The 144,179-nt window shown below is 45.7% G+C and overlaps 8 non-coding genes across 8 annotated transcripts; 3 read left to right on the top strand and 5 right to left on the bottom strand.

Moving 5' to 3' along the window:
• Positions 1 to 40,983: 40,983 nt before the first annotated feature.
• On the bottom strand, positions 40,984 to 41,055 carry trnag-ucc (transfer RNA glycine (anticodon UCC)). The gene has a single exon. It is a non-coding gene; the product is annotated as a tRNA-Gly (tRNA).
• A 26,055-nt stretch (positions 41,056 to 67,110) lies between these two features.
• On the top strand, positions 67,111 to 67,183 carry trnav-cac (transfer RNA valine (anticodon CAC)). The gene has a single exon. It is a non-coding gene; the product is annotated as a tRNA-Val (tRNA).
• Positions 67,184 to 79,866: 12,683 nt separating this feature from the next.
• Positions 79,867 to 79,940, bottom strand: trnai-uau (transfer RNA isoleucine (anticodon UAU)). Its single transcript has one exon. It is a non-coding gene; the product is annotated as a tRNA-Ile (tRNA).
• Positions 79,941 to 80,099: 159 nt separating this feature from the next.
• trnac-gca (transfer RNA cysteine (anticodon GCA)) lies at positions 80,100 to 80,182 on the top strand. The gene is given in 2 exon segments: positions 80,100 to 80,143; positions 80,148 to 80,182. It is a non-coding gene; the product is annotated as a tRNA-Cys (tRNA).
• Positions 80,183 to 83,076: 2,894 nt separating this feature from the next.
• Positions 83,077 to 83,149, bottom strand: trnav-aac (transfer RNA valine (anticodon AAC)). Its single transcript has one exon. It is a non-coding gene; the product is annotated as a tRNA-Val (tRNA).
• A 2,956-nt stretch (positions 83,150 to 86,105) lies between these two features.
• Positions 86,106 to 86,177, bottom strand: trnaw-cca (transfer RNA tryptophan (anticodon CCA)). The gene has a single exon. It is a non-coding gene; the product is annotated as a tRNA-Trp (tRNA).
• A 7,145-nt stretch (positions 86,178 to 93,322) lies between these two features.
• Positions 93,323 to 93,405, bottom strand: trnal-uag (transfer RNA leucine (anticodon UAG)). Its single transcript has one exon. It is a non-coding gene; the product is annotated as a tRNA-Leu (tRNA).
• A 310-nt stretch (positions 93,406 to 93,715) lies between these two features.
• Positions 93,716 to 93,787, top strand: trnae-cuc (transfer RNA glutamic acid (anticodon CUC)). Its single transcript has one exon. It is a non-coding gene; the product is annotated as a tRNA-Glu (tRNA).
• The last annotated feature ends 50,392 nt before the right edge of the window (positions 93,788 to 144,179 follow it).

Raw genomic sequence — 144,179 nt, 5'->3', positions numbered from 1 at the left:
ATCCCTGGTCTGTGCTGATTCTCTGATAGTTTACTGGGTGAAGGCCGTGATCCCTGGTCTGTGCTGATTCTCTGATAGTTTACTGGGTAAAGGCCCTGATCCCTGGTCTGTGCTGATTCTCTGATAGTTTACTGGGTAAAGGCCGTGATCCCTGGTCTGTGCTGATTCTCTGATAGTTTACTGGGTAAAGGCCCTGATCCATGGTCTGTGCTGATTCACTGATAGTTTACTGGGTAAAGGCCCTGATCCCCGGTCTGTGCTGATTCACTGATAGTTTACTGGGTAAAGGCCCTGAACCCCGGTCTGTGCTGATACTCTGATAGTTTACTGGGTAAAGGCCCTGATCCCTGGTCAGTGCTGATTCATTGATAGTTTACTGGGTAAAGGCCCTGATCCCTGGTCTGTGCTGATTCACTGATAGTTTACTGGGTAAAGGCCCTGATCCATGGTCTGTGCTGATTTACTGATAGTTTACTGTGTCAGGCTCTGATCCCTGGTCGGTGCTGATTCTCTGATAGTTTACTGGGTAAAGGCTCTGATCCCTGGTCTGTGCTGATTCACTGATAGTTTACTGGGTAAAGGCCTGATTCCCGGTCTGTGCTGATTCACTGATAGATTACTGGGTAAAGGCCCTGATCCGTGTTCTGTGCTGATTCACTGATAGTTTACTGGGTAAAGGCCCTGATCCCTTGTCAGTGCTGATTCACTAATAGTTTACAGGGTAAAGGCCCTGATCCCTGGTCAGTGCTGATTCACTGATAGTTTACTGGGTAAAGGCCCTGATCCGTGTTCTGTGCTGATTCACTGATAGTTTACTGGGTAAAGGCCCTGATCCCTGGTCAGTGCTGATTCACTAATAGTTTACAGGTTAAAGGCCCTGATCTCCGGTCTGTGCAGATTCTCTGATAGTTTACAGGGTAAAGGCCCTGATCCCTGTTCTGTGCTGATTCACTGGTAGTTTACTGGGTAAAAGCCCTGATCCCTGGTCTGTGCTGATTCTCTGACATTTTACTGGGTAAAGGCCCTGATCCCTGGTCTGTGCTGATTCACTGATAGTTTATGGTGTAAAGGCTCTGAACCCTGGTCTGTGCTGATTCTCTGATAGTTTACTGGGAAAAGGCACTGATCCCTGGACTGTGCTGATTCTCTGATAGTTTACTGGGTGAAGACCCTGATCCCTGGTCTGTGCTGATTCACTGATAGTTTACTGGGTAAAGGCCCTGATCCCTGGTCTGTGCTGATTCACTGATAGTTCACTGGGTAAAGGCCCTGATCCCTGGTCTGTGCTGATTCACTGATAGTTTACTGGGGAAAGGCTCTGATCCCTGGTCTGTGCTGATTCTCTGACAGTTTACTGGGTAAAGGCCCTGATCCCTGGTCTGTGCTGATTCACTGATAGTTTACTGGGTAAAGGCTCTGATCCCTGGTCTGTGCTGATTCTCTGACAGTTTACTGGGAATGGCCCTGATCCATGGTCTGTGCTGATTCACTGATAGTTTACTGGGTAAAGGCCCTGATCCCTGGTCTGTGCTGATTCTCTGATAGTTTACTGGGTAAAGGCCCTGATCACTGGTCTGTGCTGATTCTCTGATAGTTTACTGGGGAACGGCACTGATCCCTGGTCTGTGCTGATTCACTGATAGTTCACTGGGTAAAGGCCCTGATCCCTGGTCTGTGCTGATTCACTGATAGTTCACTGGGTAAAGGCCCTGATCCCTGGTCTGTGCTGATTCACTGATAGTTTACAGGGTAAAGGCCCTGATCCCTGGTCTGTGCTGATTCACTGATAGTTTACTGGGTAAATGCCCTGATCTCTGGTCTGTGCTGATTCACTGATAGTTTACTGGGTAAAGGCCCTGATCCCCGGTCTGAGCTGATTCACTGATAGTTTACTGGGTAAAGGCCCTGATCCCCGGTCTGTGTTGATTCACTGATAGTTTACAGGGTATAGGCCCTGATCCCTGGTCTGTGCTGATTCACTGATAGTTTACTGGGTAAAGGCCCTGATCCCCGGTCTGTGCTGATTCACTGATAGTTTACTGGGTAAAGGCCCTGATCCCCGGTCTGTGCTGATTCTCTGATAGTTTACTGGGTAAAGGCCCTGATCCCCGGTCTGTGCTGATTCTCTGATAGTTCACTGGGTAAAGGCCCTGATCCCTGGTCTGTGCTGATTCACTGATAGTTTACTGGGTAAAGGCCCTGATCCCTGGTCTGTGCTGATTCTCTGATAGATTACTGGGTAAAGGCCCTGATCCCTGATCTGTGCTGATTCTCTGATAGTTTACTGGGTAAAGGCCCTGATCCCTGGTCTGTGCTGATTCACTGATAGTTTACTGGGTAAAGACCCTGATCCCTGGTCTGTGCTGATTCTCTGATAGTTTACTGGGTAAAGGCCCTGATCCCTGGTCTGTGCTGATTCTCTGATAGTTTACTGGGTAAAGGCTCTGATCCCTGGTCTGTGCTGATTCTCTGACAGTTTACTGGGAATGGCCCTGATCCATGGTCTGTGCTGATTCACTGATAGTTTACTGGGTAAAGGCCCTGATCCCTGGTCTGTGTTGATTCACTGATAGTTCACTGGGTAAAGGCTCTGATCCCTGGTCTGTGCTGATTCTCTGACAGTTTACTGGGTAAAGGCCCTGATCCCTGTTCTGTGCTGATTCACTGATAGTTCACTGGGTAAAGGCCCTGATCCCTGGTCTGTGCTGATTCACTGATAGTTTACTGGGTAAATGCTCTGATCCCTGGTCTGTGCTGATTCTCTGACAGTTTACTGGGTAAAGACCCTGATCCCTGGTCTGTGCTGATTCACTGATAGTTTACTGGGTAAAGGCTCTGATCCCTGGTCTGTGCTGATTCTCTGACAGTTTACTGGGAATGGCCCTGAACCCTGGTCTGTGCTGATTCTCTGATAGTTTACTGGGTAAAGGCCCTGATCCCTTGTCAGTGCTGATTCACTAATATTTTACAGGGTAAAGGCCCTGATCCCTGGTCAGTGCTGATTCACTGATAGTTTACTGGGTGAAGGCCCTGATCCGTGTTCTGTGCTGATTCACTGATAGTTTACTGGGTAAAGGCCCTGATCCCTGGTCAGTGCTGATTCACTAATAGTTTACAGGTTAAAGGCCCTGATCCCCGGTCTGTGCTGATTCTCTGATAGTTTACAGGGGAAAGGCCCTGATCCCTGTTCTGTGCTGATTCACTGGTAGTTTACTGGGTAAAGGCTGTGATCCCTGGTCTGTGCTGATTCTCTAATTAGTTTACTGGTTGAAGGCCCTGATCTCTGGTTTGTGCTGATTCTCTGATAGTTTACTGGGTAAAGGCCCTGATCACTGGTCTATGCTGATTCTCTGATAGTTTACTGGGTGAAGGCCGTGATCCCTGGTCTGTGCTGATTCTCTGATAGTTTACTGGGTAAAGGCCGTGATCCCTGGTCTGTGCTGATTCTCTGATAGTTTACTGGGTAAAGGCCATGATCCCTGGTCTGTGCTGATTCACTGATAGTTTACTGGGTAAAGGCCCTGATCCCCGGTCTGTGCTGATTCACTGATAGTTTACTGGGTAAAGGCTCTGATCCCTGGTCTGTGCTGATACTCTGATAGTTTACTGGGTAAAGGCCCTGATCCCTGGTCAGTGCTGATTCATTGATAGTTTACTGGGTAAAGGCCCTGATCCCTGGTCTGTGCTGATTCACTGATAGTTTACTGGGTAAAGGCCCTGATCCATGGTCTGTGCTGATTTACTGATAGTTTACTGTGTCAGGGCCCTGATCCTTGGTCTGTGCTGATTCACTGATAGCTTACTGGGTAAAGGCTCTGATCCCTGGTCGGTGCTGATTCTCTGATAGTTTACTGGGTAAAGGCTCTGATCCCTGGTCTGTGCTGATTCACTGATAGTTTACTGGGTAAAGGCCTGATTCCCGGTCTGTGCTGATTCACTGATAGATTACTGGGTAAAGGCCCTGATCCGTGTTCTGTGCTGATTCACTGATAGTTTACTGGGTAAAGGCCCTGATCCCTGGTCAGTGCTGATTCACTGATAGTTTACTGGGTAAAGGCCCTGATCCGTGTTCTGTGCTGATTCACTGATAGTTTACTGGGTAAAGGCCCTGATCCCTGTTCTGTGCTGATTCACTGGTAGTTTACTGGGTAAAAGCCCTGATCCCTGGTCTGTGCTGATTCTCTGACATTTTACTGGGTAAAGGCCCTGATCCCTGGTCTGTGCTGATTCACTGATAGTTTATGGGGTAAAGGCTCTGAACCCTGGTCTGTGCTGATTCACTGATAGTTTACTGGGTAAAGGCCCTGATCCCTGGTCTGTGCTGATTCTCTGATAGTTTACTGGGAAAAGGCCCTGATCCCTGGACTGTGCTGATTCTCTGATAGTTTAATGGGTGAAGACCCTGATCCCTGGTCTGTGCTGATTCTCTGATAGTTTACTGGGAAAAGGCCCTGATCCCTGGACTGTGCTGATTCTCTGATAGTTTACTGGGTGAAGACCCTGATCCCTGGTCTGTGCTGAATCTCTGATAGTTTACTGGGTGAAGACCCTGATCCCTGGTCTGTGCTGATTCACTGATAGTTTACTGGGTAAAGGCCCTGATCCCTGGTCTGAACTGATTCTCTGATAGTTTACTGGGTAAAGGCCCTGATCCCTGATCTGTCCTGATTCTGATAGTTCACTGGGTAAAGGCCCTGATCCCTGGTCTTTGCTGATTCAGTGATAGTTTACTGGGTAAAGGCCCTGATCCCTGGTCTGTGCTGATTCACTGATAGTTTACAGGGTAAAGACCATGATCCCTGGTCTGTGCTGAATCTCTGATAGTTTACTGGGTAAAGACCCTAATCGCTGGTCTGTGCTGATTCTCTGATAGTTTACTGGGAAAAGGCCCTGATCCCCGGTCTGTGCTGATTCACTGATAGTTTACTGGGTCAGGGCCCCGATCTCCGGTCTATGCTGATTCTCTGATAGTTTACTGGGTAAAGGCCCTGATCCCTGGTCTGTGCTCATTCACTGATAGTTTACTGGGTAAACACCCTGATCCCTGGTCTGTGCTGATTCTCTGATAGGTTACTGGGTAAAGGCCCTGATCCCTGGTCTGTGCTGATTCTCTGATAGTTTACTGGGTAAAGGCCCTGATCCCTGGTCTGTGCTGATTCTCTGATAGTTTACTGGGTAAAGGCCCTGATCCCTGGTCTGTTCTGATTCACTGATAGTTTTCTGGGTAAAGGCCCTGATCCTTGGTCTGTGCTGATTCACTGATAGTTTACTGGGTAAAGGCCCTGATCCATGGTCTGTGCTGATTTACTGATCGTTTACTGTGTCAGGGCCCTGATCCCTGGTCTGTGATGATTCACTGATTGTTTACTGGGCAAAGGCTCTGATCCCTGGTCTGTGATGATTCACTGATAGTTTACTTGGTAAAGGCCCTGATCCCTGGTCTGTGCTGATTCTCTGATAGTTTACTGGGTAAAAGCCCTGATCCCTGGTCTGTGCTGATTCACTGATTGTTTACTGGGTAAAGGCCTGATTCCCGGTCTGTGCTGATTCTCTGATAGTTTACTGGGTAAAGGCCCTGATCCCTGGTATGTGCTGATTCTCTGATAGTTTACTGGGTAAAGGCCCTGATCCCCGGTCTGTACTGATTCACTGATAGTTTACTGGGTAAATGCCCTGATCCCTGGTCTGTGCTGATTCACTGATAGTTTACTGGGTAAATGCCCTGAGCCCCGGTCTGTGCTGATTCTCTGATAGTTTACTGGGTAAAGGCCCTGATCCCTGGTCTGTGCTGATTCTCTGATAGTTTTCTGGGAAAAGGCCCTGATCCTTGGTCTGTGCTGATTCACTGATAGTTTACTGGGTAAAGGCCCTGATCCCTGGTCTGTGCTGATTATCTGATAGTTTACTGGGTAAAGGCCCTGATCCCCGGTCTGTGCTGATTCACTGATAGTTTACTGGGTAAATGCCCTGATCCCTGGTCTGTGCTGATTCACTGATAGTTTACTGGATAAAGGCCCTGATCCCCGGTCTGTGCTGATTCTCGGTAGTTTAATGGGTAAAGGCCCTGATCCCCGGTATGTGCTGATTCACTGATAGTTTACTGGTAAAGGCCCTGATCCCTGGTCTGTACTGATTCTCTGATAGTTTACTGGGTGAAGGCCGTGATCCCTGGTCTGTGCTGATTCTCTGATAGTTTACTGGGTAAAGGCCCTGATCCCTGGTCTGTGCTGATTCACTGATAGTTTACTGGGTAAAGGCCGTGATCCCTGGTCTGTGCTGATTCTCTGATAGTTTACTGGGTAAAGGCCCTGATCCCTGGTCTGTGCTGATTCTCTGATAGTTTACTGGGTAAAGGCCCTGATCCCTGGTCTGTGCTGATTCTCTGATAGTTTACTGGGTGAAGGCCGTGATCCCTGGTCTGTGCTGATTCTCTGATAGTTTACTGGGTAAAGGCCCTGATCCCTGGTCTGTGCTGATTCTCTGATAGTTTACTGGGTAAAGGCCGTGATCCCTGGTCTGTGCTGATTCTCTGATAGTTTACTGGGTAAAGGCCCTGATCCATGGTCTGTGCTGATTCACTGATAGTTTACTGGGTAAAGGCCCTGATCCCCGGTCTGTGCTGATTCACTGATAGTTTACTGGGTAAAGGCCCTGAACCCCGGTCTGTGCTGATACTCTGATAGTTTACTGGGTAAAGGCCCTGATCCCTGGTCAGTGCTGATTCATTGATAGTTTACTGGGTAAAGGCCCTGATCCCTGGTCTGTGCTGATTCACTGATAGTTTACTGGGTAAAGGCCCTGATCCATGGTCTGTGCTGATTTACTGATAGTTTACTGTGTCAGGCTCTGATCCCTGGTCGGTGCTGATTCTCTGATAGTTTACTGGGTAAAGGCTCTGATCCCTGGTCTGTGCTGATTCACTGATAGTTTACTGGGTAAAGGCCTGATTCCCGGTCTGTGCTGATTCACTGATAGATTACTGGGTAAAGGCCCTGATCCGTGTTCTGTGCTGATTCACTGATAGTTTACTGGGTAAAGGCCCTGATCCCTTGTCAGTGCTGATTCACTAATAGTTTACAGGGTAAAGGCCCTGATCCCTGGTCAGTGCTGATTCACTGATAGTTTACTGGGTAAAGGCCCTGATCCGTGTTCTGTGCTGATTCACTGATAGTTTACTGGGTAAAGGCCCTGATCCCTGGTCAGTGCTGATTCACTAATAGTTTACAGGTTAAAGGCCCTGATCCCCGGTCTGTGCAGATTCTCTGATAGTTTACAGGGTAAAGGCCCTGATCCCTGTTCTGTGCTGATTCACTGGTAGTTTACTGGGTAAAAGCCCTGATCCCTGGTCTGTGCTGATTCTCTGACATTTTACTGGGTAAAGGCCCTGATCCCTGGTCTGTGCTGATTCACTGATAGTTTATGGTGTAAAGGCTCTGAACCCTGGTCTGTGCTGATTCTCTGATAGTTTACTGGGAAAAGGCACTGATCCCTGGACTGTGCTGATTCTCTGATAGTTTACTGGGTGAAGACCCTGATCCCTGGTCTGTGCTGATTCACTGATAGTTTACTGGGTAAAGGCCCTGATCCCTGGTCTGTGCTGATTCACTGATAGTTCACTGGGTAAAGGCCCTGATCCCTGGTCTGTGCTGATTCACTGATAGTTTACTGGGGAAAGGCTCTGATCCCTGGTCTGTGCTGATTCTCTGACAGTTTACTGGGTAAAGGCCCTGATCCCTGGTCTGTGCTGATTCACTGATAGTTTACTGGGTAAAGGCTCTGATGCCTGGTCTGTGCTGATTCTCTGACAGTTTACTGGGAATGGCCCTGATCCATGGTCTGTGCTGATTCACTGATAGTTTACTGGGTAAAGGCCCTGATCCCTGGTCTGTGCTGATTCTCTGATAGTTTACTGGGTAAAGGCCCTGATCACTGGTCTGTGCTGATTCTCTGATAGTTTACTGGGGAACGGCACTGATCCCTGGTCTGTGCTGATTCACTGATAGTTCACTGGGTAAAGGCCCTGATCCCTGGTCTGTGCTGATTCACTGATAGTTCACTGGGTAAAGGCCCTGATCCCTGGTCTGTGCTGATTCACTGATAGTTTACAGGGTAAAGGCCCTGATCCCTGGTCTGTGCTGATTCACTGATAGTTTACTGGGTAAATGCCCTGATCTCTGGTCTGTGCTGATTCACTGATAGTTTACTGGGTAAAGACCCTGATCCCCGGTCTGAGCTGATTCACTGATAGTTTACTGGGTAAAGGCCCTGATCCCCGGTCTGTGTTGATTCACTGATAGTTTACAGGGTATAGGCCCTGATCCCTGGTCTGTGCTGATTCACTGATAGTTTACTGGGTAAATGCCCTGATCCCCGGTCTGTGCTGATTCACTGATAGTTTACTGGGTAAAGGCCCTGATCCCCGGTCTGAGCTGATTCACTGATAGTTTACTGGGTAAAGGCCCTGATCCCCGGTCTGTGCTGATTCACTGATAGTTTACTGGGTAAAGGCCCTGATCCCTGGTCTGTGCTGATTCACTGATAGTTTACTGGGTAAAGGCCCTGATCCCCGGTCTGTGCTGATTCACTGATAGTTTACTGGGTAAAGGCCCTGATCCCCGGTCTGTGCTGATTCTCTGATAGTTTACTGGGTAAAGGCCCTGATCCCCGGTCTGTGCTGATTCTCTGATAGTTCACTGGGTAAAGGCCCTGATCCCTGGTCTGTGCTGATTCACTGATAGTTTACTGGGTAAAGGCCCTGATCCCTGGTCTGTGCTGATTCTCTGATAGATTACTGGGTAAAGGCCCTGATCCCTGATCTGTGCTGATTCTCTGATAGTTTACTGGGTAAAGGCCCTGATCCCTGGTCTGTGCTGATTCACTGATAGTTTACTGGGTAAAGACCCTGATCCCTGGTCTGTGCTGATTCTCTGATAGTTTACTGGGTAAAGGCCCTGATCCCTGGTCTGTGCTGATTCTCTGATAGTTTACTGGGTAAAGGCTCTGATCCCTGGTCTGTGCTGATTCTCTGACAGTTTACTGGGAATGGCCCTGATCCATGGTCTGTGCTGATTCACTGATAGTTTACTGGGTAAAGGCCCTGATCCCTGGTCTGTGTTGATTCACTGATAGTTCACTGGGTAAAGGCTCTGATCCCTGGTCTGTGCTGATTCTCTGACAGTTTACTGGGTAAAGGCCCTGATCCCTGTTCTGTGCTGATTCACTGATAGTTCACTGGGTAAAGGCCCTGATCCCTGGTCTGTGCTGATTCACTGATAGTTTACTGGGTAAATGCTTTGATCCCTGGTCTGTGCTGATTCTCTGACAGTTTACTGGGTAAAGACCCTGATCCCTGGTCTGTGCTGATTCACTGATAGTTTACTGGGTAAAGGCTCTGATCCCTGGTCTGTGCTGATTCTCTGACAGTTTACTGGGAATGGCCCTGAACCCTGGTCTGTCCTGATTCTCTGATAGTTTACTGGGTAAAGGCCCTGATCCCTTGTCAGTGCTGATTCACTAATATTTTACAGGGTAAAGGCCCTGATCCCTGGTCAGTGCTGATTCACTGATAGTTTACTGGGTGAAGGCCCTGATCCGTGTTCTGTGCTGATTCACTGATAGTTTACTGGGTAAAGGCCCTGATCCCTGGTCAGTGCTGATTCACTAATAGTTTACAGGTTAAAGGCCCTGATCCCCGGTCTGTGCTGATTCTCTGATAGTTTACAGGGGAAAGGCCCTGATCCCTGTTCTGTGCTGATTCACTGGTAGTTTACTGGGTAAAGGCTGTGATCCCTGGTCTGTGCTGATTCTCTAATTAGTTTACTGGTTGAAGGCCCTGATCTCTGGTTTGTGCTGATTCTCTGATAGTTTACTGGGTAAAGGCCCTGATCACTGGTCTATGCTGATTCTCTGATAGTTTACTGGGTGAAGGCCGTGATCCCTGGTCTGTGCTGATTCTCTGATAGTTTACTGGGTAAAGGCCGTGATCCCTGGTCTGTGCTGATTCTCTGATAGTTTACTGGGTAAAGGCCATGATCCCTGGTCTGTGCTGATTCACTGATAGTTTACTGGGTAAAGGCCCTGATCCCCGGTCTGTGCTGATTCACTGATAGTTTACTGGGTAAAGGCTCTGATCCCTGGTCTGTGCTGATACTCTGATAGTTTACTGGGTAAAGGCCCTGATCCCTGGTCAGTGCTGATTCATTGATAGTTTACTGGGTAAAGGCCCTGATCCCTGGTCTGTGCTGATTCACTGATAGTTTACTGGGTAAAGGCCCTGATCCATGGTCTGTGCTGATTTACTGATAGTTTACTGTGTCAGGGCCCTGATCCTTGGTCTGTGCTGATTCACTGATAGCTTACTGGGTAAAGGCTCTGATCCCTGGTCGGTGCTGATTCTCTGATAGTTTACTGGGTAAAGGCTCTGATCCCTGGTCTGTGCTGATTCACTGATAGTTTACTGGGTAAAGGCCTGATTCCCGGTCTGTGCTGATTCACTGATAGATTACTGGGTAAAGGCCCTGATCCGTGTTCTGTGCTGATTCACTGATAGTTTACTGGGTAAAGGCCCTGATCCCTGGTCAGTGCTGATTCACTGATAGTTTACTGGGTAAAGGCCCTGATCCGTGTTCTGTGCTGATTCACTGATAGTTTACTGGGTAAAGGCCCTGATCCCTGTTCTGTGCTGATTCACTGGTAGTTTACTGGGTAAAAGCCCTGATCCCTGGTCTGTGCTGATTCTCTGACATTTTACTGGGTAAAGGCCCTGATCCCTGGTCTGTGCTGATTCACTGATAGTTTATGGGGTAAAGGCTCTGAACCCTGGTCTGTGCTGATTCACTGATAGTTTACTGGGTAAAGGCCCTGATCCCTGGTCTGTGCTGATTCTCTGATAGTTTACTGGGAAAAGGCCCTGATCCCTGGACTGTGCTGATTCTCTGATAGTTTAATGGGTGAAGACCCTGATCCCTGGTCTGTGCTGATTCTCTGATAGTTTACTGGGAAAAGGCCCTGATCCCTGGACTGTGCTGATTCTCTGATAGTTTACTGGGTGAAGACCCTGATCCCTGGTCTGTGCTGAATCTCTGATAGTTTACTGGGTGAAGACCCTGATCCCTGGTCTGTGCTGATTCACTGATAGTTTACTGGGTAAAGGCCCTGATCCCTGGTCTGAACTGATTCTCTGATAGTTTACTGGGTAAAGGCCCTGATCCCTGATCTGTCCTGATTCTGATAGTTCACTGGGTAAAGGCCCTGATCCCTGGTCTTTGCTGATTCAGTGATAGTTTACTGGGTAAAGGCCCTGATCCCTGGTCTGTGCTGATTCACTGATAGTTTACTGGGTAAAGACCATGATCCCTGGTCTGTGCTGAATCTCTGATAGTTTACTGGGTAAAGACCCTAATCGCTGGTCTGTGCTGATTCTCTGATAGTTTACTGGGAAAAGGCCCTGATCCCTGGTCTGTGCTGATTCCCTGATAGTTCACTGGGTAAAGGCCCTGATCCCCGGTCTGTGCTGATTCACTGATAGTTTACTGGGTCAGGGCCCCGATCTCCGGTCTATGCTCATTCACTGATAGTTTACTGGGTAAACACCCTGATCCCTGGTCTGTGCTGATTCTCTGATAGGTTACTGGGTAAAGGCCCTGATCCCTGGTCTGTGCTGATTCTCTGATAGGTTACTGGGTAAAGGCCCTGATCCCTGGTCTGTGCTGATTCTCTGATAGTTTACTGGGTAAAGGCCCTGATCCCTGGTCTGTGCTGATTCTCTGATAGTTTACTGGGTAAAGGCCCTGATCCCTGGTCTGTTCTGATTCACTGATAGTTTTCTGGGTAAAGGCCCTGATCCTTGGTCTGTGCTGATTCACTGATAGTTTACTGGGTAAAGGCCCTGATCCATGGTCTGTGCTGATTTACTGATCGTTTACTGTGTCAGGGCCCTGATCCCTGGTCTGTGATGATTCACTGATTGTTTACTGGGCAAAGGCTCTGATCCCTGGTCTGTGATGATTCACTGATAGTTTACTGGGTAAAGGCCCTGATCCCTGGTCTGTGCTGATTCTCTGATAGTTTACTGGGTAAAAGCCCTGATCCCTGGTCTGTGCTGATTCACTGATTGTTTACTGGGTAAAGGCCTGATTCCCGGTCTGTGCTGATTCTCTGATAGTTTACTGGGTAAAGGCCCTGATCCCTGGTATGTGCTGATTCTCTGATAGTTTACTGGGTAAAGGCCCTGATCCCCGGTCTGTACTGATTCACTGATAGTTTACTGGGTAAATGCCCTGATCCCTGGTCTGTGCTGATTCACTGATAGTTTACTGGGTAAATGCCCTGAGCCCCGGTCTGTGCTGATTCTCTGATAGTTTACTGGGTAAAGGCCCTGATCCCTGGTCTGTGCTGATTCTCTGATAGTTTTCTGGGAAAAGGCCCTGATCCTTGGTCTGTGCTGATTCACTGATAGTTTACTGGGTAAAGGCCCTGATCCCTGGTCTGTGCTGATTATCTGATAGTTTACTGGGTAAAGGCCCTGATCCCCGGTCTGTGCTGATTCACTGATAGTTTACTGGGTAAATGCCCTGATCCCTGGTCTGTGCTGATTCACTGATAGTTTACTGGATAAAGGCCCTGATCCCCGGTCTGTGCTGATTCTCGGTAGTTTAATGGGTAAAGGCCCTGATCCCCGGTATGTGCTGATTCACTGATAGTTTACTGGTAAAGGCCCTGATCCCTGGTCTGTACTGATTCTCTGATAGTTTACTGGGTAAAAGCCCTGATCCCTGGAATGTGCTGATTCTCTGATAGTTGACTGGGTAAAGGCCGTGATCCCTGGTCTGTGCTGATTCTCTGATAGTTAACTGGGTAAAGGCCCTGATCCCCGGTCTGTGCTGATTCTCTGATAGTTTACTGGGTAAAGGCCGTGATCCCTGGTCTGTGCTGATTCACTGATAGTTTACTGGGTAAAGGCCCTGATCCCTGGTATGTGCTGATTCACTGATAGTTTACTAGGTAAAGGCTCTGATCCCTGGTCTGTGCTGATACTCTGATAGTTTACTGGGTAAAGGCCCTGATCCCTGGTCAGTGCTGATTCATTGATAGTTTACTGGGTAAAGGCCCTGATCCCTGGTCTGTGCTGATTCACTGATAATTTATTGGGTAAAGGCCCTGATCCATGGTCTGTGCTGATTTACTGCTAGTTTACAGGTTAAAGGCCCTGATGCCCGGTCTGTGCTGATTCTCTGATAGTTTACAGGGTAAAGGCCCTGATCCCTGTTCTGTGCTGATTCACTGGTAGTTTACTGGGTAAAGGCCCTGATCCTCGGTCTGTGCTGATTCTCTAATTAGTTTACTGGTTAAAGGCCCTGATCTCTGGTTTGTGCTGATTCTCTGATAGTTTACTGGGTGAAGGCCCTGATCACTGGTCTATGCTGATTCTCTGATAGTTTACTGGGTGAAGGCCGTGATCCCTGGTCTGTGCTGATTCTCTGATACTTTACAGGGTAAAGGCCCTGATCCCTGTTCTGTGCTGATTCACTGGTAGTTTACTGGGTAAAGGCTGTGATCCCTGGTCTGTGCTGATTCTCTAATTAGTTTGCTGGGTGAAGACCCTGATCCCTGGTCTGTGCTGAATCTCTGATAGTTTACTGGGTGAAGACCCTGATCCCTGGTCTGTGCTGATTCACTGATAGTTTATTGGGTAAACGCCCTGATCCCCGGTCTGTGCTGATTCTCTGATAGTTTGCTGGGTAAAGGCCATGATCCCTGATCTGTCCTGATTCTGATAGTTCACTGGGTAAAGGCCCTGATCCCTGGTCTTTGCTGATTCAGTGATAGTTTACTGGGTAAAGGCCCTGATCCATGGTCTGTGCTGATTCACTGATAGTTTACTGGGTGAAGGCCCTGATCCCTGGTCTGTGCTGATTCACTGATAGTTTACTGGGTAAAGGCCCTGATCCCTGGTCTGTGCTGATTCTCTGATAGTTTACTGGGTAAAGGCCCTGATCCCTGGTCTGTGCTGATTCACTGATAGTTTACTGGGTAATGGCCCTGATCCCTGGTCTGTGCTGATTCACTGATAGTTTACTGGGTAAAGACCATGATCCCTGGTCTGTGCTGATTCTCTGATAGTTTACTGGGTAAAGACCCTAATCGCTGGTCTGTGCTGATTCTCTGATAGTTTAGTGGGAAAAGGCCCTGATCCCTGGTCTGTGCTGATTCCCTGATAGTTCACTGGGTAAAGGCCCTGATCCCTGGTCTGTGCTGATTCTCTGATAGTTTACTGGGTAAAGGCCCTGATCCCCGGTCTGTGCTGATTCCCTGATAGTTTGCTGGGTAAAGGCCCTGATCCCCGGGCTGTGCTGATTCTCTGATAGTTTACTGGGTAAAGGCCCTGATCCCCGGCCTGTGCTGATTATCTGATAGTTTACGAGGTAAAGGCCCGGATCCCCGGTCTGTGCTGATTCACTGATAGTTTACTGGGTGAAGGCCCCGATCTCCGGTCTATGCTGATTCTCTGATAGTTTACTGGGTAAAGGCCCTGATCCCTGGTCTGTGCTGATTCACTGACAGTTGACTGGGTAAAGGCCCTGATCCACGGTCTGTGCTGATTCACTGATAGTTTACTGGGTCAAGGCCCCGATCTCCGGTCTGTGCTGATTCTCTGATAGTTTACTGGGTAAAGGCCCTGATCCCTGGTCTGTGCTGATTCTCTGATAGTTTACTGGGTAAAGGCCCTGATCCCTGGTCTGTGCTGATTCACTGATAGTTTACTGGGTAAAGGCCCTGATCCATGGTCTGTGCTGATTTACTGATCGTTTACTGTGTCAGGGCCCTGATCCTTGGTCTGTGCTGATTCACTGATAGTTTACTGGGTAAAGGCCCTGATCCCTGGTCTGTGCTGATTCACTGATAGTTTACTGGGCAAAGGCCCTGATCCCTGGTCTGTGCTGATTCTCTGATAGTTTTCTGGGAAAAGGCCCTGATCCTTGGTCTGTGCTGATTCTCTGATGGTTTACTGGGTAAAGGCCCTGATCCCTGGTCTGTGCTGATTCTCTGATAGTTTACTGGGTAAAAGCCCTGATCCCTGGAATGTGCTGATTCTCTGATAGTTTACTGGGTAAAGGCCGTGATCCCTGGTCTGTGCTGATTCTCTGATAGTTTACTGGGTAAAGGCCGTGATCCCTGGTCTGTGCTGATTCTCTGATAGTTTACTGGGTAAAGGCCATGATCCCTGGTCTGTGATGATTCACTGATAGTTTACTGGGTAAAGGCCCTGATCCCTGGTCTGTGCTGATTCACTGATAGTTTACTGGGTAAAGGCTCTGATCCCTGGTCTGTGCTGATACTCTGATAGTTTACTGGGTAAAGGCCCTGATCCCTGGTCAGTGCTGATTCATTGATAGTTTACTGGGTAAAGGCCCTGATCACTGGTCTGTGCTGATTCACTGATAGTTTACTGGGTAAAGGCCCTGATCCATGGTCTGTGCTGATTTACTGATAGTTTACTGTGTCAGGGCCCTGATCCTTGGTCTGTGCTGATTCACTGATAGCTTACTGGGTAAAGGCTCTGATCCCTGGTCGGTGCTGATTCTCTGATAGTTTACTGGGTCAAGGCTCTGATCCCTGGTCTGTGCTGATTCACTGATAGTTTACTGGGTAAAGGCCTGATTCCCGGTCTGTGCTGATTCACTGATAGATTACTGGGTAAAGGCCCTGATCCGTGTTCTGTGCTGATTCACTGATAGTTTACTGGGTGAAGGCCCTGATCCCTTGTCAGTTCTGATTCACTAATAGTTTACAGGGTAAAGGCCCTGATCCCTGGTCAGTGCTGATTCACTGATAGTTTACTGGGTAAAGGCCCTGATCCGTGTTCTGTGCTGATTCACTGATAGTTTACTGGGTAAAGGCCCTGATCCCTGGTCAGTGCTGATTCTCTGATAGTTTACAGGGTAAAGGCCCTGATCCCTGTTCTGTGCTGATTCACTGGTAGTTTACTGGGTAAAGGCTGTGATCCCTGGTCTGTGCTGATTCTCTAATTAGTTTACTGGTTAAAGGCCCTGATCTCTGGTTTGTGCTGATTCTCTGATAGTTTACTGGGTGAAGGCTGTGATCCCTGGTCTGTGCTGATTCTCTGATAGTTTACTGGGTAAAGGCCCTGATCCCTGGTCTGTGCTGATTCTCTGATAGTTTACTGGGTAAAGGCCCTGATCCCTGGTCTGTGCTGATTCTCTGATAGTTTACAGGGTAAAGGCCCTGATCCCTGGTTTGTGCTGATTCACTGATAGTTTGCTGGGTAAAAGCCCTGATCCCCGGTCTGTGCTGATTCTCTGATAGTTTACTGGGTAAAGGCCCTGATCCCTGGTCTGTGCTGATTCTCTGATAGTTTACTGGGTGAAGGCCCTGATCCTCGTTCTGTGCTGATTCCCTGATAGTTCACTGGGTAAAGGCCCTGATCCCTGGTCTGTGCTGATTCACTGATAGTTTACTGGGTCAACGCCCTGATCCCTGGTCTGTGCTGATTCTCTGACATTTTACTGGGTAAAGGCCCTGATCCCTGGTCTGTGCTGATTCACTGATAGTTTATGGGGTAAAGGCTCTGATCCCTGGTCTGTGCTGATTCTCTGATAGTTTACTGGGTAAAGGCCCTGATCCCTGGTCTGTGCTGATTCACTGATCGTTTACTGGGAAAAGGCCCTGATCCCTGGACTGTGCTGATTCTCTGATAGTTTACTGGGTGAAGACCCTGAACCCTGGTCTGTGCTGATTCTCTGATAGTTTACTGGGTAAAGGCCCTGATCCCCGGTCTGTGCTGATTCACTGATAGTTTACTGGGAAAAGGCCCTGATCCCTGGACTGTGCTGATTCTCTGATAGTTTACTGGGTGAAGACCCTGATCCCTGGTCTGTGCTGAATCTCTGATAGTTTACTGGGTGAAGACCCTGATCCCTGGTCTGTGCTGATTCAATGATAGTTTATTGGGTAAACGCCCTGATCCCCGGTCTGTGCTGATTCTCTGATAGTTTACTGGGTAAAGGCCCTGATCCCTGATCTGTCCTGATTCTGATAGTTTACTGGGTAAAGGCCCTGATCCCTGGTCTTTGCTGATTCAGTGATAGTTTACTGGGTAAAGGCCCTGATCCCTGGTCTGTGCTGATTCACTGATAGTTTACTGGGTAAAGGCCCTGATCCCCGGTCTGTGCTGATTCTCTGATAGTTTACTAGGTAAAGGCCCTGATCCCTGGTCTGTGCTGATTCTCTGATAGTTTACTGGGTAAAGGCCCTGATCCCCGGGCAGTGCTGATTCTCTGATAGTTTACTGGGTAAAGGCCCTGATCCCCGGCCTGTGCTGATTATCTGATAGTTTACGAGGTAAAGGCCCGGATCCCCGGTCTGTGCTGATTCACTGATAGTTTACTGGGTAAAGGCCCTGATCCCCGGTCTGTGCTGATTCACTGATAGTTTACTGGGTGAAGGCCCCGATCTCCGGTCTGTGCTGATTCTCTGATAGTTTACTGGGTAAATGCCCTGATCCCTGTTCTGTGCTGATTCACTGATAGTTTACTGGGTAAATGCCCTGATCCATGGTCTGTGCTGATTCTCTGATAGTTTACTGGGTAAAGGCCCTGATCCCCGGTCCATGCTGATTCTCTGATAGTTTACTGGGTAAATGCCCTGTTCCCTGTTCTGTGCTGATTCACAGATAGTTTACTGGGTGAAGGCCCTGATCCGTGTTCTGTGTTGATTCACTGATAGTTTACTGGGTAAAGGCCCTGATCGCTGGTCAGTGCTGATTCACGAATAGTTTACAGGGTAAAGGCCATGATCCCTGGTCTGTGCTTATTCTCTGATAGTTTACTGGGTAAAGGCCCTGATCCCTGGTCTGTGCTCATTCTGTGATAGTTTACTGGGTAAAGGCCCTGATCCCTGGTTTGTGCTGATTCTCTGTTAGTTTACTGGGTAAAGGCTCTTATCACTGGTCTGTGCTGATTCTCTGATAGTTTACTGGGTGAAGGCCCTGATCCCTGGTCTGTGCTGATTCACTGATAGTTTACTGGGTAAAGACCCTGATCCCTGGTCTGTGCTGATTATCTGATAGCTTACTGGGTAAAGGCCCTGATCCCTGGTCTGTGCTGATTCACTGATATTTTACTGGGTAAAGACCCTGATCCCTGGTCTGTGCTGATGATCTGATAGTTTACTGGGGAAAGGCCCTGATCCCCAGTCTGTGCTGATTCACTGATAGTTTACTGGGAAAAGGCCCTGATCCCTGGTCTGTGCTGATTCTCTGATAGTTTACTGGGTAAAGGCCGTGATCCCTGGTCTGTGCTGATTCACTGATAGTTTACTGGGTAAAGGACCTGATCCCTGGTCTGTGCTGATTCTCTGATAGTTTACTGAGTAAAGGCCCTGATCCCTGGTCTGTGCTGATTCTCTGATAGTTTACTGGGAAAAGGCCCTGATCCCTGGTCTGTGCTCATTCACTGATAGTTTACTGGGTAAAGGCCCTGATCCCCGGTCTGTGCTGATTCACTGATAGTTTACTGGGAAAAGGCCCTGATCCCTGGACTGTGCTGATTCTCTGATAGTTTACTGGGTGAAGACCCTGAACCCTGGTCTGTGCTGATTCTCTGATAGTTTACTGGGTAAAGGCCCTGATCCCCGGTCTGTGCTGATTCACTGATAGTTTACTGGGAAAAGGCCCTGATCCCTGGACTGTGCTGATTCTCTGATAGTTTACTGGGTGAAGACCCTGATCCCTGGTCTGTGCTGAATCTCTGATAGTTTACTGGGTGAAGACCCTGATCCCTGGTCTGTGCTGATTCAATGATAGTTTATTGGGTAAACGCCCTGATCCCCGGTCTGTGCTGATTCTCTGATAGTTTACTGGGTAAAGGCCCTGATCCCTGATCTGTCCTGATTCTGATAGTTCACTGGGTAAAGGCCCTGATCCCTGGTCTTTGCTGATTCAGTGATAGTTTACTGGGTAAAGGCCCTGATCACTGTTCTGTGCTGATTCACTGATAGTTTACTGGGTAAAGGCCCTGATCCCTGGTCTGTGCTGATTCACTGATAGTTTACTGGGTAAAGACCATGATCCCTGGTCTGTGCTGATTCTCTGATAGTTCACTGGGTAAAGACCCTAATCGCTGGTCTGTGCTGATTCTCTGATAGTTGACTGGGTAAAGGCCCTGATCCCTGGTCTGTGCTGATTCCCTGATAGTTTACTGGGTAAAGGCCCTGATCCCCGGGCTGTGCTGATTCTCTGATAGTTTACTGGGTAAAGGCCCTGATCCCCGGCCTGTGCTGATTATCTGATAGTTTACGAGGTAAAGGCCCGGATCCCCGGTCTGTGCTGATTCACTGATAGTTTACTGGGTAAAGGCCCTGATCCCCGGGCTGTGCTGATTCCCTGATAGTTTACTGGGTAAAGGCCCTGATCCCTGGTCTGTGCTGAATCACTGATAGTTTACTGGGTAAAGGCCCTGATCCCTGGTCTGTGCTGATTCTCTGATAGTTTACTGGGTAAAGACCCTGATCCCTGGTCTGTGCTGATTCTCTGATAGTTTACTGGGTAAAAGCCCTGATCCGTGTTCTGTGCTGATTCACTGATAGTTTACTGGGTAAAGGCCCTGTTCCCTGGTCTGTGCTGATTCTCTGATAGTTTACTGGGTAAAGGCCCTGATCCCTGGTCTGTGCTGATTCACTGATAGTTTACTGGGTAAAGGCCCTGATCCCTGGTCTGTGCTGATTCTCTGATACTTTACTGGGTGAAGGCCCCGATCTCCGGTCTGTGCTGATTCTCTGATAGTTTACTGGGTAAATGCCCTGATCCATGGTCTGTGCTGATTCACTGACAGTTGACTGGGTAAAGGCCCTGATCCCTGGTCTGTGCTGATTCTCTGATAGTTCACTGGGTAAAGGCCCTGATCCCCGGTCCATGCTGATTCTCTGATAGTTTACTGGGTAAATGCCCTGATCCCTGTTCTGTGCTGATTCACTGATAGTTTACTGGGTAAAGGCCCTGATCCGTGTTCTGTGTTGATTCACTGATAGTTTACTGGGTAAAGGCCCTGATCGCTGGTCAGTGCTGATTCACGAATAGTTTACAGGGTAAAGGCCCTGATCCCTGGTCTGTGCTTATTCTCTGATAGTTTGCTGGGTCAAGGCCGTGATCCCTGGTCTGTGCTGATTCACTGATAGTTTACTGGGTAAAGGCCCTGATCCCTGGTCTGTGCTGATTATCTGGTAGTTTACTGGGTAAAGGCCCTGATCCCTGCTCTGTGCTGATTCACTGATATTTTACTGGGTAAAGACCCTGATCCCTGGTCTGTGCTGATTATCTGATAGTTTACTGGGGAAAGGCCCTGATCCCCAGTCTGTGCTGATTCACTGATAGTTTACTGGGAAAAGGCCCTGATCCCTGGTCTGTGCTGATTCTCTGATAGTTTACTGGGTAAAGGCCGTGATCCCTGGTCTGTGCTGATTCACTGATAGTTTACTGGGTAAAGGACTTGATCCCTGGTCTGTGCTGATTCTCTGATAGTTTACTGAGTAAAGGCCCTGATCCCCGGTCTGTGCTGATTCACTGATAGTTTACTGGGTAAAGGCCCTGATCCCTGGTCTGTGCTGATTCTCTGATAGTTTACTGGGTAAAGGCCCTGATCCATGGTCTGTGCTGATTTACTGATAGTTTACTGTGTCAGGGCCCTGATTCTTGGTCTGTGCTGATTCACTGATAGCTGACTGGGTAAAGGCTCCGATCCCTGGTCGGTGCTGATTCTCTGATAGTTTACTGGGTAAAGGCTCTGATCCCTGGTCTGTGCTGATTCACTGATAGTTTACTGGGTAAAGGCCTGATTCCCGGTCTGTGCTGATTCACTGATAGTTCACTGGGTAAAGGCCCTGATCCGTGTTCTGTGCTGATTCACTGATAGTTTACTGGGTAAAGACCCTGATCCCTGGTCTGTGCTGATTCACTGATAGTTTACAGGTTAAAGGCCCTGATCCCTGGTCAGTGCTGATTCACTGATAGTTTACTGGGTAAAGGCCCTGATCCGTGTTCTGTGCTGATTCACTGATAGTTTTCTGGGTCAAGGCCCTGATCCCTGGTCAGTGCTGATTCACTAATAGTTTACAGGTTAAAGGCCCTGATCCCCAGTCTGATTGATTCTCTGATAGTTTACAGGGTAAAGGCCCTGATCCCTGTTCTGTGCTGATTCACTGGTAGTTTACTGGGTAAAGGCTGTGATCCCTGGTCTGTGCTGATTCTCTAATTAGTTTACTGGTTAAAGGCCCTGATCTCTGGTTTGTGTTGATTCTCTGATAGTTTACTGGGTAAAGGCCCAGATCACTGGTCCATGCTGATTCTCTGATAGTTTACTGGGTGAAGGCCGTGATCCCTGGTCTGTGCTGATTCTCTGATAGTTTACTGGGTAAAGGCCCTGATCCCTGGTCTGTGCTGATTCTCTGATAGTTTACTGGGTGAAGGCCCTGATCCTCGGTCTGTGCTGATTCCCTGATAGTTCACTGAGTAAAGGCCCTGATCCCTGGTCTGTGCTGATTCACTGATAGTTTACTGGGTAAACGCCCTGATCCCTGGTCTGTGCTGATTCTCTGACATTTTACTGGGTAAAGGCCCTGATCCCTGGTCTGTGCTGATTCACTGATAGTTTATGGGGTAAAGGCTCTGATCCCTGGTCTGTGCTGATTCTCTGATAGTTTACTGGGAAAAGGCCCTGATCCCTGGACCGTGCTGATTCTCTGATAGTTTACTGGGTGAAGACCCTGATCCCTGGTCTGTGCTGATTCTCTGATAGTTTATTGGGTAAACGCCCTGAGCCCCGGTCTGTGCTGATTCTCTGATAGTTTACTGGGTAAAGACCATGATCCCTGGTCTGTGCTGATTCTCTGATAGTTTACTGGGTAAAGGCCCTGATCCCTGGTCTGTGCTGATTCTCTGATAGTTTACTGGGAAAAGGCCCTGATCCCTGGTCTGTGCTGATTCTCTGATAGTTTACTGGGTAAAGGCCCTGATCCCCGGTCTGTGCTGATTCCCTGATAGTTTACTGGGTAAAGGCCCTGATCACTGGTCTGTGCTGATTCTCTGATAGTTTACTGGGTAAAGGCCCTGATCCCCGGTCTGTGCTGATTCACTGATAGTTTACTGGGTAAAGGCCCTGATCCCCGGTCTGTGCTGATTCACTGATAGTTTACTGGGTAAAGGCCCTGATCCCTGTTCTGTGCTGATTCTCTGATAGTTTACTGGGTAAAGGCCCTGATCCCCGGGCTGTGCTGATTCACTGATAGTTTACTGGGTAAAGGCCCTGATCCCCGGCCTGTGCTGATTATCTGATAGTTTACGAGGTAAAGGCCCGGATCCCCGGTCTGTGCTGATTCACTGATAGTTTACTGGGTGAAGGCCCCGATCTCCGGTCTATGCTGATTCTCTGATAGTTTACTGGGTAAATGCCCTGATCCATGGTCTGTGCTGATTCACTGACAGTTGACTGGGTAAAGGCCCTGATCCCCGGTCTGTGCTGATTCACGAATAGTTTACAGGGTAAAGGCCCTGATCCCTGGTCTGTGCTTATTCTCTGATAGTTTACTGGGTAAAGGCCCTGATCCCTGGTCTGTGCTGATTCTGTGATAGTTCACTGGGTAAAGGCCCTGATCCCTGGTTTGTGCTGATTCTCTGTTAGTTTACTGGGTAAAGGCTCTTATCACTGGTCTGTGCTGATTCTCTGATCGTTTACTGGGTGAAGGCCCTGATCCCTGGTCTGTGCTGATTCACTGATAGTTTACTGGGTGAAGGCCCTGATCCCTGGTCTGTGCTGATTCACTGATATTTTACTGGGTAAAGACCCTGATCCCTGGTCTGTGCTGATTATATGATAGTTTACTGGGTAAAGGCCCTGATCACTGGTCTGTGCTGATTCACTGATATTTTACTGGGTAAAGACCCTGATCCCTGGTCGGTGCTGATTCTCTGATAGTTTACTGGGTAAAGGCCCTGATCCCTGGTATGTGCTGATTCACTGATAGTTTACTGGGTAAAGGCCTGATTCCCGGTCTGTGCTGATTCACTGATAGTTTACAGGGTAAAGGACCTGATCCCTGATCTGTGCTGATTCTCTGATAGATTACAGGGTAAAGGCCCTGATCCCTGGTCTGTGCTGATTCACTGGTAGTTTACTGGGTAAAGGCTGTGATCCCTGGTCTGTGCTGATTCTCTAATTAGTTTACTGGGTAAAGGCCCTCATCTCTGGTTTGTGCTGATTCTCTGATAGTTTACTGGGTAAAGGCCCTGATCACTGGTCTGTGCTGATTCTCTGATAGTTTACTGGGTAAAGGCCCTGATCCCTGGTCTGTGCTGATTCTCTGATAGTTTACTGGGTAAAGGCCCTGATCCTCGGTCTGTGCTGATTGCCTGATAGTTCACTGGGTAAAGGCCCTGATCCCTGTTCTGTGCTGATTCACTGATAGTTTACTGGTTAAACGCCCTGATCCCTGGTCTGTGCTGATTCACTGATAGTTTACTGGTTAAACGCCCTGATCCCTGGTCTGTGCTGATTCACTGATAGTTTACGGGGTGAAGACCCTGATCCCTGGTCTGTGCTGATTCACTGATAGTTTATTGGGTAAACGCCTTGATCCCCGGTCTGCGCTGATTCTCTGATAGTTCACTGGGTGAAGGCCCTGATTCCCGGTCTGTGCTGATTCAGTGATAGTTTACTGGGTAAAGGCCCTGATCCCTGGTCTGTGCTGATTCACTGATAGTTTACTGGGGAAGGGCCCTGATCCCTGGTCTGTGCTGATTCTCTGATAGTTTACTGGGTAAAGGCCCTGATCCCTGGTCTGTGCTGATTCTCTGATAGTTTACTGGGAAAAGGCCCTGATCCTCGGTCTGTGCTGATTCCCTGATAGTTCACTGAGTAAAGGCCCTGATCCCTGGTCTGTGCTGATTCACTGATAGTTTACTGGGGAAACGCCCTGATCCCTGGTCTGTGCTGATTCTCTGACATTTTACTGGGTAAAGGCCCTGATCCCTGGTCTGTGCTGATTCACTGATAGTTTATGGGGTAAAGGCTCTGATCCCTGGTCTGTGCTGATTCTCTGATAGTTTACTGGGAAAAGGCCCTGATCCCTGGACCGTGCTGATTCTCTGATAGTTTACTGGGTGAAGACCCTGATCCCTGGTCTGTGCTGATTCTCTGATAGTTTATTGGGTAAACGCCCAGAGCCCCGGTCTGTGCTGATTCTCTGATAGTTTACTGGGTAAAGGCCCTGATCCCTGATCTGTCCTGATTCTGATAGTTCACTGGGTAAAGGCCCTGATCCCTGGTCTTTGCTGATTCAGTGATAGTTTACTGGGTAAAGGCCCTGATCCCTGGTCTGTGCTGATTCACTGATAGTTTACTGGGTAAAGACCATGATCCCTGGTCTGTGCTGATTCTCTGATAGTTTACTGGGTAAAGGCCCTGATCCCTGGTCTGTGCTGATTCTCTGATAGTTTACTGGGAAAAGGCCCTGATCCCTGGTCTGTGCTGATTCTCTGATAGTTTACTGGGTAAAGGCCCTGATCCCCGGTCTGTGCTGATTCCCTGATAGTTTACTGGGTAAAGGCCCTGATCACTGGTCTGTGCTGATTCTCTGATAGTTTACTGGGTAAAGGCCCTGATCCCCGGTCTGTGCTGATTCACTGATAGTTTACTGGGTAAAGGCCCTGATCCCCGGTCTGTGCTGATTCACTGATAGTTTACTGGGTAAAGGCCCTGATCCCTGGTCTGTGCTGATTCTCTGATAGATTACTGGGTAAAGGCCCTGATCCCCGGGCTGTGCTGATTCACTGATAGTTTACTGGGTAAAGGCCCTGATCCCCGGCCTGTGCTGATTATCTGATAGTTTACGAGGTAAAGGCCCGGATCCCCGGTCTGTGCTGATTCACTGATAGTTTACTGGGTGAAGGCCCCGATCTCCGGTCTATGCTGATTCTCTGATAGTTTACTGGGTAAATGCCCTGATCCATGGTCTGTGCTGATTCACTGACAGTTGACTGGGTAAAGGCCCTGATCCCCGGTCTGTGCTGATTCACGAATAGTTTACAGGGTAAAGGCCCTGATCCCTGGTCTGTGCTTATTCTCTGATAGTTTACTGGGTAAAGGCCCTGATCCCTGGTCTGTGCTGATTCTGTGATAGTTCACTGGGTAAAGGCCCTGATCCCTGGTTTGTGCTGATTCTCTGTTAGTTTACTGGGTAAAGGCTCTTATCACTGGTCTGTGCTGATTCTCTGATCGTTTACTGGGTGAAGGCCCTGATCCCTGGTCTGTGCTGATTCACTGATAGTTTACTGGGTGAAGGCCCTGATCCCTGGTCTGTGCTGATTCACTGATATTTTACTGGGTAAAGACCCTGATCCCTGGTCTGTGCTGATTATATGATAGTTTACTGGGTAAAGGCCCTGATCACTGGTCTGTGCTGATTCACTGATATTTTACTGGGTAAAGACCCTGATCCCTGGTCGGTGCTGATTCTCTGATAGTTTACTGGGTAAAGGCCCTGATCCCTGGTATGTGCTTATTCACTGATAGTTTACTGGGTAAAGGCCTGATTCCCGGTCTGTGCTGATTCACTGATAGTTTACAGGGTAAAGGACCTGATCCCTGATCTGTGCTGATTCTCTCATAGATTACAGGGTAAAGGCCCTGATCCCTGGTCTGTGCTGATTCACTGGTAGTTTACTGGGTAAAGGCTGTGATCCCTGGTCTGTGCTGATTCTCTAATTAGTTTACTGGGTAAAGGCCCTGATCTCTGGTTTGTGCTGATTCTCTGATAGTTTACTGGGTAAAGGCCCTGATCACTGGTCTGTGCTGATTCTCTGATAGTTTACTGGGTAAAGGCCCTGATCCCTGGTCTGTGCTGATTCTCTGATAGTTTACTGGGTAAAGGCCCTGATCCTCGGTCTGTGCTGATTGCCTGATAGTTCACTGGGTAAAGGCCCTGATCCCTGTTCTGTGCTGATTCACTGATAGTTTACTGGTTAAACGCCCTGATCCCTGGTCTGTGCTGATTCACTGATAGTTTACTGGTTAAACGCCCTGATCCCTGGTCTGTGCTGATTCACTGATAGTTTATTGGGTAAACGCCTTGATCCCCGGTCTGCGCTGATTCTCTGATAGTTCACTGGGTGAAGGCCCTGATTCCCGGTCTGTGCTGATTCAGTGATAGTTTACTGGGTAAAGGCCCTGATCCCTGGTCTGTGCTGATTCACTGATAGTTTACTGGGGAAGGGCCCTGATCCCTGGTCTGTGCTGATTCTCTGATAGTTTACTGGGTAAAGGCCCTGATCCCTGGTCTGTGCTGATTCTCTGATAGTTTACTGGGAAAAGGCCCTGATCCCCGGTCTGTGCTGATTCCCTGATAGTTCACTGGGTAAAGGCCCTGATCCCCGGTCTGTGCTGATTCCCTGATAGTTCACTGGGTAAAGGCCCTGATCCCTGGTCTGTGCTGATTCTCTGATAGTTTACTGGGTAAAGGCCCTGATCCCCGGGCTGTGCTGATTCTCTGATAGTTTACTGGGTAAAGGCCCTGATCCCTGGTCTGTGCTGATTCTCTGATAGTTTACTGGGGAAAGGCCCTGATCCCTGGTCTGTGCTGATTCACTGATAGTTTACAGGGTAAAGGCCTTGATCGCTGGTCTGTGCTGATTCACTGATAGTTTACTGGGTAAAGGACCTGATCCCTGGTCTGTGCTGATTCTCTGATAGTTTACTGAGTAAAGGCCCTGATCCCTGGTCTGTGCTGATTCTCTGATAGTTTAATGGGTCAAGGCCCTGATCCCCGGTCTGTGCTGATTCCCTGATAGTTTACTGGGTAAAGGCCCTGATCACTGGTCAGTGCTGATTCACTGATAGTTTACTGGGTAAATGCCCTGATCCCTGGTCTGTGCTGATTCACTGATAGTTTACTGGGTAAAGGCCCTGATCCCTGGTCTGTGCTGATTCACTGATAGTTTACTGGGTGAAGGCCCTGATCCCTGGTCTGTGCTGATTCGCTGATAGTTCACTGAGTAAAGGCCCTGATCCCCGGTCTGTGCTGATTCACTGATAGTTTACTGGGTGAAGGCCCTGATCCCTGGTCTGTGCTGATTCACTGATAGTTTACTGAGTAAAGGCCCTGATCCCTGGTCTGTGCTGATTCTCTGATAGTTTACTGGGTAAAGGCCCTGATCCCTGGTCTGTGCTGCTTCTCTGATAGTTTACTGGGTAAAGGCCCTGATCCCTGGTCTGTGCTGATTCACTGATAGTTTACTGGGTAAAGGCCCTGATCCCTGGTCTGTGCTGATTCTCTGATAGTTTACTGGGTAAAGGCACTGATCCCTGGTCTGTGCTGATTCACTGATAGTTTACTGGGTAAAGGCCCTGATCTCTGGTCTGTGCTGATTCTCTGATAGTTTCCTGAGTAAAGGCCCTGATCCCTGGTCTGTGCTGATTCTCTGATAGTTTACTGGGTAAAGGCCCTGATCCCTGGTCTGTGCTGATTCTCTGATAGTTTACTGGGTAAAGGCCCTGATCTCTGGTCTGTGCTGATTCTCTGATAGTTTCCTGAGTAAAGGCCCTGATCCCTGGTCTGTGCTGATTCTCTGATAGTTTACTGGGTAAAGGCCCTGATCTCTGGTCTGTGCTGATTCTCTGATAGTTTCCTGAGTAAAGGCCCTGATCCCTGGTCTGTGCTGATTCTCTGATAGTTTACTGGGTAAAGGCCCTGATCCCTGGTCTGTGCTGATTCTCTGATAGTTTACTGGGTAAAGGCACTGATCCCTGGTCTGTGCTGATTCACTGATAGTTTACTGGGTAAAGGCCCTGATCCCCGGTCTGTGCTGATTCACTGATAGTTTACTGGGTAAAGGCCCTGATCCCTGGTCTGTGCTGATTCACTGATAGTTTACTGGGTAAAGGCCCTGATCCCTGGTCTGTGCTGATTCTCTGATAGTTCACTGGGTAAAGGCCCTGATCCCTGGTCAGTGCTGATTCTCTGATAGTTTACTGGGTAAAGGCCCTGATCCCTGGACTGTGCTGATTCTCTGATAGTTTAGTGGGTAAAGGCCCTGATCACTGATCTGTGCTGATTCTGATAGTTTACTGGGTAAAGGCCCTGATCCCTGGTCTTTGCTGATTCGCTGATAGTTTACTGAGTGAGGGCCCTGATCCCTGGTCAGTGCTGATTCTCTGATAGTTTCCTGGGTTAAGGCCCTGATCCCTGGTTTGTGCTGATTCTCTCATCGTTTACTGAGTAAAGGCCCTGATCCGTGGTCTGTGCTGATTCTCTGATAGTTTAATGGGTAAAGGCCCTGATCCCCGGTCTGTGCTGATTCACGGATAGTTCACTGGGTGAATGCCCTGATCCCTGGTCAGTGCTGATTCTCTGATAGTTTACTGGGTAAAGGCCCTGATCACTGATCTGTGCTGATTCTGATAGTTTACTGTGTAAAGGCCCTGATCCCTGGTCTTTGCTGATTCGCTGATAGTTTACTGAGTAAGGGCCCTGATCCCTGGTCAGTGCTGATTCTCTGATAGTTTCCTGGGTTAAGGCCCTGATCCCTGGTTTGTGCTGATTCTCTGATAGTTTACTGAGTAAAGGCCCTGATCCCTGGTCTGTGCTGATTCTCTGATAGTTTATTGGGTAAAGGCCCTGATCCCCGGTCTGTGCTGATTCACGGATAGTTCCGTGGGTAAAGGCCCTGATCCCTGGTCAGTGCTGATTCTCTGATAGTTTACAATTAAAGGCCCTGATCCCTGGTCTGTGCTGATTCACGGATAGTTTACTGGGTAAAGGCCCTGATCCCTGGTCTGTGCTGATTCTCTGATAGTTTACTGGGTAAAGGCCCTGATCCCTGGTCTGTGCTGATTCACGGATAGTTCACTGGGTAAAGGCCCTGATCCCTGGTCAGTGCTGATTCTCTGATAGTTTACTGGTTAAAGGCCCTGATCCCTGGTCTGTGCTGATTCACTGATAGTTTACTGGGTAAAGGCCCTGATCCCTGTTCTGTGCTGATGAACTGACAGTTTACTGGGTAAAGGCCCTGATCCCCGGTCTGTGCTGATTCTCTGATTGTTTACTGGGTAAAGGCCCTGATCCCTGGTCTGTGCTGATTCTCTGATAGTTTACTGGGCAAAGGCCCAGACCCCCGGTCTGTGCTGTTTCTCTGATAGTTTACTGGGTGAAGGCCGTGATCCCTGGTCTGTGATGATTCACGGATAGTTCACTGGGTAAATGCCCTGATCCCTGGTCAGTGCTGATTCTCTGATAGTTTACTGGGTAAAGGCCCTGATCACTGATCTGTGCTGATTCTGATAGTTTACTGTGTAAAGGCCGTGATCCCTGGTTTTTGCTGATTCGCTGATAGTTTACTGAGTAAGGGCCCTGATCCCTGGTCAGTGATGATTCTCTGATAGTTTCCTGGGTTAAGGCCCTGATCCCTGGTTTGTGCTGATTCTCTGATAGTTCACTGAGTAAAGGCCCTGATCCCTGGTCTGTGCTGATTCTCTGATAGTTTATTGGGTAAAGGCCCTGATCCCCGGTCTGTGCTGATTCACGGATAGTTCCGTGGGTAAAGGCCCTGATCCCTGGTCAGTGCTGATTCTCTGATAGTTTACTGGTTAAAGGCCCTGATCCCTGGTCTGTGCTGATTCACGGATAGTTCACTGGGTAAAGGCCCTGATCCCTGGTCAGTGCTGTTTCTCTGATAGTTTACTGGTTAAAGGCCCTGATCCCTGGTCTGTGCTGATTCACTGATAGTTTACTGGGTAAAGGCCCTGATCCCTGGTCTGTGCTGATTCTCTGATAGTTTATTGGGTAAAGGCCCTGATCCCCGATCTGTGCTGATTCCCTGATATTTCACTGGGTTAAGGCCCTGCTCCCTTGTCGGTGCTGATTCACTGATAGTTTACTGGGTAAAGGCCCTGATCCCTGGTCAGTGCTGATTCTCTGATAGTTTACTGGTTAAAGGCCCTGATCCCTGGTCTGTGCTGATTCACTGATAGTTTACTGGGTAAAGGCCCTGATCCCTGGTCTGTGCTGATGAACTGACAGTTTACTGGGTAAAGGCCCTGATCCCCGGTCTGTGCTGATTCTCTGATTGTTTACTGGGTAAAGGGACTGATCCCTGGTCTGTGCTGATTCTCTGATAGTTTACTGGGCAAAGGCCCAGACCCCCGGTCTGTGCTGTTTCTCTGATAGTTTACTGTGTGAAGGCCGTGATCCCTGGTCTGTGCTGATTCTCTGAAAGTTTACTGGGTAAAGGCCCTGATCCCTGGTCTGTGCTGATTCTCTGATAGTTTACTGGGTGAAGGCCCTGATGCCTGCTCTGTGCTGATTCACTGATAGTTTACTGGGTAAAGGCCCTGATCCCTGGTCTTTGCTGATTCACTGATAGTTTACTGGGTCAAGGCCCTTATCCCTGGTCTGTGCTGATTGTCTGATAGTTTACTGGGGATGGGCCCTGATCCCTGGTCAGTGCTGATTCTCTGATAGTTTACTGGGTAAAGGCCCTGATCCCTGGTCTGTGCTGATTCTCTGATAGTTTACTGGGCAAAGGCCCAGACCCCCGGTCTGTGCTGATTCTCTGATAGTTTACTGGGTGAAGGCCGTGATCCCTGGTCTGTGCTGATTCTCTGAATGTTTACTGGATAAAGGCCTTGATCCCTGGTCTGTGCTGATTCTCTGATAGTTTACTGGGTGAAGGCCCTGATGCCTGCTCTGTGCTGATTCACTGATAGTTTACTCGGTAAAGGCCCTGATCCCTGGTCAATGCTGATTCTCTGATTGTTTACTGGGTAAAGGCCCTGATCCCCAGTCTGAGCTGATTCTCTGATAGTTTATTGGGTACAGGCCCTGATTCCCGGTCTGTGCTGATTCACTGATGGTTCACAGGATCAAGGCCCTGATCCGCGGCCTGTGCTGATTCAATAATAGTTTACTGGGTAAAGGCCCTGATCCCTGTTCTGAACTGATTCTATGATTATTTCCCCAATTGTACAAATTTGAAGTGATTGCAGGAGCAGGGAGACCTTGGGGTGCAGGTTCAAAGATCTTTGAAGCTGGCACCTGTTAAAAAGCATCAGGAATCCTGGTCTCGTTTGAAAGAGACGTAGAGTTCAAAAGCAAGGACTTTATGCTATCGTTTAGAAAACACTGATTATTCTTTAGCTGGAGTATTGTGTTCAATTTTGGGCATTGCACTTTTGGAAGGTTGCCAAGGCCTTTGAGAGGCTGCAGAATAGATTTACTAGAATGGTACCAGGGATGAGGGACTTCAGTTATGTGGAGATACTGGACAAGCTGGGGTTGTTCTCCTTGGAGCAGAGAAGGTTATGGGGAGATTTGATCGAGGTGTTCAAATTCATTAATGTTATGATAGAGTAAAGAAGAAGGATCTCTTTCCAGTGGCAGACGGGTCGGTAACCAGAGGACACAGATTTAAGGTAATTGGCAGAAGAACCAAAGGCGACATGAGGAAATATTTTTTATGATGTGGAGATGACGGTGATGGACTGGGGTTGACAATTGTAAACAATTTTACAACACCAAGTTATAGTCCAGTAATTTTATTTTAAATTCACAAGCTTTCGGAGGCTTCCTCCTTCGTCAGCCTCCGAAAGCTTGTGAATTGAAAATAAAATTGCTGGACTATAACTTGGTGTTGTAAAATTGTTTACAAATATTTTTTAAGCAGCGAGTTGTGATGATCTGGAATTCACTGCCTGAAAGGACGGTGGAAGCTGATTCAATAATAACTTTCAAAGTTCATTGGATAAATACTTGGAGGAAAATCGTTTACAGGGCTATTCTTGAAAGATCCATCCAATTTGAATCATCAAACCTTACAGCACAGAAGGAGGCCGTTCGACCCATCGTGCTTGTGCTGGCTCTTTGAAAGAGCTATCCAATTAGTCCCACTCCACCACTCCCACCCCTCTCTCCCCATAGCCCTGCAAATTATTCACCTTTAACTCGATATCCAGTTCCCTACAGAAAGTTACTGTTGAATCTGATTCCACCACCTCTTTCAAGCAATGCATTCCAGATCATAACATCTCCATGTGTAAAAATAAATTCTCCTCATTTCCCCGCTGGTTTCTTTGTCAATTATCTTAAAGCTGTGTCATTTGGTTACCAAACCTCCTGAGAGGTGAAATGTTTCTCCATATTTACAATGTCAATACCCCTCAAAATTTTTGAACTCCTCTATTAAATCTCCGCATAACCTTTGCTTCTCGACGGAGAATAATCCCAGCTTCACAAGTCTCTCCCCATAACTGAAGTCCCTCATCCCAGGTATCATTCTGGCAAATCTCCTCTGCACCTTCTCCAAAGCCTTGATATTCTTCCTAAAGTTTGGGCACACTATTCAAGCTGAGGACGAACCAGTGATGTATAAAAGTTTAACCATAAGAACATAGGAATTAAGAGCAGGAGTACGCCATTCGGCCCCTTGAGCCTGCTGTGCCATTTGATAAGATCATGGCTGATCTGATTGTGACCTCAACCCTACTTTCCCGTCTACCTACTAAAAGCTTTGACTCCCTTGTTCATCAGGAATCTATATAACTCAGCCTTAAAAATATCCACTGACCCGGCCTCCACCACTCTCTGGGGAAGGAAGTTCCACAGACTCACGACCCTCTGAGAGAAAAGAAATTATCCTCATCTCCGTCTTAAACAGGAGACCCTTTATTTTTAAACTGTTGCCCCTAGTTCTAGTCTCCCCCACAAGGGGAAGCATAATCTCAACAACTACCCCTTCAAGTCCCATCGGGATCTTAAATGTTTCAATAAGATCACCCCTCATTCTTCTAAACTCCATTGTATACAGGCCCAACTTGTCCAACCTTTCCTCATAAGATAACCCCCTCATCCCAGGAATCAGTCGAATGAACCTTCTCTGAACTACCTCCAAAGCAATTATGTCCTTTCTTAAATAAAGAGACCAAAACTGCACACAGTATTCTAGATGTGGTCTCACCAATGCCCTGTACAACTGTAGCAAAACATCTCTACTTTTATATTCCATTCCCCTTGCAATAAATGACAGCATTAAACTTGCTTTCCTAATCAATTATGTGCCTGCAGTCTAACCTTTTTGATTACTGTACTCGGACACCCAAATCTCTCTGTACCCCAGAATTCTGTAATCTTTCTTCATTCAAGAAATGTACTGCTTTTCTATTCCTCCTGCCAAATTGGACAAGTTCACATTTTCCCATATTATACTCCATCTGCCAAATGCCAAATTTTTGCCCCGTCACTTAACCTATCTATATCCCTTTGCAGTCTCCTCTTCACAACTTACTTTCCTCCCGACCTTTGCGTCATCAGCAAATTTAGCAACCATACATTCGGTCCCTTCATCCAAGTCATTGATTTAGATTGTAAATAGTTGAGGCCCAAGCAGTGATCCCTGTGGTACTCCACTGGTTACACCTTGCCAACCTGAAAATGACCAATTTATACCTACTCTCTGTTTCCTGTTCGCAAACCAAACCTTTATCCATGCTAATATGTTACCCCCTGCGCCATGAGCTCTTATTTTTTGTAGTAGTCTTTCATGTGGCACCTTTTCAAAAGCCTTCTGGAAATCCAAGTACACCACATCCACAGGATCCCCTTTATCCACATTGCTTGTTATTTCCTCAAAGAACTCTAATAAATTAGTCAAACACGATTTCCCTTTCACAACGCCTTGTTGACTCTCCCTGATTTCACTGAGATTTTATAAGTGACCTGCCATAACCTCCTTAATAATGGATTCTAGCATTTTCCCTATGACAGATGTTAAGCTAACTGGCCTGTAGTTTCCTGGTTTCTGTGTCCCTCCTTTATTGAATAGAGGAATTACATTCGCTATTTTCCAATCTGATGGGACCCTACCAGAATCTAAGGAATTTTGGAAAATTAACACCAATGCATTGACTATCTCTGCAACCACTTCTCTTAGGGCCCGAGGATGAAGTCCGTCAGGTCCTGTGGACTTGTCAGCTTTTAGTTCTGATATTTTTTTTCTGAACCCTTTCCCTGGTGATTGTAAATGTTTGAAGTTCCTCCTCCCCTTTCACTAAAAATCACTTCCTAGCTGTTGTACTCTATGCCTCTATTTATAAAGCCCAGGATCCCATATGCCTTTTTAACAGCTTCACCAACTTGTCCTGACACCTTCAAAGATTTACGTATCTGAACCCTCTCTGTTCCCTCATTTGTTATTTTTATTTGCCGCAGATCCTCTCGCAAAACCAAAGTTGATCCTTAATGTCCAGTTGGTCAGGTATTGGAAAGGACAAGTGCTGACCATAACATGCCAGGGAGATGTGTGGGAGCAGAACGGTTACTTCTATTTTTACAGAGATGGGCTACTGGCATAAGTTGGGGAGTCCCACAGCTTTCAAACCGTCTGCATTCTGGGTCCAAACAGAACGGGAATCTCCCAGTATAAGTTCATAATGGATGACCATGGAAATGGTTCGAGTCCCCATCAGTGATGGTGTGAGAGTGACTGAGATAGGTCAGTGATCATGAAAGAATCCATCCCCAACCTGTTCAACTGTTGGGAAAGAATATATATATATATTATTTTCAAAAATCTTCTGATTCAACCTTGTCCTGCTTTTGTTCCAATTTTTGGTCACACTTTTCTGTCACAGTTGACAACTGTAAATTGCCTTGTCACCATTTTTGTTCACGTTTTTACGTGGGATTACCGAGAATTTGCAGCACAGAAACAGGCCATTCAGCCTAACATGTCCATGCCAGTGTTTATGCTCGACACGATCAGACTTCGTTCCTGCCCGACTTCATCTAACCCGAGCAAGGCACCATTCTATTATTTTCGACAGGTCGAATTTTGTAAAATTCATTCTGGGGATATGGGCGTCGCCGACAAGGCCGGCATTTATTGCCCATCACCTAGTCAAGGTGGTGGTGAGGGGGCCTTCTTTTTGAACCGCTGCAGTCCTGTGTGGTGAAAGTTCTCCCACTGTGCTGTTAGGTCCAGGATTTTGACCCAGCGACAATGAAGGAACGGCCGATATATCTCCGAGTCGGGTTCGTGCATGGCTTGAAGATGGAAATTTGAGGTGATGGTGTTGGAGGAGAGAGTGTAGAGGGAGCTTTACTCTGTATCTAACCCGTGCTGTACGTGCCCTGGGAGTGTTTGATGGGACAGTGTAGAGGGAGCTTTACTCTGTATCTAACCCGTGCTGTACGTGCCCTGGGAGTGTTTGATGGGACAGTGTAGAGGGAGCTTTACTCTGTATCTAACCCGTGCTGTACGTGCCCTGGGAGTGTTTGATGGGACAGTGTAGAGGGAGCTTTATTCTGTATCTAACCCATGCTGTACCTGCCCTGGGAGTGTTTGATGGGACAGTTTAGAGGGAGCTTTACTCTGTATCTAACCCGTGCTGTGCCTGCCCTGTGAGTGTTTGATGGGACACTGTAGAGGGAGCTTTACTCTGTATCTAACCCGTGCTGTACCTGCCCTGGGAGTGTTTGATGGGACACTGTAGAGGGAGCTTTAATCTGTATCTAACCCGTGCTGTACCTGCCCTGGGAGTGTTTGATCGGACAGTGTAGAGGGAGCTTTACTCTGCATCTAACCCATGCTGTACCTGCCCTGGGAGTGTTTGATGGGTCAGTGTAGAGGGAGCTTTATTCTGCATCTAACCCATGCTGTACCTGCCCTGGGAGTGTTTGATGGGTCAGTGTAGAGGGAGCTTTACTCTGCATCTAACCCATGCTGTACCTGCCCTGGGAGTGTTTGATGGGACAGTGTAGAGGGAGCTTTACTCTGCATCTAACCCGTGCTGTACCTGCCCTGGGAGTGTTTGATGGGACAGTGTAGAGGGAGCTTTACTCTGTATCTAACCCGTGCTGTACCTGCCCTGGGAGTGTTTGATGGGGCAGTTTAGAGGGAGCTTTACTCTGTATCTAACCCGTGTTTTACCTGCCCTGGGAGTGTTTGATGGACAGTGTGGAGGGAGCTTTCCTCTGTGTCTAACCCGTGCTGTCCCTGTCCTGGGAGTGTTTGATGGGACAGCGTAGTGGGAGCTTGGTGTCCATGTCCAGAAATCACTAAAAGCTAGTGCACAGATACAAAAATTAATCACAGACTAATGAAATGTTGTTCTTTATCTCGAGGGCTGGAATGGAGAGGGGAGGAAGTGATGGTTCAGTTCGACAGAGCCTTGGTCAGAGCCCATCTGGAGTACTGATCCTCACTCAGGATATATTGGCCTTGAAGGGGCGACAGTACAGATTCACCAGAATGATACTGGGTCTTGAAGGGTTCAATTATGAGGACCGGTTGCATAAACTTGGTTTGCATTCCCTTGAGTCCAGAAGGTTGAGGGGTGATCTGATCCAGGGATTTAAAATGATAAAGGGATTCGATAGGGTGGAAATAGAAACTATTTTCACTGGTGGTGGAATTCAGAACAAGAGGACATAACGTTAAATTTTGAGCTTGGGTGTCTTAGAGTGAAATCAGGAAACTCTTTTTCACACAAGGGGAGTGGAAATCTGCTCAGGCTGATTGAAGTGGACCCTGTGATACAATAGAATTTTCTGTCCTGTCAGACTTGGTCATCTTGCAGATCCATCTTTTAAAAAGATGGAGGAACTCAGTACAAAGATGGATTCCACTCACTTCATTATAATTCCTCGATCAGCTTCTCTTATCATCGAGATATCAAGGACTAGTAACACTGTGTTTAAAAGAAAGCTGATTTATTTGACACTTGTACAGAATATTAAACTCCAGCCCAGTTATTGGGGTTATTAACATCAGAAACAAACTCCAACTGTCAGAATGAACATGGTTCAGTCCTGGATGTGATTAACAACAGCAATAACAGCAGAATCCAACCCCTGCAGTAACATGTGAACTCACTGGTGTCTCAGCAGGTCAGATGACCGAGTAAATCCCTTCCCACACATGGAGCAGGTTAATGGCCTCTCCCCAATGTGAACTCGCTGGTGACTCAGCTGGTGAGATGACTCAGTGAAGCCCTTCCCACACACGGAGCAGGTGAACGGCCCCTCCCCAGTGTGAACTCGCTGGTGTCTCAGCAGGTGGGATGACCGAGTAAATCCCTTCCCACACACGGAGCAGGTGAACGGCCTCTCCCCAGTGTGAACTCGCTGGTGTCTCAGCAGGTGGGATGAATGAGTAAATCCTTTCCCACACATGGAGCAGGTGAATGGCCTCTCCCCAGTGTGAACTCGCTGGTGTCTCAGCAGGTGGGATGACTGAGTGAATCCTTTCCCATACACGGAGCAGGTGAACGGCCTCTCCCCAGTGTGAACTCGCTGGTGACTCAGCAGGTGGGATGACTGAGTGAATTCCTTCCCACACACGGAGCAGGTGAACGACCTCTCCCCAGTGTGTCTGCGTCGATGTGTTTCCAGCTGGGATAGGTAACTGAATCCCGTCCCACAGTCCCTACATTTCCACGGTTTCTCCATGGTGCGGGTGTCCTTGTGTCTCTCCAGGTTGGATGACCAGTTGAAGCCTCATCCACACACAGAGAACACGTGTCTGGTTTCTCCCCACTGTGAATGGTGCGGTGTTTTTTCAGGTTGTGGAACTGGTTAAAGCTCCTTCCACAGTCAGTGCACTGGAGCACTCTCACTCCGGGGTGTGTGTCTCGGTGCTTTTCCAGTTACACTGATGTTTGAGATCTTTTCCCACAGACAGAGCCGATGAACATTTCTCCTTCTATATCCAAAGGCCGATGATCTTCAGGTGCTGGTGAATTGAGTGACTGTCAGATCTTGATGTGATGCTCGGTCTGAGTTTCCTGTAATACCCTGTAAAAGTAGATAACAACAGTCCTCATTGTGAATACAGGCTAGAAATTCAGAACAGGCAAATCTAGTTTCTATTGAACATTCTTCCTGCTCATTCCCCCAGACTGTAAATCCCCATCCCACACACTCACCCTCCTCTCTCTGCTGAAATCCAAACCCATCGCACCATCTCCAACATTTGGGTTGGTTTGGAGGCCTTGAATCTGAGTTGGGAAATACAATTGGAGAAACATGACACAATTTAGAGACAAAAACTAATTAAAATCAAATAACATGGATCGTTGTTTTGCGCCAAGTGGGAATCAAATTTTGTTTGGGCTGTGGGTGAGTGTTTGCACCCGGTTACACAGCGTGTCCCTCTCTCTCCGCTTCAAATGTACTTCTTTCGGCTCACAGTCTCTTTTACACACCGAACTGACGGGAACCATTTAAAGCTCCTCTGGACCCATCTTGTGTTTCTTTACTTGTCCCATTACCACCCTCCTTCCCCTGCACCATCATCCCTTTTGTCGCTTTATCACTCCTGCCCGCCACCCTATCACAGAGCTTCCCTTTTGTTCTTTCCGTCCCCCCACCTTTCCCTGGCTCTCCACTTGCTCAAAAAGCTGTTTAATCTTTAACTTCTTCCAGTTCTGACGATACCTTAACTCTAACCTGAAGCGTTAACTCTGTTTCTTTCTCCACAGACGCTGCCTCACTTGCTGAGGATTTCCAGCATTTTCTCTTTATATTTCACATTTCCAGCATCCGCATTATTTTGCTTTTGATGAGACAAACCTCGCCCTTCTCAACCCCATCAGAGAATTATCAGCAAGGGGGGATTACAATGGCGGATGCCATTACCCAGAATGCCGCGCGCGGTAGAATACGGTCTATCTCCATTCAAAGGGGCGCAATGCGCAGGCGCGGCAAGGGCCGCTGGCCGGAGCAATCAGCGCCTTGGAGAGATAGAGGGGTTTCTGGGGCGCGGGGGATTGTGGTGACTCCGGCCGCCATTAGTCGCAGGTTGTGGGTCAGTGTTTTGTTGCGCGCGTCGCCCACAGACCGTTTCTGGAAATACAGACTGAGGAATTCAGTGCGGGTTTGCTGAACAGACACTGACCGTACAATGTAGAACAGAGTTTCTCAAACTATTTTTCTCATGACACAGTGGAAGAAAAACACTTCCCCCAGGGACCCCAAACAATAGTAACTTCAGACTGGAGTTTTCATCAAATCCCAATAAAGGTCAGTCCATTCTCGCTCTTCAATTCACTTCAAGTAACAACTAAAATTAGACATCGGCGTTGCTTGAAAAACATTTTAAATACAGTATAAATACAGTAAAAGAAGATATCAGGTTGAGTTGCACTTACTTAATGTGAGGGGTGGGTCTGTCAGTTGGTCATGATCTCGTTCCAATCTGGATCACAGGATGAAAGTGCTTCACGCATATCAGGTGCGCTGTTGAGTTTCTTTCTCTTGTTTTTAACCTTGTCAAAGTCGAAAATCCCAGTTCGCACATGTAGGTTGTTGTGAACGGCAGCAACAACAGAGCAGTATTCATAACAGGATATTCTTTGAAAGAACTGATCCAAAAAGATGACAATCTGAATAACTTGTGGCGTGTTTTCAGTGTGCTCACAGGTGAGTCGCACCGGCTCGTTTTCTTGCTCAGGCATCAAGTTTATCTTCATTCTTCATTGAGGATTTTCGAAAGCAAAAGGATCTTTCACCCAACGCTTTTCCTTTAAATTTTCAAATCCCTCTGCAGGGAAGTAGCGACTAAAATGGTCAGACAGAGCAGCGAGATGTAACTGTGTGACACGTTTCATTTCATTCCCTTTTTCTTCATTGATGCTGTTCTCCTCAATGTGCTGTGACAGTGTGAAGCAGTAAATGAGCTCCGCTCCCATTTCTGATCATCACTCTTCAAAAACCCTGCAGTTCAGTGAGTTTCCTTGAATGAAAATTCCCTTCTCATTCCAAGCCATTGGAGAGTGCGGTGCCCAGAACTGAACACTATACTCTAAATGATACCCAACCAGAGCTCTGAATAACTGTGACATAACTTCCACTGCATTTTATTCCAATTCCCTTGAGATAAAGATCAAAATTTAATCTCCATTTTAACGTTGTTTTAGTGATTTAGTGATCACTTTTAGTGATTTCTGTACTTGGACCCCTAAATCTCTCTCCTCCCCCACAGTTCCTAGCTTCATGCCATTTAGAAAATACACTGATCTATCGTTTTATGGTCCAAAGGGATGACCTCACACTTCCCCACGTTGAACTCCATCTGCCACAGTTTCAACCACTCACTTAATCTATCAATGTCCTTTTGCAAATTTCTTCTCCCATCTCCAATGTTTACTGTGCGACCTAAATTATTGTCGTCAGCACACTTGGAAATAAAGCTCTCTATATAAGAACATAAGAAATAGCAGCAGAATAGGCCATATAGCCCATCGAGCCTGCTCGGCCATTCAATAAGATCATGGCTGATCTTCGATCTCAACTGCACTTTCCCGCCCGATCCCCAGATCCCTTGATTCCCCTCGAGTCCAAAAATCTATCGATCTCAGCTTTGAATATAAGTCAACGACTGAGCATCCACAGCCCTCTGGGGTGTAGTGAATTCCAAAGATTCACAATCCTTTGAGTTAAGAAATGTTTCCTCATGTCGGTCCTAAATGGCCGATCCCTTATCTTGAGACTATGAGCTCCAATTCTTGACTTTCCAGGCAGGGGAATCAGACTCTCAGCATCTACCCCGTCAAGCCGTTTAAGAATTTTATACATTTCAATGCGATCACCTCTCATTCTTCGAAACTCCACCGAATATTGGCCAATTTTACACAATATCTCCTCATACGACAATTGCAGCAAGTCCTCCTTACTCTGATATTCCAACACCCTGACAATAAAGGCTAACATATCATTTCCCTTCCTCACTCTCATTAGACCCTTGATAACTCAGTATTTCCAGCATGTTTTTCCTCTTTTCCTTCCATAGGGAAAAGAAATGAAGGTTGAAAACATTTTACAAAAATTACACCCGATTAGGTTTTGGAAACAACATCCAACTGAACTGCATCAAATTCAATTGGAAACTGAAGAGTTCCTGATAGAAATAAACTAATAAGAACACTTAATTGCGATAGCCGGGAATCGAACCCGGGTCAACTGCTTGGAAGGCAGCTATGCTCACCACTATAGCACCATCGCTGAAAATAATCAACAATAAAATAGTTCCCAAACATCAGATCCTGAACAGACACTGCAGGCTGTTGGATTTTGTTTTTCATTTTCACTGGTTTCTGACGGATCCTTTCTCGCTCTGTTGCAGTTCCTGTTTCCGCCCAATAGATTTCACCAACCCCCAATCAATGGAAATTCCACACCAGCCAGTAATTCTTCACCTGATATCGGACTGAAGAGACAGTCGATACCTGCAATACTTGACCAGCTGGAAATACATTTTACCACAGCTCACATCAGCCATTGAGTAAAGTTAAATAATTCCATTAAATCATTACAGAGACCTGACTACCAGCCGGACAGGAATGGCAGCTTAATATTCAAGTCTATAAGATCTTCAGAAAGGACAGGGAAATAGGGAAAGGAGGAGGAGCAGCAATATTACTAAAGGACAATATTACAGCAGTTCAAAGATAGAATATCAGTGAGAGTGAGCGGGCAGTGTAAACACTCTGAGAGAGACCCATCACAAGTGCCCCCACTGTACTCCCCCAGAAGGTATCAGAAGGGCGAGTGCGGGAGGATTTCTTCATTGTTTGTGAAAGTGTTTGTGAGATTGTGGAAATGTCTGGAAGAGGAAGAACCGGCGGTAAAGCTCTGTCCAAGGCCAAGTCTCGCTCATCCCGGGGCGGACTGCAGTTCCCTGTTACCCGTGTTCACAGGCTCCTGCGAAAGGGGAACTATGCTGAACGTGTGGGTGCCGGAGCCCCGGTCTATCTGGCTGCTGTGCATCGAGTATCTGACGGCTGAAATCCTCGAGCTGCCCGGCAACGCGGCCTGGGACAAACAAGAAGACCCGCATCATCCCCAGACACCTGCAGCTGGCCATCCGCAACGACGAGGAGCTCAACAAGCTGCTGGGACGGGTGACCATCGCTCAGGGTGTTGTCTGATATCCAGGCCGTGCTGCTGCCGAAGAAAACCAGCATTGTGAGCTCCAAGAGCAAGTAAACCGGCCAAGACTTAATCTGATAACCCAAAGGACAGGACCAACCTTATTGAAATCTTTGAAGAAGGAACAGAAAGTGCAGACAAGTTTAATGCAGTAGATGTGATATATTTGGATTTTCCGAAGGCCTTCTATAATGTACCACATTGTAGACTCATGGCTAAGTTCAGAGCACGTGGAGTCAGGGTCAGGTAACAGAATGGATAGTAAGTTGGCTACAAAACTGAAAGCCGAGAATAGAGGTTAAGGGTCGCTACTCAGACTGGCAAAAGGTGGGAAGTGGAGTTCCAGTTGCTGGGACCACTGTTCTTCACAATTTACATTAACGATTTGGATTCGGGAATCGGAAGTACAATTCCAAAATTTGTGGACGACACCAAATTGGGGATTTAGTTAATACAAAGGAAGAAAGCATCAAAATGCAAGAGGGCATTAATAAACTTGCAGAATGAAGAATCAGGAGGTCACACACTGCTTGGATAATAAGAGTCTAAACGGGATAGAGGAGCAAAGGGATCTAGTGGTACAGATACACAAATTACGAAAAGTAGCGACCCAGGTTAATCAGGTCATAAAAAGACAAATCAAACACTGGGATTCATTTCCAGAGGGATAGAGTTGAAAAGCAAAGAAGTTATGTTAAACTTGTATAGAACCTTGTTTAGACCAGACTTGGAATACTGCGAACTGGTCTCGTCTCCATATTATGGACATAGGGGCATTGGAGAAGGTGCAAACAAGATTCACAAGGATGATACCAGGAATGAGAGGATATTCTTATCAGGAAAGACTGAACAGACTGGGTCTCGTTTCACTCGAAAAGAGAAGGCTGAGAGTTGATCTGATCGAGGTTTTTAAGATAATTACTGGGTTTGTTAGGATAGATGTAGAGAAAATATTTCCACTTGTGGGGAGTCCAAAACTTCAGGTAATAAATATAAAATATTCACTAATAAATCAAATAGGGAATTCAGGAGAAATTGCTTTACCCAGAGAGTGGTTCGAATGTGGAACTTGCAACTACGAGGAGTAGCTGAGGCAAATATCATAGGGGCATTTAAGGGGAAGATAGATCAGCACATGAGGGAGAAAGGAATAGAAGGATATGCCGATAGGGTTGAATGAAGTAAGGAAGGAGGAGGCTCATGAGCAGCATAAACGCCGGCATAGACTAGTTGGGCCGAATGGCCTGTTCTGTGCTGTAGTTTCGATGTAACTCGATGTAAAGGCTCTTTTCAGAGCCACCCTCTGTATCTGTGAAAGGGCTGGTTACTGTCTGAAGGGAGACGCTGATATCATGCTACCAGTGTGGCTTTGAGCTGCTTTTCTCTCGTTGTGGACGAGATGAGGTATTAATGGGACTGGAGTCGGGGCAGTGACCACAGTCCGGTACTTTAAACGGTGACTTATAGACCCCAGCCCACACATCACCAGATTTCTTGTATTTATTTAAACTACTTGCCATGCTGGGCTCGGAAAGAATCACCAGAACTGCTCGAATAACCTTTCTACATCTGTGGCATTCAGCGCTTCGCTCCGTTTCTGTTCTATTTTGTTGGATTATTTACTTAACGCATCAAACTCACTGGGGAATCACTGAAATGTAAATCTGTACAGAAACAAATAACGTTGAATTGCCTGGTGCCCAGGAGATCAGGAACATTGCTCGCCTTTCGTCCTGTTAACGAGTAAACCGTGTTTAGAGTCCACCGACCCGCTTTGGTTCCATATGGGGGATTAAACAGAGAAATCAGGAGGGGAGGAGACAGTCAGAGTGACAGAGCGGAGAGCGGCCTCTGATCTTCCAGCTCCACCTCCAGTTCTCTCCATCCGACAGTTTCAAACCGTTTATCGATAATAGAACCGAACCTCAGCGCTCCGCACAAACCCTGACAGACCCGGGCTTCATATTCAAGGATTCCCAAAACCCGAAGCTTTCAAATAAGCCCCGTTACAATGAGAAATCGTTAATATTCCTGCCTAAATACAGTCCATTCAATAACAAGTCAACTCGGCTCCTCCATTTCAGTCTGTTTCCCTGTTCTATCTCCCCACACCTCCCCTCCCAGACGGGTTAAGCGTTTTACAAACACCTTATTCCAGCTTATTTGGAGAATCTCATGTGTTGGGGTTTGAGTTATGACGCGGAGTTTCTCTGCCAGTGTTACCGTCTCACAGAGACTCTCGCCCTGAATCTGTGGAAAGTTAATGACCATGAACTTGGACTGGAGCCGGACTCATCCCCAGTTACAGTGAGGCCCGGCCCGGACATCTCATTCTCTCTATTTTATATCAGACAGTATCCTACTTTCATGTCCAGCAATAGAGAGAGAGAGAGACAGGATCAGTCTTACACTTCCTATCTGTGTCCAAATCACGCTCAATAGCAGTATCCACCTTCATATACAGCACCAGAGAGAGAGAGGGAGGCAGACACGGTGAGAGAGACAGAGAGAGCGGTGAGACACAGTGACAGACAGACGTTAACAGTATTAGTTCCGGACTGACCGGTAAAGTGCCGTTTTATCCAGAAAGATCGCGTTGGAGAGACAGAAGATGCAATCTCATCTCTCACTGATATTGTACAAGGGTCAGAAACACTATTAATCCCACACTCAGGGACAGTACAGAGAGGGACAGAAACAATGGGTCACATTTAACCCTCTGATGCCTGTTGTACTATCTGCAGTTTTACAGCTCAGGGCTGTTCGATATTCCTCTCAGTGACCTACAGTTTCACTCCGGTTAAATTAATCTGCGACTGTTGCTGCCTGATATTAACCCTACACGGTCCCAGCAAATACACCGACTCCCACTTTCCTCCCATGTTTCTCCAGGATTGGTTTGAGAAATCCTCTCTCAGTCACACATTATAGGGGTCATTAATGAAGAGAATCCATTGGCTGATTTCACAGCCGCTCACTTTATCTCTGAAAGGCTCTTTACCATCAAAAGACCTCGAGAGAAACAGCAGGGATGGAAACATCTAGTTTAATAGTTGGAGATTGTAAAGTCAGTCTGGATTCCAGCGTTAGGCACTGGTGGAATCCCATCTGTTTCCCATTCTGGTGCCTGTTCCTGCACTGCCTGTGGACCCCATTCCCTCTGATCTTTCCCCCAGCCCCACTTCCTTTGCTCAGACTCGGAAAAATTCCAATTGGGGAAAGTTTCCATCGATTTTTGGATTGGGAATTGTGGGCGCCATTCCCTCAGTGAGCGGAAGAAGATGGTTTAAAACAGCCGGGAATGGAGAGATCACGGCCCCCGGGGGAAGGGAGCAAAGAGCAGCCTCGTTACAGCAGATCATCGCTTCGGGACCGTGTCCGCAGATGGGCTCAGAGATCGGCATTGAGTCCGGGGGAAGTTCAGGGGTCGTCCGGGGGCTGTTTGTAAGAGGCGGAGTGGATCAGGAACTGGTCACGGAACATGGAGTGAGAGGGGGGAAGGGAGAGGTCATTCTCGGGCTGTGTGTGTACAGGGTGTGTCCAGGGGAAGGGAGAGAGAATGGGAAGAACCTGCTATTAAAATCATTGCTGCTTTCTCTCCCCAAACCAGGAGTGAATGGTCCTGGTTTAGTTCCAGCCTCACCCTGTTTATTGTTATTGGACAGTGAAGAGTGGAAACAGAGCCGGACAGTAAGGATGTGGGGAGTTATACAAAGAGCATCTATTGCAGGCATCAGGTGAGAAGTGTGAAGGACACATTTTAAACCGCGGCTGTTTGGTTTCAATTGAACGGTTAGTCCCATGGGAGAGGAGATTAGAAACCTGACCTGTTTCCCATCGGGCAGTCCCATTCATGGATCAGTGGAGGGGTTGGGCCGTGTCTGGATGTCACTAAAGTGTTGTAAAACAGCCCAACACACCTGGTAAGGAGAAGCTGATTGCTGCAGTGCTCCAGTGGAGTGAGACACTGACACTGTTTGTATCACTGGATTTCATTTGTGGATATTTAAAATGATCATTAACAGAGATATTAAACTGATCACTTCTGTATTTTCGACCTCACATGTTCCTGAGTAACAAGAGATAATTTTCTTTCTCCAGGCAAACCCTTGAACGATCCAGAATAAATGTGATGCTTCCTCCACCCGAGGCAGAAGGAACAGTACAGCCAGCTCCTTCTCACACACAGGAGGGATATTATCACTCACAGAGCACAGACAGGTCATCAGTTCCACAGTCTCAGACAGCAGAAGTAGTCAGTCCCACACTGATCAGAATTTCCGAGACACATTTTCAATCCAACAGTCAAGCAGAGTAGGTGAGGCAGACACAGTTCCATTTCCCCCTAACTCAGTCCCACTGACAGGTAGATACAAAAATCCCAGTCCAAAATCACACTCTCAGAGTGAAAGGCACTGTGTCAATCTCACAATAGAGCAACATTAGCTACCAATTAAATACCAGATAGAAATCACACATGGTACCCGATTCAAAGGTACAGAATGAATCCCAATAATGTACCCCGAGATTCAAATTGAATACCAGCCCAGAACTCTCACACACATGACTTTAATACATGCAATATCCATTCGAAAAGTGTATCATATGATACAAATTGCATACAAGTCCAAAACTCAGGTAGAGTATCAGATTGAGAAATATTGTAAGATAGTAAACCTGAGAAACAAATTAGATACCTGTTCAGAATGCATTCGTAGAATGAAATTTAAAGATAGTGTATCAATTCTATTAGTGCAGACTGAGATACACATTACATACCAGTCCAAAAATCTCATACACAAAAAGCAGGACAAATCCAATCCGGCCAATTACCGCCCCATCAGTCTACTCTCAATCATCAGCAAAGTGATGGAAGGTGTCGTCGACAGTGCTATCAAGTGACACTTACTCACCAATAACCTGCTCACCGATGCTCAGTTTGGGTTCCGCCAGGACCACTCGGCTCCAGACCTCATTACAGCCTTGGACCAAACATGGACAAAAGAGCTGAATTCCAGAGGTGAGGTGAGAGTGACTGCCCTTGACATCAAGGCAGCATTTGACCGAGTGTGGCACCAAGGAGCCCGAGTAAAATTGAAGTCAATGGGAGTCAGGGGGAAAACTCTCCAGTGGCTGGAGTCATACCTAGCACACAGGAAGATGTTAGTGGTTGTTGGAGGCCAACCATCTCAGCCCCAGGACATTGCTGCAGGAGTTCCTCAGGGCAATGTCCTAGGCCCAACCATTTTCAGCTGCTTCATCAATGACCTTCCCTCCATCATAAGGTCAGAAATGGGGATGTTCGCTGAAGATTGCACAGTGTTCAGTTCCCGTCGCAACCCCTCAAATAATGAAGCAGTTCGAGCCCGCATGCAGCAAGACCTGGACAACATCCAGGCTTGGGCTCATAAGTGGCAAGTAACATTCGCGCCAGATAAGTGCCAGGCAATGACCATCTCCAACAAGAGAGAGTCTAACCACCTCCCCTTGACATTCAACGGCATTACCATCGCCGAATCCCCCACCATCAACATCCTGGGGGTCACCATTGACCAGAAACTTAACTGGACCAGCCATATAAATACTGTGGCTACGAGAGCAGGTCAGAGGCTGGGTATTCTGCGGCGAGTGACTCACCTCCTGACTCCCCAAAGCCTTTCCACCATCTACAAGGCACAAGTCAGGAATGTGATGGAATACTCTCCACTTGCTTGGATGAGTGCAGCTCCAAAACACTCAAGAAGCTCGACACCATCCAAGATAAAGCAGCCCGCTTGATTGGCAACCCATCCACCACCCTAAACATTCACTCCCTTCACCATCGGCGCACTGTGGCTGCAGTATGCACCATCCACAGGATGCACTGCAGCAACTCGCCAAGGCTTCTTCGACAGCACCTCCCAAACCCGCGACCTCTCCCACCTCGAAGGACAAGAGCAGCAGGCACATGGGAACAACACCACCTGCACGTTCCCCTCCAAGTCACACACCATCCCGACTTGGAAATATATCGCTGTTCCTTCACCGTCGCTGGGTCAAAATCCTGGAACTCCCTTCCTAACAGCACTGTGGGAGAACTGTCACCACACGGACTGCAGCGGTTCAAGAAGCCAGGTCAGCACCAACTTCAAAAGGGCAATTAGGGATGGGCAATGAATGCCGGCCTCGCCAGCAACACCCACATCCTATGAACGAATAAAAAAACAGTTATTAAACATAACAACGAGATCTGCACCGATGTTTTATCTGTGCAATTTCTGATCTCCATTCAGATCTGTCTCTGTGTTTCACTTTATATTTCCTGTCCTCTGTACAGTGTGTTTCTTTCCCAGTGAGGAGTGGGACTCTGTAATAAATGTCCCAGTGCTGTGTTGACACAAAATGGTGGCCCTGAATAAACACAAAATTGAGACATATACCTGCAAAAAAATCAGTGCCTTTACATTTAAACAAAATACCTCTCTCAGTGTGTCTCTCCTTCTCTGTACTTTACGGCCCATGTATGGAACAGTGTCAGCTCCTGGACATGTACAGCACACAGTGGGTAAAAGGGAACCATTCACTCCCGCCCTGAACTGAAAACAAAATATCTGCCAGCAAGGCTCACTGAGGGGCAAGGCGGCCATCATACTGAGGGGCAAGGCGACCATCTTACTGTGGGGCAAGGCGGCCATCATACTGTGGGGCAAGGCGGCCATCTTACTGTGGGGCAAGGCGGCCATCTTACTGAGGGGCAAGCTGGCTATCTTACTGTGGGGCAAGGCTGACTGAGGGGCAAGGCGGCCATCTTACTGTGGGGCAAGGCGGCTATCTTACTGAGGGGCAAGCTGGCTATCATACTGAGGGGCAAGCTGGCGATCTTGATGAGGGGCAAGGCGGCCATCTTACTGTGGGGCAAGGCGGCGATCATACTGAGGGGCAAGCTGGCAATCTTACTGTGGGGCAAGGCGGCCATCTTACTGTTGGGCAAGGCGGCTATCTTACTGTGGGGCAAGCTGGCTATCATACTGAGGGGCAAGGCGGCTATCATACTGAGGGGCAAGCTGGCGATCTTGATGAGGGGCAAGGCGGCCATCTTACTGTGGGGCAAGCTGGCTATCATACTGAGGGGCAAGCTGGCTATCTTACTGAGGGGCAAGGCGGCCATCATACTGTGGGGCAAGCTGGATATCGCTGTGGGGCGAAGGCCATAAAAATGCAAACATTTCTCGAGGAACAGAATTGAAAAGCAGAGATATTATGTTGAACTTGTACAGGAGCTTGGTTAGACCAGACTATGAAAACTGTAATTAAATCAGATAATGCTGGACACACACAACAAGTCAGGCAGCATCTGTGGAGAGAGAAACAGTGTTAACATTTCAGATCTGTGAACCGTTCTGGTCTCCATATTATAAAAACGATACACGGTCACTGGAGAAGGTGCAAAAAATGATTCACTAGAATGATACCAGAACTGAGAGGTTATAAATATCAGGAAAGACTGAACAGGCTGGGTATTTTTATTCTAGAGAAGAGAAGGCTGAGGAGTGCCCTAATAGAGGTCTTTACAATTAGGAAGGGGTTTGATATGTTAGAGGGAGGGAAGATGTTTCCACTTTTGGGTAGTTCAAAACTTGGGGTCATAAATATAAAATAGTCACTATTAAACCCAATAAGGAATTCAGGAGAAACTTTTTAACCATGAGAGTGGATGGAATTTTGGAACTTGCTCCAACCTGGAGTAGTTGAGGCGAATAGTAGAGATGTATTTAAGGGGAAGCTGGATAAGTACACGAGGGAGAGAGGAACAGAAGGATATTCTGAAAGAGTTAGATGAAGTCAGGAGGAGGCTCGTGTGGAGCATATACACCGGAATGGAACAGTTGGGCCGAATGGCCTGTTTTTATTTAAGATTTAAGTCTCGTCTTTTCTATTCCCATGGAAATAATCCTGTTTTTTCAAGTCTTTCCAAAAAAGTTTCCCTTCCCTGGCCACATTCGAGTGAATCGACATTGTGCTCTCCCTATGGCTTTAATGTTGTTTCTATAATGGGACACCGAAACTGCTCTGGAACTATGTGGTTTAACCGAATAGAATAACTAATAAATCTTCATCATAATCATCAGTCCCAGGGAGCAGTAAATCGGGTTATAATCAAAGAGTAAAAAGACAAATAACTAATAAATCTTCATCCTAGTCAGTGTTGCTTGTCTCCTATTAGATCAAGGATCCCCTAAAGGTTCCCTCACGGTTGTACAAACCGATTTCAAGGCGATGCCTGAACATAAACCAAGTTATGTTGTTCGAACAAAACGGTGTCCACGAGCAGTTTCCAATGTTTATTTATGTGAGCAAGTCTGTCTCTGATATAAATCTCTTTCTGGTACAAGAATATGATCCCAGAAACTACTTTTCCTCATACAGTAGACAACTAATGAACACATTCCAATGAAAGTTAACAACAACTTGCATTCCCAGACTGCCTTGAATGGAATAAACATTCCCAAGCGGATTCACGGAGAAGTAAATGGAATAAGAAGGTGTCAGGAGGACTGGCGAAAACCTTGGTCAAAGAGTGGGTTTAAGGAGGGTGTAAAATGAGCAGAAGTAAATGGAGAATCGGAGGGGATATGATTGGTTTTCAAGAGTAGAATTTCGACGACTCCTGACCAAGGAAGGAAATAGTAGGAAGGACGGCAAAAGCTTGAAGCAAGAGATGGCTTCTTGGAAGGTCTGAAAAAGAAAAGAACTTGCTTTTCTCCAGCGCCGTTCTTGACCTCGGGACGTCCCTAAACAGTCAATGAAGTACATTGTGAAGAGTAGTCGCTGTGTTAATGGAGGAAACGTGGCAGCCAATTTGCACGTATCAAGCTCCCACACACTGCAATGAGATAAATGTCCAGAAAGTCGGTTTTATAAACATTGGTTGAAGGGTAAATATTGGCCAGGACACTGGAAGGAACTCCCCTGCTCATTTTCGAATATTGATGTGGGATCTTTTACATCTACCTGAGAGGGCAGATGAGCCCTCGGCTTAAAGTATCCTACCGTCGACACCATCGACAGGACAGCGCTCCCAGAGTACTGCCCATCCGACAGTACCGCGCTCTTTTAGCACTGACCATCCAGCAGTGCGCCAGTCCCTCGGTGCCGACCCTCCGACAGTGCAGCACTCCCTCACTGCTGACCCTCAGACAGTACTGTGCTGCCTCAATATTGACCCTCCAACAATACAGCACTCCCTCAGTACTGACCCTCCGAGAGTACTGTGCTCCCTCAGTACTGACCCTCCGAGAGTAATGTGCTCCCTCAGTACTGACCCTCCGAGAGTAATGTGCTCCCTCAATACTGACCCTCCGAGAGTAATGTGCTCCCTCAGTAGTGACCCTCCGATAGTCGAGTGCTCCCTCAGGACTGCACTGCAGTGTCAGCCGGGATTATATGTTCAAGTCTCTGGAATTAGACTTCAATGCACAGACTTCTATCTCACAGGGGAGACTGCGACCACTGAGCCACGTCTGACACGTGAAAGGAGGAATGGAGATGGAGGGGCTGAGGGTGGGCATTCAGGAGCGTGGATATGGCTGAAGGCACGACTGTCAGAAGTGGGACAAATGGACTGCAGATGCACAAGCGGCCAGAGGTGGAGGAGCAGAATGTTTGTGAGGGGCTGTCGGAACTGGTAGTTTATCGAGATAGGGAGGGGTGAGACCCTGATGGATTCAAGTGTGAGAAAGAATAAAAATAAACTAAAGGCTGAGGAGATTGGAATCCAAAGCAAGTCAGTAAGGGCTTGAGTGGTTGGTGAGTGACTCACCAATCAAAAAAACCAGGGGTGAGGATGGAATCCCTGGCAAAGTTCATGACTTCCCAATTTTTAACTGGAGGAACTGGCGGCTCATCTAAAACAGAATGTGGACCTGACAACACAAAGATATTGGAAGGGTCAAGAGAGGCGGTGGTTTCGTCAGCGTCCATCTGAAAGCTGGTCCGTGTCTGTGGACTGTGTCACCAAAGGGCAGCATGTAGATGAGGAAGAGGAGGGAGCCAAGGATTGAACCTTTGGTAACATCAGAGATAACGGTGATAGGGTGGGAAGAGAAGCTTCTCCTGGCTCTGATCAGATAGGTGAGTGGAACCAAGTGAGGGAAGTCCCAGCAAAAGAGGCCAGTGTCCGATGAATGAGATGGTGACGGGTGAGTTGTCTGTAGGTATGGAAATGGGGAGGGTTTTAAACCCAAGGATGAGAATTTTAAATTTAAGTGATATGGAACTGGGAGCCAGTGAGGGTCAGTGAGGCCGAGCAGGACCTGGTGCTGGTTGGACACGGACAAGAGTTTTGGACGAGCTCACGTTTATAGAAGGTGGGGATTGGGTGGCCGGTCAGGAGTGCATTGGAGGAATGGAGTCTGGAGGGGACAGAGACATTGATGAGGGTTTCAATGGCAATGGGCTGAGGAAGGAATGGAGGCGGTGAGGGAATTAAGGGGCCTTTGTGATGGAGGTGAAAAGGGGTCATGAGCTGAGCTCGGTGTTACACGGGACCAATTTTACTGGAGCCGTGAACCAATGTAGAATAAACGGGTAAACATCTGCAGTGAAAAAGCGGAGAGAGGAATGTCAATGGGACACGTTCAGTCTCCGTCCCCTAATATCACCCACAGTCATTTCTAGGCTGCAATCCTCAACCTGCCCTTTAACTGTCCTCATGTCAGAGACTCACAATTCATATTTTGACTGGGAAACTGCAGGAACAGAGTGAAACGGGACTGCTGTGTCCCTGGGTTCAGTGCACACTGCGGAGACATCTGTCTAAATTATAAATGAAACACCAGGAGTGAACATGGTCAATGCAGTTATAAAGAAGCTGCAAATGCAGCCGTTTATTATTGTTGGATCAGTCCTGTATGAGATCAGATTTAAACTTTATTCCTGAGAGAGGTCTGATTAAGTAATAACCTGGACTTTGAGATGTTTGTGTTTTATTCACCACATTATTTACATCGGAGTCAAAGCTGCTGATATAATGTGTTTGTTAAACTGACTGTAACTAACAGCAATGATCAGGAGTATAACCGTGTCAGTGGAGACTTAGCCCCTGTATAAATCAGGGCTTGTTGGAATGGATCAGCTCAGAGTGCCTGCTGGAGCTGTGGTTTCCAGACCAACAGAAGTCGGTGCTTCTCACAGAAATGGAAGATCCAGTAATCTATCAGATACAACGTATTTATTATCCTGTTCTTGCAGCCATTGGAGTTCCGGGTAAGCCGTTATCTCATCTGTTAAAGGTGTAAATCGGTGTTAACTCTGCTGCTGTACTTGGCAAATTGTTTTTTGTCCCGACATATTTTACACAGTCACTTGTTCTGTTCTATTGGTTGAATGATGGAATGTGTTAAGTCTCTGCTCTTTCGGTATTGAGGCGCTGCATTATATCTGTCATGAATTTGTCGATCCAACCCTGGCATTGTTACAGGATTATTCCCTGTACTGAATGTATTGGAATCAGGTGTCTGGGCTAAGAGTTGGTATCAGACCATCAGGAGATGATAACAGTTTCTTGTTGTGGAACTAACCTGTCCTGGAATATGTTTTCATCAATGTGTTTTCAGTGATTGATAATGAGACAGCTCACGGTCTCAGTGTTACAAGGAGGCAGCGCAATGTCCTCCCTCTCCAATAACATGCTTCAGTTTAACTGAGATTTCAATGTATTTATTGGTGATCACTGTTATGAAATATTATTTCATTATGTGTGTATCTGACGCCGCTTCAGATGTCTGGTTACTGAACTGAGTTTGCTGCTGACTCTTTCACATCTCCTTCTTTGCTTCACTGTGGATGAATTCACTGACTGTCACTGGACTTCACTGTAAAATGAAATGTTTTGATGTTTTGTGGTCTCAATTTGCACTGTCCCTGTTGAAATCAGCAGCCCTTCGATGTACCTGTAGGTTATAAGTGTGATGTTGGCGTTTTATAAATTGAACAATCCCGCCATCTATCCCTTTACTTTATAATTACTGGAGAAGGAATCTCAATTATTGTGAGATCTGCCTGGGAGAGGGATTCGATTCTGTTTATTCCATGATTTGTGGATGAAGTGAACAGTGTTGGTGAACAGGTGGAGAATTGGATGATCTGTGGAAATATTAAACTATTCCACAAAGGCTTCACTATTGAACAAACTAACACGGAGAATAGGATCGGTGGAACACGGGGCTGGTGAACAGAATGCAGGCACAGGATGATAGGATTTAATCGGATATGAAAATGGACTTGAGATAGGGAGTAGAGTGAGTGATAGAGAGGGTGACTGAGAGGGAAAGCGAGAGGCTGTGGTGTGAATAATTCATCAGAATGAACTGCTGAAACTTCCAGTACAATTAAACATCGAAAATGTGATTTGAAGGTGTTATTATGAAGTGGTCAGATTGGGTGAGTTTTTATTGTGGGACTCACTCCTCATATTTATATCCCTGTCAGGTCCTCAGTCTGTTTTTGTGAATGTTCCTTGTTTTCCAACTTAAAATTAAACATAATGAAAACTTACTTCAAGAACACAATCAGTAATTTCTTGATCGTAATGAATCATTCGGATACTCTGTTTTTAAAGCTCGGCTGAATTCAATAAACAACTGGGTTGATTTAATTAATAAATATCTATTTAATTTCAATTGAAGGTACAAAGTATATTTATTGAACATATTTTACACCCAACACAGGTTCCCTGACATCAATAACCACAGAAATGAACTGTTGAATGTATTAGTTGGATTTTGTAAGTTGGAGCTATATATTTGATTGCCTCGAACACTCTGCTGCAGTCTCTCTCTCTCCGAATCCCAGCCTCTCCTCCCACTGCATTTTATCCTCTGTCTCCTCATCCCTTACTTCAGTTTGTCCACTTTCCCAAACCATCTGCTCCTGACTCCCCTCCAGCTCTTACATATCCTTTTCCTTGCCTCCCTCCCAATCTCACTCACTGGCTCGGTCTCCAACTGCCTTTCCCATTTAGTGCCTGCCCCTGTCGGCTCACTTAACCCAGAACAACAAAGCAGCTGCACCTCCCCCTGTCCCCTCACATTCACGGCCTTTCCCCTCTCTTTCCTCGTCCGTCTGGAGCCCAAACCCGGTTTAATCCACTGTATTCCCGGTGTGTAAAACCCCTTCTCCCTTCCCCAAGGCACTGCACCCTCACTCAGCCCTTCCACTAGATCCGGTGCTCACTTTATTCACTTTCTGTATCCATCTCCCAATTCATTATTGATCATTGTGTTTAAAAACATATCTCTGCCCGAAAGCACTGCCCAGGTCAATCAATCACTTTCCACCCTTCGATGCAGCAACAAAGCTGGAAATTTCACCCCAGATCATCTCAATCTGCTGCTTTGACTCCAGGTCTGATCAGTAATTTCTCTGCTTCCTTTTCTCTCTCTTCCAGTTAACTTGGTGGCGATTGTGATCCAGTCCCGAGGAAAGTGCGGTCTCTCCAAATGTATCAGTGTCTACCTGGTGGGAATGGCAGTGGCCGATCTCATGGTCGTTATCGCTGATCCGATATTGAGATGGATTAATAAGCTGTATCTCTCATGGTCATTCCTGCACATCACTCCCGTGTGTAGTTTTGTTATATTCTTGTGTTATGTAACCGCGAATGTTTCTGTCTGGTTCACAGTCGCTTTCACCTTTGATCGATTTGTGGCCATTTGTTGTGAGAAGCTGAAAACTAAATATTGCACCGAGAAAACGGCGGCTGTGGTTCTGGGAACAGTGAGTGTGCTGGGCTGTTTGGAGAGTGTCCCCTGGTACTTTATATATGAACCTTTATATATAATTGATAATGTTCCCTGGTTTTGTGTGGTTAAACCGAGCTTCCGTACTTCCCCCGCATGGACCGCATTTGACATGTTTCACCTCATTTTAACCCCTTGTGTCCCGTTCTGTCTGATTTTACTGTTCAATGTTCTGACTGTCAGGCGTATTTTACTGTCCAGTCGAGTCCGCATGGGACTCCGGGGCCGCAGCAATGGAGAGAATCAGAGTGATCCAGAGATGGAGAACCGAAAGAAATCCATCATTTTACTCTTCAGTATATCGGGCAGTTTTATACTGTTGTGGCTGACATGGGTTGTATTTTTCATTTATGTGCGAATTGCAGACATTCGGAATTTTTACTCCTACACTGACCCTGTTTATCTCACACAACAGACAGCAAAGATGCTGCAGCTTCTCAGTTCCTGCACAAACATGTGTATTTATGTCCTGACCCAGACTAAATTCAGAGAGGAGCTGAAGAACGCGGTGAAATACCCACTCAATCTAATTATTAAATTAGTGAAATCATAGAAAGAACAGAAGGGTTTCAAGCACTAGAACTAAATCCCATTTCATTCTCCATCCCCTACACTTCCCAGGGGATGGAAAGTACATTTTATATTAGCAGCACAGAGCCATTAAATGATCTTAAATCTGATTCGAAGATTATATTTTATTGATAATCTGACCTATTGAGGCAGCATTTGCTTTGCAGACAACACGTGAATTGTTGCTCAAAATAGCGGCACCAAAGAGCTCAGCTGGACTTTAATTAACTGACCGCAAGGCAAAATGGGCAAAGCTGGAAATCAAAGTCACTTCTGTGGCCCTGTTCAGAATGTGTGTACTCCACATAAATTGTGAGAGAGAGGGAGAGAGGAAGGGAGAGACGGAGAGAGAGACGGGAGACAGAGAGAGAGAGCGTGAGAGACAGAGAAAGAGGGACAGAGATAGTGTGGAGGGGGAGAGCGGGAGAGAGAGAGAGAGAGTGAAAGAAAGAGAGAAGGAGCTAGAAGGAGGGAGAGAAAGGGAGAGGCAATTAGAGAGGGACAGAGAGAGGGAGAGAGAGAAAGAGTGAAAGATGGAGAGAGGGTGCTCGAAAGAGGGAAAGAGAGGGATAGGCAATTAGAGAGAGACAGAGAGAGGAAAACAGAGAAAGAGAGACAGAGGGGGAGAGAGGGAGAGAGAGACAGAGAATGTGACAGAGAGAGACACAAAGAGAGAGGCAGGGAGAGAGAGACAGAGAGAAAGAGAGAGGGAGGGCAGAGAGAGAGAGACAGAGAGAAAGAGAGAGTGAGAGACAGGGAGGGCAGAGAGAGAGAGAGACAGAGAGAGGGAGACGGAGGGAGAGAGAACACAAGGACAAAAGAAATATACCAATTACAAAAGTGCAGAAACAAAGAGGGGCAGAGATAGAGTTACTCGGAGACGAAGAGAAACAAGGAGTAGGTTATTTAGATTGGAGATAAAAATAAAGAGAGAAAAAAAGCATATATTATAATGAGAGAGAGACAACACAAATATGGATGGAACGAGAGTGAAACACTGACAAATGATAATAAAGTGATCGGAGCGGAGAGGTAATTAGATGGAAGAAAGCAATTCAAAATAACTAGAGACTGAGAGTGAGGCAGAGCAGGAGAGTGTCAGACATAAAAAGACAGTAAGAGAAAGAGAGAAATAGGAACAGAAAGCAAGGAGAATAATAGAAAACAGGAGAGATGGGAGAAATACAAAGATTAAAATGGAGACTGAGAGAGATGGAATGAAATACTGAAACAGATGGAAAGAAGAGATCGAGAAGTCAAATGGAACCGGAGAGAAAGAAGGAGACAGAAGTAGAGCTGGAGAGAGTGAAAAACAAACAGAATAGAACAAAGACAGGTGAAAAGGGAAAAGTAGATCCACAGAGATAAACAAAGAAAGAGGTGATGCCGGGATGCCCCACAATAAATTCACTCAGTCTTGTGTACCTGACCCTGACCATTACTTACTGCAGGAGTTTCCCAGCTGCTCTGTGCAGTAACAATTCATCTGATAAACGAAAGGCTGAAATTAAATCAGCTTCAGCATGTCTGAAGGAAAAGGATGATTAAAAGGAGGAAGGACTGTTAAAAGGATTGTTAATGACACATTGTAAAAGATCACACAGCAGAGGATAGATCACCATAGCAACAAGAACGATTCAAGGAGGGCTCGAGGTCGTTTGAACACCTGCCGACTTAACTTGGTTACGTTGTGGACACTGAGAGACAACAAGTGAAGTGTCAATCAATCGTGGGTTATATTTGTCTGAACCAATTGTTGAGAAGCCACCGTCCCAGAGGTGTGATTCTTTGTTAAAAAGGTCTTTAAAATCTGGGCAGACGTTGATTGGAGAGAGACACAGATCCACCACGACTGCTCCAACCTCACCTTTCACTTCCTGGCAGCACCACCTCACCTGCAATCTTCATGACTGCTCGCTAACTCCCAGCTTGATGCCTCGATGCAGGTTTACAGATTGCCTGTGAAGCAGATGACCTGGATACAAGAGAAAGTCACACTACACTACAACGGTCTCCATCAAAATACCTGGAATCTTCGCGGCAAGATTGAACCAACCATGAGGATATAACTGTTGTTATGGGATCAGTCTAAGATAGATATTTGATTTCCAAACAGTTACGTATTTTGGGAATTCAGAGTGTGTTGTTTTATTGTTGTTGAAGCAATTCTAAATCTGGCATAAACCAAAGATGTTGATTAAATTGTAATCTCAATTTTTCTTGTAAATTAATAATAATAATAAATGATTGTCTTGTTCATAAAGCCATGGTTTGTGCCTAAAGTTTCTTTAGGATAAAGAGCCCATTATTTCAAATAAAATTAAACATCGTGGAGACAAAAAGTCATTGCCCCAAATTAAAGTGTAAATTCACTTTGTACCTTTTTGCTCCTCCATCTGGACCATGTGTAACTTTCCCAGTGAGCTGCTGGATTCTGTATTAAATCACAATGTACTCTTACCCCTTCTGCTGTGTTACTAAACTGGACAGGGTCCCTCAGCACTCTCCTGCTCTGTTACTGTTACAAATACTGTTATTGTTTCAGATTAAAGAAAAATATGAAGAATGGAGAAATGAATTAAATCCCAGATGAGAACCACATTCAGATTGAGTCCAATTTTACTCTGAATTATTTAACAGAAGCTAGAATTACATTCTCTACACGAAATGGCTAATTGGTCCTTTCCTCCATATGTCTGGCCTCTCCTTCTCTGTCACCATTACGTCCAAATAACCAAATGTTAATCCACTTTTTTTTCAGAAGTTCACATTTTTGTGTTTAATTCCCTCACTGCACGCTATCTTTGTGTTAAACACCAGCTAGTACCAGTCTCACTCAGTTTGTATCTTTAACGATAGTGCAACTGTGATTTAACAAGAACACGAAATAAACCCTTTCCGTATCTCTCACCAGAACAAGCTCCACCTTGCCCCTCAGTAAGATGGATGCCTTACTGGTGGCCATTTAGCTTCAGGTTTAGAACGGCCATTTTGATTAAAATTCATCGCCGCCTTGCCCCTCAGTAAGATGGCTGCCTTATTGATGGCCATTCAGTTTCAGGATCAGCGCGGCCATTTTCTTTAAGCTTCATGGCGGCGAATTTGTTCAATATGACCATCTTGCACCCCCAGTAAGTTGGCCGCCTTACCCCTCAGTAAAATTGTCGCCTTAATCATGTCCATTTTGTTTCACGTTCACGGCGTTGAAATTATTGTTCATCGATTCATGGTTTCATTATGGGTACAATGCAAGAGGGAGTCCATTCAGCCCACCATGCTTTTGCGAGCTCTTTGAAAAGGCGCTATCCAATTAGTCCCATTTCCCGCTCTGCTTTTCCCCCACAGCCCTTTTGGAAGCTTTGTAATAGTAGGTGTATAATGGAAATACATATATATGTGTATGTGCAAATTTAGTTGCAAATGATTGTCTCTCAATCTTTTACTCTTTAGATTCTTCTCCTTTATAAACTGGGCTTTGCTTGTGCGTACATGAATGTTGCTGAGAGATTGTCCCTGTAACTGAGTGAGGGATCATGCTGTGTATTAGTTTTTTTAAAAAACACTTTTTTGCTTTGGCTCTTTTATACGTCATGAATTTGTTTGAACTCTTTGGCAGATTGGAAAAAGCCACTAACTGTAAGTTGACCACAAACTACAGGCTTTTCGTCTATTGCTAATTAAAACAAGAGAAAAGAACAAAGGTAAAGTTCGTTCACCTTTGCAAACTGCAACATAAAGGGTGAATTAGCAAAAAATGACCAGGGTTTTGTCGCCTGCTCCAGGAACAGAAGAGAAAATGAGCACAGGGGTAATGTGGACCATGCAGAAAACACTAACCAGGGCAGACAGACAGACCAGAACCTTTTAGGGGAGAGGTGAGAGGGAGTGGGTGAGTGAGGGAGTGAATTTCAAAGCAGTAGAGAAAACCCTGCAAACTTGTATTAGAGAGAGAGAGAGAAGCAACTTGTGCTCTTCAGCCTGCCCTGAGTGTCTTTCTGTCTCTCTCTCTCTCCCAACTTTTCTCTCTTTTCTTTAGATTCTCTGATTTGTAACTGGGGAGTTTCTTTGTCAGTGGTGTTTGGTGAGAGATTGCCTGCCTATGTAATGGAGTGAGTGAGTGAGTGAGTGAGTGAGTGTGAATGTGTGTGAGTGAGTGAGTGTGAGGGAGCTCTGGGCTCTTGCTGTGCCCTTTCAATCACTTGCTTTGTTTTTAATCAATTCCTTTTCACCACCTCTCTCTCCCTACAGAGGATTTTTTTTTGTGGAAATGCTGTAACATGAAGATGTGGAAAGAGAATTTTTGGGAGGAGGAGGAATCCTTGGACAAGAAGCTTTCTCTCCACAGGGAACTGACCGAGGCCTTCATCCCAGGCTGCATTCAATGTGGCTCACGTGAGTTTTGCCTGGGTCACTGTGGGATCACTGGGAGCACTGTGGGATCACGGGTTGCTGTGGGATCACTGGGATACTGCAGGTTCACTGGGGCACTGGCGGCCATTTTGTTTCAGCTTCATGGGGTGACAGGAGAAACTACTTTACCCATTCTATGTAATATAGAAATATTATATACACATATATATACATATATATATATCTTATTTTATATACACATGAAAGTCTCTCAAACATTTACACAAATTCAGTTTGGATACTGGGACCTCTGGGTGCACTGTGGGATCACTGGGATCACTTTGGGAGCACTGTGACATTATCACTGGGTGTGCAGGAGGATCACTGGGTCACTCTGCGATCACTGTGGGATCACTGGGTTCAATGTGGATCACTGGGACAATGTGGATCACTGGGATACTGTGCATGATTGTGGCATAACACTGGGTGTACTGTGGGGGTCACTGGGTCACTCTGCGATCACTGTGCGATCACTGGGTGCACTGTGGATCACTGGGACACTGTGGATCAATGGGGCACTATCACTGGGTGTACTGTGGGATCACTGGGTCACTCTGCGATCACTGTGCGATCACTGGGTTCTCTGCGGATTACTGGGACAATGTGGATCACTCGGACGCTGTGCAAGACTGGGGCAGTAACACTGGGTGCACTGTGGGGGTCACTGGGTCACTCTGCGATCACTGGGTGCACTGTGGATCACTATGACACTGTGGATCAATAGGGCACTATCACTGGGTGCACTGTGGGATCAATAATCACTGTGGGGACTCTATGGGATATTTATTTACCCAGTTGGGCCGAATGACCTCTGTTTCTCTGCTGTACATTCGATGTAATTCTATGTAGTATACAAATATAGATAATGTTGTTATGATGTTGTGGGAAAACAGGGAATCCCGGAGAGACTTCCTTACACAGATGGGCCGAATGGCCTCTTTCTGTGCCGTGCAGTATTCAATGCTATATATATATATATATATCTCAAAAGATAAATATTTTATATATACAAGCAAATGTTGTAAAATAGAAATAGAAATCGGGCTGAATGGCCTCTGTACTATACTCTGTTGTACTGTACATTCAATGTAAAATATATGTAACTGTATAATTCTATTATATATTATATTATACCATATATTCAACAATTTGTTGTTGTTGTCAAATAAGAAATTCAGGGGAATTTCTTTACCCAGATGGGCTGAATGGCCTGTTTCTGTGCCGTGCTGTATTCTATGTAAAATATATATAAAGAAATGTACGGGGTTAAATTCGATAACCCCCGAATCCGGGCGCGGGGGGCGATTAACCCCCGAGTGATTAACCTGCACCCGGTCATTGAGATGCAGACAGTCCGTGAGATTGTTGCTGCCTGGTGATTTACCTGATTCCTGCGAGCAGTCAGGCCTGGCTGTGCTGTTGAGCGGCTTCTCACCAGCAGGGGGGCCCTGATATTGCGTGAGTGGTGAGCGCCTCGAAAAGGCAGCCCGCACCTCTTCAAGGCAGGCCGCACCTCTGAAAGGCAGGCCGCACCTCTGAAAGGCAGGCTGCACCTCTTAAAGGCAGCCCGCACCTCTTAAAGGCAGGCTGCACCTCTGAAAGGCAGCCGGCACCTCTTAAAGGCAGGCTGCACCTCATAAAGGCAGGTTGCACCTCTTAAAGGCAGGCTGCACCGATTAAAGGCAGCCTGTACCGATTAAAGTCAGGCTGCACCTCTTAAAGGCAGGCTGCACCGATTAAAGTCAGGCTGCACCTCTTAAAGGCAGGCTGCACCGATTAAAGGCAGGCTGCACCGATTAAAGTCAGGCTGCACCTCTTAAAGGCAGGTTGAACCTCTGAAAGGCAGCCCGTACCTCTTAAAGGCAGGCTGAACCTCTGAAAGGCAGCACGCACCTCTTAAAGGCAGCCCATACCTCTCAAAGGCAGGCTGAACATCTGAAAGGCAGGCTGCACCTCTTAAAGGCAGGCTGAACCTCTGAAAGGCAGGCTGCACCTCTTAAAGGCAGGCTGCACCGATTAAAGTCAGGCTGGATCTCACAAAGTCAAACATTTGATTCAGATTCAAACCTCCGGGGTCATTTCCTCTCGTACAGTTTTGATTGGCAGCTTCTTTTGAATTAAACAAACCATTGCTTAAAATGACTGGCTCCCAGTCACTGTTTTGAAGCCATTTTTCACCTTGTCTTTTTCAAACTGGTGAGTCTGTTTGGAATCTCTGAGAATGTTAATCAAGTCGACAGCTTCCATAGTTTGTGATAAAAAGACAACAAAGAACCAGGATGTTCGAAAGTTCGGTCACAGTTTCGTATAGTATTTGTGAATTATTTATTATTTTCTTTTCCATTAAGGATCTGGTTGAGCTTTACAGTAAAACTGTTGTCTTACTGCTACTATTTTGTTTGTTCTCTTATTGTTTCATCAATTTGTTTGGCAGTTAAAGTCTAAAACAAGCTCTAGTGTAGTGTGAATCTGTCTCCCTCTGAAGAGCAGGCACTATTAGGCACTGGATAGAACGAGTGGGCTGAGATAATCTGAAGGGGTTTCACTGTTCATTACCTGGCGCCCTTCAAATGTTACATTGATATCAGGACAAGCGGAAACACTGAGACATTGGGAGTGAAGCCTCACCTAACAGAGGAGCTGCTTTTTCAAGCTTAGAAATACAGCTGATTTTAAATCAGCAAACATCCACTTCATTAAAGTAGACAAAAAGGCAACTATCTCTGAACTGTCGCCACTCTCTCAAAAACATAGATATTTTACTGATCGGGGAATAATGGTCTTGTTCAAACTGTACAAAATAAAAATCAATTGTGATCTTTTTAAAATAATGAACTGATTTAAAGCATTGTCCAACCAAACAAAGGCACCAAGAATTCCCAGGACATTGAGAGATTATGAGTGGGCAAAACTGTGGCAAATGGAGTTCAATGTGGGGAAATGTGAGGTCATCCACTTCGGATCTAAGAAAGATAGATCAGAGAATTTTCTAAATGGTGAGGAGCTCGGAACTGTGGAGGAGCAGAGCGATTTAAGGGTCCAAGCACAGAGATGATTAAAAGCTAGTGGACAGTTACAAAAATAATTAAAAAGGCTAATGGAATGTCGGCCTTTATTTCAAGAGGGCTGGAATATAAAGGGGTGGAAGTAATGTTCCAGCTGTACAGAGCTCTGGTTAGACCACATCTGGAGGACCGCATTCAGTTCTGGGCACTGCAACTCAGGAAGGATATATTGCCAATGGAAGGGCTGCAGCGCAGATTCACCAGAATGATCTCGTGGCTAAAAGGGGTTAAATTATGAGGACAGGTTGCATGGACTAGCCTTGTATTCCCCTGAATAAAGAAGATTAAGGCGTGATTGAATTGAGGTGTTTAAGATGATGAAAGGATTTGATAGGGTAGATAGAGAGAAACTACTTCCTCTGTTGGGGGAGTCCAGAACAAAAGGCCATAACCTTAAAATTGGAGCTCGGCCGTCCAGGGGTGATGTCAGGAAGCACTTCTTCACACAAAGGGTCGTAGAAATCTGGAACTCTCTCCCACAAAAGTCTGTTGAGGCTGGGGGTCAATCCGAAATTTCAAAACGGAGATTGATAGATTTTTATTAGTCAAGGGTATTGATGATTAAGGAACCAAGGCGGGTAGATGGAGTTAACATACTGATCAGCCATGATCTAATTGAATGGCAGAACAGGTTGAGGAGCTGAATTGTCTACTCCTGTTCCTATGTAACAGGCTCGTGTGGCTGAATGGACTTCTCTTGTTCCTATGTAACATGCTCGATGGGCTGAATGTTCTCATCTTCTTCCTATATTATCATGCTCGAGGGGCTGAATGGACTCCTCTTGTTCCTATGTAACATGCGCGACAGGCTGAATAGCGTCCAGATCCTGTATAACAGTCTCGAAGGGCTGAATGGCTTCCTCTGTTCAAGTGCAACGAGCTCGAGGGGCTTAATGGCCGAGTCCTATTCCAGTGTAATCGGCTCGAGGTGCTGAATGGCCTTCAGTTCCCGTGGAACACGCTCGTGGGGCTGAATGGCCTGCTGCTGTTCCTATCTAACAGGCTTGAGAGGCTGATTGGCCTCCAGGTCTGATGTTTCGGGCTCGAGGGGCTGAATTGCCTTCAATTCCCGTATAACACGCTCGAGGGGCTGAATGGTCTGCTGCTGTTCCTGTGTTACAGGCTTGAGGTGCTGATTGGCTAACAGATCTAGTCTAAGGTGCTCGAGGGGCTGAATGGCCTCCTCCTGTTGCTATCTTACAGGCTTGAAGGGTTGATTGGCGTCTAGTTCCTATATAACAGGCTCGAAGGGCTGAATGGCCTTCAGTTCCCAGATAACAGGCTCGAAAGGCTAAATGGCCTCCTCCTTTTGATATTTGACAGGCTTGAGGGGTTGATTGGCCTCAAGTTCCTGTATAACAGGCTCAGAGGGCTGAATGGCCTCCTCCTGATTCTATGTAACAGGCTTGAGGGGATGATCGGCCTCCAGTAACGATGTAACGCGCTTGAGGGGCTGAATGGCCTCCTCCTTTTCCTGTGTAACAGCCTTCAGAGGCTGAATGGCCTTCAGTTCCCATATTAAAGGCTTGAGGAGCTCAATGGCCTCCTTCTGTTCCTGTCGAACAGCCGTGAAGGACTTGCGGCCAATTTGTCCAAGATGATTGCCAGACTTGCTGCCATTTTGTCCAAGATGTCGGGCGAACTTGCCACCATTTTGTCTAAAAATTAGAGCCGAACCTTTCAGGAGCGAGATTAGAAAACATTTCTACACACAAAGGGTGGTAGAAGTTTGGAACTCTCTTCCGCAAATGGCAATTGATACCAGCTCAATTGCTAAATTTAGATGTGAGATTGATAGCTTTTTGGCAATCAAAGGTATTAAGGGATATGGGCCAAAGGCGGGTTTATGGAGTTAGATCACAGATCAGCCATGATCTTATCAAATGGCGGAGCAGGAACGAGGGGCTGAACGTCCTACTCCTGTTCCTATGTTCCTATGATGTTATTTATATGGAATTCCGACAGGCATTTGATAAGGTTCCACACAAGAGACTGTTGGCAAAAATGAAAGCGCATGGAACTTGAGGCAATGTATTGGCATGGGTAGAGAATTGGTTAGGAGATAGGAGACAGAGAGTAGGGATAATGGGCACATACTCCAATTGGCAGGATGCGACTAGTGGTGTCTCCCAGGGATCTGTAACTGGGGTCTCAGCTTGTCACCATATTTATCAATGACTTAGATGAAGGAACAGAGAGTCGTATATCCAAGTTTGCTGATGAGACTCAGTTAGGTGGTACAGTGAGTAGTGTGGATGCGAGTGGAAAGTTGCAAAGGGACATTGATAAATTTAGTGAGTGGGCAAAACTATGGCAGATGGAGTCCAATGTGGGCTAATCCACTTTGGACCTATGGTCAGGGTATTTTCCAAATGGTAAGAAGCTCGGAACTGTGGAGAAGCAGAGAGAATTAACGGTTCATTTACATAAATCAGTAAAAGCTAACGGACGGGTCCAAAAATAATTTAAAAGGCGAACGGAGTGTTAGCCTTTATCTCAGGGGGCTGGAATATAAAGAAGTGGAAGTTATGTTCCAGTTATATAAAGCTCTGGTTAGACTGCGTCTGGAGTAACTGCGTTCAGTTTTGGACACTGCACCTCAGGAAGGATAGATTGGCCTTGGAGGGAGTGCAGAGCAGATTCACCAGAATGTTACCGCGGTAAAAAAGGTTAAACTATGAGGACAGGCTGCATGGACTGGGCTCGTATTCCCTCGAGTACCGAAGATTGAGGGGCGGTCTGAGCGAGGTGTTTAACATGTTTAAATGAGTCGATAGAATAAAGAGAGAGAGAATCAATTTCCTCTGGGGAATCAAGAACGAGGGGGACAGAACCTTAAAATTAGAACCATGCCATTCAGGTTCGAAATCAGGAAGCACTTTTTTACACAAAGGGCAGTAGAAGTCTGGAACTCTGTCCCCCAAAAGACTGTGGATGCTGGGGTTCAATTGAAGCTTTCAAGACTGAGATCGATAGATTTTTGTTGGGTGAGGGTATCGAGAGATAGGGAGCAAAGACGGGTAAATGGATTTGCGGTTCAGATGATCTCTGATCTAATTGAAGGGTGGAACAGGTTCAAGGGGCGAAATGGCCTCCTCCTGTTCCCAATGGAAATGTTGAGAATATGCTTTATTGATGCTGTGATGCCAGGTCCCACACCTGTCAAAACAAGGCCACATTTGGGAGTTTAATAACTTTGAAATGAACATTTTTCTTTTGTGACTTGTGCAACTTCGATCAATTGAACAGTTATGAAAGAGAATCAATGCCGTCATTCTAATTTCTGGCTCACCACCAAAGCAAAGGTTTCCGTAGTGTAGTGGTTATCACGTTCGCCTCACACGCGAAAGGTCCCCGGTTTGATCCCGGGTGGAAACATTATGTTGGGGCAGATGTTTTTTTCATCTGTGAAAGAGCCGGTCCTGTTAAATTTAACACAAATTCGTGGTCTCACGAGCACTGAACATTTTAAACCGAGCCCTTCAAAATACAGTGTGTAAAATGAGAAGGGATAAAAAGTTCATCGCACAAAAGAAATGATTTCAAACTTCCCTCAGTCGTCTTTCTGCAAAATAACGTTATCGGTTAATTAATGGTGATGAAAACAATGATCGTTTTTTTTTCTTGCCACAGCCTTTCAATTAGTTCATGCGACTAATATAACAAGTGTTCAAAAGTTGCTTTTCTGACCGGGAATCGAACCGGAGCCGCGGCACCCTCTGAAGAGCAAGCACTATTCGGCACTGGATCGAACGAGTGGGCTGGAACCCTTCAAATGTTGCACTGATATCAGGATAAGCGGAAACACTGATACATTGGGAATGAAGCCTCACCAACAGAGGAGCTGCTTTTTCAAGCTAAGAAATACAGCTGATTTTAAATCAGCAAAATTTCACTTCATTAAAGTAGACAAAAAGGCAACTATCTCTGAACTGTCGCCGCTATCTGAAAAACACAGACATTTTATTGATCGGGGAATAATGATCTTGTTCAAACTGTACAAGTTAAAAATCATTTCGAATCTTTTAAAAATAACAATCTGATTTCAAGCATTCTCCAACCAAACAAAATCACCAAGCATTCCCAGGATATTGGGAGATTATGTGAGTGGGTAAAACTGTAATACTGCATACAGTTTTGGTGTCCATACTTAAGAAAAGACATACTTGCTCTCGAGGCAGTACAAAGAAGGTTCACTCGGTTAATCCCGGGGAAGAGGGGGTGGACAAAGGAGGAGAGGTTGAGTAGATTGGGACTCTACTCATTGGAGTTCAGAAGAAGGAGAGGCGATCTTATTGAAACATATAAGATTGTGAAGGGGCTTGATCGGGTGGATGCGGTAAGGATGTTCCCAAGGATGGGTGAAACTAGAACTAGGGGGCATAATCTTAGAATAAGGGGCTGCTCTTTCAAAACTGAGATGAGGAGAAACTTCTTCACTCAGAGGGTAGTAGGTCTGTGGAATTTGCTGCCTCAGGAAGCTGTGGAAGCTACTTCATTAAATAAATTTAAAACAGAAATAGACAATTTCCTCGAAGTAAAGGGAATTAGGGGTTACGTGGAGCGGGCAGGAAATTGGACATGAATTTAAATTTGAGGTTAGGATCAGATCAGCCATGATCTTGTTGAATGGCGGAGCAGGCTTGAGGGGCCGATTGGCCTACTCCTGCTCCTATTTCTTATGTTCTTATGATCGGTGGAACACGGGGCTGGTGAACAGAATGCAGGCACAGGATGATAGGATTTAATCGGATATGAAAATGGACTTGAGATTGAGAGTAGAGTGAGTGATAGAGAGGGCGACTGAGAGGGAAAGCGAGAGGCTGTGGTGTGAATAATTCATCAGAATGAACTGCTGAAACTTCCAGTACAATTAAACAGAGAAAATGTGATTTGAAGGTGTTATTATGATGCGGTCAGATTGGGTGAGTTTTTATTGTCGGACTCGCTCCTCGTGTTTATATCGCTGTCAGGTCCTCAGTCTGTTTTTGTGAATGTTCCTTGTTTTCCACTTTAACACTAAACATCATTAAAATTCAAGAATAGAATCAGTAATTTCTTCATCGTGATGAAATATTGGGATACTGTATTTTTAAAGCTCTGCTGACTTCAATAAACAACGAGGTTGAGTTTGTTGATACTTTTTAATTTAATTTTAATTGAATGAACACATTTTATACCCAACACAGGTTCCCTGACACCAATAACCACATAAATGAACAGTTGAATGTATTGGTTGGATTGTGTTGGTGGGACCAATAGATTAGATTTCCTCTAACACTCTGCTGCAGTCTCTCCCTCCGAATTCCAGCCTCTCCTCCCACCGCATTGAATCCTTTGTCTCCTCATCCGTTTCTTCAGTTTGTCCACTTTCCCAAACTATCTGCTCCTGACTTTCCTCCAGCTCCTGCATGTCCTTTTCCTTGTCTCCCTCCCAATCTCACTCACTGGCTCGGTCTTCAGCTGACTTTCTCGATTAGTGCCACCCCGGTCGGCTCTCTTAACCCAGAGCAACAAACCAGATGCACCTCCCCCTGTCCCCTCACCTTCCCGACCCTTCGCTCTCTTTCACCGTCCGTCTGGAGCCCAAACCCGTCTTTAATCCGCTGGATTCCCGGTGTGTAAAACCCCTTCTCCCTTCCCCACCCGCACTGCGCCCTCACTCAACCCTTCCAGTGGATCCAGTGTTCACTTTATTCACTTTCTGTATCCATCTCCCAATTCATTATTGGTCATTGTGTTTAAAAACATCTCTCTGAAAATGCTGGAAATTTCACCCCAGATCCTCTCAAACTGCTGCTTTGGCTCCAGGTCTGATCAGTAATTTCTCTGCTTCATTTTCCCTCTCTTACAGTTAACTTGGTGGCGATTGTGATCCTGTCCCGAGGAAAGTGCGGTCTCTCCAAATGTATCAGTGTCTACCTCGTTGGAATGGCAGTGGGCGATCTCATGGTTGTTATCATTGGTGTGATATTGAATTGGATTGGTATGATGTATTTCGGAGTTTCATTCCTGCTCATTACTCCAGTGTGTAGTTTTATTGCCTCCTTGAGTAATGCAGCCACGGGTGTTTCTGTCTGGTTCACAGTCACTTTCACCTTTGATCGATTTGTTGCCATTTGTTGTGAGAAGCTGAAAATTAAATATTGCACCGAGAGAACGGCGGCTGTGGTTCTGGGAACAGTGAGTGTGCTGGGCTGTTCGGTGAATGTCCCCTGGTACTTTACATATGAACCTTACTATGTAATTGATAATGTTCCCTGGGGTTGTGTGAGTAAACCGAGCTTCCGTTCTTCCCCCGCATGGGCCGCATTTGAGATGTTTCACCTCATTCTAACCCCTTGTGTCCCGTTCTGTCTGATTTTGCTGCTCAATGTTCTGACGGTCAGGCGTATTTTAGTGTCCAGTCGAGTCCGCAGGGGACTCCGGGGCCGCAGCAATGGAGAGAATCGGAGTGATCCAGAGATGGAGAACCGAAAGAAATCCATCATTTTACCCTTCAGTATATCGGGCAGTTTTATACTGTTGTGGCTGACACGGGTTGTCTTTTATATTTGTGTGCGAATTGCAGACATTCGGTATTATTACTCCAACACTGACTCTGTTGTTCTCACAGAACACACATCAAAGATGCTGCAGCTTCTCAGTTCCTGCACAAACACGTGTATTTATGTCCTGACCCAGAATAAATTCAGAGAGGAGATGAAGAACGCGGTGAAATACCCAATCAATCTAATTGTTAAATTAGTGAAATCATAGAAAGAGCTGAAGGGTTTCAAGCACTAGAACTAAATCCCATTACATACTCCATCTCCTACACTTCCCGGGGGATGGAACGTACATTTTATATTAGCAGCACAGAGCCCTGGAATGATCCTAAATCTGAATCTGAAATTATATTTTATTGATAATCTGACCGATTGAGGTAGGATTTGCTTTGCAGATGACACGTGAATTGTTGCTCAAAATGGCGGCACGAAAGAGCTCAGCTGGACTTTAATTAACTGACCGCAAGGAAAAATAGGCAAATCTGGAAATCAAAGTCACTTCTGTGGTCCTGATTAGAATGTGTGTACTCCACATAAATGATGAGACAGAGGCAGAGAGGAAGGGAGAGAGGGAGGGAGACAGAGACAAAGAGAGAGAGAGACATAGAGAGAAGGAGGGGGCGAGCGGGAGACAGAGAGAGAGAGAGAGCGTGAGAGGCAGAGAGAGAGATGGACAGAGAGAGAGGGGGGGAGGCGGAGAGCTGGAGGCAGAGAGAGAGAGAGAGAAAGAGGGAGTGAGGAAGCGAGAAAGAGGGAGTGAAAGGGAGAGGCAATTAGGCAGAGACAGAGAGAGACAGACAGAGGGAGACAGAGAGAATGAGAGACGGAAAGCCAGAGACAAAGAGGGAGGTGGATAGAGACAGAGAGAGTGACAGAGGAAGAGAGACAAGGGGGAAGAGAGATGAAGAGGGTGAGAGAGGGAGAGAGAGTGGGCGAGAGAGAGGGAGAGAAAGACGGAGAGGCTGAGAGACAGAGAGGGAGATATAGAGAGAGGGAAGCGAGGGAAAGAGAGAGATAGATAGAGAGAGAGACAGTGAGAGAGAGACCGAGAAAGAGACAAAGAGAGAGGCAAGGAGTGAGAGACAGAGAGAGAGACCAAGAGAAAGACAACAAGAGAGGCAGGGAGAGAGAGACAGAGAGAGAGAGGGAGAGACAGAGAGAGCAGAGAGAGAGGGAGACAGAGAGAGTGAGAGACAGAGACAGGCAGAGAGACAATGGGAGAGAGACGAGAGACAGACAGAGGGACAGAGGGAGAGAGAACACAAGGACAAAATAAATGTAGCAATTAGAAAAGTGCAGAAATAAAGAGGGGCAGAGACAGAGTTACTCAGAGATGGAGAGAAATAAAGAGTAGGTTATTAAGACAAGAGAGGAAAATAAAGAGAGAAAGAAAGTATATATATATATATATATATATATATAATGAGAGAGAGACACTGCCAAATAATTACAGAGAAATAGGAGTGGAGAGGTAAATAGACAGAAGAAATCAATTCAAAATAACTAGAGACTGAGAGAGAGTCAGAGCAGGAGAGTGTCAGACATAAAACGAGAAAGAGGAAGAGAGAAAGAGGAACAGAAAGCAGGGAGAAAACAGAGAACAGGCGAGAGGGAGACACACAAAGATTAAAACAGAGACTGAGAAAGATGGAATGAAATACAGAAACAGATTCAAAGAAGAGTTCGAGAAGTCAATTAGAAACAGAGAGAAAGAAGTGGACAGAAGTAGAGTTGGAGAGAGTGAGAAACAAATAGAATGATATAAAGACAGATGAAAAGGGAAGGAGGAAGAGACAGATAAAAGGAAGGGAAAGGAAAAAGTAGATCCACAGAGAGAAACAAAGAGAGAGGTGATGCCTGGAGGCTGCACAATAAAGTCACTCAGCCTTGTGTACCTGACCCTGACCATTACTTACTGCAGGAGTTTCCCAGCTGCTCTGTGTGGTAAAAAATCATCTGATAAACGAAAGCCTGAGTCTAAATCGGCTTCAGCATGTCTGAAGGGAAAGGACGATTAAAAGGTGGAAGAGCTGTTAAAAGAACTATTTATGTCACGTTGTGAAAGGCAAACACAGGAGAGGATAGATCACCATGCCAATAATAACGATTCCAGGGGGTCTAGAGGTCGTTTGAACTCCTGCAGACTTGACTTGGTTACGTGGTGGACACTGAGAGAAAACAAGTGAAGTGTCAATCAATCATGGGTTGTATTTGTAGGAACCTAGTGTTGATAACCACTGTCTCAGAGGTGTGATTCTGAGTTTAAAAGGTTTTTATAAGCCGGATAGAAGTTGAATGGAGGGAGACACAGATCCACCATTCCTGCTGCAACCTCACCTTTCACTTCCTAGCAACACAATCTCACCTGGAATCATCATGACTGGTCATGACCTCCCAGCTAATGCCTCAATGCAGGTTTACAGATTGCCTGTGAAGCAGATGACCTGGATACAAGAGAAAATCAGGCTACAGTGCAACGGTGTCCATCAATGTACCTGGTGTCTTCCTGGCAAGCTTGAGCCAACCATAAGGATATCACTTTCGTTATGGGCTTCGTCTAAGATAGACATTGGATTTGCAAACGGTTATGCATTTTGGGAATTCAGAGTATGTTGTTTTATTGGTGTGAAAGCAATTCGAAATCGGGCATAAATCCAACGTGTTGATTAAATTCTAATGTAAATTTTCTAGTGCATTAATAATAATAAATTATTGTTTTGTTCATAAAGCCATGGTTTGTGCCTGAAGTTTCTTTAGGATAAAGAGCCAATTATTTAAATTTTAAATTAAACCTTGTGGAGATAAAAAGTAATTGCCCCAAATTAAAGCGTGAAATCACTTTGCACCTTTTTGCTCCTCCATCTGTACCATGTGTAACTTTCCCAGTGAGCTGCTGGATTCTGTAATAAATCACAATGTACTCTTACCACTTCTGCTGTGTTACGAAACTGGACAGGGTCCCGCAGCACTCTCCTGATCTGTTACTGTTACAAATACTGTTATTGTTTCAGATTACAGAAAAATATGAATAATGGAGAAATAAACCAAATCCCAGATCAGAACTACATTCAGATTGAGTCCAATTTTACACTGATTTATTTAATATAAACTAGAATTACAAACTTTACACCAAATGGCTCATTTGACCTTTCCTCCGAATGTCTGGTCTCTCCTTCTCTGTAAGAATTATGTCCAAATAACTAAATATTAATCCATTTTCTTGCAGAAGTTCACATTTTGGTCTTTGATTCCCGCACTGCACCGCTGTCTTTGTGTTAAACATCAGCTCGTGCCAGTCTCACTCAGTTTGTATCTTTAACTATGGTGCAACAGTGATTTAACAGGAACAGCAAATGAACCCTCTGTGAAAATGCCGGTTTTGTTCAATTTAACACAAATTCGTGGTCTCACGAGCACTGAATATTTTAAACCGAGCCCTTAAAAATACAATGTGTAAAATGAGAAGGGATAAAAAGTTCATCGCACAAAAGAAATTATTAACGTTTTCCAACTTCACTCAGTCGCCCTTCATTCTGCAAAATAACATTATCGGTTAATCAATGGTGAATAAAACAACGATTGTTATTTTTCTTACATGCGATTAATATAACAAGTGTTCAATAGCTGCTTCCCTGACGAGAAATCAGAATCGTACCCGGGTTACAGAGATAAGAACGCCGAATCCTAACCACCAGACAAGCAAAGAACCCTGTTTGCAATGTTATCAGATTTAACGTGGATTTCCCTTTCTCTGTCATTCAGCTTTTAATCCTTTTTAGCTCCTGGTTGCGGATATTCCCGTGATTAAATAGGAATAAAGGACAATAGGCTCAGGAAAACCCGGGGAGGTGGCATCCCGCTCACCGAGCCTTTCCAGCAGCATTTATCTTACCAAGCACTGGAGTGAGTGAAACTTTCTCCGTGGGGGGGGGGGGGGGGGGGGGTGTCAATGTGGAAAGGATGGCGAGCGAACCAATTCTATGTCAGTTAGGATGGCCCAACGGTCTAAGGCGCTGCGTTAAGGTCATAGTTTCATTTACAGGCGTGGGTTCGAATCCCACTTCTGACATCGATTATTCTGACTCCTATTTTATTTGTTGCTTGAGCTGCAGTTGATTTTTCGGCCCAATTGATTTGCTCTTCCCGCAATAACCAACCCGGTCTCCGTCCACGGCACGTTTTGACGCCCACCGGCTCATCCCAAAATCATGCTTTAAACGAAAATATGCTGGAAACACAAGGCGGTCATTCAACAACTATGGAGAGAACATACACTTTGGGAAATGTACCATCGGAACAGGAGGAGGCTATTCAGCCCCTCGAGCCCGCTCCGCCATTTGATAAGTTCATGGCTGATCTGTGATCGAACTCAATATACCTGCCTTTGGCCCATATCCCTTCATACCTTCGGTTGGCAAAAAGCTATCTATCTCAGATTTAAAATTAGTAATTAAGCAAATATCAATTGCCGTTAGGGGAAGAGAGTTCCAAACTTCTTCCATCCTTTGTGTGTAGAAGAGTTTTGTAATCTCACTCCTGAAAGGTCTGGCTCTAATTTTCAGACTGTGCCCCCAAGTCCCAGAATCCCCAAACAGCGAAAATAGTTTCTATCTATCCAGAAAATGTCAATGACACAGTCAATGAAAGGTGCAGTTCACGAAGGCGGCTCACCAGCACCTTCTCAAGATCAATTAGGGATGGGCAATAAATGCTGACCTTGCCATTGACACCCACATCCCATGAACGAAGACAAATGTCGCCTGCATGGCCGAGTAATTTCCTGCTGCTAAACGATGGGAAGAATGAAACCATCGGCTTCAGTCCTTTGAACGAAATGTACACACTTGCCGTCGAGCTCAATCCCCACTTGGTCCTCTGCCCCGAATATCCACTGAATCAGAAAATCCTCCATAACATAGAATCACAGCATGAAAACATCACAGAGGGAGGCCATTCGGCCCATCGTGCCTGTGCCATCTCTTTGAAAGAGCTATCGAATTAGACCCACTCCCTTTCCCTTCCCCCATATCCCTACAAAATTTTCCCCTTCAATTATTTATCCAGTTCCCCTTTCAATGTTATTATTCAATCTGTTTCCACCACCCTTTCAGGCAGTGCATTCCAGATCATGTCAACTCGCTGCGTAAAACAATTCTCCTCATCTCACCTCTGTTACCAATTACCTTAAATCTGTGTCCTCTGGTTACCATCCTTTCTGGCACTGGAAATAGTTTCTCCTGATTTATTCTATCAAAACCGTTCATGATTTTGAACACCTCTGTTAAATCTCCCCTCAACCGTCTCTGCTCAAAGGAGAACAACCCCAGCTTCTCCAGTCTCTCCACCTCACTGCAATCCCTCATCCCTGGCACCATTCTAGTAAATCACCTCTGCACCCTCTCCAAGGCCTTGACATCCTTACTAAAGTGTGGTGGGCAGAATTGTGACCTGGCCTGCTGAGGCCTAACCAGTGATTTAGAAAGGTTTAGCATAAGTTCCTTGCTTTAGTACTCGATGCCTCTATTAATAAAGTCAACGATTCCGAATACATTTTTTTACAATCTATTTAACTTGTCCTGCCACCTTCAAAGATTTGTGGACGTATACCGCCAGGTGTACCTGTTCCTGCACCCTCTTTAAAATTGCACCATTTATTTTAAAGAGCTGGCACAGGCACGATGGGCCGAATGGCCTCCTGTGATTCTATGCTTCTATGTTTTTGATTTCAACTCCATGAAGCGCTTTGGGATATCCCCCAGAAGTGGGAGTCAGCAGTTCACTTTCTCCCTTAATACTTCCATCTGACCTGGGCTGGACTAAGTCGAAGTTTTCGGGGTGTAATGTTTATCATGTTGGCCTCACACGCGAAAAACTCCCGGTTTAATCCCGGGTCAGAAACAATTTGCTGGAACTTGCTCCTCACAAACTTCCAGGCGCGAGATTTCGCTCGTGTAATTGGGCAACAATCCTTTCATATTCAACAACGGCAGCACCAGATTCCTGGTCTCATCACCACTGAACACTTTTAAGCAGACTCCTAAAATATAGTGCGTAAAATGAGAAGGGATGAAAGTCAGAAAAGTTAGCGTAGTTTCGACAGTCACTCGGCAAACTTGTTAGCATTTCGTTTAGTGCGAAACAGAAAGTTGTGGGTTTATTAATGGTAATTAATAGAATCATCTCAGAGACTTGAAACAGTTTCTCCTTATTTGCTCTATCAAAACCTTTCATAATTTTGAACACCTCGATCAAATCTCCCCTTCACCTTCTCTGCTCTAAGGGGATAATCACAGCTGCTCCATTCTCGCCACTTAATTGAAGTCCCTCATCCCTGTTCCCATTCTAGTAAATCTCCTCTGCACCCTCTCAAAGGCCTTGACATCTTTCCTAAAGTGTGGTGCCCAGAATTGAACGCAATACTCCAGCTGCAGCCTAACCAGTGTTTTATAAACGTTTTGCATAACTTTGTTGCTTTTATACGATATGCCTCTATTAATAAAGTCCATTTCACCAGGCTGTCTATGTCCTCCTGAAGTCTGATACTATCCACCACAATGTTTACTACATTCCCGAGTTTCGTATCATCTGCAAAGTTTGAAATTATAACCTGTATACCCAAGTCCAGCTCATTAATGTATGTATCAAAAATGAAAACATTTTGCAGTGTGACTTGTGTGACTTTAAGTCTAGTTTATATAACATCTTCTCATAATTTAACGCATTGCACCCTGGTAACAATCTGGTGAATCTGAGCTGCACTCCTTCCAAGGCCAATATATCCTTTCAGATTAAAAGGGGATAAACTTGAAATAAGCGTCACTGTGGATCAGTTTTCGCTCACTCAAAGTTATCTGTTGAGTGAAATAAAATAAAGCGCTTTTAAAGAATAAGGAAGCAGCCACTATCGCCCCTTTTGACAACCAATTTTGTGGCACTTTATCAAACGCCTTTTGAAAGGCCATATACACAACATCAACCATATTGCCCTCATCAGCCCTCTCTGTTAACTCATCACAAAACTCAATCATGATTTGCCTCTAACAAATCCACAGTGGCTTTCTATTATCAATCCACACTTGTCCAAATGACTATTAATTTTGTCACAGATTATCATTTCTAAAAGCTTCCCACCACCGTGGTTAAACTGACTGGCCAGTAGTTGCTGCGTTTATCCTGACACCCTTTTTTGAACAAGGGTGTAACATCTGCAATTCTCCAGTTCTCTGGCAAAAAACCTTGTATCTAAGGAGGATTGAAAGATTATGGCCAGGACCTCTGCAATTTAAACCCTTATTTCCCTCAGCAACCTCGGATGCATCCTATTCGTAACAGGTGAGTTTAAGTACAGCCAGCCTTTCTAGTATCTCCTCTTGATCAATTTTCACCCTATCCAGTATCTCAACTACCTCCCCTTTTACAGTGATTTGGGCAGTATTTTCTTCCTCGATAAAGACAGATGCAAAATACTCATTTATTACCTCAGCCATGCCTTCATGCGTAGATCTCCTTTTTTGGTCCCTCATCGGTCTTACCCCTCCGCTTACTAACCGTTTATTTTTATATGCCTGTGGAAGACTTTAAAGACTTGATGAAGGGATCGAGTGTGATATATCCAAGTTTGCTGATGATTCAAAGCTAGATGGGAAAGTAAGCTGTGAGGAGGAAACAAAGAGTCTGCAAAGGGATATAGACAGGTTAATGTGTGCGTAAGAAGGTGACAGATGGAGTATAATGTGGGGAAATGTGAGGTTATTCACTTTGGTAGGAAGATCAGAAAAACAGAATATTTTTCAAATGGTGAGAAAATATTAAATGTTAATGTCCAGAGAAACTTGGGTGTCCTGGACACCTGAACTCCAGGTTGTGCTAACCTAGTATAAACATCCAAAACCAGATGACGGAGAAAGGCTAAATAAACACGGAGACATGAAACAATCCTTGGTGGTTTCTGAGAGTCAGCAAAGTCGGATGGTTTACGACCATGAGTTAAGATCAGTGGTGCTTACGTACAGAACAATGCAGCCGAATCGTATAAAGATAGGACACGCTCCCTTCTCAAATGTTAGAGCTCTCAATAGGGGACAGTCAGAAGTCCATTGCCACAGGCAGTCCGCAAAGGTCAGGTCCGATATTCCAGGATTCGCAGACAGGTCAGGTTGTGTTGATTGCTTGCCATTAATGTAATCTGTAAACAGTTGTATTATAATAATAATACTGTTGAATGTAATGTTGAAGACAGCTGTAGTGCAACTCTGTTGTAAGTCAATCTATTAAACTTGCTATTTTGTAACCACTCGGGCTAAAATCAAGCGGAAGTTATTGTTGATGGATTAACAACCCATAGTTGCCACAGTAACGGGAGAAATCCGCGAACAAACATTCACTTTATATATAAACATCACACCCATAGTTTATAATTTCTCACGTTCTTTTTTGCAGTTCTAATCGAAGTCGAAACTCCAAAAGTCGAAGTGTTTCACAGAAGTTTCCCCTCCTGTTATGTAGCTTGAGCAGTTTCCCACATCTTTTTCCTGTGATGTGATAATTCTGGGCGCAGGATGAATGTAATTGGATTTGCTGCAGTGCTGACAGCAGGCGATGGAAGCGAGCGCCATGATGCCCCTGACAGGTGAAGGCGACTTCTGATGCCGCCTGACATCCGGTGGGAGTGGGCGGGGATTTGAAAGCCAACCCATTCCACCAATATCGGATGAATAAAGCGTTGCTTTATAAACATTGATATAAACAAACAACCATTGTATCAGTCTGGCCTCTTTGCGCAACGGTAGCGCGTCTGACTGCAGGTCAGAAGGTTGCCTGTTTAAATCACGTTGGAGGCATAGTGTTTTTCCCTCAGAGCTGGTTTGTATAATCCCGCAATTAATGTTTTGTTTGCGTCTTCACAATTAACAGGACCCTGCGCTAAAGTCTGCCTCTGGTTCCCCAGTGTCAGGGAGGGAAGCACCTGATGTCCTCATTTAATTAATGTAACAAACAGATGACAAACACACGTCTTCGTTCAAAAACCACCCTGCAGGTGGACACATAGTGAAATAAAAACAGGGCAGAGATGCAGACAGTATCCGGAAACATCGGGAAATAGACAAGAGAAATAGATTGAGCGCTTTGTTCTCAGAAAATTGTCTGAACCTCCACGGTCAATGAAAGGGCTTTTGTTGGTCGGTTTCCCATTGAACCGGAGAATTCGGGAGAACTTGGTGGATGGTTGGTTCGTATTCCCCTGTCCCCCACCAGCGGAAAAGGTTTGTCGTTCCCACCCCACTAACTCCTTTCAAAAGCCACTCTGTCCAAAGACAATATATCCTTCCAGATTAAAAGGGAATAAAACTTGAAAAGAGCGTCACTGTGGATCAGCTTTCTCTCACTCAAAATTATCTGTTTAATGAAGTAAAAGATGCAGCTGACAAAGAATAAGGGAGCAGCCACTGTCTCCCTTCATGGCAGGAGAAGAAAATCGATCTGGATGTTGATGGAGACCAAGTTCCAACATAATGATTCCGCCCGGGATCAAACCGGGGACTTTTTGCGTATAAAGCAAACGTGATAACCGCTACACTACGGAAACCGATAGCGTTACACTCAACAAATTGAGCTAATGAATGGTGTCCTCTCTCTGCTCGGACTTGGAATGTGTTGTTTCAAGTGCAGCACGAGAGACCGACAGTGGCTGCTCCCCCTTTTCTTTAAAGTGCAGAAATTATGCAGAATGAAATCACAGCCCGGTAGTCAGGATGGCCGAGCGGTCTAAGGCGCAGCGTTCAGGTTGCAGTTTTTTCTGGAGGCGTGGGTTCGAATCCCACTTCTGACATTTTTTACTTTTCCGTGGAAATATTTTTTTTGTGGATTGGGCTGCAGCTGATTTTTCTACCAAGTTGATTTGCACCTCCCACAAAAGCAACTGGCTTTGTCATGGAAATGTGACTTGAGAAGATTCGAACGATGAAATGGTTGACATATTAATGACCTGGACAAAGAAATAGAACTGCAGTGGGAAACATTTAAAACGGTGATCAATGGAGTCCAGGAGAAATATATCCCACTAAAAACAAACTATCCAGAAATGACACACCAGGGATGAATAAAGAAATAAGTGCAAATTTGAAACTAAATAAAAAGGCCCACACTGGACAATAAAGGAGAGAGGGGAAGTCTAAAGAACTATGAGAAAGGCAAAAAGGAATATCAAAAAAAGCTAAGTATTCCAGACACATCAACAGCCAAGGATAGGAATCGGGCCACGAAGGGATACACACGACAAACTCACAGGCAATGACAGCGAAATGGCAGAAATATTAAATAATCACTTTGCTTCGGTATTTGATAGAATCATAGAATCATAGAAGTTACAACATGAAAACAGGCCCTTCGGCCCAACATGTCCATGTCGCCCAGTTAATACCACTAAGCTAGTCCCAATTGCCTGCACTTGGCCCATATCCCTCTATACCCATCTTACCCATGTAACTGTCCAACTGCTTTTTAAAAGACAAAATTGTACCCGCCTCTACGACTGACTCTGGCAGCTCGTTCCAGACACTCACCACCCTTTGAGTGAAAAAACTGCCCTCTGGACCCTTTTGTATCTCTCCCCTCTCACCTTAAATCTATGCCCCCTCGTTATAGACTCCCCTACCTTTGGGAAAAGATTTCGACGATCTACCTTATCTCTGCCCCTCTTTATTTTATAGACTTCTATAAGATCACCCCTTAACCTCCTACTCTCCAGGGAAAAAAGTCCCAGTCTGTCTAACCTTTCCCTATAAGTCAAACCATCAAGTCCCGGTAGCATCCTAGTAAATCTTTTCTGCACTCTTTCTAGTTTAATAATATCCTTTCTATAATAGGGTGACCAGAATTGTATTTACCAGGGAGACTAGTATTGTGGGCATGACAGGAGAAGAAGAGATCAACAAAATATGAAAATACATTTAAGATCGAAAGGGGGGGAGATAATTGATAAACTAATCAAACCTAGAGAGGAAATTTCCTGTTCGGAGCCTGACCAGAGTTTTAAACCGCTCAGTCACGCTAATTTCCGTATTACTGTTCAGGAGCTCATTTCACAGGGACACGATTACTGCGCTCCATTTAGGGAGGCTCAGTGAAAGGCGGAAAATGATCTATTATTAGAATCATAGAATAAGACAGCGCTATTCAGATGCCATTCGGCCCATCGTGCCTGTGCCAGCTCTCTGAAAGAGCTGTCCAGTTCGTTCCATTCGCCTGCTGTTTCCCATTTCGCCCTGAAAATGTTTCCATCCAAGCGTTTATCCAATTCCCTTTTGAAAACTGTGAGTTAAGAAATACAATATTGAAAGGGGTGCTGGGGCCTCTGCAGCGTCGATGTGGAGTGTGTGATGATTGAAGTTATCAAGATGGTTGCTTTACACGTGGTATGTTGTGCAATCATCCTGAAATATCTTCAATATCCAATACAAATTGAATTGCAATCCTGACGGACAAACACTGGAAAACAAGTCACGAGTGAACGCAAATCATCTGGGACCCGTTTTCAGCCTCACGGCACTTTAAGTAAAGTGAAATAACTTTGCATTGAAAAGATTTGGAACTTGCATCTGTCCCTTTATCTGTTCCATTTCTTAAAGTTGCTGGCGTCTGATGATGTACACGCCTCTGCTCCCTCTATTGAACAAGAAAGGAGGTGTTTGACGATGACGGGACCTGTTGGTTATGAGCTCATCCTTTACATTGAGTGGGTTCGCATCTTTTAAACGGCGTCAACTTTAGTACAGCGGTGAACTTCGCAGCAAACAAGTTCATCACCGTCTCACCGCGGGCGCTGACTGACACGTTTATTGTTATTTCTTTCAGACCTAAATAAATAGTAACCGTGATTTTAAATTTGCACTAAGTGATTTTTAGGTAGTCGCCTTCAAATGTTTCACAGGCGACTCCTAATTTATGATAGTCCGGCCATTTCACCAGCCGTGTTGAAAACAAAACATGTCTCTGCTTTTCGCGTCTTTTTTCGAAAGGCAAAAAATATATTTCCCGTGACCTATGAAGGATGGACAAGTACATTTCAGAAAGCTGAAGAAAGTTCACCGAGCTAAAATCGTCTGACCACGTTAACTGCACTATATATTTATATATATATATATATATATATATGCAAGTACTTGCTGTCTGTTTCTGTGGTTGACTTTTTTCTGTGTGTGTCCATCTGCAGGTCGATTTTGAATCATGTCAGTTTGTTGCATGAAACAAATGAGGGTATCAGGCGCTCCCCCCCCCCCTGCCACTGGGTCGATACTGAGTCAGGGTTTGGACCGAACTTCTGTTTTTTTTGTGAAAAAGCAATTAAAACCTTCATTCTGGAATTATCCAGTCTCATGTGAGTGGTGAAAGAAACAGTGACCCCGATGTGATGTGAACACGCAGCCTTTTGATCTGGAGTCAGACCTTTGCGCCACGTACTCTGAAGACAGGATCCTGGATGTTATTATATGTATAAATGTTTCTCAAACACCGTTTCATGTATTGGTTGAATGGATTGGGCTTGTCAAATCTCCGCCAGATCCCACCGGGAATGAGACAGGATTGGAAGCAGCCTTCACCCCCAATCGCCTGCTCTCAGCGGACTGCAACAACAGGGCTGGCAGAAATGGACTTTGTTCACATTATTCAGCAATGTGAATCGTTTAATATTTAATCATTTTTAATGGGGACAAGGTTTCAAAATGTTTCCGCCCGGTTTCGAACCGGGGATTTTTCGCGTGTTAGGCGAACGTGATAACCACTACACTACGGAAACCTAACACCTGATACTCCGTGCTAGGAGCAAACCCCCTCAGCCAAACTAATTTCCGTATTACTGTCCAGGAGCTCATTTCACAGAGATACATTTACTGCGCTGTATTTCGGAAGGCTGCAGAGAAGGATCGGTGGCGATGGTCAGGCAGGGAATCCCAGAGCATCGCGCCCACACAAACATTTCACTGTTTTTTTTTCATGTGCCTGATATCCGACCGCAGTGTAAATTATGGCGAATCAGGCATGCTCAGATGACATTGTTCACAGAGTGTTTTCTTGCAGCCAAATCACACATTAGAAAAATTGAAATGAGATTAGGAGATCGGAGCCATTTAAAGTGTTCCCAGTTACTGCTGATCAGGAATTAAAACCTGGTACCGGCTTCAGGGCTATCAGAATGAGGCAATGTATCGGAAAGTGGGAAGAAAAAGGTGCAATTTCCGTTCCTGGGTGGGCTCAAATCATCAACTTTTTGGTTAATAGCCGAATGCGCTAACCGATTGCGCCACAGAGACCGCCCGCTGGTTTTGTTCTTGCAAGATACACTAAAGCAGCGTGTCACCTAGCCAAAGTTACATGTTGCAGCAACAGAAATGCAATTGACAACTATCAGTGTTACTTTTTCAGAAATAAAGGATGGGACATTGTTTGTGGAAACATGGAAACGGTCTGGTCTCGCTCACAGCATCGATATCACCGCCAACCAGCTCTCCTGCAACCGGCGCGCCCACCGGTGCTTTGTCTGTTATTGAGTCGCACTGTGGGAGAACCTTCGCCACACTGACTGCAGCGGTTCAAGAAGGCGGCTCACCACCACCTTCTCAAGGGCAATGATGGATGGGCAATAAATGCTGGCCTCGCCAGCGACGCCCATATCCCATGAACGAATAAAAAAAATGTATTCTGAGCGTTCAGGGGAGGTCGTGTCTCACTGACCTGATTGAATTTTTCGAGGAGGTGACAAGGATGATCGATAAGGGTAGCGTAATTGATGTAGTCTACTTGGATTTTAGCAAGGCTTTTGAAAAGTTCCCACATGGCAAATTGGTCAAAAAAGTAAAGGCCCATGTGATCCAATGGAATGTGTCTTGGTGGATCCAAAATTGGCTCAGTGGCAGGAAGCAAAGGGTAATGGTTGACCGGTGTTTTTGCGGCTGGAGGCTGTTTCCAGTGGGGTGCCGCAGGGCTCGGTACTTGGTCCTTTGGTTTTTGTGGTATACATTAACGATTTGCACTTTAACGTTGGGGGCAAGATTAAGAAATTTGCGGGTGACACAAAAATCGACCGTGTGGTTGCTAGCGAGGAGGAAAGCTGCAGACTGTGGGGGTTCAGGCAATTTTCTGATAAAAAAAGCACTCAATCTATCTCTGAACGAATTTTGAACGAATACGTGTGCTTGACCCGGCACAGGCACGATGGGCCGAATGATCTCGACTTGTGGACGAACATAATGCGATACTAAGTGTTGTCAGACGGAAAAGCAACACATTCCAAATCAGAGCAGAGAGAGGAAACTAGTCTAACAGCGTAACAGCACGGTGAGATATTGTATTTGAGAAGGATGAGGAGGGATAGTTTATCATGGTGGTCGTCACATAGGGTATCAATTGTGACTTTGATAAGGACCATTTCATGCTGCGACAGGGGCGGAAAGCTAAATGGAGAAATTCAGCCCGGGCGCGGCCCCATGGTGCGGGGTGATACGGAGTAGTGGGGGGCGGGGGGAAGTGTCAGAGCTGGGGCTCACCGGTGGAAGCAGCATAAAAGTTTAAAACGGTACTCGCCCAACGTGGGGCTCAAACCCACTACCCTGAGATCTGATGCTCTTGCAATGAGAGTCACTGTGGATCAGTTCTCTTGTGGAAAACTATAAAGACCACATTAATGTGTGTGTGTGTGAAATTGTAACTACCCTATGTATGGGAGTTAAGGAGTTAACATTGATCAAATACCCATCATGCTTTTCTCTTTTATGGTCAAGTAACTATTCACGTATTTCTACATTAATGTGGTCTGTATAGTTTTCCACATCCTCTTGCTCAAACGTATCTGTTCATTGATGTAAAATGAAGAGTTTTTAAAGAAAAGGTGGTGGGGGGGCGGGGGGGCAGCCACTGTCTGTGTCTCTTGCTGTCCTTGAAACAACACGGTCCAAGTAAGAGCAGAGAGAGGACACCATTCATTTGCCGATTGTGTTGATTGTCATTCGATTAGTTTCTTTATTATAGCGATTATCACGTTTACTTTACACGCGAAATGTCCCTAGTTCAATCCTAAGCAGAAACATTATGTTGGAACTTGGTTTCCATCAACATCCAGTTTGATTTTTTGCTCCTGCCAAAAGGGGAGATAGTGGCTGTTCCCTTTTTCTTTGTCAGCAGCATCTTTTACTTCATTGAACAGATAACGTTGAGTGAGAGAAAACTGATCCACAGTGACGCTCACTTCGACTTTATTCCCTTTTAATCTGGAAGGATGTGTGGGCTTTGCACAGAGTGACTTTTGAAAGGAGTTAGTAGAGTGGGAACGACAAATCATTTCCGCTGGTGGGGGACAAGGGAACCGAACCAATCATCTACCAAGTTCTCCTGAATTATAAGGTGCAATGGGAAATCGACCAACAAAAGCCCTTTCATTGACCGTGGAGGTTCAGACAATTTTCTGTTAACAAAGCGCTCAATCTATTTCTTTTGTCTATTTCCAGATGTTTCCGGATGCTGTCTGCATCTCTGCCCTGTGTTTATCTCACTATGTGTCCACCTGCAGGGTGGTTTTTGAACGAAGATGTGTGTTTGTCTTCTGTTTGTTACATTAAATAAATGAGGGCAACAGGTGCTTCCCTCCCTGACACTGGGGAACCAGAGGCAGATTTTAGAGCAGGGTTCTGTGAATTGTGAAGACACAAAGAAAACATTAATTGCGGAATTATCCAAACAAGCTCTAAGGGAAAAAACTGTGACCCCGACGTGATTTGAACACGCAACCATCTGATCTGGAGTCAGACGCGCTACCATTGCGCCACGAGGCCTGGCTGTAACAATGGGTGTTTGTTTCAATCAATGTTTGTCAAGCACCGCTTTAGAGCTCTGAGATTGGTGGAATGGGTTGGCTTTCAAATCCCCGCCCACTCCCACCGGATGTCAGGCAGCATCAGATGTCGCCTTCACCTGTCAGCGGCAGCATGGCGCTCGCTTCCATCGCCTGCTGTCAGCGGACTGCAGCAAATCCAATTACATTCATCCTGCACCCAGAATTATCACATCACAGGAAAAGGATGTGGGAAACTGCTCAAGATACATAACAGGACGGGAAACTTCTGAAAAACACGTGGACTTTCGATGTTTGGACTTTGGTTAGAACTGCAAAAAAGAACGTGTGAAAATATAAACTATGGGTGTGATGTTTATATATGAAGTGAATGTTTGTTCGCGGATTTCTCCCGTTACTGTGGCAAATATGGGTTGTTAATCCATCAACAATAACTTCCACTTGATTTTAGCCAGAGCGTTACAAAATAGCTAGTTTAATAGATTGACTTACAACAGAGTTGCACTACAGCTGTCTTCAACATTACATTCAACAGTATTATTATTATAATACAACTGTGTACAGATTACATTAATGACAAGCAATCAACACAACTTGACCTATCTGCGAATCCAGGTATATCAGACCTGACCTTTGCGGACTGCCTGTGGCGATGGGCTTCTGACTGTCCCCTATTGAGAGCTCTAACATTTGAGAAGGGAGCATGCCCTATCTTTATACCATTCGGCTGCATTGTTCTGTACGTAAGCACCACTGATCTTAACTCATGGTCGTAAACCATCCCACTTTGCTGACTCTCAGAAACCACCAAGGATTGTTTCATGTCTTAGTGCTTATTTAGCCTTTCTCTGTCATCAGGTTTTGGATGCTGATACTAGGTTAGCACAACCTGGAGTTCAGGTGTCCAGGACACCCAAGTTTCTCTGGACATCAACATTTAATATTTTCTCACCATTTGAAAAATATTCTGTTTTTCTGTTCTTCCTACCAACGTGAATAACCTCACATTTTCCCACATTATACTGCATCTGCCACCTTCTTGCCCACTCATTTAAACTGTCTATATCCATTTGCAGAATCTTTGTGTCCTCACATCTTAGTTCTCCATCCACCTTTGTATCATCAGCAAACTTGGATACAATACACTCGATCCCCTCATCAAGTCATTAAAAGTCTTCGATAGGCATATAAATAGTAAACGGGTAGTAAGAGGAGGGGTAAGACCGATTCGGGACCAAAAAGGAGATCTGCGCATGAAGGCATAGGGCATGGCTGAGGTACTAAATGAGTATTTTGCATCTATCTTTACTGGGGAAGGAAATGCTACTTAAATCACAGTAAAAGGGGAAGTAGTTGAGATACTGGATGGGGTGAAAATTGATAAAGAGGAGATACTAGAAAGGCTGGCTGTACTTAAAGTACAGAAGTCACCCGGTCCGAATGGGATGCATCCGAGGTTGCTGAGGGAAGTAAGGGTGTAAATTGCAGAGGTCCTGGCCATAATCTTTCAATCCTCCTTAGATACAGGGTTTGGTGCCAGAGAACTGGAGAATTGCAGATGTTCCACCCTTGTTCAAAAAAGGGTGTAAGGATAAACCCAGCAACTACAGGCCAGTCAGTTTCACCATGGAGGTGGGAAGCATTTAGAAATGATAATCTGGGACAAAATTAATAGTCATTTGGACAAGTGTGGATTGATAATAGAAAGCCACTGTGGATTTGTTAAAGGCAAATCGTGATTGAGTTTTGTGCTGAGTTAACAGAGAGGGCTGATGAGGGCAATGTGGTTAATGTTGTGTCTATGGCCTTTCAAAAGGCGTTTGATAAAGTGCCCACAAAATCGGCCTGTCAAAAGGGGCGATAGTGGCTGCTTCCTTATTTTTTAAAAGCGCTTTCTTATATTTCACTCAACAGATAACTTTGAGTGAGCGAAAACTGATCCACAGTGACGCTTATTTCAAGTTTATACCCGTTTAATCTGAAAGGATATATTGGCCTTGGAAGGAGTGCAGCACAGATTCACCAGATTGTTACCAGGGTGCAATGCGTTAAATTATGAGAAGATGTTTTGTAAACACGGCTTAAAATCACACAAGTCGCACTGCAAAATGTTTTCATTTTTGATACATACATTAATATCCTGGACTTGGGTATACAGGGTATAATTTCAAAGTTTGCAGATGACACGAAACTCGGGAATATAGTAAACAATATGGTGTATAGTATCAGACTTCAGGAGGACATATTTAGCCTGGTGAAATTGACTTTATTAATCGAGGCACAGAGTACAAAAGCATTGGAGTTCAGAAGAATGAGAGGTGATCTTATTGAAACATATAAGATTGTGAAGGGGCTTGATCGGGTGGATGCGGTAAGGATGTTCACAAGGATGGGGGAAACTAGAACTAGGGGGCATAATCTTAGAATAAGTGGCTGCTTTTTCAAAACTGAGATGAGGAGAAACTTCTTCACTCAGAGGGTAGTAGGTCTGTTGAATTTGCTGCCCCAGGAAGCTGTGGAAGCTATATCATTAAATAAATTTAAAACAGAAATAGACAGTTTCCTTGAAGTAAAGGGAATTAGGGGTTACGGGGAGCGGGCAGGAAATTGGACATGAATTTAAATTTGAGATTAGGATCAGATCAGCCATGATATTATTGAATGGCGGAGCAGGCTCGAGGGGCCGATTGGCCTACTCTTGCTCCTATTTCTAATGTTCTTATTTAACAAAGTTATGCTTAACGTTTATAAAACACTGGTTAGTCTGCAGCTGGAGTATTGTGTTCAATTCTGGGCAACGCACTTTAGGAAAGATGTCAAGGCCTTGGAGGGGGTGCAAAGGAGATTTACTAGAATGATAACAGGGATGAGGGACTTCAGTTATGTGGTGAGAATGGAGAAGCTGGAATTATCCCCTTGGAGCAGAGAAGGTTAAGGGGAGATTTGATAGAAGTGTTCAAAATCATGAAAGGTTTTGATAGAGCAAATAAGGAGAAACTGTTTTCAGTGGCAGAAGGGTCGGTAACCAGAGGACACAGATTTCATGTAATTGGCAAAAGCGCCAGAGGCGACATGAGGGAACATAATTTACACAGCGAGTTGTTATGATCTGGAATGCGCTGCCTGAAAGGCCGGTGGAAGCAGATTCAATAGTAACTTTCAAAAGGGGATTGGATAAATACTTGAAAAGAAAAAAAAATTGCAGGGCTTATGAGGAAAGAGAGCTTATGGGTGGTGGGACTACTTGGATAGCTCTTTCAAAGAGCTAGCACAGGTACGATGGGCCGAATGAACTCCTTCTGTGTTGTAACATATTAAGTGTTGCTGGACGGAGAAGCAACGCATTCCAAATCAGAACAGAGACAGGAGACTAAGTCAGTTCCCCATTGTTTTTAATGAGATAGTAGCGGTTTCCTTAGTATAGCGGTTATCGCGTTTGCTTTACACGTGAAAGGTTCCCGAGTGGAAATATTATATTGAAACTTGCTCTCCATTAACCTCCATGGAGGAGTTTGTTTCCCCTGCCAAAAAGGGCGACAGTGGCTGCTTCCTTATTATTGAAAAGCGGCATCTTTAACTTCACTAAACAGATAACTTTGAGTGAGAGAAAACTGATCCTCAGTGACGCTCATTTCAAGTTTTTTTCCCTTTTACTCTAAAAGGGCATATTGGCCTTGGAAGGAGCGCAGCCCAGATTTACCAGAATGTCAGCAGGGCTCGAAGGGTTAAATTATGAGGAGCGGTTACATACTTGTATTCCTTGGAATATGGAAGATTTTTGTGGATTTTGAAAGGTAGTTAGACAAACTCTTTCCACTGTTAAGGGAGTCGAAGCCAATATCACAATATCACAATAGCTGTTTTACGAGTGAAAACGGCCCTTCGCATCACTGTGAGTGTAAGAGACGAGCCTCTTGGTGCCGCGTCCTGTACAGTGAATGTCAAAACTTTTAAAAGATGCAGAAAGTGTCAGGGATTCAGATGCACAAACCTCTAATGGGAATGAGATTTTGTCAGAGGTTGCAGCCTTCCCGACTTCTCTTGCCCTTTGCGAGGCACCTGTTCCGGTTTAAATTCACAAACTGGGTGAGTTGGTGATCACGGTACAGCAGACTCAGCGGTCCCGGGTGTGAGAGAGATAAATCAGCCCGGGCGCGGCCACAATGTGCGCGGTGACACTGAACGGGAGGTCGGGGTGCGTCAGAGCTGGGGTTCGCTCCTAAAAGCAACATAAAAAGTTTAAAAGAGAACCCACGACCCTGAGAGTAAGAGGCTCATGCTCTACCGACTGAGCTAGCCTGGCGTGAGCGAACGTAGCACTCTTGTCTGTCATTGCAGTAATCTCGCCCCTGGGTATGCATGTGCAGCAATCCCAACATGACATCCATATCATTAGCTGTGTTTATCTCTGTGTGTGTGTCCACCTGCAGGTTGATGTTGAACGAATACGAGTGTTTGTCTTCTGTTTGTAACATTAAATAAAAGAGGGCATTAGACACTTCCTTCCCTGACACTGGGGAACCAGTGAGACAGACTTGTTATTGTGAAAACGCAAATAAAACATTAATTGCGGAATTATATGGACTCTTATCAGCGCCAAAAGTAGCTTTACAATATATACACCCAAGGAAGATGGTAGTGGTTGTTGGAGGCCAATCATCCAAGCCCCAAGGCATTGCTGCAGGAGTTCCTCAGGGCAGTGTCCTAGGCCCAACCATCTTCAGCTGCTTCATCAATGACCTTCCCTCCATCATAAGGTCAGAAATGGGGATGTTCGCTGATGACTGCACAGTGTTCAGTTCCATTCGCAACCCCTCAGATAATGAAGCAATCCGAGCCTGCATGCAGCAAGATCTGGACAACATCCAGGCTTGGGCTGATAAGTGGCAAGTAACATTCGCGCCAGATAAGTGCCAGGCAATGACCATCTCCAACAAGAGAGAGTCCAACCACCTCCCCTTGACATTCAACGGCATTACCATCGCCGAAACCCCCACCATCAACATCCTGGGGGTCACCATTGACCAGAAACTTAACTGGACCATCCATATAAATACTGTGGCTACGAGAGCAGGTCAGAGGCTGGGTATTCTGCGGCGAGTGACTCACCTCCTGACTCCCCAAAGCCTTTCCACCATCTACAAGGCACAAGTCAGGAGTGTGATGGAATACTCTCCACTTGCCTGGATGAGTGCAGCTCCAACAACACTCAAGAAGCTCGACACCATCCAAGATAAAGCAGCCCGCTTGATTGGCACCCCATCCACCACCCTAAACATTCACTCCCTTCACCACCGGCGCACTGTGGCTGCAGTGTGCACCATCCACAGGATGCACTGCAGCAACTCGCCAAGGCTTCTTCGACAGCACCTCCCAAACCCGCGACCTCTACCACCTAGAAGGACAAGGGGAGCAGGCGCATGGGAACAACACCACCTGCACGTTCCCCTCCAAGTCACACACCATCCCGACTTGGAAATATATCGCCGTTCCTTCATTGTCGCTGGGTCAAAATCCTGGAACTCCCTTCCTAACAGCACTGTGGGAGAACCTTCACCACACGGACTGCAGCGGTTTAAGAAGGCGGCTCACCACCACCTTCTCGAGGGCAATTAGGGATGGGCAATAAATGCCGGCCTTGCCAGCGACGCCCACATCCCGTGAACGAATAAAAAATAAATAAATAAATAAATAAATAAATAAATATATACGACAGATACATGGAATACATTTGCAACTAACAGAGTCACCAAACCAGAAATATTATTTGGACCAAATACAAACTCCCAGATATATTTAGAAACCTTATATGCATTCCCTGGTGGTCCAGTGCTTTGGATTTGGCGCTTTCACCGCCGTGGCCCCGATGCGATGCCCAGTCAGGGAATTTAATCTCATAAAAAGCATTGTCAATTTTGGAGAATCATCGCAAATTTGCGGCACAGAAGGAGGCCATTCGGACCATCGCGTTCGCGCCGGCCGTAAATGAGCCATCGAGTCCAATCCCATTTTCCAGCACTCGGTTCGTGGTTTTGGAGGTTACACCACTGCAGGTGTATAGCTAAATATTTTTTAAATGTAACGAGGGATTCTGCATTTACCACCCTTTCAGGAAGTGAGTTCCAGACCCCCACCACTCTCTGGGTGAAAAGACTTCTCCTCAGCTCCCCTCTAATCCTTCTATCAATCACTTTAAATCTATACCCCCTGGTTATTGATCTCCCTGATAAGGTAAATAGGTCCTTCCCATCCAGTCTATCCAATCTTTCCTCACAGCCAAAATTCCCCAGCCCTGGCAACCTCCTCGTAAATCTCCTCTGTACCCTCTCTGGTGCAATCACATCTGTTTTGACCAGTCTGTCAATTGGGACCTTGTCAAAAGCCTTGCTAAAATCCAAGTAGACGACAACAAAGTACTCCAGGTGTGTTCTCACCAAAGCCCTATTTAATTGCAGCAAGACTTCCTTACTCTTATATTCCAACCTCCTTGCAAAAAGGCCAACACACCAGGGGCTGAGTTTAGAATCGTAGAAGGATGCAGCTCAGAAGCAGGCCATTCGGGCCATCGCGCCCGTGCCTTGTCCGACAAATCATGTACCAGATTCTCATGAATTCCAAGGTGTGGAACGAAAGCGAACAACAAAAGCCCTTACATTCGACCGTGGAAGTACAGGCAATTCTCTGAGAAACCGGTTTGCCTATTTCCCGGTGTTTATCTCTGTGCGTGTGGAGCTGCAGGCTGATTTTGAATTAATAACTGTGTATGTGTATGTTTCCTCCAATAAATAAATGAGGGAATTAGACGCTTCTCTCCCTGACACTGGGGAAGGGTCACAGATCAGCCATGATCTTATCAAATGGCGGAGCAGGCACGAGGGGCTGAATGGCCTTCTCCTGTTCCTTTGGCACATTTCCCCAAGTGTCCATTCTCTCCATATTTGGTGAATGACCGCCTTGTCTTTCCAGCATATTTTGGTTTAAAGCTCGGTTTCGGGATGAGCCGGTGGGCGTCAAAACGTGCCGTGGATGGAGACCGGGTTGGTTGTTGCGGGAAGAGCAAATCAACTGGGCCGAAAAATCAACTGCAGCTCAAGCAACAAATAAAATCGGAGTCAAAATAAACGATGTCAGAAGTGGGATTCGAACCCACGCCTCCAAAGGAGACTGCGACCTAAACGCAGCGCCTTAGACCGCTCGGCCATCCTGACTGATAAATGACTCACTCATTCGCCACCTTTTCCACATTGCGAACCGCCCCCCCCCCAACCAAACCGGAGAAAGTTTCACTCACTCCAGTGCTTGGTGAGATAAATGCTGCTGGAAAGGCTCGGTGAGCGGGTTGCCACCTCCCCGGGTTTTCCTGAGCCTATTGTACTTTATTCCTATTTAATGACGGGAATATCCGCAATCATGAGCTAAAAAGAATTAAAAGCTGAATCACAGAGAAAGGGAAATCCATATTATATCTGATAAACCAACCACCAGACCGTGAGAGCGCCGAATCCTAACCACCAGACTTCCCTGGTGGTCTAGTGGTTAGGATTCGGCGCTCTCACCGCCGCGGCCCGGGTTCGATTCCCGGTCAGGGAAGCAACTTTTGATCACTTGTTATATTGGTCGCATGAACTGACTCAAAGTCTGTGGGAAAAAAAAAACAATGATTGTTTTAATCACCATTAATTAACTGATAACGTTATGTTGCAGAATGAAAGGCGACTGAGGGAAGTTGGAAAACTTTAATAATTTCTTTTGTGCGATGATCTTTTTAACCCTTCTCATTTTGCACACTGTATTCTGAAGGGCTCGGTTTAAAATGTTCAATGCTCCTTAAATTTAACAGGACCGGCTATTTCACAGAGAAAAAATAAATTTGCCCCAACATCATGTTTTTGCTTTCACGTGTGAAACAAACGTCATAACCACTACACTACAGGAACCTCTGCTTTGGTTGTCAGCCAGAAGTTAGAATGACTGCGTTGATTCTCTTTCATAACTATTGAAATGATCGAAGTTGCACAAGTCACAAAAGAAAAATGTTCATTTCAAAGTTATTAAACTCCCAAATGTGGCCTGCCTTGTTTGGACAGGGGTTGACCCAGACGTCACAGCCTCAACAAAGCATATTTTCAACATTTCCATTGGGAACAGGAGGAGGCCATTCAGCCCCTTGAACCTGTTCCGCCCTTCAATGAGATCATCGATGATCTGTACCTCAAATCCATTTACCGTCTTTGCTCCCTATCCCTCGATACCCTCACCCAACAAAAATCTATCGATCTCAGTCTTGAAAGCTTCAATTGACCCCCAGCATCCACAGCCTTTTGGGGGACAGAGTTCCAGACTTCTACTGCCCTTTGTGTAAAAAAGTGCTTCCTGATTTCGAACCTGAATGGCATGGTTCTAATTTTAAGGTTATGTTCCCCTCGTTCTTCATTCTCCAGAGGAAATTGATTCTCTCTCTCTATTCTATCGAATTATTTAAACATGTTAAACAGCTCGCTCAGACCGCCCCTCAATCTTCTATACACGAGGGAATATGAGCCCAATCTCTGCAGCCTGTCCTCATAATTTAACCTTTCTCGCCCCAGTAACATTCTGATGAATATGCTCTGCACCCCCTCCAAGGCCAATCTATCTTTCCTTAGGTGCAGTGTCCAAAACTGAACGCAGTTACTCCAGACACAGTCGAACCAGAGGTTTAGATAACTGGAACATAACTTCCACCACTTCTTTATATTCCAGCCCCCTGAGATAAAGGCTAACGCTCCGTTAGCCTTTTAAATTATTTTTGGACCCGTCCGTTAGCTTTTACTGATTTATGTAAATGAACCGTTAATTCTCTCTGCTTCTCCACAGTTCCTAGCTTCTTACCATTTGGTAAATATCCTGACCATAGTTCCAACGTGGATTACCCAACATTGAACTCCATCTACCATAGTTTTGCCCACTCACTTAACTATCAATGTCCCTTTGCAACTTTCCACTTTCATACACATTACTTACTGTACCACCTAACTTAGTGTCATCAGCAAACTTGGATATACGACTGTCTGTTCCTTCATCTAAAACATTGATAAATATGGTGACAAGCTGAGACCCCAGTTGCAGATCCCTGGGGGACACCACTAGTCCCATGCTGCCAATTGGAGTATGTACCCATTATCCCTACTCTCTGTCTCCTATCTCCGAACCAATTCTCTACCCATGTCAATACTTTGCCTCAAGTTCCATGCGCTTTAATTTTTGCCAACAGTCTCTTGTGTGGAAACTTATCAAATACCTGTCAGAATTCCATATAAATAATATCATAGGAACACAGGAACAGGAGTAGGCCATTCAGCCCCTCGTGCCTGCTCCGCCGTTTGAGAAGATCATGGCTGATCTGTGATCTAACTCCATACACCTGCCTTTGGCCCATATCCCTTAATACCTTTCATTGCCAAAAAGCTATCAATCTCAGATATAATTTCGCAATTGAGCCAGTATCAATTGCCATTTGTGGAAGTGAGTTCCAAACTTCTATCACGTCTGTGTGTAGAAATGTTTCTAATCTCGCTCCTAAAATTTCTGGCTCGAATTTTTAGACTGTGCTCCCGACTCCTAGAATCCCCGACAAGCGGAAATAGTTTCTCTCTATCCACCCTATCCGTTCCCCTTAATATCTTATAAACTTCGATCAGATTATCCCTTAACCATCTAGACTCCAGCGAATACAACCCCAATTTGTGTAATCTATCCTCGTAATTCAACCCTTGAAATCCGGGTATCATTATAGTAAACCTATGCTGCACTCCCTCCAAGGCTAATATGTCCTTCTGAAGGTGCGGTGCCCAGAACTACTCACAGGTGCAGTCTAACCATGGTTTTGTATAGCTGCAGCATAACTTCTGCCCCCTTGTACTTTCGTCCTTTAGATATAAAGGCGCGCATTTCATTAGCCATATTGATTATTTTCTGTACCTGTTCATGACACTTCAATGATCTATGTACCTGAACCCCTAGGTCTCTTTGGACATCCACTGTTTTTAACTTTTTACCATTTAGAAACTACTCTGTTCCATCCTTTTTTGATCCAAAGTGGATGACCTCACAATTGTCTACATTGAATTCCATTTGCCGCAGTTTTGCCCATTCACCTAATCTATCAAATTCGCTTTTTAATTTTATGTTTTCATCTGCACTGCTTACAATGCCACCAATCTTTGTGCCATCGGCAAACTTACATATGAGACTTTCTATGCCTTCATCTCAGTCGTTAATAACTATTTTGAAAAATTGAGGCCCCCAAGACAGATCCCTGCGGGACTCCACTAGCCACATCCCTGTATACTGGTTACCGTTTTCAATTCAACTAATTATCTGTAACATTATTCCTTGTATACTTGCTACCATGTTCAATTTAACAATTAACTGTAACATTATTCCCAGTATATTGGTTACCAGGTCCAATTTAACAATTAATTGTAAATTGATTCCCTGTATACTGGTTACCATGTCCAAATTAACTAATTTTACTGTAACGTTGTCCATTGTATACTAGTTACCATTTTAAATTCCAATAATTAACTCTAACTTTGTTCCCTGTATAATGGTTACCATGTCCAATTCAACTAATTAACTTTAACTTTATTCCCTCTATACTGATTGCCATGATCAATTTAACAATTAACGAGAACTTTATTCCCTCAATACCGGTTGCCATCACAATTGAACAAATGACTGTAACGTTATTCCCTGTATACTGGTTACCATGTTCAATTTAACAATTAACTGTGTCTTTATTCCCTGTATACTGGTCACCGTGCCCAATTTAACCATTATTTTTAACTTTATTCCCTGTATACAGGTAACCTTGTTGAATTTAAGAACTAATTGTAACTTTATTCTCTGTATACAGGTTACCATGTTCAATTTAATAATTAACTATAACTTTTTTACCTATATTCCGGTTATCATGTTCAATTCAAAAAAATCCTGTAAATTTACTCCCTGTATACTGGTTACCATGTCCAATTCAACCAATTAACTGTAGCTTTATTCCCTGTAAACTGATTGCCCTGATCAATTTAACAATTAGCTCGAACTTTATTCCCTGTATACCGGTTGCCATCACAATTGAACAAATGACTGTAATTTTATTCCCTGTATACTGGTTACCATGTCCAATTCAACTAATTAACTGTAACTTTATTCCCCGTATACTTATTGCCGTGATCAATTTAACAATTAACTGTAACTTTATTCCTTGTATACTGGTTACTATGTTCAATTTAACAATTAACTGTAACTTTATTCCTTGTATACTGGTTACCATGTTCAATTCAACTAATTAACTATAACTTTATTCCCCGTATACTTGTTGCCATGATCAATTTAACAATTAACTGTAACTTTATTCCTTGTATACTGGTTACTATGTTCAATCTAACAATTAACTGTAACTTTATTCTCTGTGTACTGGTTAACATGTCCAATTTAACTAATTAACTGTAACTTTATTCCCAGCATGCTGGTTACCATGTTCAATTTCAAAATTTACTGTAACATTTTTCCGTGTATACTGGTTACCATGTTCAATTTAACAATTAACTGTAACTTTTGTTACCTGTATAATGGTTACCATTTCCAATTCAAGTAATTAATTGTAACTTTATTCCTTGTATACTGGTTACTATGTTCAATTTAACTAATTAACTGTAACTTTATTCCTTGTATACTGGTTACTATGTTCAATTTAACAATTAACTGTCAATTTATTCCCTGTATACTGATTGCCATGATCAATTTAACAATTAGCTCGAACTTTATTCTCTGTATATTGGTTGCCATGTCAATTGAACAAATACCTGTAACGTTATTCCCTGTAAACTGGTTACTATGTTCAATTTAAAAAATATCTGTAACATTTTTCCGTGTATCCTGGTTACCATGTTCAATTTAACTAATTAACTGTAACTTTATGTCCTGTCCACTGCTTACCATGTTGAATTTAACTGATTAATTGCAACTTTTTTCCCAGTATACTGGTGACCATGTTCAATTTATCAATTAAGTGCAACTTTATTGCCAGTATACTTTTTACCATGTTCAAATTAACAATTAACTGTTATTTTATTTTCTGCGTACTGGTTGCCATATTCAATATAACAATTAGCTGTAACTTTATTCCCTGTATACTGGTTACCATGTTCCATTTAACTAATTAATTGTAACTTTCTTTCCTGTATACTCGTCATCATGGTCAATTGAACAATTACCTGGAAATTTAACCCCCGTATACTGGTTACCATGTTCAGTTTAACAAATGTCTGGAAAATTGTTTCCTGTATACTGGTTAACACGTTCAATTTAACAGTTATCTTAAAATGTATTCCCTGTATACTGTTTACCATGGTCAATTTAACAATTAACTCCAACTTTATTCCCTGCACATAGGTCACCACGTTCAATTCAACTAATTAATTCTAACTTTATTCCCTGTAAACTGGTAACCATGTTGAAAGGGTACGGTGGCATCGTGGTTCTGTTACTAAACTAAAAATCTAGGAATATGAGTTCAAATCCCACCAGGCAGCTGGTGAATTTAAATTCAATTGATTAAATAAAAATCTGGAATTAAAATCCTAGTATCAATAATGGTGGCCATGAAACTACCGGATTGTCGTGAAAATCCATCTGGTTTACTAATGCCCTTTAGGGAAGGAAACCTGCTGTCCTTACACGGTCTGCCCAATATGTGACTCCAGACCCACAGCAATGTGGTTGATTCTTAATTGCTCTCTGAAATGGCCGAGCAAGCCACTCAGTTGCAAAATCTCGCTACGAAAAGTCATAATAAGAATAAAACCGGACGGACCACCCGGCAAAGGACAAGACAACGGCAAACCAAGCCCAGTCGTCCCTGCAAACTCCTCCTCACCAACATCTGGGGACTTGTGCCGAAATTGGTAGAGCTGTCCCACAGACTAGTCAGGCAACATCCTGATATAGCCAGAATCATATCTTTCAGCCAACGTCACAGACTCTTCCATCACCATCCCTGGGTTTGTCCTGACACACCAGAGGTGGTGGTACAGTGATATACAGTCAGGAGGAAGTGTCACTGGGAGTCCTCAACATTGACTCTGGACCCCATGAAAACTCACGGCATCAGGTCAAACATGGTGCAAGGGAATCACCTGCTGATTACCGCTTACCATCCTCCCCCATGTTGAGCAACACTTGGAGGAAGCACTGAGGGTAGCAAGGGCAAAAAATGTACTCTGGGTGGGGGACTTCAATGTCCATCACCAAAGAGTGGCTCGGTAGCACCACCACTGGCCTAGTCCTGAAGGAGATAGCTGCGAGACTGGGCCAGCAGCAGGTGGTGAGCGAACCAACACGAGGGAAAAACTGACTTGACCTCGTCCTCACCAATCTATCTGTCACAAATGCATCTGTCCAGGACAGTGATGGTAAGAGTGACCACCACACAGTCCTCGTGGAGATAAAGTCCCATCTTCGCACTGAGGACACCATCCAACGTGTCGCGTGGCACTACCACCGTACTAAATGGGATCGATTCAGAACAGATCCAGCAGCTCAAAACTGGGCGTCCAGGAGGCACTGTGGGCCATCAGCAGCAGCAGAATTGTATTCCAGCACAATTTGTAACCTCATGGCCCAGCATATTCCTCACTCTACCATTACCAACAAACCAGGGGATCAACCCTGCTTCAATAAGGAGTGGAGAAGAGCATGCCAGGAGCAGCACCAAGAGTCCTTAAAAATTAGGTGCCAACCTGGTGAACCAACAACTCAGGACTACATGCATGCTAAACAGCGGAAGCAACATGATATAGACAGAGCGAAGCGATTCCACAACCATAGTATCAGATCAAGGCTCTGCAGTTCTGCCACATCCAGTCGTGAATGATGGTGGACAATTAAACAACTAACGGGATGGAGGAGGCGCTGCAAACATCCCCATTATCAATGATGGCGGAGTCCAGCACGTAAGTCCAAAAGACAAGGCTGAAGCGTTTGCAACCATCTTCAGCCAAAAGTGCCGAGTGGATGATCCATCACAGCCTCCTCCCAAAATCCCCACCATCACGGAAGCCAGTCTTAAGACAATTCGATTCACTCCACGTGATATCAAGAAACGGCTGAGTGCACTGGATACAGCAAAGGCTATGGGCCCGGACAACATCCCGACTGTAGTGCTGAAGGCTTGTGCTCCAGAACTAGCTGCGCCTCTAGCCAAGCTGTTCCAGTACAGCGACAACACTGGCATCTATCCCACAATGTGGAAAATTGCCTTCATATGTCCTATCCACAAAAAGCAGGACAAATCCTATCCGGCCAATTACCGCCCCTTCAGTCTACTCTCAATCATCAGCAAAGTGATGGAAGGCGTCGTCGACAGTGCTATAAAGCGGCACTTACTCACCAATAACCTGCTTACCGATGCTCAGTTTGGGTTCTGTCAGGACCACTCGGCTCCAGACCTCATTACAGCCTTGGTCCAAACAAAAGAGTTGAATTCGAGAGGTGAGGTGAGAGTGATTGCCCTTGACATCAAGGCAGCATTTGACCGAGTGTGACACCAAGGAGCAATGGAAAAATTGAAGTCAATGGGAATCAGGGGGTAAACTCTCCAGTGGCTGGAGTCATACCTAGCACAAGGGAAGATGGTAGTGGTTGTTGGAGGCCAATCATCTCAGCCCCAGGACATTGCAGCAGGAGTTCCTCAGGGCAATGTCCAAGGCCCAACCATCTTCAGCTGGTTCATCAATGACATTCCCTCCATCGTAAGTTCAGAAATGGGGATGCTAGCTGATGATTGCGTAGTGTCCATTTGCAACCCCTCAGATCGTGAAGCGGTCCATGCCTGCATGCAGCAAGAACTGGACAACATCCAGGCTTGGGCTCATAAGTGGCAAGTAACATTTGCGTCAGACAACTGCCGGACAATGACCATCTCGAACAAGAGAGAGTCTAACCACCTCCCCTTAACATTCGACGGCATTACCATCGCCGAATCCCCCACCATCAACATCCTGGGGGTCACCATTGACCAGGAACTTAAGAGGACCAGCCACCTAAATACTGTGGCTACGAGAGCAGGTCAGAGGCTGGGTAATCTGCGGCGAGTATCTCACGTCCTGACTCCTCAAAGCCTTTCCATCATCTACAAAGCACAAGTCAGGAGTGTGATGGAATACTCTCCACTTGCCTGGATGAGTGCAGGTCCAACAACACTCAGGAAGCTCGACACCATCCAGGACAAAGCAGCCCGCTTGATTGGTACCCCATCCACCACCCCAAACATTCACTCCATTCACCACCGGCGCACCGTGGCTGCAGTGTGTACCATCCACTGGATGCACTGCAGCAACACGCCAAGGCTTTTTCGACAGCATCTCTTAAACCCGCGACCTCGTCCATCTGGAAGGACAAGGGCAGTTGGCACATGGGAACAACACCACCTGCACGTTCCCCTCCAAGTCACACACCATCCCGACTTGGAAATATATCGCCGTCCCTTCATCGTCGCTGGGTCAAAATCCTGAAACTCCCTTCCTAACAGCACTGTGGGAGTGAGAACTTTCACCACACGGACTGCTGAGGTTCAAGAACGCGGCTCACCACAACTTTCTCAAGGGCAATTAGAGATGGGCAATAAATGCTGGCCTTTCCAGCGACGCCCACATCCCACGAACGAATACAAAAATAAAAAATAATTCACAGTCCGCCCTTTATTTAATAAACATTTCCAAGGGGATTCAGGGAGAAGTAAAAGGAGTAACAATATATCAGGAGGACTGGTGAAAACCTTGGTCACAAGAGTGGTTTTAAGGAGGGTGTAAAAGGAGGAGAAGTAAATGGAGAGTCGGAGGGGTTAAGATTGGTTTTCAAGAGTAGAATTTCGATGTCTGAAGGACAAAAATGGACCCCCAGCTAAAGAAGGAGATATTAGGAGAGATGACAAAAGCTTGAAGCAAGAAATAGGTTTCATGAAAGGTCTGAAAGAAGGAAAGAACATGCCTTTATAATGCGCTATTCAAGGCCTCAGGACGCCCAAAACAGGCAATGAAGTAGATTGTGAAGTGTAATCACTGTGGTAATGTAGGAAACGTGACAGCCAATTGGCACACAGCAAGATCCCACACACTGCAATGAGATAAATGATCAGAAAATCAGCTTTAGTAATGTTGGTTGAGGGATAAATATTTGCCAGGACACCGGAAAGAAGTCCGCTGCACTTTTTCGAATATTGCTGTGGGATCTATTTACATCTATCTGAGAGGGTAGATGGGCCCTCGATTTAACGTATCCTTCTGTTGGCACCTCCGACAGTACAGCGCTCCCACAGTACTGCCCCTCCAACAGTACCGAGCTCCCGCAGCACTGACCATCCAACAGAGTGCCACTCCCTCAGTACTGACCACCCGACAGTGCAACACTTCCTCAGTACTGACCACCCGACAGTGCAACACTTCCTCAGTACTGACTCTCCAACAGTGCAAAACTCCCTCAATACTGAGCCTCCGACAGTGTAGCACTCCTTCAGTACTAACCCTCCGACAGTGCAGCACTCCCTCAGTACTAACCCTCCGACAGTGTAGCACTCCCTCAGTACTGATCCTCAACAGTACTGAGCTCCCGCAGCACTGACCATCCAACAGAGTACCAGTCCCTCAGTACTGACTCTCCGACAGTGCAGCACTTCCTTAGTACTTACTATCCAACAGTGCAACACTTCCTCAGTACTGACCCTCCGACAGTGCAGCACTTCCTTAGTACTGACTCTCCGACAGTGCAGCACTCCCTCAGTACTGACCCTCCGACAGTGTAACACTCCCTCAGTACTGACTCTCCGACAGTGTAACACTCCCTCAGTAACGACTCTCCCACAGTTCAAAACTCCCACAGTACTGACCCTCCGACAATGCAGCACTACCTCAGTACTGACCATCCGACATTGCAACATTCCCTCGTTACTGACCGCCCGACAATGCAGCACTCCTTCAGTACTGAGCCTCTGACAGTATTACACTCCCTCAGTCGTGACTTTCCGACAGTGCACCGCTACCTCACTACTAAACTGTACTGGTGGCCCCTCAGTACTGCACTGCAGTGTCAGCCTGGATTATGTGTTCAAGTCACTGGAATTGGACTTCAATGCACAGCTTTCTAACTCACAGATGAGACTGCTACCAATGATCCACGTCTGACACTTGAAAGGAGGAGAGGAAGATGGAGGGGCTTCGGGAGGGCATTCAGGAACGTGGCCATGGCTGAAGGCACGGCTGTTAAAAATAGGACAAATGGACTGCGGATGCACAAGTGGCCAGAGGTGGAGGAGTGGAGTGTTTGGGAGGGGCTGTCGGACTGGGGAGTTTACAGAGATAGGGAGGTTTGAGACTCTGATTCAATTCAGTGTAAGAAAGAATAAAAATAAATTACAGGCTCAGGAGACTGGAATCCAAAGCAGGTCAGTAAGGGCTTTGGTGATTGGTGAGTAAATCACCAATCAAAAAGCCAGGGATGGGGATGGAATCCCTGGCAAGAATGTGGAGATTTTGGGGCCAAAGGTCATGACTCCCCAATTTTTAATTGGAGGAACTGGTGGCTCATTTAAAACAGAATGTGGGTCTGACAACACAAAGACATTGGAAGGGTCAAGAGAGGCGGTGGATTTGTCAGCGTCCATCTGAAAGCTGGTCTATGTCTGCGGACTGTGTCACCAAAGGGCAGCATGCAGACGAGGAAGAGGAGGGAGCCAAGGATTGAACCTTTAGAAACATCAGAGAAAACGGTGATAGGGTGGGAAGAGAAGCTTCTCCTGGCTCTGATCAAATAAGAACATAAGAACATAAGAAGTAGGAGCAGGAGTAGGCGAATCGGCCCCTCGAGCCTGTTCCGCCATTCAATAAGATCATGGCTGATCTGATCCTAACCTCAAATCTAAATTCATGTCCAATTTCCTGCCCACTCCCCGTAACCCCTAATTCCCTTTACTTCCAGGAAACTGTCTATTTCTGTTTTTAATTTGTTTAATGATGTAGCTTACACATCTTCCTCGGGCAGCAAATGCCACAGACAGAGGTGAGTGGAACCAAGTGAGGGAAGTCCCGCCAAAAGAGGCCAGTGTCTGATGAATGAAAAGGCGACGGGTGAGTTGTCTGTCGGTATGGAGACGGGGATGGGTGGTCCATGGAGGGTTTTAAATCCAAGGATGAGGATTTCAAATTTAAGGGATATGGAACTGGGAGCCAGTGAGGGTCAGTGAGTCCGAGCAGTGCCTGGTGCTGGTTGGACACAGACTACAGAGTTTTGGACGAGCTCACGTTTATGGAAGGTGGAGGTTGGGTGGCCGGTCAGGAGTGCATTGGAGGAATGGAGTCTGGAGGGGACAGAGGCATTGATGAGGGTTTCAATGGCAATGGGCTGAGGAAGGAATGCAGGCGGGTGAGGGAATCACGGGGCCTTTGCGATGTAGGTCAAATCAGGTCATGAGCTCAGCTCGGTGTTACACGGGACCAATGTTACTGGAGCCGTTAACCAATGTAAAATAAACGGATAAACTTCTGCAGTAAAATAGCGGAGAGAGGAATGTCAATGGGACACGTTCAGTGTCCGTCCCCTAATATCACCACAGTCATTTCTAGGCTGCAATCCTAAACCTGCCCTTTAACTGTCCTCGTGTCAGAGACTCACAATTCATATTTTAACTGGGAAACTGCAGGAACAGAGTGAAAAGGGTCTGCTTGTGTCCCTGGATTCAGTTTACACTGCGGAGAAATCGGTAACATTTATAAATGAATCACCAGGGGTGAACTTGGTCAACAAAATTATATATAAACTGTAAATGGACCAGCTCATTATTATTGGATCAGTCCTGTATGAGAACAGATTTAAACTTTTTTCCTGAGAGAGGTTTGATTAAGATAATAACCTGGACTTTGAGATCTGTTTATTCACCACATTATATACATCGGAGTCAAAGCTGCTGATGTAATGTATTTGTTAAAGGCACTGTTACGAATAGCAATGGTGAGGAGCATAACCATGTCAGTGGAGACTTATCCCCTGTATAAATCAGGGCTTGTTGGCATCATTCTGGGTTGACTGCGGGATCACCGGGGACAATCTGTTGGCTACTTGCCGCCATCTGACCAAGTTGGCGGCGGCGCGGCCGCCTTTTTTCCAAAAGGTTGGCCGCACCGTCCTCCATTTTGTCCAAGGTTGTGGCCAAGCTGACTTCCATTTTGTGCAAGTTGGAGGCCAAGCTGGATTCTATTTTGGCATGGAAGCCGCGCCAGCGGCCTTTCTTTCCAAAGTGGTGGAAGCGCTCGCCCCCATTTTGTCCGGGACGGACTCCCCTAGGCCTCCATTTGGTCCAAGCCCGGCTGCCGCACCTGCAGCCATGCTGCCCCTGTGCAAATACACTTCAAAATATATAAACACATCATAAATATACAGGTAATATAAATATATTATAAACACATGTTGTTGTTGTTGGTGGTGGTGGTCTGATGATAAAGACCACCACTCTGTCATCACTCTGGGCTGACTGGCTGCACCCTGGAATCATTCTGGGTTCACTGCGGGATCACTGGGGACACTCTGTTGGCAACTTGCTGCCATCTGAACAAGATGGCGGCGGCGCAGCCGCCTTTTTCCAAAATGTTGGCCGCGCTGTGCTCCATTTTGTCCAAGGTGTCCATCCCCTAATATCACCCAAAGTCATTTCCAGGCTGCAATCCTCAACCTGCCCTTTAACTGCCCTCGTGTCAGAGACTCACAATTCATATTTTAACTGGGAAACTGCAGGAACAGAGTGAAACGGGTCTGCTCCTGTCCCTGGGTTCAGTGCACACTGCGGAGAAATCGGTCTAAATTATAAATGAAACACCAGGTGTGAACATGGTCAATATAGTTATATAAAAGCTGTAAATGAAGCCGTTTATTATTGTTGGATCAGTCCTGTATGAGAACAGATTTAAACTTTATTCCTGAGAGAGGTCTGATTAAGTAATATCGTGGACTTTGAGATGTTTGTGTTTTATTCACCACATTATTTACATCGGAGTCAAAGCTGCTGATATAATGTGTTTGTTAAACTGACTGTTACTAATAGCAATGGTCAGGAGTATAACCGTGTCAGTGGAGACTTATCCCCTGTATAAATCAGGGCTTGTTGGGATGGATCAGCTCAGAGTGCCTGCTGGAGCTGTGGTTTCCAGGCCAACAGAAGTCAGTGCTTCTCACAGAAATGGGATATCCAGTAATCCATCAGATAATACGCATTTATTATCCAGTTCTTGCAGCCATTGGAGTTCCAGGTAAGCCGTTATTTCATCTGTTAATGGTGTAAATCGGTGTTGACTCTGCTGCTGTACTTGGCAAATTCTTTTTTGTCCCTACATATTTTACACAGTCACTTGTTCTGTTGTATTGGTTGAATGATGGAATGTGTTAAGTCTCTGCTCTTTCGGTATTGAGGAGCTGCATTATATCTGTCATGAATTTGTCTATCCAACCCTGGCATTGTTGCTGCATTATTCTCTGTACTGAATGTATTGGGCTGAGAGTTGGTATCAGACCATCAGGAGATGATAACAGTTTCTTGTTGTGGAACTAACCTGTCCTGGAATATACTTTCATCAGTGTGTTTTCAATGATTGATAATGAGACAGCTCACGGTCTCAGTGTTACAAGGAGGCAGCGGAATGTCTTCCCTCCCCAATAATATACTTCAGTTTAACTGGGATTTCAATGTATTTATTGGTGATCACTGTTATGAAATATTATTTCATTATGTGTGTATCTGACGCCGCTTCAGATGGCTGGTTAATGAACTGAGTTTTCTGCTGACTCTTTCACATCTCCTTCTCTGCTTCACTGTGGATGAATTCACTGACTGTCACTGGGCTTCACTGTAAAATGAAATGTTTTGATGTTTTGTGGTCTCAATTTGCACTGTCCCTGTTGGAATCAGCAGCCCTTCTATATACCTGTAGGTTATAAGTATGATGTTGGTGTTTTGTAAATTGAACAATCCCGCCATCTATCCCCATACCCTATAATTACAGGAGAAGGAATCTCAATTATTGTGAGATCTGCCTGGGAGAGGGATTCGATTCTGTTTATTCCATGATTTGTAGATGAAGTGAACAGTGTAGGTGAACAGGTGGAGACTTGGATGATCTGTAGAAATATTAAACTATTCCACAGAGGCTTCACTATTTAACAAACTAAGATTGAGAATAGGATCGGTGGAACACGGGGCTGGTGAACAGAATGCAGGCACAGGATGATAGGAATTAATCGGATATGAAAATGGACTTGAGAAAGAGAGTAGAGTGAGTGATAGAGAGGGCGACTGAGAGGGAAAGCGAGAGGCTGTGGTGTGAATAATTCATTAGAATGAACTGTTGAAACTTCAAGTACAATTAAACATAGAAAATATGACTTGACTGTGTTATTGTTGTCTGGTCAGATTGGGTGAGTTTTTATTGTGGGACTCGCTCCTCATGTTTATATCCCTGTCAGGTCCTCAGTCTGTTTTTGTGAATGTTCCTTGTTTTCCAACTTAACACTAAATATAATTAAAATTTGCTGAAAAAAATATAATCAGAAATGTCTTGATCGTAATGAATTGTTCGGATACAGTACGTTAAAGTTAGGTGAATTCAATAAACAACGAGGTTGATTTAATTAAAGCTTTTAAATTTAATTTCAAGTGAATTACAAAGTAAATTTATTGTACACATTTTACAACTGCACAGGTTCCCTGACATCAATAACCACAGAAATGAACTGTTGAATGTATTAGTTGGATTGTGTTAGTGGGACCAAGAGATGAGATTTCCTCTAACACTCTGCTGCAGTCTCTCCCTGTGAATCCCAGCCTCTCCTCCCACTGCATTGAATCCTCTGTCTCCTCATCCGTTGCTTCAATTTGTTCGCTTTCCCAAACCATCTGCTCCTGACTCCCCTCCAGCTCCTACATGTCCTTTTCCTTGTCTCCCTCCCAATCTCACTCACTGGCTCGGTCTCCAGCTGCCTTTCCCATTTCGTGCCAGCCACTGTCGGCTCTCTTAACCCAGAAAAATAAACCAGCTGAACCTCCCCCTGTCCCCTCACATTCCCCACCCTTCCCCCTCAGTCTGGAAGCCAAATCCGGCTTTAATCCGCTGGATTTCCGGTGTTTAAAACCCCTTCTCCCTTCCCCACCGGCACTGCGCCCTCACTCAGCCCTTCCAGTAGATCCGGTGCTCACTTTATTCACTTTCTGTATCCATCTCCCAATTCATTATTGATCATTGTGTTTAAAAACATCTCTCTGCCCGAAAGCGCTGCCCAGGTCAATCAATCACTTTCCACACTTCGATGCAGAAACAAAGCTGGAAATTTCACCCCAGATCCGCTCAATCTGCTGCTTTGGCGCCAGGTCTGATCAATAATTTCTCTGCTTCCTTTTCTCTCTCTTACAGTTAACTTGGTGGCGATTGTGATCCTGTCCAGAGGAAAGTGCGGTCTCTCCAAATGTATCAGTGCCTACCTGGTGGGAATGGCAGTGGCCGATCTCATGGTCGTTATCATTGGTGTGATATTGAATTGGATTGGTATAATGTATTTCAGAGATTCATTCCTGCTCATTACTCCCGTGTGTAGTTTTATTGCCTCCTTGAGTACTGCAGCCACGGGGGTTTCTGTCTGGTTCACAGTCGCTTTCACCTTTGATCGATTTGTGGCCATTTGTTGTGAGAAGCTGAAAACTAAATGTTGCACCGAGAGAACGGCGGCTGTGGTTCTGGGAACAGTGAGTGTGCTGGGCTGTTTGGTGAGTTTCCCAGTTTACTTTACATTTGAACCTTACAATATAATCGATAATGTTCCCTGGTTTTGTGAGGTTAAACCGAGCTTCCGTACTTCCCCGGCATGGACCGCATTTGACATGTTTCACGTCATTTTAACCCCTTGTGTCCCGTTCTGTCTGATTTTGCTGCTCAATGTTCTGACGGTCAGGTGTATTTTAGTGTCCAGTCGAGTCCGCAGGGGACTCCGGGGCCGCAGCAATGGAGAGAATCAGAGTGATCCAGAGATGGAGAACCGAAAGAAATCCATCATTTTACTCTTCAGTATATCGGGCAGTTTTATACTGTTGTGGCTGACAAAGGTTGCATTGAACATTTATATGCGAATTGCAGACATTCGGTCTTTTTACTCCACCACTGACCCTAATTATATCACACAACACACAGCAGGAATGCTGCAGCTCCTCAGTTCCTGCACAAATACGTGTATTTATGTCCTGACTCAGACTAAATTCAGAGAGGAACTGAAGAACGCGGTGAAATACCCACTCAATCTAATTGTTAAATTAGTGAAATCATAGAAAGAGCTGAAGGTTTTCAAGCACTAGAACTAAATCCCATTTCATACTCCATCCCCTACACTTCCCGGGGGACGGAAAATACATTTGATATTAGCAGCACAGAGCCATTAAATGATCTGAAATATGCTTCTAATATTATATTTTATTAAAATCTGACCATTTGAGGCAGGATTTATTCTGCAGAGTACACATGCATTTTTGCTCGAAATGACGGCACTAATGAGATCAGCTGGACTTGAAATAAATTACAAAGCTTGGAATAAAAGTAGCTGCAGTGGGCCTGATCACAATGGGCGACACTCCACATAAATGGAGAGGGAGAGAGATCGGGAGCGAGAACGGGAGAGAGAGGGAGGAAGAGAGAGAGAGAGAGAGAGAAAGACATAGAGATAGATAAAGAGGGAGCGACAGGGAAAGGAAGTGAGAGGGAGGGATGGTGATTTAGAGAGGGAGAGAAACACACACACACACACACAGACATACACAGAGATAGAGAGTGAGAGAGAGCCAGATAGTGATACAGAGAGCGAGAATGAGACAGAGGGCGAGAAGCAGAGACAAAGAAAAAGAGAGAGACAGAGAGAGGAAGAGAGAGACCGGGAGAGAAACAACGACAGAGAAACAGACAAAGAGAGTGAGAAAGAGAGAAAGAGAGAGGCAGGAAAAGAGAGAAACGGGGCGACAACGGGAGAGAGAGACAGAGGGACAAATGCAATATAATGAATCAAAAGCGCAGAAAATTAAGAGAGATTCACATGAAAGCGAGAGAGATAGAAACAAAGAGAGGTAGAGACAGAGTTACTAGGAGAAGGAGAGAAATAAAGAGAGTTTGTAAGGCAGGAGATAAAAATAAAGAGCGATAAAAAGCGTGAAAGAAAGCATAATGAGAGAGAGCAAGCAGACGTGGATGCAACGGGAGAGAAAGACATTGACACAGAATCACAAATTGATAGAAGTAGAAGTGGAAATAACAAGATAGAAAAACGCACAGAATGTCAACAGAGTTAAACGATAAAAACAGAGAACAGACACAATGAAAGACGGACAAACATATATAGTGACAGGAAGGCAGAGACAGGAATGAGAGTAGAACGCAGAAATCATTAAACAAACTGTGTAATCAGCCTGGAGTGTGTGAGAGTGCTGACCAGCAGAAGAGCAGCAGATGAAGCAGGCCAGAGAGTTCATGTTTGTTCTGGGGTAACACTCTTGTGGATTTAATTTTGACATTTCGATGGGTGATGCCTGCAGGCTGCACAATAAAGTCACTCAGTCTTGTGTACCTGACCCTGACCATTACTGACTGCAGGAGTTTCCCAGCTGCTCTGTGTAGTAAAAATTGAACTGATAACCGAAGGCCTGAGAATAAATCTGCTTCAGCATGTCTGAAGGAAAAGGACGATTAAAGGTTTGTTAGTGACACATTGCAAAAGATCAGACAGCGGAGGATAGATCACCATGGCAACAAGAACGATTCCAGGAGGGCTAGAAGTGGTTTGAACTCCTGGCGACTTAACTAGGTTACGTTGTGGACACTGAGAGAAAACAAGTGAAGTGTCAATCAATCGTGGGCTGTATTTGTCGGAACCTATTGTTGATAAGCCACCGTCCCAGAGGTGTGATTCTGCTTCAAAATTTATTTAAAAGCTGGGCAGAAGTTGAGTGGGGAGAGACACAGATCCTCCATAACTGCTCCAATCTCACCTTTCACTTCCTGGAATCTTCATGACTGCTCGCGACCTCCCAGCTTGATGCCTCGATGCTGGTTTACAGATTGCCTGTGAAGTAGATGACCTGGATGCCAGAGAAAGTCACGCTACACTACAACGGTCTCCATCAAAATACCCGGAATCTTCCCGGCAAGATTGAGCCAACCATCAATATAAAACGTTCGTTATGGGCTTAGTCTAAGATAGACACTGGATTTCCAAACGGTTATGCATGTTGGGAATTCAGAATGTGTTGTTTCATTGGTGTTAAAGCAATTCTAATTCGGGCATAAACCTAATGTGTTGTTTAAATTATAATCTCAAATGTTCTAGTGTATTAATAATGATAAATGATTGTTTTCTTCATAACGCCATGGTTTGTGCCTGAAGTTTCTTCAGGAAAAAGAGCGCATTGAATTAATTATAAAATTAAACCTTGTGGAGATAAAAATCATTGCTCCAAATTGAAGTGTAAAATTACTTTGCACCTTTTCGCTCCTCCATCTGTACCATGTGTAACGTTCCTCGTGAGCTGCTGGATTCTGTGATAAATCACAGTGTACTCTTACCCCCTTTGCTGTGTTACTTGTGACAGGGTCCCGCAGTACTCTTCTGCTCTGTTACAGTTACAAATACTGTTATTGTTTCAGTTTAAATAATATTGGAGAAATAAACACAATCCCAGATCAGAACCACATTCACATTGAGTCCAATTTTAATCTGATTGATTTAATAGAAGCTAGAATTGCATTCTCTACACAAAATGGCTCATTGGACCTTTCGTACGATTGTCTGGTCTCTCCTTCGCCGTGAACATTACTTCAAAAAAAAACAAATGTTAATCCTTTTTTTTCAGCAGAAGTTCACGTTTTGGTGTTTAATTCCCTCACTGCACTACTGTCTTTGTGTTAAACACCAACTAGTGCCAGTCTCACTCAGATTGTATCTTTAACTATAGTGCAACAGTGATTTAACAGGAACAGCAAATGAACCCTCTCCGTCTCTCTCACCATAACAAGCTCCACCTTGCCCCTCAGTAAGATGGCTGCCTTCCTGGTGGTCATTTTGTTTCAGGATCAGGGCGGCCATTTTGTTTAAGTTTCATGGCGGCCAATTTGTATGACATTGCCCCCTTGCCCGCCGGTAACTTGGTTACCTTGCCCCTCAGTAAGATGGCCGCCTTGCCTCTCAGTAAGATAGCCGCTTTGCACCTCAGTAAGATGTCCAGTTTGTCCCTCAGTACGATTGCTGCCATACTGGCTGCCATTCTTTTTCAGGTTTATGACGTTGAAGTTGTTGAAGTTGTTTTGTTCATAGTTTCATATTTTCATAGTAGGTACGGCACAAGAGAACGCCATTCTGCACACTGTGCCTGTGCCAGCTCTTTGAGAGGGCTATCCAATCAGTCCCTTTATTAACTCACACTTGTCCAAGTGGCTATTAATTTTGTCCCTGATTATTTTTTCTAAAATCTTCCCCACCACCGAGGTTAAACTGACTGGCCTGTAGTTGACGGGTTTATCCTTGCCCCCTTTTTTGAACAATGGTGTAACATTTGCAATTCTCCAGTCCGATGGCACCACCTCCATATCTAAGGGTGATTGGAAGATTATGGCCAGTACCTCAGCAATTTCCATCCTTACTTCCTTCCGCAACCTCGGATGCATCGCATCTGGACCGGGTGACTTATCTATTTTAAGCATAGCCAGCCTTTCTGGTACCTCTTCTTTGTCAATTTTTAGCCCATCCAATAGATGAACCAGCTCCCCATTTTACTGCGAGTTTGGCAGCATCTTCTTCCTTGGTAATGACAGACTCATTTAGTACCTCAGCCATGCCCTCTGCCACCATGCGTAGATCTCCTTTTTGGTCCCAAACCGGTCTCATCCCACTTTTTACTACCCGTTTAAATGATATGCCTGTCGAAGACTTTGGGATTCCCTTTTTGTGAGCTGCGCGTCTAGTCTCATATTATGTCTTTGCCCCTCTTATTTCCTTTTTCACTTCTCCTCTGAGATTTCGATATTCAGCCTGGTTCTCACTTGTATTATCAACCTGACATCTGTCATACGCCCCCTTTCTCTGATTCATCTTACCCTCTATCTCTTTTGTCATCCAGGGAGATCTGGCTTTAGTTGAACTACCTTTCCACCTCGTGGGAGTGTACCTCGAACGTACCCTAACCATCTCCTCTTTGAAGACCACATATTGTTCGATTACAGTTTTGCCTGCCAATCTTTGATTCCAATTTACTCGGGCCAGATCCGATCTCAACCCACTGAAATTGTCACTCCTGCAATGAATATATTTAGATTGCTCCTGTCCTTGTCCAGAACTAATCGAAAACTCATGATACTATGATTGCCGTTCCCTAACTGTTCCCCCATTGAAACTTGCTCCACTTGACCCCCTCATTCCCCAGAACAGCAGAACGGGAAGCCTCAGTAATCAGGAATGATGCTGAGATGAGGCCGAGTCTGCGGAAAAATCACTGTGAGCGCAATTTCCACACTGGCCGAGCAGATGCAGGACGTCCCGTCCAGCTGGACCATCGCCCACCACCTGTCCCAGGTGGAGAAGTTCATGATGAGGAAACCCTTTGACCACAAAGCCCCCAGACAGTGGTCGGCAGGGAAGGTTCTGTGTGTCCTACAAGGAAAGGACAGGCTGGATCCGATCGGGCAGTTCATCGACGGGACGGCCGATGACATTTGGCAGAACGTCTCATCGCCGGAACTGACCAACAGGCACCGGGATGTGGCCTGGATGGTGGTGAGAAAGGCCTTCCAGTGCAGTCCTTCCAACATGCCCGGAATCTCACACCACTCTGAGCTGCCCTCGACGCTGCAGCATGGCGAGACCATCATCCACCTCCTGATGGATTGTCCCTTCAAGCGGGAAGTGTGGAGAGAGATGCGTTGGTATCTGTCACGGTTCATTCCCACACCTCGGTAACACAGGACGCTGTGCTCCACGAGCTCTTCCCCGGGACACATACCAAGATAGATATCAACTGCTGATGGAAGACCATCAACTCGGTGAAGGAGGCCCTTTGGTCCGCCTGAAACCTGCTGACCTTCCATCTAAAGGAGTTGTCCACGACTGAGTGTTGCTGACCTGCACACTCCAAGGTCCAGGAGTACGTGCTGCGGGACGCGAGGTGCCGCCTACACAAAGGCTCTATGGGGAAAGGGAAACGTGTAAGGCCATCCCACCTTGTATTGGTCACCATGTATTGTGAAATATGTACTGCGGTTGAATTGTAATATTGGGATCATATTGGGTACGATCTGTTTTCTATTAGTTTGAATCTTATTGCTTTGAAATTGTGATATTTAATTTGAAATCTGTGGATTCTTACATTTTATGAAATAAGGTATATTTTGTGAAAAAAAAGTGTGCAGAAACCGTCGAGCCAGTTAGAAATCAAACCTATAATCTTCTGACCTGTAGTTAGACACGTTACCCATTGCTGCACTGGCCCAGGTAGTGGAGAGTAAGGAGCAGCTCACACTCCCACATAACTGTGGTATGAGCAGGTACCGAGTCAGTCTCGGTCATGCCCACGTGACTCCACGAGTCCGGGAGTGTCAAAAGGCTCACAGTGAACAATCCCCAAAGAGAGCAATCTTTGCTGCTTCCCTTCGATCGTTCAGCTGGTAGTGCAGAGGACTGTGGTCGAAAACAATGCAAAATCATCCTTAGGTTGCTGGTTTAATTCTGGCTTGAAGAAGACCGTGTGCTTTTGGAGTAAGCAGCAATTAGCTCAAGGCCGCTTTCTTAAATTTACAGGCAGCCGACAGCTTAACATGTTGGTGCTGAGGCACAGGAGAGCTCTTTTCCTTTCTCAAACCTGAAAGCTTTCTGCATCTGCCCGAACACGACAGTTTTGCTCCAGCATTTGCCTCTGCTCACCAGCAGGGAGTGCCTTTGAGTAGCATCACGTCAAACCGCACTCACTTTCAGGCAAAAAAGACTTCTCTCAGTCAGTCAGTCAGACAGACAGACAGGGCTCTCGCTGCTCCTCCAAGCTCGTGGCGGGGGTTGGGGTGCTGATGCTTTCCGGTGACCACATCTGCCTTCCGCAGGCTCAGGGCTCTTCTCGGCATCATTCTCGATTACTGTGCCTTCCCGTTCTGCTGCTCCTCACTTGCAAAAACTCGATACCGCGGATTGGAGCAAAGTATTGAATATATTCAGGGAGGGGGCAATTCGTGGCGCTGCCTGGAGGCGAGTGTGAAGCGACCATTGTGAAGGGCAATTTTACCACCGCAACTGGGGAATTAGCTCAAATGGGAGATCGCTTGCTTAGCATGCAAGAAATAGCGGAATCGACGCCCGCATTCTCCACTCACATTTTTACCTTGGGGAAATGTCCCGAAACAAAAATGGTGTCAGTTTTCAGCAAATCCAGAACCCACGTGAATCCGAAGCTTCGACAAAGAGAGGTCAAGGGGCAGTAAATCTTTTGGTGTGCTGCAGTAAGCAAAAATGTTTAATTTTGGTGTTCAGCAAAGATGGAAAGATGAAGTGAGATATGGAAAAAAAGCTTCACAGGTCCTGATATCTTTTCTGTGGATTGAACTCAGGATTTACAAAGTTAATAAAACTAATGCACTCTCTGCTGTGTTAAAAGCGCACGAACGGTGGAGACTGCCAGGCAGCACTGCCAATTAGGTCAGTTTGAAAGCTTTCTAAAGTCATAAAGTAATGGGCAGTTTGCAAAAGCTATCCAGTCAGGTAGGAGTAGATCAGACAATCTTCTGATTTGTCATTAGACACAATATCCACTGCTCCACTGGTCTCGGGTGTGCAGAGAAAGTAACAGCTCACATTCCCACAGCGCTGCGGCATGAGCAGGAACCGAGTCAGTGTCGGTCATGCACATGTGACTCCACGAGTCCGGGAGTGTCAAAAGGCGCACAGTGAACATTTACCAAAGAGAGCAATCTTTGCTGCTTCCCTTCGATCGTTCAGCTGGTACAGCGGAGGACTGCAATACAATTAACAGATAAAAGTCATACTTAGGTTTCTGGTTGGAACTAGCGAACGTGCTTTTGGAGTAAGCAGAAATTAGCTCAAGGCCGTTTTCTTTACTTTACAGACAGCCAAAAGCTTAACATGTTGGCGCTGAGGCACAGGAGACCTCATTTCCTTTCTTAAACCTGAAAGCTTTTTGTGTCTGTCCGAAAACGGCTGTTTTGCTCGAGCACTTGCCTCTGCTCACCAGCAGGGCGTACCTTTAAATAACAACACGTCAAACCGCACTCACTTTCAGGCAAATAAGCCTTCCATCAGTCAGTCAGACGGACAGACAGACAGAGCTCTCGCTGTTTCCTCAAGCTCGGGCTGCTGTTCTTGTCCGATGACCTCGTCTGCGTTCCGCAGGCTCGGGCTCTTCTCGGCATCATTCACGATTACTGTGCCTTTCCATTCTGCGGTTGCTCACTTGCGAATACTCGATACCGCGGATTGCAGCAAAGTATTGAGAAAATTCAGGGAGGTGGCAATTCGTGGCGCTGTTTGGAGGCGAGTGTGAAGCGCCTATTGTGAAGGGCAATTGATCCCGTTACGCCGGGGAATTAGCTCAAATGGTAGAGCGCTCGCTTAGCTTGAGAGAAATAGCGGGATCGATGCCCGCATTCTCCACTCACTTTTTTACCTTGGGGAATTGTCCCGAAACAAAAATGGTGTCAGTTTTCAGCAAATCCAGAACTCACGTCAATCCTCAGCTTCGATAAAGAGAGATCAAAGAGCAGCAAATCTTTTGGTGTGCTGCAGTTAGCAAAAGTTTTTGACTCTGGTATTTAGCAAAGATGGAAAGATGAAATGAGACAAGGAAAAAAGCTTCACAGGTCCTGGTATCTATTCTGTGGATTGAACTCAGGATTTACAAAGTTAATAAAACTAATGCACTCCCTGCTGTGTGAAAAGCGCACGAACGGTGGAGATTGCCAGGCAGCACTGCCAATTAGGTTAGTTTGCAAGCTATCTAAAGTCATAAAGTAATGGACAGTTGGCAAAAAACAATCCAGTCCAGTAGGAGTTGTCCAGACAATCTTCTGATTTGTCATTAGACACGATATCCACTGCTCCACTGGCCGAGGGTGTGCAGAGAAAGTAGCAGCTCACACTGCCACAGCGCTGCGGCATGAGCAGGAAATGAGTCAGTCTCGGTCATGCACACGTGACTCCACGAGTCCGGGAGTGTCAAAAGGCGCACAGTGAATATTTACCAAAGAGAGCAATCTTTGCTGCTTCCCTTCGATCGTTCAGCTGGTACAGCGGAGGACTGCAATACAATTAACAGAGAAAAGTCATCCTTAGGTTTCTGGTTGGAACTAGCGAACGTGCTTTTGGAGTGAGCAGAAATTAGCTCAAGGCCGTTTTCTTTACTTTACAGACAGCCTACAGCTTAACATGTTGGCGCTGAGGCACAGGAGACCTCCTTTCCTTTCTGAAACCTGAAAGCTTTTTGTGCCTCCCCGAAAACGGCTGTTTTGCTCGAGCACTTGCTTCTGCTCACCAGCAGGGAGTGCCTTTGAGTAACAACGCGTCAAACCGCGCTCACTTTCAGGCAAATAAGCCTTCCATTCGTCAGTCAGACAGACCGACAGACAGACAGAGCTCTCACTGTTTCCTCAAACTCGGGCGGCTGTTCTTTTCCGATGACCTCGTATGCCTTCCGCAGGCTCGGGCTCTTCTCAGCATCATTCACGATGACTGTGCCTTCCCGTTCTGCTGTTGCTCAATTGCGAACACTCGATACCGCGGATTGGAGCAAAGTATTGAAAAAATTCAGGGAGGGGGCAATTCGCGTCGCTGCCTGGAGACGAATGTTAAGCGATTATTGTGAAGGGCAAATTCACGGCCGCAACTGGGGAATTAGCTCAAATGGTAGAGTGCTCGCTTAGCATGCGAGAAATAGCGGGATCGATGCCCGCATTCTCCACTCACTTTTTGACCTTGGGGAATTGTCCCGAAACAAAAAGGGTGTCAGTTTTCAGCAAATCCAGAACCCACGTGAAACCTAAGCTTCGATAAAGAGAGGTCAAGGGGTAATAAATCTTTTGGTGTGCTGCAGTAAGCAAAAGTTTTTGATTTTCCTGTTTCGCAAAGATGGAAAGATGAAGTGAGACATGGAAAAAAGCTTCATGGGTCCTGGTATCTTTTTTGTGGATTGAACTCAGGATTTACAAAGTGAATAAAACTAATGCATTTCCCGCTGTGTTAAAAGCGCACGAACGGTGGAGACTGCCAGGCAGCACTTCCAATTAGATCAGTTTGCAAGCTATCAAAAGTCATAAGGTAATGGACAGTTCGCAAAAACAATGCAGTCAGGTTGGAGTTGATCAGACAATCTTCTGATTTGTCATTAGACACGGTATCCACTGCTGCATTCGCCTCGGGTGTGCAGAGAAAGTAGCAGCTCACACTGCCACAACGATGCGCTATGAGCAGGAACCGAGTCAGTCTCGGTCATGTACACGTGACTCCACGAGTCCGGGAGTGTCAAAAGGCGCACAGTGAACATTTACCAAAGAGAGCAATCTTTGCTGCTTCCCTTCGATCGTTCAGCTAGTACAGCGGAGGACTGTAATAGTATTAACAGATAAAAGTCATCCTTAGCTTTCTCGTTGGAACGAGCGAACGTGCTTTTGGAGTAAGCAGAAATTAGCTCAAGGCCGTTTTCTTTACTTCACAGACAGCCTACAGCTTAACATGTTGGCCCTGAGGCACAGGAGACCTCCTTTCCTTTCTGAAACCAAAAGCTTTTTGTGTCTGCCCGAAAACGGCTGTTTTGCTCGAGCACTTGCCTCTGCTCATCAGCAGGGCGTACCTTTGAATAACAACACGTCAAACCGCACTCACTTGCAGGCAAATCAGCCTTCCATCAGTCAGTCAGACCGACAGACAGACAGAGCTCTCGCTGTTTCCACAAGCTCGGGCTGCTGTTCTTGTCCGATGACCTCGTCTGCGTTCCGCAGGCTCGGGCTCTTCTCGGCATCATTCACGATTACTGTGCATTCCCGTTCTGCTGTTGCTCACTTGCGAATACTCGATACCGCGGATTGGAGCAAAGCATTGAAAAAATTCAGGGAGGGGGCAATTCGTGGCGCTGCTTGCAGGCGAGTGTGAAGCGACTATTGTGAAGGGCAATTGGACTCGTCAAGCAGGGGAATTAGCTCAAATGGTAGAGCGCTCGCTTAGCATGCGAGAAGTAGCGGGATCGATGCCCGCATTCTCCACTCACCTTTTTACCTTGGGGAATTGTCCCGAAACGAAAATGGTGTCAGTTCTCAGCAAATCCAGAACCCACGTCAATCCGAAGCTTCGATAAATAGAGGTCAAGGAGCAGCAAATCTTTTGGTGTGCTGCAGCGAGCAAAAGTTTTTGATTTTGGTGTTTCGCAAAGATGGAAAGATGAAGTGAGACATGGAAAAAAGCTTCACAGGTCCTGATATATTTTCCATGGATTGAACTCAGGATTTACAAAGTTAATAAAACTAATGCACTCCCTGCTGTATGAAAAGCGCATGAACGGTGGAGACTGCCAGGTGGCATTACCAATAAGGTAAGTTTGCAAGCTATCTATAGTCATAAAGTAATGGACAGTTGGCAAAAACAATCCAGTCCGGTAGGAGTTGTCCAGACAATCTTCTGATTTGTCATTAGACACGAAATCCACTGCTCCACTGGTCTCGGGTGTGCAGAGAAAGTAGCAGCTCACACTGCCACAGCGCTGCGGTCTGAGCAGGAAATGAGTCAGTGTCGGTCATGCACACGTGACTCCACGAGTCCGGGAGTGTCAAAAGGCGCACAGTGAATATTGACCAAAGAGAGCAATCTTGGCTGCTTCCCTTCGATCGTTCAGCTAGTACAGCGGAGGACTGCAATACAATTAACAGAGAAAAGTCATACTTAGGTTTCTGGTTGGAACTAGCGAACGTGCTTTTGGAGTGAGCAGAAATTAGCTCAAGGCCGTTTTCTTTACTTTACAGACAACCAAAAGCTTAACATGTTGGCGCTGAGGCACAGGAGACCTCCTTTCCTTTCTTCAACCTGAAAGTTTTTTGTGTCTGCCGAAAACGGCTGTTTTGCTCGAGCACTTGCCTCTGCTCACCAGCAGGGCGTACCTTTGAATAACAACACGTCAAACCGCACTCACTTTCAGGCAAATCAGCCTTCCATCAGTCAGTCAGACCGACAGACAGAAACAAAAATGGTGTCAGATTTCAGCAAATCCATAACTCACGTCAATCCTAAGCTTCGATAAAGAGAGGTCAAGGGGCAGTAAATCTTTTGGTTTGCTGCACGAAGCAAACGTTTTTGAGTTTGGTGTTTAGCAAAGATGGAAAGATGAAGTGAGACATGGAAAAAAGCTTCACAGGTCCTGATATCCGTTCTGTCGATTGAACTCAGGATTTACAAAGTTAATAAAACTAATGCACTCCTTGCTGTGTTCAGAACGCACTTATGATGGAGACTGCCAGGCAGCACTGCCAATTAGGACAGTTTGCAAGCTATCTGTAGTCATAAAGTAATGGGCAGTTTGCAAGAACAATCCAATCAGGTCGGAGTTGACCAGACAATCTTCTGATTTGTCATTAGAAACGTTCTCCACTGCTCCACTGGCCTTGGTTATGCAAAGCAAGTAGCAGCTCACACTCCCACAGCGCTGCGGTATGAGTAGGGACCGAGTCAGTCTCGGTCATGCACCCGTGACTCCACGGGTCAGGGTTTGCCAAAAGGCGCACGATGCACAATCACCAAAAAGAGAGCTATTTGCTGCTTCCCCTCGATAACTCAACTGGTGGGAGCTCAGAATAATAGTTAATTAAACTCAAAGCAAAGTCATCCTTAAATCACTGTTTCAATTCCGGTTTGAAGGAACGTGTCTGCTTTTGGATTAAGCAGCAATTAGCTCAAGGCCGCTCTTTTAACTTTCCAGGCAGCCGACAGCTCAACATGTCGACACCTCTTTTCCTTTCTCAAACCTGGAAGCTTTCTGTGTCTGCCCGAACACAGCAGTTTTGCTCGAGCACTTGCCTCTGCTCACCAGCAGGGAGTGCCTTTGAGTAACAACACGTCAAACCGCACTCACTTTCAGGCAAAAACTCTTCGATCACTCAGTCAGACAGACAGGGCTCTCACTGCTCCCTCAAGCTCGGTGTGGCTGTTCGTTTCCGGTGACCTCGTCTACCTTCCGCAGGCTCGGGCTCTTCTCAGCATCATTCACGATTACTGGAGCTTCCCGTTCTCCTGATGCTCACTTGCTGATGCTCGATCCTCCGATTGGAGTAAAGTATTGATTGTATTCAGGGAGGGGGCCAACCCACGGCAAGATTTCTCTGCTGGTCGTGGAGCTGCTTGGAGGCGAGTGCGAAGCAGCTACTGTGAAGGGCAATTTACAAGAAACAACCTCAAATATGGAATAAAGAGGGAGTAGCAACATGGACACAGAATTGTCTGAGGGACAGGAAACAGAGGGCAGTGGTGAACGGTTGTTTTTCGGACTGGAGAGAGGTGTAGAATGGTGTTCCCCAGGGGTCGGTGCTGGGACCATTGCTTATCTTGATATATATTAATAACTTGGACTTGGGTGTATGGGGCACAATTTCAAAATTTGCAGATGACGCAAAACTTCGAAGGGTAACAAACAGTGAGGAGGACAGTGATAGACTTCAAGAGGACATAGACAGGCTGGTGGCAAGGGCGGACACATGGCAAATGTAATTTAACGCAGACAAATGCGAAGTGATGCATTTCGGTAGGATTAACGAGTAGAGGCAATGTCAACTACAGGGCACAATTTTGAAAGGGGTACAGGGTCAGAGGGATTTGGGGGTACGTATGCAAAAATCATTAAAGGTGGCAGGGCAAGTTGAGAAAGAGGTTAAAAAAGCATACGGGGTCCTGGGCTTTATAAATAGAGGCATAGAGTACAAAAGTATGGAAGTCATGATGAACCTTTATAAAATACTGGTTCGGCCACAACTGGAGTATTGTGTCCACTTGTGGGCACCGCAGTTCAGGTAAGATGTGAAGGCCTCAGAGAAGGTGCAGAAGAGATTTACTAGAATGATTCCAGGGATGAGGGACTTCAGTTACGTGGATCGACTGGAGAAGCTGGGGTTGTTCTCCTTCGAACAGAGACGGTTGCGAGCAGATTTGATCGAGGTTTTCAAAATCATGAAGGGTCGAGATATAGCAGATAGAGAGAAACGCTTCCCGTTGGCGGAAGGGTCAAGGACCAGAGGACATCGATTAAAGTTGATTGGCAAAAGAACCAAAGGTGACATGAGGACAAACCTTATTACACAGAGAGTGGTTCGGAACTGGAATGCACTGCCCGAGGGGGTGGTTCAATCATGGAAAGGAAAACATTTTCAGGGCTACGGGGATGGGGCGGGGAAGTGGGACTCGCAGGATTGCTCTTGCTGAGAGCCGGTGCGCACTGGATGCTTCGAATGACCTCCTTCCGCGCTGCAAACTTTTAATGATTCTGGTCGAGAGATCGCTGAGCATGCGCGAGAATGCAGGATCGATTCTTCCACCTGAGGGAGTTATCCAGGACCGAGCATTGCCGACCGGCACACTCCAAGGTGCAGGAGGACATGCTGCGGGACTCACTGAAGCGAGGTGCGGCGTTGCAAAGGCTCTCTGGGGAAAGGCTACTGTGTAAGGCTGTCCCACGTGGTATTGTATAGAATGTATTAAAAAATATGTACCGTGGTTAAATTGTAATATTGGGATCGTACGACGTACGATCTGAAATTCATTGCTTTGAAATTGTCATATTTAATTTGATCTCTGTGTATTCTTAAATTTGATGAAATAAAGTATATTTTGTGAGAAAGTAAAAGTTTGCAGCTACCTTTGAGCCAGGTAGCATTCGAACCTACTAATCTTCTGATGTATAATACCAGAACAGTGTCCACTGGCACACGTTGTGAAAAGCAAGTTGCAGCATGCACTCCGACAGAGCTGTTGTATGAGCAGGTATCGAATCAGTTTCGGTCAGGCCCACGCGACTACACGAGTCGGCGACTTTAAAACAGTGAACAATCACCACACAGAAGGATCTTTGCTGCTTCCCTTCGATCGCTCAGCTGGTAGAACAGAGGACTAGAGTGGAAAACAAAGCAGAGTCACCCTCAGGTTGCTGGTTTAATTCCGTCTCGAAGTAGCGAATGTGATTTTGGAAAAAGAAGCAGTTCGATCAAGGCCGCTTACTGTAGGTTCCCGTTCTGCTGTTGCTCACTTGCTGACGCTCGATACCGCCGATTGGAGCAAAGTATTGAATGTCTTCAGGGAGGGGGAAATTCGTGCCGCTGCTCGGAGGCGAGTGTGAAGCGACCATTGTGAAGGGCAATTTCACCACCGCAACTGGGGAATTAGCTCAAATGGTAGAGCGCTCGCTTAGCATGTGAGAGGTAGCGGGATCGATGCCCGCATTCTCCACTCACTTTTTTTACCTTGGGTAATGGTCCTGAAACAAAAATGGTGTCAGTTGTCCCACGTAAATCCTCAGCTTCGATGCAGAGAGCTCAAGGGGAAGCAAATCTTTTGGTGTACTGCAATAAGCAAAAGTTCTTGATTTTGGTGTTTAGTAAAGATGGAAAGAAGAGGTGAGACATGGAAAAAATCTTCACGGGTCCTGATATCTTTTCTGTGGATTGAACTCAGGTTTTAGAAAGTTAATAAAACTAATGCACTCCCTGCTGTGTTAAGAACGCACTTACGGTGGAGACTGCCAGGCAGCACTGCCAATTAGGACAGTTTGCAAGCTATCTAAAGTCATAAAGTAATGGGCAGTTTGCAGAACAATCCAGCCAGGTAGGAGTTAACCAGGCAATCTTCTGATTTGTTATTAGACACGTTATCCACTGCTCCACTGGCCCAGGGTATGCAGAGTAAGTAGCAGCTCACACTCCCACAGCGCTGCGGTATGAGCAGGTACCGAGTCAGTCTCGGTCATGCACCCGTGAATTTGATTTTGCAATAAGCAGCAGTTCGATCAAGGCCGCTCACTGTGGCTTCCCGTTCTGCTGTTGCTCACTTGCTGATACTCGATACCACCGATTGGAGCAAAGTATTGAAAAAAATTCAAGGACGGGACCAACCCAAGGCAAGATTTCTCCACTGGTCGTGGAGCTGGGTGGAGGCGAGTGTGAAGCAGATACTGGAAGGGTCAATGTATGAGTATTAAACAGGGAATTCGCCCAAATGGTAGCGTGCTCACTTAGCGGGATCGATACCTGTGTTCTTCATTTACCTTGGATCAATTGTCCAGAAACAGAAATGGCTTCAGTTTTCAGCGCGCCCATCACCCACTTAATTCCAAACGTTCACCATGTGCTACGGTACAGAGAGGTCAAGGGGCAGCACATCTTTTGGTGTGCGACAATAAGCAGAAATTCTTGATTTTGGTGTTGAGCAAAGATGTTTAAAAAAAGCTTTAGACTCCATAATGCCTTTGCTGAGGATCGAACTCAGAACCTTCCGGTTATGAGACTGACGCGCTGCCCTGCTGCGCTAAAAAGACACTTGGTATATAATTAAGTAGGTAGCACTAACGAGCAGGACAGTTTGCAGGGTGTCACGTCATAAAGTAAGGGGCAGGCTGCAAAAAGCATCCATCCAGGTCGAAATCGAATCAACAATCTTCGGAACTCTGGTCAGACATGATCTCCACTGCTCTACCGGCCCAGGGCTGTGGGGAGTGAATAGGAGCTCACACTCCCACGGCGCTGCAGTATGAGCAGGTACCGAGTCAGTCTCGGTTATGCCCACGCGATTCCACGAGTCCGGGAGTGTCAAAATGAGCATGGTGAACAATCCCATTTCCTACATCCCTTCCATCACTTCGGTGGTAAGACAGAGGATTATAAGTGATAAATAAAGCAAAGTAATCCTTCGGTTGCTGGTTCAATTCCAGATCGAAGGAATAAGTCTGCTTTTACAGTCAGCAGCAATTATCTCAAGGTGGCCCTCTGAACTTTACAGGCAGCCGACAGCTTAACATGTTGGCGCTGAGGCCCAGGACACCTCTTTACCTTCCTCAAACCTTAAAGCTTTCTGTGTCTGCCCGAACACGGCTGTTTCACTCGAGCATTTGTCTTTGCTCCACCAGTTGAGGAGCAACTTCTTAAAATTTCAAAATATACTTTATTTCATAAAATTTAAGGATACCTACAGTTCAGGGTAAAAGTCGCAATTTCAATTCAAAACAATACAAAACAGATCGCACACACTATGATCCCATTAATTGAATACAAAACACAGTACATATTTTCTAATACATTCTGTACAATAAAAGGTGGGGTGGCTTTACACGGTGGCCTTTCCCCATCGACCCTACGCGTAGGCCGCACCTCACTTCAGTGCGTCCCGCAACACATACTCCTGGACCTTGGAATGTGCCAGGTTTCAGGTGGACCAAAGACCCTCCTTCACCGAGTTAATGGTCCTCCAGCCGCAGGTGATATCTGTCTCAGTGTGCACCCCGGGGAAGAGCCCATAGAGCAAAGCGTCCTGTGTTACCGAAGTGTTGGGGATGAACTGGAACAGAAACCAAAGCATCTCTCTCCACAACTTCTGCGTGAAGGGGCAGTCTACCTGGAGATGGACGATGATCCAGTCCGTGCTGCAGTGTCGAGGGCAGCTCGCAGTGGTGGAAAGACCGCACTGGGAGGGCATTTCTCACCACCATCCAGGCCACATCCTGGTGCCTGTTGGTCAGTTCTGGTGATGAGACATTGTGCCAAATGGCATCGAACTTCTTGTCGGGGAACTGCTCGATCGGATCCACCCTCTCCATTTCCTGCAGGACCGCCAGAACGCTCCTCTTTCGACCACCGTCTGACGGCCTTGTGGTCCAAGTGGTTCCTCGGGAACATCTCCACCTGGGGCAGGTTGGGGGCGGGGGGTTGGGGCGGGGGGTGGTGGGTGTTGCGGTCCAGCTGGACGGGACGTCCTGCGTCTGCTCGGCCAGCATGACCAGACCAAGTTTTCTCAGTGTATTGGACAGGTAGAAACTCAGCACGTAGTGACACTTGGTGTTTGTGTACTGGGGCTCTACACACATCCTGCCACAAACGTGGCAGCATTGGGAACGCTCTTCACCCCTTTGTCTGGGGGTTTGTACATGGTGTCCCTGTGGACACGTTCTAACTTGCGCCTCCAGACAAGGTGGAAGATAGCCCTGGTGACTGTGGCAAAGGAACTGCGGGGAATGGGCCAGACCTGAGCCACATGAAGTAAAACTGTGAGTACCTCACACTTTCTCACCAGGTTCTTTCCAGTTACATTTCTGGTTTGAAACCTGGGGCCCCCCGAACCCGATACCCAGCACCATCAGATAGCCAGACATGACGATGAAGGGGACAAACGATTGGATCTCCCACCTGCCATAGAACATGGCCTCACCCTTACTGCGGTTCACTCTGGCACTCAAAGGCCAGCTCGAACTGTTCGCAGATGCCCATCAGTCTGTGGACCGACTGATCGGTGCAAAAGACGGTGACGTCATCCTTGTACAGGGAGGCCTTAACCTGAGAGCCTACACTGCCTGGGATCGTCATCCCCCTGATACCTGTGTCCTTCTTGATGGACGCGGCAAATGGCTCGATAAACACATGAACAAGACCGCGGAGAGAGGACAGCCCGGCCTGACTCCAGATATGATTGGTAAACTCTTCGACTCCACCCCTTTGATTCGGACTGCGCTGTGGATGTCCACATAGAGCAGTCGGATCCAATCGCGGATTCCCTCCCCAAACCCCATTTTGGAGAGCACGTCCATGATGTACGTGTGGGATATTCTGTCGAAGCCTTCTCCTGGTCCAGGCTGATGAGGCAGGTGTTCACCCCCCTATCCTGCACGTCGGTGATTGTATCCGTGAGCAGCACAAGGCTATCAGAGATCTTCCTGCCGGGTACAGTACAGGTCTGATCGGGGAGGGTCGCCCGCTCCAGAGCAGATTCGAGCCTGTTGGCGATGGCCGTAGACAGAAGCTTGTAGTCGGCTTTTAGCAAGGAAATTTAGTGCCAATTTCTGATTTCTCCCCTCTCCCCCTCCTGCTTTCAGATGAGGGTGTTGATGCCTTTCCTCATGGACTCTGACATGCTGCCTGCCAGAAACAAACCGCGTACACTTCCAGTAGGTCTGTGGCGAACCAGTCCAACAGAGCCGAGTACAACTCAGCCAGTAAACCCGAACTCTCTTCAACAAACGGCAGTTGATGCTAGCTCAATTGTTCATTTTAAATCTGATATTGAAAGATATTTGTTCACCAAAGGTATTATGGGATATGGGGCTAAGGCGGGTATATGGAGTTAGGACACAGATCAACCATTGAAAGGCGGAACAGGCTCGAGGGTCTCAAGGGCCTACTCCTGTTCCAATCTTCCGATGTACTTATGTGTCAGTTTTCTGTGTTTATAAACACTACACTGTATTTCCCTTGTGTCCAGCAGTGTGAGGCCACCCCCGATGTGTCAGCTCACTGGGCTATAAATTGGGTCGTGTAACGCCCGTTGTATCGGCTCAACGCGGCCTCCCAACGTGCCCAGATGGTGTCCGGAATCCGCGTGCATAAATAGTGCGTGATGTGCTCCATGGGCCACCTTGGAGCTGATGCTCCCACTGAAATTATGGGATAACATGATGAAAGTAGTCGCTTATTAATAGCAGGGAGAAACACTTCAGTTGCACAGTAGGGCCCATGGAGGCTGACATTAATTACAGTGACTGAACAAACAGATTCAGTTAACAACTTTAAATCCAACAATGTTTATATCACAACATATATTTAACCAAATATTACACAGATGGAAAGCCCAAAGCCCAGTATATAATTTTAATAAATATTTGGAAGAAGAGAATCTGTGAGACCCACAGTCTGACAGCACTAATGTGAAGGGAGAATAGCTTCATTTACAGATTGCAGATTATTTCTGAGTGAAATTTGGAGACTATTCTGCGAATATTGGTACAATCTCTGGATACCCCATCAATATTGGCAAGTCTATGGATCCTCTTGTAAATATTGGGGCAGGTCTGGATCTACCTGTAAATAATGGCACAGTCTTTGGATTCTACTGTAAATATTCGCACACTCTATGGATTTCCCTGCAATTATTCACACAGACTATGAGAAAGGCTCTGAATACTGTAAAATATTGATCCGCTCCCGTATATTCTGACACAATCTATGGACTGTGTAAATGTGTACACTGCCGAGTAACACTGTAAATATTGAATAAGTCGCACAGACCCATGCAATTATTGACATAGACTGGTACAGCTTGAATGGATACAATCCCTGGCAACACTTTATATATTGACTCACTCTCACAGACCCATGTAAATATTGACATAGACTGGGTACAGCGTGAATGTGTGCAATCCCTGGTAGCCCTGTAAATATCGACACACTCCCACAGCCCCCTGTAAATAATGACACAATCTGAGAACTGTCTGAATATCTACAGTCCTTGGTAACCCTTTGTATTTTGGCCCACTCTCACAGATCCCTGTAAATACTGACACAGTCTGGGCACTTCCTGAATGTCTACAGTCCTTGGTAACCCTTTTACATATTGACTCACTCTCACAGATCCCTTTAAATACTGACACAATCGGGGGACTCCCTGAATATCTACAGTCCTTGGTATTCCTGTAAATATCGAATCACTTTCACAGACACCTGTAAATACTGACACATTCGGTGGACTACATGAATATCTGCAGTCCTTGGTATCCCTGTAAAAAACGACTCACCCTCACAAACCCCTATGAATACTGACACAATCGGGGGACTCCCTGAATATGTACAGTCCTCGGTATTCCTGTAAATATCGACTCACTCTCACCGACCCCTGTAAATATTGACAGAATCTGGGGAATCGTGAATATCGACAGTCCTTGGAACCATTTTACATATTGGCTCACTCACAGACTTCCATCGATATGATGACACAATCTGGGGACTGTCTGCATATCTACAGTCCTTGGTACCCCTTTTTCATGTTGACTCACTTTCCCAGACCCCTCTACATACTGAAACAAGAACATCAACAACTTGCCTTTATACAGCTCCGTTAACGTAGTAAAACGTCTCAAGGCACTTTACAGGAACAATTAGCAAACACAATTTGACACTGAGCCACATAAGGAGACATTAGGACAGGGGTCAAAGAGGTAGGTTTTAAGAGTACCTTCAAGGAGGAGAGAGAGCTAGAGAGGTGGAGAGGTTTAGGGAGGGAATTCCAGAGCTGAAGGCCCAGGCAGCAGAAGGCACGGCCGCCAATGGTGAAGCGATTAAAATCGGTATTTTGCAAAAGGCCAGAATTGGAGGAACGCAGAGATTGCGGAGGGTTGGAGGGACAGAGGAGGTGACAGAGTTTGGGAGAGGCGAGGGTATGGAGATATTTGAAAACAAGGGTGAGAATTTTAAAATCGAGGCGCTCCCGGATCTGGAGCCAATGTAGGTCGGCGAGCACAGGTGATGGGAGAAAGGGACTTGGTGCGAGTTAGGATGCGGGCCGTGGTGATGGGAGAAAGGGACTTGGTGCGAGTTAGGATGCGGGCCGTGGTGATGGGAGAAAGGGACCTGGTCCGAGTTAGGATGCGGGCCGTGGTGATGGGAGAAAGGGACTTGGTCCGAGTTAGGATGCGGGCCGTGGTGATGGGAGAAAGGGACTTGGTGCGAGTTAGGATGCGGGCCGTGGTGATGGGAGAAAGGGACTTGGTCCGAGTTAGGATGCGGGACGTGTTGATGGGAGAAAGGGACTTGGTCCGAGTTAGGATTCGGGCCGTGGTGATGGGAGAAAGGGACTTGGTCCGAGTTAGGATGCGGGCCGTGGTGATGGAGAAAGGGACTTGGTCCGAGTTAGGATGCGGGCCGTGGTGATGGGAGAAAGGGACTTGGTCCGAGTTAGGACGCGGGCCGTGGTGATGGGAGAAAGGGACTGGGTCCGAGTTAGGATGCGGGCCGTGGTGATGGGAGAAAGGGACTTGGTCTGAGTTAGGATGCGGGCCGTGGTGATTGGAGAAAGGGACTTGGTCTGAGTTAGGATGCGGGCCGTGGTGATGGGAGAAAGGGACTTGGTCCGAGTTAGGATGCGGGCCGTGGTGATTGGAGAAAGGGACTTGGTCTGAGTTAGGATGCGGGCCGTGGTGATGGGAGAAAGGGACTTGATGCGAGTTCGGATGCGGGCCGTGGTGATGGGAGAAAGGGACATGGTCCGAGTTCGGATGCGGGCCGTGGTGATGGGAGAAAGGGACATGGTCCGAGTTAGGATGCGGGCAGCAGAGTTTTGGATGATCTCTAGTTTATGGAGAGTGGAAGATAAGAAGCCGGCCATGAGACCATTGGAATAGTCCAGTCTGGACGTAACAAAGGCAAGAATGTTGGTTTCAGCAGCAGATGAACTGAGGCTGGGGCAGAGACAGCTGATCTTGGGGAGATGAAGGACGCGCTCTTAGTGATGGAGCGAATTGTGCTCAAAAGCTTATCTCATGGTCAATCGGACGCCAATGTTGCGAACGGCAAAGGAGTAGGATGGAGTCGGTGGCTAGGGAACGGAGTTTGTGGCAGGGACCAAAGACAATGGGTTTGCTCTTTCCAATATTGAGTCGCAGGAAATTTTTGCTGATCCAGGACTGAATGTCGGACAAGCAATGTGACAAATGGGAGACAGTGGAGGGGTCGAGGGAGGTGGTGATGAGGTAGAGCTGGGTGTCGTCAGTGTACATGTGGAATCTGACGTTCTGTTTTCGGATGATGTCGCCGAGTGGCAGCATGTAGATGAGAAAAAGGAGGGGTTCAAGGATAGATCCTTCGGGGACTCCAGAGGTAATGGTGCGGGAGCGAGAAGAGAAGCCATTGCAGGTTATTTGCTCTCCATGACTGGATAGATAAGAATGGAATCAGGCAAGCGCAGTCCCACCCAGCTGGACGACGGAGGAGAGGTGTTGGAGGAGGATGGTGTGGTCAACCGTGTCAAAGGCTGCAGACAGGTCGAGAAGGATGAGGAGGGATATTTTACTATCGTCACCGTCACGTCGGATGTCATTTGTGACTTTGATGAGGGCCGTTTCAGTACTGTGGCAGGGGCAGAAACCTGATGGGAGGGATTCACACATGGAGTTGAGAGAAAGATGGGAACTGATTTGAGAGGTGACAATACGTTCAAGGACTTTGGAGAGGAATGGGAGTTTGGAGATGGGGTGTTAATTTGCAAGGACAGAGGTTCAAGGTTGGGTTTTTTGAGGAGGGGTCTGATGATGGCGGATTTGAAGGGGAGGGGGACAATACCTGAGGAGAGGGAACCGTTCATAATATCAGCTAACATGGGGGCCAGGAAGGGAAGTTGGGTGGTCAGCAGTTTAGTGGGAATAGGGTCGAGGGAGCAGGAAGTGGGTCTTATGGTCAAGATGGGCTCGGAGAGAGTATGAGAGGAGACAGGAGAGAAACAAGAGAAAGATGTGAGTTCAGGGCGAGGGCAGGGGGGAACTATAGGGGAAGTTTTGCTTGGTGGGCTAGGGGAAGGGAGGCAGCTGAACGGATGGTCTCAATCCTAGTGACAAAGAATTCCATTAGCTCCTCGCACTTTTCGTTGCAGGCGAGTGTGGAGGGGGCAGAGAGAGGGATTTATGAAGATGGTTTGTGGTGGAGAAGAGAAGCCGGGGGTTTATCTTTACATTCCAGGATGATCCTGGAATATTGAGCAGTTTTGGCAGAGTAGAGCCGGACTCGATCGTGCCCGAAAGAAGGCCCAAAATAAAGAGATATTAACAGGGATGACAAAAGCTTGGAGCAAGAGATGGGTTTCATGGAAGTTTTGAAAGAAGGAAAGAACTTGCCTTTATATAGCGCCTTTTAAGGCCTCAGGACATCCCAAAACAATCAATGAAGGACATTGTGAAGTGTATTCACTGTGGTAATGTAGGAAACGCGACAGATAATTTGCACACAGCAAGATCCCACACATTTCATTGAGGTAAATGACCAGACAATCGGTTTCAGTAATGTTGGTTGAGGGAAAGTTATTTGCCAGAACACCGGGGAGAACTCCCCTGCACTGTTTTGAATATTGCCGGGTGATCTTTTACACCTACCTGAGAGGGCAGATGGGCCCCCGCTTCATTGTGTCCGAAAAAAGTTGGCACCTCCGACATTGCTGCACTCCCTCAGTATTGACCCTCCGACAACACAGCGCTCCTTCAGTCGTGACACTCCGACAGCACTGCGCTGCCTCAGTAGTGACCCTCCGACATTGCTGTGCTCCCTCAGTACTGACCCTCCGAGAGTACTGTGCTCCCTCAGCACTGACCCTCCGAGAGTACTGTTCTCCCTCAGTACTGACCCTCCGAGAGTACTGTGCTCCCTCAGTACTGACCCTCCGAGAGTACTGTGCTCCCTCAGTACTGACCCTCCGAGAGTACTGTGCTCCCTCAGTACTGCCACTCCGACAACACTGCGCTATCTCAGTCGTGACGCTCCAGCAGCACTGTGCTTCTTCAGTACTGACCCTTCGACAGCAATGTGCTCTCTCAATACTGACTATCCGACAGCACAGTGCGCCCTAAGTACTGACCATCCGACAGCACTGCAATCCCTCATTACTGACTATCTGATAGCACTGTGCTACCTCAGTACTGACCATCCGACAGCACTGTGCTCCCTCAGTACTGACGATCCGACAGAACTGTGCTCCCTCAGTACTGACCCTCCGACAGCACAGTGCTCCCTCAGTACTGACCATCCGACAGCACAGTGCTCCCTCAGTACTGACCATCCGACAGCACTGTGCTCCCACAATACTGACTATCCGACAGCACTGTGCTCCCTCATTACTGACTATCCGACAGCACAGTGCTCCCTCAGTACCGACCATCCGACAGCACAGTGCTCCCTCAGTACTGACTATCCGACAGCACAGTGCTCCCTCAGTACTGACCATCCGACAGCACTGTGCTCCCTCAGTACTAACCATCGAAAGTACGGTGCTCCCTCAGTACTGCATTGCAGTGTCAGCCTGGATTATGTGTTCAGGTCTCTGGAGTGGGACTTGAACTCACAAATTTCTGACTGAGAGGTGAGAGTGGTACCACTGAGCCACGGCTGGCACCTGAAACGGGGAGAGGGAGATGGAGGGGCTTGTGAAGGGCGAACTGGACCGTGGATATGGCAGAAGTCACGGCTGCCAAAAGTAGGACAAATGAACTGTGGATGCACAAGTTGCCAGAAATGGGGGACCGGAGTGATGAGCGACTCACCAATCAAAAAGCCAGGGGTGGGATGGAATCCGTCGCTAGGACTTCCCAATTTTTAATTGGAGGAAATTGTGTCTCACCTGAAACAAAATGTGGGACTGACAAACGCAAAGACATTGGAGTCATAGAATCATAAAAGGTGACTGCACAGAAGGAGGCCATTCGGCCCATCGAGTAGGTGCCGGCTCTGTGCAAGAGCAATCAAGCTCGTCCCACTCCCCCGCCCTTTCCCCGTTGTTGTGCATTTTTTTTCCTTTCAAGTACTTATGCCGTTCCCTTTTGAAGGCCATGATTGAATTTGCATCCACCAGCTCATCTGGCAGTGCATTCCAGATCCTAACCACTCGCTGCGGAAAAAGTTTTCCTCATGACACCTTTGGTTTTTTTGCCAAACTCCTCAAATTAATGTTCTCTGATTCTTGACCATCCCGCCAATGGGGACAGTTTCTCTCTATCTTCTCTATCTAGGCCCTTCATGATTTTGAACAAATCTATCAAATCTCCTCTCAACCCTCTCTGTTCCAAGGAGAATAACCCCAGCTTCTCCAGTCTTTTCACGTAAAAAATGTACCTCATCCCAGGAATCATTCTCGTAAATTTCGACTGCATCCTCTCGAAGGCCTTCACATCTTTCCTAAAGTGCGGGGCCCATAACTGGAAACAATGCTCCAATTGTGGCCGAACCAGTGTTTTATAAAGATTCATCATGACATCCTTACTTTTGTGCTCTATGCCTCCATTTATAAAGCCCAGGATCCCGTATGATTTTTTAAACTCCTTTCTCAACCTGCCCTGCCAGCTTCAACGATTTGTGCACATATAACCCCATATCTCTCTGTTCCTGCACGAAGGGTCAAGAGAGGCGGTGGTTTTATCAGCGTCCATCTGAAAGCTGATCCGTATTTGTGGACTATATCACGAAATGGCAGCATGTAGATGAGGAAGAGGAGGGAGCCAAGGATTGAATCTTTAGAGACATCAGAGATAAAGGTGATAGGGTGGGACGAGAAGCTTCTCCTGGCTATGATCAGATAGGTGAGTGGAACCAAGCGAGAGCAGTCCCAGCAAAAGAGGCCAGTAAACTATGGCTGAGGAGGTCATTGGTGGGTATGCTGTAGGTGTGAAGACGGCGGCGGGGGGGGGGGGGGGAGATGGAGGGATTTAAACCCAAGGATGAGAACTTTAAATTTAAGTGATATGGAACTGGGAGCCAGTGAGGGTCAGTGAGGCCGAGCAGGACCTGGTGCTGGTTGGACACGGACAACAGAGTCTTGGACGAGCTCTCGTTTATGGAAGGTGGAGGTTGGGTGGCCGGTCAGGAGTGTATTGGAGGAATGGAGTCTGGAGGGGACAGAGGCATTGATGAGGGTTTCAATGGCAATGGGCTGAGGAAGGAATGGAGGTGGGTGAGGGAATCACGGGGCCTTTGTGATGGAGGTCAAATCGGGTCATGAGCTCAGCTCAGTGTTGCACGGGGCGAATTTTACTGGAGCCGTTAACCAATGTGGAATAAACGGGTAAACATCTGCAGTAAAATAGTGGAGAGAGGAATGTCAATGGGACACGTTCAGTGTCCGTCCCCTCATATCACCCACAGTCATTTCTAGGCTGCAATCCTCAACCTGCCCTTTAACTGTCCGCGTGTCACTGACTCAATATTCATATTTTAACTGGTAAACTGCCGGACATAGTGAAACGCTTGTGTCCGTGGATTCAGTCTACAATGCGGAGAATCGGTAACATTTATAAATGAATCTCCAGGAGTGAACATGGTCAATACAATTATATAAAAACTGTAAATGGACCCGCGCATTATTATTGGATCAGTCTTGTATGAGAACAGATTTAAACTTTATTCCTGAGACTGGTCTGATTAAGATAATATCCTGGACTTTGAGATCTTGGTGTTTTATTCACCACATTATTTACATCGGAGTCAAAGTTTCTGATGTAATGTGTTTGTTAAACTGACTGTAATTAACAGCAATGGTCAGGAGTATAACCGTGTCAGTGGAGACTTATCCCCTGTATAAATCAGGGCTTGTTGGAATGGATCAGCTCAGAGTGCCTGCCGGAGTTCTGGTTTCCAGGCCAACAGAAATCAGTGCTTCTCACAGAAATGGAATATTCAGTAATAATTCATGTACAACGCATGTATTATCCTGTTCTTGCAGCCGTTGGAGTTCCAGGTAAGCCATTATCCCAGCTGTTAATAGTTTAATTCAGTGTTAAGTCTAATGCTGTACTTGGCAAAATACTTTTTCTCCCGACACATATTACACAGTGACCTGTTCTGTTCTATTGGTTGAATGATGGAATGTGTTAAGTCTCTGCTCTTTCGGTCTTGCAGGAGGTGCATTATATCCGGAATGAACTTTGTATATCCAACCCTGACATTGTTACTAGATTATTCTCTGTATTAATATATTGTTGAATAATGCTATCTCCTTAACTTCTAAACGCTCGGACTTGTAGGAGTTACATTATTTCTGTAGTGACCTTTGTATATACAAACCTGGCATGATTACTGGATTATTTCCTGTACTGAATGTATTGGAATCAGACGCAGTCAGGGCTAAGAGCTGGTATCAGACCATCAGGAGCTGTTAATATTTCCATCTTGTGGATCTAACCTGTTCTAGAATATGTTTTCATCAATGTGTTTTCAGTGATTGATAATGAGACAGCTCACGTTCTCAGTGTTACAAGAAGGCAGTGCAGTGTCCTCCCTCCTTAATAATATGCTTCAGTTTAACTGGGACTTCAATGTATTTATTAGTGATGACTGTTATGAAATATTATTTCATTATGTATGTATCTGACGCCTCTTCAGATGTCTGGCTACTGAACGAGTTTGCTGTTGACTGTTTAAAATCTCCTTCGCTGCTTCACTGTGCATGAATTCACTGGGCTTCACTGTAAAATGAAATGTTTTGATGTTATCTTGTATCAGTTCGCACTCTATCTGTTGGAATCAGGAGCCCTTCTATGTATCTGTAGATTATAAGTATTCTGTTGGGGTTTTGTTAATTGAACAATCCCGCCATCTATCCCTTTCCTTTATAATTACAGGAGAAGGAATCTCAATTATTGTGAGATCTGCCTGGGAAAGGGATTTGATTCTGATTATTCCATGATTTGTAGATGAAGTGAACAGTGTAGGTGAACAGGTGGAGAATCGGATGATCTGTAGAAACATTAAACTATTCCACAGAGGCTTCACTATTTAACAAACTAACACTGAGAATAGGATCGGTGGAACACGGGGCTGGTGAACAGAATGCAGGCACAGGATGATCGGATTTAATTGCAAATGAAAATGGATTTGAGAAATAGAGTAGAGTGAGTGATAGAGAGGAAAATTGCGAGGGAAAGCGAGAGGCTGTGGTGTGAATAATTCATCAGAATGAACTGCTGAACCTTCCAGTACAATTAAATAAAGAAAATGTGACTTATGATCCGGTCAGATTGGGTGAGTTTTTATTGTGGAACTCGCTCCTCATGTTTATATCCCTGTCAGGTCCTCAGTCTGTTTTTGCGAATGGTCCTTGTTTTCCAACGTAACACTAAATATAATGAAAATTTACTTCAAGAATAGAATCTGTAATTTATTGATCGTAATGAATTATTCAGATACTGTATTTTAAAAGCTAGGCTGAATTCAATAAACAACGAGGTTGATATAATTAATACATATCAATTTAATTTTAATTGAATACACAAAGTAAATTTATTGAACATATTTGATAAACAACACAGGTTCCCTGACACCAATAACCACAGAAATTAACTGTTGAATGTATTAGTTGGATTGTGTTCGTGGGACCTATAGATTAGATTTCCTCTAACACTCTGCTGCAGTCTCTCCCTGAGAATCCCAGCCTCTCCTCCCACTGCATTGAATCCTCTGTCTCCTCATCCCTTGCTTCAGTTTGTCCACTTTCCCAAATCTTCTGCTGCTGACACCCCTCCAGCTCCTCCATGTCCTTTTCCTTGTCTCCCTCCCAATCTCACTCACTGGCTCGGTCTCCAGCTGAATTTCCCGATTAGTGCCAGCCACTGTCGGCTCTCTTAACCCAGAGCAACAAAGAGGCTGCACCTCCCCCTGTCCCCTCACCTTCCTGACCCTTCCCTCTCTTTCCCGTCAGTCTGGAGCTCAAATCATGCATTAATCCGCTGGATTCCCGGTGTGTAAAACCCCTTCTCCCTTCCCCACAGGCACTGCGCCCTCACTCAGCCCTTCCAGTGGATCCGGTGCTCACTTTATTCACTTTCTGTATCCATCTCCCAATTCATTATTGATCATTGTGTTTAAAAACATCTCTCTGCCCGAAAGCGCTGCCCAGGTCCATCAATCACTTTTCACCCTTCGATGCAGCAACAAAGCTGGAAATTTCACCCCAGATCCTCTCAAACTGCTGCTTTGACTCCAGGTCTGATCAGTAATTTCTCTGATTCATTTTCTCTCTCTTACAGTTAACTTGGTGGCAATTGTGATCCTGTCCCGAGGAAAGTGCGGTCTCTCCAAATGTATCAGTGTCTACCTGGTGGGAATGGCAGTGGCCGATCTCCTGGTCGTTATAGCGGATCCGATATTGACAGAGATTCCTTTGATGTATTTCCCACTGTCATTCCTGGACATTACTCCGGTGTGTAGTTTTATTAGATTCTTTGGTGGTGCAGCCACGGGGGGTTCTGTCTGGTTCACCGTCGCTTTCACCTTTGATCGATTTGTGGCCATTTGTTGTGAGAAGCTGAAAACTAAATATTGCACCGAGAGAACGGCGGCTGTGGTTCTGGGAACAGTGAGTGTGCTGGGCTGTTTGGTGAATGTCCCCTGGTACTTTACATATGACCCTTACTATATAATTGATAATGTTCCCTGGTTTTGTGGGACTAAATTGATCTTCCGTACTTCCCCCGCATGGGCAGCTTTTGATATGTTTCACCTCATTTTAACCCCTTGTGTCCCGTTCTGTCTGATTTTACTGCTCAATGTTGTGACAGTCAGGCGTATTTTAGTGTCCAGTCGAGTCCGCAGGGAACTCCGGGGCCGCAGCAATGGAGAGAATCAGAGTGATCCAGAGATGGAGAACCGAAAGAAATCCATCATTTTACTCTTCAGTATATCGGGCAGTTTTGTACTGTTGTGGCTGACACGGGTTGTCTTATACATTTATGTGCGAATTGCAGACATTCGGTCTTATTACTCCCACACTGACCCTGTTTATCTCACAGAACACACAGCAATAATGCTGCAGCTTCTCAGTTCCTGCACAAACACGTCTATTTATGTCCTGACCCAGACTAAATTCAGAGAGGAGCTGAAGAACGCGGTGAAATATCCATTCAATCTAATTGTTAAATTAGTGAAATCATAGAAAGAGCTGAAGGGTTTCAAGCACTAGAACTAAATCCCATTTCATACTCCATCTCCTACACTTCCCGGGGGATGGAAAGTACATTTTATATTAGCAGCACAGAGCCCTGAAATGATCTTAAATCTGATTCTGATATATTTTATTGACAATCTTTCCTATTGAGGCAGGATTTACTGTGCAGACGACACATGAATTGTTGCTCGATATGGCGGCTCGAAAGAGCTCAGCTGGACTTCCACCAATCGGCCGCCGGGCAAATTTTGAAAAGCTGGTAATAAAAGTATCTGCTGTGGGCCTGATCAGAATGGATGCAGTCCACATAAATGGAAAAGGCGAGAGCGAGGGAGGGTGAGGGAGAGAGAAAGAAAGATCATGATAGAGAGTTAGAGAAAGAGGGAGAAAGAGACAGAGATAGGGGGAGAGGAAGAGAGGGTGAGGGAGAGCGAGACACGGGAGGGAGAGAGAGAGTGAGAGAGACAGCGGGATAAAGAAACAGAGATAAGGGGAAAAAGAGAGAGAGATTTAGACAGATGGGGAGAGTACACATGGACAAAAGAAATATAATTATTAAAAAAGCGCAGAAAATTTCAGACAGATTCACATGAAAGCGAGGGTGTGTATGTGTGTGTGTGTGAGAGAGAGAGACAGAGAGAGAGAGAAACAAAGAGGGAGAAAGTCAGAGCTACTCGGAGAAGGAGAGAAATAAAGACAGTTTGTCAGAAAGGAGAGAAAAACAAAGAGAGAAAGAAAGAGTGAAAGAAATCATCTATGTATATAATGAGAGAGAGCAAGCAGACATGGATGGAACGACAGAGAGACACTGACAAAAAGTTACAAAGCGATGGAAGTAAAAGTGGAAAGAACAAGATAGAAAAACACACAGAAAATAAATAGAGACAAACGACATAAACAGAGATCAGATACAATGAAAGACGGACAAACGCATAAAGAGATAGGAGAGTAGAGACAGGAGTGAGAATAGAACACAGAAAGCATTAAATAACCAAATAAACTGTGTAATCAGCCTGGAGTGTGTGAGAGTGCTGACCAGCAGAACAGCAGCAGATGAAGCAGGTCAGATAGTTCATGTTTGTTCTGGGGTAACACTCTTGTGGATTTAATTTTGACATTTCTAAAGGTGATGCCTGGAGGCTGCACAATAAAGTCACTCAGCCTTGTGCACCTGACCCTGACCATTACTTACTGCAGGAGTTTCCCAGCTGCTCTGTGCAGTAAACATTCATCTGATAAGCGAAAGCCTGAGAATAAATCGGCTTCAGCATGTCTGAAGGAAAAGAACTGTTAAAAGGTGGAAGGGTTGTTAAAATAATTGTTAATGACACATTGTAAAAGATCACACAACAGAGGATAGATCACCATAGCAACAAGAACGATTCCAGGAGGGCTGGACGTGGTTTGAAAATCTACCGAATTAACTCGGTTACGTTGTGGACACTGAGAGAAAACAAGTGAAGTGTCAATCAATCGTGGGTTGTATTTGCATAAACCTATTGTTGAGAAGCCACCGTCCCAGAGGTGTGTTTTTTTGTTAAAAATCTCTTTAAAAGCTGGGCAGTTGTTCAGTGGGGAGAGACACAGATCCACCACTCGGGCTCCAACCTCACCTTTCGCTTCCTGGCAGCACCACCTCACCTCGAATTTTCCTGACTGCTCGCTACCTCCCATCTTGATGCCTCGATGCAGGTTTACAGATTGCCTGTGAAGCAAATGACCTGGATACAAGAGAAAGCCACGCTACACTACAACATGATCCATCACAATACCTGGAATCCGGCCCCAAGTTTGAGCCAACCACAAGGATATCAATTTCGTTATGGACTTCGTCTAAGATCGACATTGGATTTCCAAACGGTTACGTATTTTGGGAATTCAGAGTGTGTTGTTTTATTGTTGTTAAAGCAATTTTAAATCGGGCATAAACCCAAGGTGTTGTTTAAATTATAATCTCAATTTTTCTAGTTTATTAATATTAATAAATGATTGTTTTCTTCATAAAGCCATGGTTTGTGCCTGAAGTTTCTTCAGGATAAAGAGCCCGTTATTTAAATATAAACCTTGTGGAGATAAAAGGCATTGCCCCAAATTAAAGTGTAAAATCACTTTGCACCTTTTTGCTCCTCCATCTGTACCATGTGTAACTTTCCCAGTGAGCTGCTGGATTCTGTAATAAATCACAATGTACTCTTACCCCTTCTGCTGTGTTTCTAAACTGGACAGGGTGCTGCAGCACTCTCCTGCTCTTTTACTGTTACAAATATTGTTATTGTTTCAGATTAAAGAAAATTATGAATAATGGAGAAATTAACCAAATCCCAGATCAGAACTACATTTAGATTGAATCCAATTTTACTCTGATTTATTTAGTATAAGCTACAATTGCAAACTCTATTCAAAATGGCTCATTTGACCTTTCCTCTGAATGTCTGGTCTCTCCTTCTCTGTAAGAATTAAGTCCAAATAACCAAATGTTAATCCTTTTTTTTGCAGAAGTTCACATTTTGGTCTTTATTTCCCTCACTGCGCCACTGTCTTTGTGTTAAACACCAGCTAGTGCCAGTCTCACACAGTTTGTATCTTTAACTATAGTCGAACAATGATATAACAGGAACAGAAAATGAACCCTCTCCCTCTCTCTCACCATAACAAGCTCCACCTTGCCCCTCAGTGAGATGGATGCCTTATTGGCGGCCATTATGTTTCAGGATCAGGACGGCCATTTTGTTTAAGCTTCGTTGCGGTCAATTTGTTCAATATCCCCATATTGCCCCCATTAAGTTGGCCGCCTTTCGCCTCAGTTAAATGGCAGCCTTGCCCCTCAGTAAGATGTCCAGCTTGCCCCTCAGTAAGATGGCTGCCTTACTGGTGTCCATTTTGTTTCAGTTTCATGGCATTGAAGCAGTTGTTCATAGATTCATGGTTTCATGATAGGTACGGCACAAGAGGAGGCCATTCGGCCCACTGTGTGTGTGCCGACTCTTCAAAAGGGCTGTCGAATTAGTCTAATTTCCCCATCTGCTCTTTCCCAACATCATTATGGATACTTTGTCATCGTACTTGCATAATGGAAATCCATATATATGTATAGATGCAAATTGATGTTGTCGTCGTTGCTGTGATATATAAATACAAGTTGTTGTTGTCGATAAAGATTGTCTCTTTAGATTCTTCTCCTTTATAAACTGGGCTTTGTTTATGTGTCAATGAATGTTGCTGAGAGATTGTCCCTGTAACTGAGTGAGGGATCATTCTGTGTATTAGGTTTTTAATAAAACTTTTTTGCTTTCGTGGTTTTAAACTTCATGAATTTGTTTGAACTCTTTGGCTAATTGGAAAAATCAACAAACTATAAGTTGCCCACGAACTGCACGCTTTTTGTCCACTTCTAATTAAAACAAGAGAAAAGAGCAAAAGTAAAGTTCGTTCACCTTTGCAAACTGCAACATAAAGGGTGAAGTAGCAAAAAATGCCCGGGCTTTTAGTCGCCTGCTCCAAGAACAGAAGAGAAAATGAGCACAGGGGCAATTTGGACCCTGCAGCAAACACTAACCTGGACAGACAGACCAGCACCTTTTAGGGGAGGGGCGGGGTATGGTGAGTGAGGGAGTGAGGGAACGAGTGGTAAAGCAGGAGAGAATACGCAGCAAACTCGTATGAGAGAGAGAGAGAAGCAACTTGTGCTCTTCAGTCTGCCCTGAGTGTCTTTCTCTCTCTCTCTCTCTCTCCCAACTTTCTCACTTGTCTTTAGATTCTCTGCTTTGTAACTGGGGATTTTGTTTGTCAGTGGTCTTTGCTGAGAGATTACTTGCCTGTGTAATGGAATGAGTGAATGACTGAATGTGAATGTGTTTGAGTGATTGAGTGTGAGGGAGCTCTGGGCTCTTGCTGTGCTTGCGTTATTTTTAATCAATTCCATTTCATTATCTCTCCCTCCAGAGGACTTTTTTTGTGGAAATGCTGTAACATGAAGATGTGGAAAGAGACTTTTTGGGAGGAGGAGGATTCCTTGGACAAGAAGCTTTCTCTCCACGGGGAACTGACTGAGGCCTTCACCACAGGCTGCACCCAATGTGGCTCACGTGTGTTGTGTCTGGGTCACTATGGGATCACTGGGAGTACTGTGGGATCACTGGGACACTGCAGGTTCACTGGGACATTGTGGGATCAGTGGGGCACTGTGGGATCATTGGGTTCTTGTGAATCACTGGGACACTGTCGGCCATTTTGTTTAAGATGGCTGCCTTACTGGTTTCAACTTCATGGTGTTGCAGGGGAAATTTCTATACCCATTCTATTTAATATATAAATATTATATATATATATATATATATATAATATTTATATATGTATAAACACACGTTATGTTATCTACACAAGTTGTTGAATACAAAGAAAGTCTCCCAAACTTTTACACAAATGCCGTTTGGATACTTGGACCTCTGGGGGCACCGTGGAATCAATGGGTGCACTGTGGGAACGCTGGATGCACTGTGGAATCACTGGGATCACTTTGAGAGCACTGGGCCACTCTGGAATTACTGGGACACTTTTGACCACTGGGTGCACTGTGGAATCAGTGGGTCACTCTGCGATCACTGTGGGAGCATTGGTGCACTGTGGATCACTGGGATACTGTGGGTCAATGGGGCACTAACACTGGGTGCACTGTGGGATCACTTGGTCACCGTGGGAACACTGTGGGATATTTATTTGCCCAGTTGGCTCGAAAGGCGCTGTTTCCCTGCTGTACATTCGATGTAATTCTATGTAGCATAAAATATATATAAAGTTGTTGTTATTGTAAAAACAGGGAATCCCGGAGAGACTTATTTACCCAAATGTGCCGAATGGCCTCTTTCTGTGCCGTGCTGTATATTCAATGTAATATATATATAACCATATATTTATGTTATGTAGTATATTATACTATATATTCAAGAATTTGTTGTTGTTGTCACATAAGGAATTTCGGGGAAAATCTTTACCCAGATAGGCCGAATGGCCTGTTTCGGTGACGCGCTGCCTTCTATGAATATTTATATAAAGATATATTATGTTGTATTATACATACAAGAAGTAGTTGTTGTAAACTAGAAATAGCAGTTGGGCCGACTGGCCTCTGTACTGTGCTGTACTGTACATTCGATGTTAAATATATATAAATATATTATTAGATGGGATATTGAATGATATT

This window comes from Heptranchias perlo, unplaced genomic scaffold (genome assembly GCF_035084215.1).
Source record: "Heptranchias perlo isolate sHepPer1 unplaced genomic scaffold, sHepPer1.hap1 HAP1_SCAFFOLD_50, whole genome shotgun sequence".
Lineage (NCBI taxonomy): Eukaryota > Metazoa > Chordata > Chondrichthyes > Hexanchiformes > Hexanchidae > Heptranchias > Heptranchias perlo.
Note: the sequence above shows the minus strand (reverse complement) of the source record. Positions and strands in the feature narration are given on the sequence as shown.